The following is a 119,022-nucleotide window of genomic DNA, read 5'->3' as shown; positions in this document are numbered from 1 at the left end:
AACCATTCTAGCATTCTATTCCTTTGTCCCGGCAGCCAGGGCCGGCCGTGTCCTGTGATGAGTTTCAATTGCTTTTTGGACAGTGACTTTTTTTAAACTTGAGTTGTCCACGTACGAGTCAATTAATCTGCCTACCTGCTCCCGCGCACAACCACAACCGTCGTTCAAAGGTAGACGGACACACACACCCTGTCTCTACCATCCCCATGCTAAAACGACCCGATTGGGCAGCCCTTCGCATTTGCACCTTCCGCTTTCTCCCTGTAGCTGTGGCCTGTGGGCGCAGCGCAACATGGCTAGCTGCTGTACTTGGTGGGGCTAATGGAGAAAGGACATGGGTCTGCTTCTTCACACTTCACGGCCTAGCTAGATCCAGGCGACATAACTGAATGGATGAATGAATGTCGATCCCTTGGATGCCAAGGAAAAATCAACGCCGTCATTCCAATGTTCATGATGTATGAGAGCAGCAAAGAAGTGTTTGAACTTTTCGATTGGATCTGCTTGCTTTTAAATAGAACACGCTTTTTTGTTGAAACATTGGCTTGCCTGCAGCTGAATAAGTTGTTCTCTGTAGTAGTAGTTCTTAACTATTTTGCATGTGTTTACCACTTTAGAGAAATGATGGTATCATGTTATTGGGACATAACTTCATAAGCATCAGTGCAGATACAAGGGTCATCTAAGCTACTCTAAGATCACTGGATCTGTGCATCAAGGTCATTCCTGAATCCTGATGTTAAACACGGCACTTGTAGATAGCGTTGGCTCTGAACCTTTTCTTGTCCTTCCAGAGCATGCCCTCCTGCATGCGAACAAATTAGTTCCTGCTAGCCAGCACACCCCTTTCAACAGTAACAGTCGGGAGCAAATCAAACAGAGAATATCAAGGAAGTAGGAAAAAACTGACAATGTGATAACCTTTCAACCAAGAAGATATTATTACAAGTGGACTTTTTAAGAAAAGGAACATGTCTGAAAACCATTCAACACGTTGGTTTCTCAAAATATAAACACCATTGTAACACATCCCAATTTGCACTTATATACAAGCATAGCAACTCAGCTATTATATCCTCGGGTTCATGCTCCAGCCCAGTGCATCAACCAGAAACCAGCAATGACAAAAAATACCACATGTCATTCCTCACCATATGTATAGACCAAGACTGAACTAGTCAAGAGCCAGGTCCCAAAACCACAGTACAGACCCAAAATGAAATAAGCCCGTGCTCGTGTTTCAAGTACAATACATTACAACATATCACTAAGCAAGCTCACCGGTCACCGTCCATCAATGTGCAGAGCTCCTGAGCTGGTTCGAGGATCCACCTGCATAGAGCATCTGATAAACCGGTCGAATCCTCACGGTCAGAACCACGCTCAGCAATGTCCCCAGGCATGCCATCCCTGACAGAACACAGAACATGAGCCTGAAACAGCTGGGCCCGTGGCATACCGTGACATGATCAGAGCCCACTGCTGCTCCAGCGCTGTGCTGTTTCGCCGCTTCAAGATCATAGATATACCCAGCCAGACTGCTGAACAGCAGAGCGCCGAGTGGATTCGCCAGCATGATGAAGTTGTATATCTTCCCAAACTGCTTCAGTCCGAACAGCTCCGATGAAGTCGATACCATCACCGAGAAATGGACACCATAGCAGACACCCAGTACAGCGACAGAGATATAGAGCGTAGCGTGGAGTCCCAGTGCGAAGATTAGGTAGGTGATTATCATCACCACTTGGGTGCATGTGAGCAATACTGTCCGTGGAAGTGTCCAAGACCTGCAAAAGAAGCTTGGTTAACTAACTGCAGAATGATCATATTAAAATTTTAAAATGTGAACAAATGCATATCAATCATGCATTGCCATTCAATCAAGAAAGTTGCTGATTAAATATTTATAGTCCATGCACAGTTGGGACTGGGAACCTTCCTTATTATTCCATCAGAAAAAGAAATTGTTCCAACTTTGCAGGACAGAAATATTGTCACCCCATTATTTATTGGCTTGTAGCCTGAAGCTTGAATGGAGGCTTTAATAAACAACTCTCTTTCTTATCGGAAAAAAAAATCTGTTACTGAAACAGTTTGATCCATAACCCATGGCAGGCAGTAACCTGTTCTCTTCTATATAGAAAAGTAAGCTACAGTATTTAGCTCACAAAGAGAGAAAATTCTAAACTATTCTTTATTGGCTTGTAAGTTGAAACTGGAATGAACCTTAATAATTCTATCAGGGATGGAAGACAAAATCTGTTGTTTTTGTAAATCAATTGACTACCTGGCTAACCTGGCATGTCACACTCGCCCAAAAAGACAAACAAAAAACAGCTACATAATCTAATGAACTTTATGAAATTAGCAGAGGGACTATGTAAACACACTAGTGCTTGGACAGGTAGATGAAAGTAAATCTTATCATGTAATTGAATAAAATAAGAGACTCCATTACCTGACAATATAATCAGAAGCAGCACCACCTCCCAAGCGGCCAAAGAAGTTGCCGAAACTGAAGAGAGAGAGTGATATAGTTGTGTCAACAGCACCTGCTGCAATTCCAACTTGTGCTAGATTGTTAAGAACGGTGACTCCAGATCCAACGCCTATAAAAAACACTGCAAAGAGTAGCCAGAAATCTGCCTTCAGAAGAGCTTCACGGAATCTGAAGTCCTCTCCCCTTTTTGGTCTTCTTCTCTTCTGCTTGACAGCCCCTTCACCCTCAGCTAATAGAACGTCAATGTCTGCAGCATCCTCATCTTCAATATTGCCAAAGTTTGATCCAGAGTAAGAAGGCGGAAGAAATGGTTCTGTAGGATTGTTATCAGCGGCAGAAGATCCTTTCACTCGGTTACTTCGAAACAATGTCATTTTCAGGGGTATTGCAAGTGGTGCGAAAAGGAGAAGGGCCATAACAGCAATTAGGGAATAGTTCAAAGCATGGGTAAGAGTCACGGCATGATCTAATGTCGTGGCCGCAACAAGATAAACCCCAAGAAGAGCACTACCGATCTGTACGAACAGAAAGTGAGCTCGCTCCGACGAATTCTCTACCAGAGAAGGCTCACAAGGCTTCACAAAGTACATTGCCAGAAGGCACACAGCAGCAACCCCCAGAGTGAGAAAAAGTAACAGGTTTGCAGCTGAACCGTGAAGCACGCCGGTGTAAATGGCAGTGTAGACAGCTGCACTTAAACCAGAGTAGCCTTTGAGGATTCCAGCAACAGCACCTCTGCTGAGTGGGAAGTTCCTCATGTTGGTAACCAGAACGGCGGTCGACATCCACGCGCCACTGTTTGAAGCAAGGCACAATGCAATCCATAGCTGTAATAAGGTGAAAGCAGAGATTGCCACTAGTAAATTTACACCATACGATGAAAGCAAAGATGGCCACCACAAGATGCTACCATAGTAAGGCCAATCTTCAGGGTAAATTAAGTGAGAAGTCTTCAGTATGTGGCTATGTGCATATTGCCGGCCAATAAAGCCAAATGCAAACATTAGTATAGTTATATTTCTGATCTTGGAAATGGACACTTGTTTAGCTGGTCCCCGCCACTACTAGTATATACGGTGTCTTTCCCCCAAATTGTTTACACTACAATCCAGCAGAGCAATTCAAATCGAATAGTACCATTTCATTTCAAGACTAGAAGTGATCTAAGGATAAAAAATACCGAGTAGATCGGAGAGCTCACCAGCCAATAGGGCAGCGCCGGCGCGACGCCGGAGACAGCGAGCCAGGTGGCGCCGTAGCCGAGGACGCCGGAGGCGGCGGCCACGAGCAGGAGCAGGGCCGGGTGGAGCTTGTTGCAGAAGACGCCGGGCAGCAGGCCGAGGCTGTCCCCGACGTCGCAGGCGACCCCGAGCAGCGCGATACGGCGCTGGTCTGCGCCGAGCGCCACCTTGAGTGCGTGCGAATAGAGCGCGAAGGCGGAGCTCGTCCCCCCCGCCGCCTGCACCCACACCGCCGCCCCCAGCCCCAGCCACGGCGGCCGGCTCCCCGCCTTCACCGCCGCCCCCGCCGCACCCAGCATCCTCCTCCCCGGCCGCTAAGCTAAGCGCTACTGGATCCTGAGCTTGTTGCAATCGCTGCTTCCGGAGGCGGAAAGCTGCTCTCTGAGATCGGGAGCAGGTGATGGGGTTTTAAGGGGTTTAGGTGGGGGCTGGGCGTGGCAAGGACTATGGGAGAAAATGCCGGAAGGGAAAGTGTAAAGAAGCCGGGGACTGAAGCGGCTTCGATGGCGACCGCCGGCAGCGTCAGCCCGGCCGAGAGCAAGGCCGGAAACCGTATATGTGTACAGCTCATCTCATGGTCGGTGTGCTTGCACGGGCTCTGCCCACAACGGGGGAGGAAGTCTTCTTCCTCTCGGGTGGTGGAGAAGCGAGAGCGCCGTGGATCGGTGAAGGCCGGCGACTGCGAGAGAGCTCTGCTTGGGCGGTGGTGCTCTGGTGCTTCAAAAGAAGAGAAACCCACCTCCATAAAGTTGTAAAAAAGATTCTGAATTTCTTTTTTTTACTGTACATAGACAGCATGTACAATTAGAATCTCTCGAACCTTTTATACAGGTGCTTGAGAACATGGCCGGGAGTGCCCGAGGCACCCGATGCAATCTGGTGGAGGCCAGGGAGGAACCTGTAGACTCCTGAATTGTCCGTTTATCATTTTAAACTAAGATATTTCTCTAGAAAAAGGTTTACATTAATATGTGCAATATATATACTTTTGGTGTGCCAAATATAAAAATAGTGGACCTTTTGCAAGAAAGAGAGGGAAATAAAAGTTTTCTGACCAAATGATGCAGTGGTGTTCATGTTGCATTGCTACTTTCGTGCCGTTGCTTCTTTCCTTGTTTCTTATTTGGTTCACTCCAATCCAATTTGTATTGGACGATTGGTGGGGATTGAGAGAGAAATGAACTAAAATCTCTCTTGATCCATGTCATTTTTTCAGATAGTGGGGATTGGGTTCAAACGAACACCAAGTCATTTTTCTAGAATTGGTGGAAATCGAATAGGTTCAAACAAACATGAACTAAGTTCGAAGGTTCTCATAATCATGAAATTGTAATGGACGTTGACAAAAATTGTAAAAGGCCAATTTGATGTGGAGGTGGATTTGGTGGCAAAAATCACCAAAGGCACATACGAAGGCGAGATGGCGATGTTAGTACAGAGCAACAAAAGGTTAGGATAATATACTACCTAATTTTAAAGAGTAAAGTCCATATGAAACCTTGACTTAGTAGACCAAGTCTGGAATGAACCCTAACTTTCTAATCCCTGAAATCAGAACCCTTTCTGAAATCAGCACCCTGTACTTGTTAATCCCGTCTAATTTCAACCTTCGGGAATCAAACATGGTTTGGGAGAACGGGATTGCTGACATAGCGGCTAAAATTTGGGATTTGTTGACTAATTCAGTTCAGTTTATTGCTACCCAGATTCGCCACCCATATTTAGACTAATTATATAGGCGAAGTATCCGGTGAAAACCACCTCTACGGTGCAAACTGTGAAAACTCCATCGAAAAAATTTCAAAAAATTCTCACAAAAATCACATGTGTTAGAAAAGTGATGTTTTATATATGTCTAAAATTTCAAGTCCAAACTCAATTTCGTTTGGTAGCAGTGAAAAAAAACAAATTCTGCATGAATAGTGGTTTTTCAATGTTTGACACTATTCGTTGTAAATTTCTCTTTTTATTCCTTCCAAATGCTTTTGATTTTGAACTTGAAATTTTGCAGGTTTGTAGAACATCACACTCTCAACATATGGTAGTTTTGTTGAATTTTTTTGAAACTTGTAAACATGGTTTTTATGGAGTTTGCATGGTTTGCACCGAATGAGGGTTTTCACCGGATACTTCGCCAATTATATAATATTATTTACAATTTGCATATGCATGCGGGGAATTTGATCATATATCTCATGTTGCTTGGCAAATTAATTATGTCCTATAATATTCTCTCTTTGACATTTTACTTGTACACCATGAAGAAAATGAATGCATTTAAATTTCTTTTGTTCTAATATATATTTTTACTAAAATTATCATAGTTTTTTTATCTGCTAATTCAATGGGTTTTTAATAAAAATCCCGATATTTGTCTACCTTGTCAGCAATCCCGCTCTCCCAAACAGGGATTTGGTTCTTGAAGGTCGGGATTGAACGGGATTAATAAGGATAGGGTGCTGATTTCAGGGATTGAGAAGTCGGGGTTTATTTTAGTCTTGGTCTACAGGTTTAAGGTTTAAAATGGACTTTACTCAATTCTAAAATATAAGACATACATTTCGTTTTCTTTTATCAAAGCTTTGAGCAAAATTACTCTAGTATTACATGACATAAAATTAGTATCAGCGTATTCACATTGAAAAGAACTTTCTGGTTACGATTTGGACCACACAAGTCACATATTAATGTAATAATTATTGATCAAACAAAATGAAATACGCCATATATTTTTTAGGGAAGAAGTTTATAGGTGTTCCTTGTCCATGAACGAATTTGGATGCCAGCAGTTGAAACAACCCTCCATCTCCCTAGATGTTTCAATTTTGATCTAACCAACTTCTCAAATTTCAGAAATGGGCTCTCAAGTTTCCTTTTTCTTTTTTTCAAAATTTGAGACAGACTTTCAGTTTTTTTTAAGAAGAGTGAAGTTTTAAAATTGCCAATGAGTTTTCACAAACTATTGAATTTTTTTTCAATTTTTAGAGACAAACTTTGTACGCAGTATATTTTTAGTCAAATTTTCAATATTTTGGGATGTGTTATTTTTTGGACAAACTTCTAAATTTCCTATGACCGAACTTCCGAATTTATTTTTGACAACCATACGCGAAAATTTCAGACGGCTTTCAATTCCAAACTTCCAAAATTTTGGAGGCATACTTTTTTAATACAAGACTTTCAAAATTGTGAAATGGACTGAACTGATCGGACTGGGCTGGAACATGGACCGCACTTGGGAGTCCATGACCTGGGCTGGGCTGCATTGGACCGCTGCGACCACGCTGCTGACGCTGCGCGGGTGCTCCGCGAAGTGACTCTACGTAATCATTTTACTATTCTAAATTTTTTTTTGTTCGTGCCCAGCCCAGTCATGTGCAAAAAATGCAGGTGCACGGGCGCACGGCACCATTGCCTGCTGGGGTTACGTACATCCCAAACGATCGAGGCATCTCTTCTGATCTTCTCCCTCTAGCTAGCTTGCAAATCCAGGGCGCGCGGGGGGGTTCCCTATTCGGACGGCCCACCTCACGCTGAGGCAACCATGGACTGGTATTCGTGGCTGTCGAGGGCGGGGCTGGGCGAGGCCCAGGCTCTTCGACCACGCCTCCCTCGCCGCCGTCGGCGTCCCCCTCGCCAAGCACCGCCTCCAGATCCTCACCCTCGCCCGCAACCAATCCTCCTCCTCCTCCTCGGCCGCCGCCATCACCGTCCTCCCCGGCCGCGCCACCAGGCTGCTCGCCGCGGCCGCGCGCTCCCTTCCTTTTGGCACACGGCGGCGGTGGCGGGGTGCTTCGCGAGCACGGAGACCCGGAGCGACTGCGACTACGACGCCGACGACGACGAGGAGTACGATGACGAGATGGGCGGCGGCGGCGGCGGCGGCGAGTGTGGTCCGGAGACGCCGTGGGAGTCCATGTTCCAGGATCTGAACCCCACCTAGGCGACCGCTGCAGGCGTCGGAAGGAAGGCACGTCCATGGTTCACCGGTACGTCAGTGCCTCAGTGCCCAGTGGCTGCCTGCTGCACTCCAACGCCTATCCTTCCTGTAAAATTCCAGCAAAGAGCTTTCTATTGTTTTACTTCCACTTTTACTACTAATTCGCAGGATATGTTGGGGCCATCTGTTTGTTGCTTGTGGTTTAGTGGTTGGAGTACGAGATGTACTAGTACAAACACAATTAAGTAGGTTTACGGAGGAGCGTACAACACACTACATACACTTACACTGGGCATGCAGGAGAAAGGACAACTGGACTCTGGATAAGGACGCACTGCCTGCACGGGAAATGCAGCATTCAGAACTACCCACGTTCACATGCAAAACAGAACAAAACAAGCTGGGATGGTGCCAAAAGGAAGGGTTTTAGATCTGAGCAATTTTGCATCGGGTAGAGACAGATTAGATCTGATGGCTTCAGCACAGTTTAGCGCCCAACTTTGATGAATGTGAACTACTCTCCCCGTTGAGACTAAAAAGAATCCTCAAATCCTTGCCAACTGTTCCCCTCTAGACCCACCATCTTGTTGGCAAAATTAGATAGATGCCACTGCATGCTTAGGTAGCCTGAAAAAAGGTGTCACTTTGTAAAAATACCATTGTTTGTTACTTGTGAGACTAACATATGGACTATGTTCTTCATAACAATGAGATATCCAATCTTATTATTATACAAAACCGCAAGGTGTGCAGTGGCATCCAGAGAGCCTATTTGCTAGTTTCTCAAAACATGAAAATCAAAACACAAGATCTTGGGTGCATAAGAATAATACAGACTGCTACATATATCTACAGGCGTATCAATGCAGTTATTATATCCTCTGATTCATGCCGTCAGCGGTTCATCGCATTTAAGTACTAATCAGCGACTAGAAAAATAAATCATAGCTCATTCCTCACTCTATAGTCTAGAGGGCAAGACTGAACAAGGCAAAAACCCGGATCCAGAATGGCAATGCCAGAGCACTAAAACGGAGGACTGTGCTCATATTTCAATGCCCAGAGCTCCTGGGCTGGCTGAAGGATCCGCCGGCATAGAGCATTTGATATACCGGTCGAATTCTAACGGTCAAAACTATGCTCAGAAGTGTACCCAAGCAGGCCATGCCAGAGAGAACACAAAATGTAAGCCTGAAGCAATTGGGACCATGGCAAGCGATATCGAAGTCTGTTGTTCCGGCATGCTGTTTCTCCACTTCGAGATCATAGACATATCCTGCAAGACTATTGAACAGGAGTGCGCCGAGTGGATTCCCCAATGCGATGAAGTTATAGATCTTCCCGAAGTGCTTCAACCCAAACAGTTCCGATGAAGCAGACACCATCACAGAGAACTGGATACCATAGCATATGCCAAGTAGGGCAACAGAGACATGAAGGGTAGCAGGGAGACCCAACGCAAATAGCAGGTATGTAAATATCATCACAACTTGGGTCAATACAATCAATGCTGTCCGTGGAACTGTCCATGACCTGCAAATGAAACAGGATGGTCATATGAAAATTCAAAAGTGAAGCCAAGGCATTTCAACCATACATCAAAAGAAGAAAGTTATTGATTGGATATTTAAATCAAGGCATGTCAACCTTGCATTCAGTTGATTTACGTACAGTTGCCAATTTGAAACTGGAATGGAAGCTTTGATCATTCATCTAGGGAAGTAGTTGATGCGCAAACTATAATGGTAAATGTTTTCTTTTTTCATATGCTAGCCACATACTAAGCTGGTATCTCAAAGTAGGCAAACGAACAAAAATACTACAGTGTGTTATGTGTAACATAACTCCATGTAGACAGAAGTGCTTGAACTGGTAGATGACAGTACATCGTATGAAGCTACGGATTTAAGAGCAAGTGCAATTGGATAAAAAAAAGAGATTACCTGACAAGATACTCAGAAGCAGCACCACCTCCTAAACGGCCAAAAAAGTTGCAGAAACTGAACAAAGACAGTGATATAGTTGTGTCCAAAGCACCTGCTGCAATTCCAACTTGTGCTAGATTGTTAAGAACGGTGACTCCAGAACCAACCCCAATAAAATATACTGCAAAGAGAAGCCAAAAATCTGCCTTTAGCAGTACTTCCCGAAATCTGAAGTCCTCTCCCCTTTTTGGTCTTCTTCTCGTCTGCTTTACAGCCCCTTCACCCTCCGCTAAGAGAATGTCGATATCTGTGGCATCATCATCTTCCAGATTAGTAAGATTTGGTCCAGAGGATGAAGGCAGAAGAAATGGCTCGGTTTGATCATTATCAGTGGCAGAAGAGCACTCCGGTAAGTCCAACGGGCCTTTTCTTTGGTTAGCTGGAAACAATGTCATTTTCAAGGGTATCGCAACTGGCGCGAAAAGTAGAAGGATCATAATAACCAGCAGAGAATAGTTCAAAGCATCAGTAAGGGTTACGACATGATCCAATATTGTCGCCCCAACAAGATAAACCCCAAGAAGGACACTCCCGATTTGTGTGAACAGAAAGTGAGCTTGCTCTGAAGAATTTGCAACCAAAGAGGGTTCACAAGGCCTCACAAAGTACATTGTCAGAAAGCACACAACAGGAACTCCCAGAGTGAGAAGGAGTAAAAAGTTTGCAGCTGAATCGTGAAGTACGCCGGTGAATATTTCAGTGTAGACAGCAGCACTGAGACCAGCATAGCCTTTAAGGATGCCGGCAACAGCACCTCTGCTGAGTGGGAAGTTCCTCATGTTGGTAACTAAAACGGCAGTCCCCATCCATGCGCCACTGTTTGCAGCAAGGCACAATGCCAACCATACCTGTAATACAAGAATTAGGCTAGTATCCAATTTACATTTCACATTACTACTATCATAGTAAAGTTTGCCTCCAAAAGAAGCTAGGATAATAAAGCTAATCTTCCGAGTAAAGCAAAGATCCCCCGAATATGTCATATTGCCGGCACATGAAGCCAAATGCTCTGCTTTCATTAGCTCTATTATGATCGATGCTTTACTTGTTTGCTTTGTTAATCTATTTCTGGGGTCTTAGAAAGCGACATTTGTAATACAGGGAACAGGTTCATCTCAATATGACTTCAGGAAATGCTACTTGCAACATTCGAAAGCAGCCACTTGGCACAGAAAGTACAGTAGTACACTACAATACAGCAGAGCAATTCAAGTCTCGTTACACAACCTGGCACCATTGTCTACCAAAGGATCTTAAGAAATTGACCACAGAGCTGATAGTTGTCCAAGAAAAGGGTAACAGTGACGTGGAGAGCTCACCAGCCAGTAGGGCAGCGCGGGCGCGACGCCGGAGACGGCGAGCCAGGTGGCGCCGTAGCCGAGGACGCAGGCAGCGGCGCCCACGAGCAGGAGCAGCGCCGGGTGGAGGCGGTTGCAGAGCACGCCGGGGAGCAGGCCGAGGTTCTCCCCGACGTCGCAGGCGACGGCCAGCAGCGCGAGGCGGCGCTGGTCGACCCCGAGCGCGACCTTGAGCGCGTGCGAGTAGAGCGCGAAGGTGGAGCTGGCTCCCCCAGCCACCTGCACCCACACCGCCGCCCCCAGCCCCAGCCACGGCGGCCGGCTCCCCGCCTTCACCGCCCCCGGCCCCGGCATCATCCTCCCTGCTCCTCCCCCGAGCTCTCGCCTGGTAAGCCGGACTTTGTTTTTGTTTTCCGGGGTGTTAAAGGAGAAGGAATAAAGCTCTATGGGATCGGGAGCTTGGGATTGTTTATTACGGGGGTTCAGAGTTGAGACAGGAGGAGGAAACGCTGGGAGAGGGAAGAAAAGAGGAAGGTGTAAAAGAAGAATTATTATTCCGTAATAAAAGAGGCTCTGATGGAGATGGTCGGCAGCGTCGGCCCGGCACGCGGCAGGCAATCTGCCGAGATCTCAGGATTTTGGCAAGAGAAAATGAGAGATTGACTGGGCCGGCTCCGCAATTTGGTGAACCCGGATGGGCCGGCGTTGGAGCCTCTCGAAGGACGGTTGACGAGATTCCAGGCCCAACAGGCCCAGTGGGTCTGGACGTGTCTGGGCCCTGGGAAATATTCTCTCTGGTTCCTTTTGAGAATTTATTATCGATTATTATTTCTACTATTAAAAAAAGAGAATTTACTACTCCCTCTACTAAGTGAGGGATAATAATCTTGCTTGTTCCTCTAATATTGTTTGGTTAACTAAAAATTCTGCCCCTTGCCCGTGATAAATATTTCACGGGCAGTTATAATGTAAGTTTTGCATAACACCGTACAACAGAACGTAAACTCAGCCTAAACCTTCTCACAGAAAATGATGTTGACTCTCACTCTCTGGCCTAAAATTGAAAAATAATCACCTACATTTCCTCGATGCATTTTTGTTATTGTTATCTTTACTGTTTCTGCTCAGCTTTGTCGCCACTTAAGAAACCAAAACCCTTAAGAAATGACACCCTTCATCCCCACTTGCCGGTTGGCATAAACATTTCTCATGAGGTCATGATATTAGCTTATAATATCCTATCTTCTGATTATTTCCAGTAAAAATAAGTTAATAAAAAGAATACAAGAAACATGACTCGTGGGGGGGCCAGCTGGACGCTATGATCGTTGAGGACGCCCACACCATCGGATATTGTTAAACCCGAAAAAACAAAGCCAATTTTGACGGAGATATGATGATAATCAAGCAAGACCAATGTTCAGGCTAACCAGAAAGTGCCAGGAGGACGGACAGCTGAAAAGCCACTCTAGCTAGTTGGGCATCTCTGCAGCTCTGGCTGTCCCCTCTGCCTCTAGAGAAAGAAAACATGTGAAAAACGAAGAGTGACTACTAACTAGGCATCCATGGCCTATGATTGGGCAGGGATCGAGTGAGAGACAAGCATCGGCTTTTTATCGTCAAAAAGAGAAGAACAAATTTCGACTTTTGGAACCAAAAATACTCCAGAAATTGAGAGCACGTACGGGACATCGGCCCAACTGTTTCTTCTAATCTTCTTTCCGCGTTCTTCATTATCGACATCTCTCTTGCACTACACACTACTACAACAATCGCCACCAACTTCACTTTGTTCGCCATATCTCCACCACTACCAGTAATGCTATTATCATATGCTGATCACTGATCAGGTTACTAATTATCTCTAGCCACGTATTTTAAACTCACTACTCCAAGACTTACAATGCGTGATCCACTCCCTGCTGTGGCCTGATCTCTATATTTTGGCGCCATGTTCAACTCCAAGTCCCCACTGTCATGTGCGAATCAATGTCCCACATTGTGCACCATGCATGATCGATCATTGCGAATATGCCCACTCCTAAAAATTCTTTAAAAACGAAAAGAAAAGAAAACAAGTTTTGCCATGGGCCTCTCGACTGCTGTATAATTATATGTGGCCGGCATTCGATTAGTAGCAAAGAGATTCTTCAGTGTAATGGTTTGGTCCAACATATACATATATTGACCCCGATCGGGATCATTGTTGAGCCGAGGCAGCGCACAGTAACACGAAGTTAAGTAACGGGCTTGGGTGCCCGGCCCAAAAAGACCAACACCTGGTCACGAGGCCGGTGCTGTATAAGAGACGATGGTGTTGGGTCTGGTCAGGTGGAATCCGAGTCATATGTTGACATGTGGTGGGGGGCAAATAGACACCTTGCGCTTCGTGTGGATGTGATTTGCTGCCAAACGAAAACTCGCTGCTCCCTTCGTTCTCATAGTGTGACTGATTTAGTACAAGTCACTGTGTTGTTTTTTTTTATCGGGTAAGACTTTTTATTCATTAAATAATGGATACAAGTCGCTGGTTTAATACAAAATTGTACTAAATCAGCCACACACACTTAATATGAGAATGGAGAAGGGTGTACGAGATGTACGACAAATTAGCGAAAATCCGATAGATCGTGCTCTGTTGAACCCTAAATGGTATCGTCGAGAAAAGAAAAAAATCCATACCGTTGGATGGTTGTCTCGCACGTCGCATCCGTGTACGCACGAGGAGACGTATGGGATGGATGTCTTGTCCCATACTGCTTCAGAAACGTAGGTGATCGATCGATCCGTGACCACTTGCTGATCTATGACATGATCCCGGCCAGATGATTAAAATTTTGTTCATCGTTAATGATGTACCAAAACATGTGGAAAACGAAAGACGAGGCATGGCTACCAATGTCCATCGATCAAGCGAGACAACACGATCAACTTTTATCCGTCAAAAGAACAGCAAATTCTATCATCAAACCAAAAAAGGACTTCGATCGGGACATGGACCGAACCGTCGTTCTCCGATCAATTCCCACGTTCTTAATCATTTTTTATCTGACAGAGAAAGGGCCGGCCGCATTCTTAATTATCTGCGTCTCCTTAGTCCTTAACCATACTAATTTCATCACCAACTCACATCACTAGCTAGCATACTCACAATATATTGCCGCCATGGATGAGCCTAACAAGCAACGACAAGCTCCTCCTGCTAGTCTATACTCTATAGCGAGTTAGTGACATACTAGTAGCAACGTAGCGAGATAAGCAAGCAGGAATCAATGGCAGCCTCCGATCAGGAGAGCAACGGCAGCGGCAGCGGCAGCGGGCGGCGGAGGTCATCGACGCCGCTGGCGTTCGACGAGGTCCGGTGGGTGGTGCAGATCCGGGAATCCCTTCAGGAGGTCGACGCCGACGACGAGGACGACACGGGCATCCCGGTCTCCATCTTCAACGTGCCGAAGCAGCTTCAGGTGCACAAGCCCGAAGCCTACGTGCCCCAGCTCATCGCGCTGGGGCCCTACCACCATTGGCGGCCGGAGCTGTACGAGATGGAGCGCTACAAGCTGGCCTCGGCGCGCCGCCTGCAGCGCCGCCTCTGCAGCACGACGCCGGGGGGACGTGGGCCGCTCAAGCTGGACGCGCTCGTGGCCCAGTTCGCGGCCCGCCTGGAGCGCAAGATCCGGGCCCACTACCACCGCTACCTCGACCTCAGCGGCGAGACCCTCTCCTGGATGATGGCCGTCGACGGCGCGTTCCTCCTCGAGTTCTTGCAGATCTATGCAGCGGCCGAGGATGGGGATGGGCCGGTGCCGGCGCTGAGGAAGAGGGTGTCGTCGAGGATGGCCCACCTGGTGGACTTCGCCGGGAGGAAGTCGGCCCATGGGCTGATCCTCCGGGACATGGTGATGCTGGAGAACCAGATCCCGCTCTTCCTCCTCCGCCGGATCCTCGAGCCGCAGTGCGCGTCGGCCGACGAGGCCGCCGCGCTGCTCGCCGCCATGGTCACCGGAGTCATGAAGGAGCTCTGCCCGTTCAAGATGATGGACACCTTCCCGGCGGCCGTCGACGTCTCCAAGCACGCCCATCTCCTCGAGCTTCTCTACTACCTGCTCGTGCCCAAGCCGGCCGAGTCCACGCCGCACGAACACGAGCACGACGAAGGCTACGACATCGAGGAGCAGTCGCCGGACGGGGAGGAGAAGAAGTCGCCGTCATCCGGCTCCGGCGGTGGCAGCGGGGCCGAGCACGTGCAGCAGCTGTTCGCGGCGCTATGGGCCATGGCGTCGAAGCTGACGCGCGGCCCGCTACACTACATCATGAAGCCCATCGCCTTCGCCGTCAAAGCCCCCTGGAAGATGCTGGCCGTCGTCCCCGGCGTGTCGGGCGGCATCAAGCACCCCGTCGAGTCCTTATTCTCCACGCCGCCCCTAATCGAGGAGATCATGGTGCCCTCGGTGACCGAGCTCATCAACGCCGGCATCCAGATCGCGGCCACCACGGGCGACATCGCCACGATCACCTTCGACGCCAAAACATCCACGCTGCATCTCCCGGCGGTGACACTCGACGGCAGCACGGAGGTGACGATCCGGAACCTGGTGGCGTACGAGTCGGCGGCGGCGACGGGGCCGCTGGTGCTGACACGGTACACGGAGCTGATGAACGGCATCATCGACGCCGACGAGGACGTGTCCCTGCTGCGGGCGCGCGGGGTGGTGCTCAACCGGATGAAGAGCGACGGGGATGTCACCAGGCTCTGGAACGGCATGAGCCGGTCCGTGAGGCTCACCAGGGTGGCCGCCATTGACAAGGCCGTGGAGGAGATGAACAAGTGCTATGACGGGCGGTGGAGGGTGAAGGCGAAGCGGTTCATGCGGCGGTACGTGTTCGGGTCCTGGCAGCTGCTCACGTTCCTCGCGGCCATCTTGATGCTGCTGCTCACCACGCTCCAGGCATTCTGCTCCGTCTACACCTGCTCCAGGTGGTTCGGCGCCGTCACCGTCACAGCCGCCGCCGCGGATTGAGTCGTATGCTGCCTTGGTTGTTTCTTGATCCGGCTACACGACATGATTTGCATTGTTTGGTTTGGCTGCTCGCAAGTGTGTTTTTGGATAGAGTGGTTGTACATTTGATGTTTTGTTTATTTTGTGTGTGTGTGTGAGTGCTGGTCCATGTAAGTGACACTTTAATTATATATACACTTGCATATGAGTGCCATTGATTTGACAACATACATGGTACCCCACTACTAGAAATCACGGTTTTTTCTAGTGTCAAATACTGTAGGTGAAAGCATAAAAACCTTAGGCAAAGGCTTCACCTAGGGACTGTTTTAGGGAAAAAACCCTAGGTATAGTATGGTGGATAAAGAGAACTTTATCTAGGGGCATTTTGACAACTCTAGGGGAACATTTCTTGTTTCCCTCTCGACGATGAAGCTTATCCCCCATCGTCTCACTGGCCGACCTTGACCCCTGTTATTTTGGGGTCATATCTAGTATTCAGAGTTTGCCTCGATTTGGTACCGCTCGCGCAGCCCGCACTGAAACAGTGCTGGTGAACGGCGGCCGTAACTATAACGGTCCTAAGGTAGCGAAATTCCTTGTCGGGTAAGTTCCGACCCGCACGAAAGGCGTAACGATCTGGGCACTGTCTCGGAGAGAGGCTCGGTGAAATAGACATGTCTGTGAAGATGCGGACTACCTGCACCTGGACAGAAAGACCCTATGAAGCTTTACTGTTCCCTGGGATTGGCTTTGGGCCTTTCCTGCGCAGCTTAGGTGGAAGGCGAAGAAGGCCCCCTTCCGGGGGGGCCCGAGCCATCAGTGAGATACCACTCTGGAAGAGCTCGGATTCTAACCTTGTGTCAGACCCGCGGGCCAAGGGACAGTCTCAGGTAGACAGTTTCTATGGGGCGTAGGCCTGCCTATGAGTCGCCGGCTCATTCTTCAACAGGCACGCGGTCAGAGATCACTTTTCCCTCTCACTGCTTGGGAGCTCAGCACGGTTTCACGTTCTATTTCACTACCCACTGGGGGTTCTTTTCACCTTTCCCTCACGGTACTACTTCGCTATCGGTCACCCAGGAGTATTTAGCCTTGCAAGGTGGTCCTTGCTGATTCACATTTCTTTACCTAGGGGTTAGAATTCTAGGAAAAAATATCACATGGGTGTTGCATACACCACATCATCATCTTCTCCTAGAGGACTTTACCCACTAGAATCTGAAATACACCCTAGGGAACCATATTGAAATTTGTATTGATCATACATGAATTCATATTGACAATAATTCAATATTCAAACGGAGCCAGAACTAATAACCAGTAGACATTGCACAGAACACAAATTGTTTCGATCAATCTCACTCTTCATTCAAATAACACGTTCGTGATGTACAACCATAACAAATCAGTGAATGGCTAGAGTTTGCTATGCAAAAAAACATGACTCAACATGTCAATTGTTGTCACGATGAGAAAGCAAGTGCTCCTATTCTAGACTTGTTAAAGAAACCTCCAAACAACCCATTCTTGATTTTGATAATTTAGAGAGAAAAATTGAGGCGTAAATGCGCAATATATACCGAATTACTGAAAATGATCATATATAAAATTTGCACCCTTCTCTTGGTCGTTTTCTTAAGGGTCAAATAGTGCCTCCTATACCCGCAAAAAAAAGTGCCTCCTAGATTCATGGGGACATATATAGCTCACGCCATTGCCAACAAAGAGGAGAGGGCCCAAAATTTCGAAACGACACTATCATTTTCTTGTAAATGAGAATTTTCCAACTTCTCCTCAAACTTATGGTCGAATTGCCCAATGATCCATTTATCATATGGTCAGATATACCTGCTATGCGGTCTTATTCTTTAATGGATGATATATCCGCTTCGGTGTATTCTAGAAAAAAAAAAGGGTCAGATATACCTGATTTTTTCCGATGCTTCCAACACATAGAGATTGTCGAAATGACAACGTGTAATTGACTTCTCCTAGACAAAGAAAGAGCTACGTACATTGCTTATTGCCACCACATCAATAATATGGTGGTGAGAACAACATTATTTTTGGTCATCTCCTCGCCTCGATTGGACACCATTGTCAGCCTCTTAGGAATGGAGGTCACTACCTCGTGTTGTCCATGGTGGATGTCGTGCGAGCACCATCTACCGTCGACAGTAGGATAGGACCTGAATGCATTCTTCTTTTTCTATCCATGTCCTAATTGCAAATGTGTTAGGGGTGTGGTTGTTATTTCTCTGTGCATTGAGTTTATCATATATCCCTCCATAATATCTGCGCAGCAACGATTTTTCATGAGTAATCTGCCAGTGCTAGGGGCATCCGGCCCCATTTCCCTGCAAGAGAAAAAGAAAATGCCAGCACGAGTGAGGCGCTTGAGAAGAAGGGTATTTGCCTATTTGACAATGATGGGAAAAATAAAAATAAAAACAAGCCCCTATTGTGTCCCCACATGGAAGTTCATTAGCACCTACCAAGCTGACATGATTTCTGCACGCCCCACACCGGATAATTTATTTAGCGACGACGTGATGCTTGTCATCATCAGTCATTTGATCGTCCACTCTGTAAAGCAGCAATATATCGGAAGAACCAACAACCGATAAAATCAAAACGCAAGCAAGCTGTTCTGAATTATCAGTACAATGCATTAATTGATGCATATCTATTTGTATGCAAGCTGTTATGGACAATCTACACGCTATCGTTCTTTTATTTTTATTATTACCCTCGTTTTCCTACGAGTTTGTATTTTCTCTTGAGTAAATAAAAAAACACCATGAGAAACTAGATTTTCAAAAATTCATCACTATTCGAGAATGTTTCAAAAAATCATGTATTTTGTGGCAGATTGTGACTAATAGCACGATGGATCGTTGAGGAGGTCTTGACACGCGATTGCTTGTCGGGTCCAAGATAGCACCCATCCGAGCGTGTCCAAAACTTCCGAAAAAAAGAGAATATAAGGCAAATTCTCCGTGCCCAATACTCCATCCAGCGCAAACGGAGTATTAGGTAAGGATATATCTGACTTTTAACATTTTTATTAGTAAAAAGTAAAAAGAAATGTCCGTCTCCCTCAGTTTTGCCCCGAAACCACTCCTCCCTCCTCCTCACAGAGCATCGCCGCCTTCCACCATCTCTCTCTGCGCCGGTGCCGTCCTCGCCCTTCTCCAGCGCGCCCTCGGCGCCTTCCACGCCAGCGCCGTCCTCGCCCTCCTCCAGCGCGCCTCCGCTGCCCTCCACCCAGCCCGCGCCGCTGCGTTCCTCCCTCCTCAGTCCTCACACCTCGCCGCCGATCTCCTCCCAGCCCGCGTCGCCGCCCTCATCTTTCTAGGCCTCCGTACCTCTCTCCAGGCGTCCACGAGGCCATCGTCCTCCCAGACCCCGCCGCCGCATTCATCCCCATATGAACCGAGTAGCCGCCGTCCTGCCCTCGAGACCGAACCACGCCCGAGCGCCCTCTCCCGAAGAACACCGGCCACGCTGCCCAGAAGTCTGCATTTCTTCTTCAACTCCGGCAATGCACCGGTCGTCTTCTCCAGTGAGGTACCAATCACATGCACATTTGTTTATATACCAGCAGGATCTTTCAACCGTGACCTACTAGAATTGGAGAATATGTTTCTTTAGAACTGAATTGAATTGGAAAACCATACAAATGATCCCCTGCTTGAATTGGAAAACCATACAAGTAATTCCCTGCTCGTGAGAATGTTATAATACAACTTGTCCGGGCTGCAATCTGAGTGTCATTTTCTTCCCGAACTCAGATCAGAATCCTCTGCTTCGGTCATAAATTATGTTTATACTTAATGCTTATTTGTTTTCACATTTCTGCCAATATTCTGTTCACTTGAAAGTACTGACATATTCATATAATTGGCAGGTTCTAAAACTTTTCTCCAGTTAGTGATCAGAGCTGAAAAACACTAATTCCATCAGGCGTTGGCATGTCCATACCTCTTGCTCCAGTTTCTGAATTCGAGGCCATGCTGGCATAAGAGAGCCGGACGACAGCGACCCATGTCTGGTTCGAGGTTATGGATACGCCACACATGCAACCTACGGTTCACATCTGTGCGCCGCCATCTCGCCAAATGATTGAACTTTGGGCACTGTATTTTGATTCTTAACCACTGAACTTTGTAATTGATCTATTTAGTTTGATGTGTAGCAATCGATTATGTGAATATGAAGCTGTCGCTGTGAGTTTGAGTTGTTGCTTAGATGCATTTGATTTAAAGTTTGGAGATGAGAATCGTGTAACATTTGTTGAATGCCAAAACTATCTGATGATATTATGAAGTTTTACTTGCCATTTTCCGGCATATATTTGTTGATTGCAAGTACTGGCCTTTGGGGCATGAATAGAGAGAGATTTCTTTTGACAACTGATGTATAAAAGGGCAAAAGATTGAGATCTTAAAATGCATCTATACATCACCAACTTAGTGTATATTTATTTGCAAACTAGTTGCAGCAAGCTCACAAACAATTAATTTGTTTGCCATGTCCATCCATCTCAAGAACTGACTTACATGAATAAAAAAAGTCAAACTTCTGATCTTGTAAACTCACTAGATGAAAATATACATAATTTGATACCAAAATTATTGTTGAACCATTTACAATTACAAGGGTACGCTCAAAGAACTCCTTTCTTGCATGATCTGGCATGTGCTAATCTTGCCTAGAGCTACTGCATCTGAAAAGAGCACCTTCAGTACTTGGAGAACCAAAGTAAATATTTACATGAGCTCACTACATTGCCAGCTTGAAAATTTACTTCGTGAAGAGCCTCTGTGCAGGTGGTCGGAGGACATTAAAACAAGTTAATCAATCTGGCAGGCTTAAGGAAGAAGCATGGATCACCTGAAATTACACGCACATATTAGCAATTAGAGGTAGAAATCTGACACATTAAATACGATTGATGGAGGTATGAATGGCATTAGTCAGTTGTGACTATACTGCACAAGTTTCAATCAAATATCTAATGTAATGATAATGACACTTCAAGAAGCAAAGAATCAGCTCGCATACCGTTGCAACCATTTCTTCAATCTGAATAAATCATTGCTAGATGATGTAAGTAACATGGGATGCATCAAAACTATTGCAAGGCTGTTAGAATAAATCTTGTGCTTGACTAATCATATACATAGATTTATCACTATTCTCAATCGTCCATATCATTTCCATTTCAGAGATCAAGTCTAATGGTTGAAAGATGATCTCTGATCGCCACTTGAAGTTGATTTCACAGAACACACTCATAAGGTGGAGATGGAATTGCTTTTTCTGAAGCATTGCTTTGGTGTTTACCATGCATTGCAGTCAAGAGATCATCTTCACATACATACTCAAAGGGTCATTTAGTCTATCAACCAGACAACAATGACTTTATACAAGACAATTTGCAGAATATGCAACCTCTTATAACTACCTGTTCGGGATTTTTTTTTATCGTTGTTGTATTACGTTTTTGCCCCTGTTTCTCAATACTCCATCCTGATGCTCCACATCTCTCAATTGGAGTATTAGGGAGAATCAACTAATCTGAGTCGTTGGATCTAGAAAATAAACGGCCCTATTTAATTATGGGGTACTGTAGAGGAGCTCAAATATAAATGTTTAAAGTTTGGTACTCTCTCCAGTCGAATTACTTGTCACTGATTTAGTACAACTTCAGTACAATTTTGTACAAATAGTCTCACTGTCAGTCTGGTTTTTGAAACTGCTGCCCCGAGACAAAGACTAGATATCTAATATGAAGGATGAATCTCCACATATGATTGTCATATAGTACTCCATAAGTAGAGAAATTTCCCACAGGCTGTGAAGCAAACCAACAGGACCCACTGTCAACGTGGTACAGTTTGGATGCAACAGTTTCAAAAACCAGTAGCAGACAGAAAGCAGAGATACTTGGCGAGAAACACTGCAGCATTTCCGGCAACGATAATGCAATTTATACTTTTTTTTTTATCGGAACGTCATCAACATGTTAGTACATCAGCTATGTCTCTTCTCCCTCTTCAACAGAGGAGGAGAAAAATGAAAAATAAAATGAATCACACCCTGGATCTTGCCATCTTGCAATGGCATCATCAGCAGCATTGTGCTGCCTCATCAAGTGATCATGGTCCATCCAAAGAAAGGAAAAAAAAAAACAAGAAAGGAAAAATGCAGGGAGAAATCTGTTCAGTGCCTCAGTGGTGCCTAGGGTTATGTCCCCTGGGGCCATAGTAATCCACATGGATCTCAGGCATCCGGTGCCCGGTCCTATCTTTCTCTTCAGAGATGGTCTCCTCTGCTTCACCTGATGATGATGATGGCTCAACACCATCAGCCTTGATCATCACCCCTTTATCCACAGATTTCTGCAAACAATGGAAGATCATGCACGAGTTAGAGAACCAATCCAAGGAAACAGAAGCTCCGATCGTCGTGTCGATGCATGTCAAAACACCGTAAATGGAACTCGTAGAAACTTACATTGAGCAGCTGGTTGCTGAGTGCCGCATTGGTCTCTGCATCCAGTCTGATGGCCCGAGCTGTTGCAAACATCAGGAGCAGAGCCAAGGCAGCTGCAGCCAGGGGCGAGCAGGTCTTCACCATCTGGTATTTGTGTAAGGATCTTGATGATCTTAAAGAGTTTGAGTTCAGAGACAATACTACTTCCAAGTCTTCAGCTTAACTAGGTGGAATGGAACAGTGGTTCAGGGAGATGTGGACTCTGTTTGCCTGAAGAACCATTTGACCCTGGCTGAGATCATATATACAACTTCTCTTCAGGACACCACCCTGGCCCAACCCAGTGATTGGTGTACTCATGTCTGCAATGAAGGGTCAACATGCAGTACCCAATGCAGGATGTTGGCCATTGTTTAAGCCGTGCTCTGCCACACTTTGGACAAGTGTGTCTGCCCCCAAAGTACGGAGCCATGTTTAGGCCCCTGGATTAGGTGCCATTGCCATGCTTGGGAACACTAAATGGGATTAAGAATTCTGCCAAGTGCTCTGCTTGGTCTCAGGTGGAATGCACATCTGCTCCTGGAAAGTTGGCTCCTTGTCTCTCCAGGGATGTACAGGGCGCTGCGTACATTTGCTCGTGCATGCATTCCTCCAAAAGAAGTGTTGCAGAAACTAGTTCAATTTGGGTAGTTTAATGGAGATGCTAAAAGTTTGACTAGTTTATGCATTTATATCCGAAGCTAGTCAGACTGGAAGGGTCAGTGATATGTGCAATTTGGCATTGTTCTGTTCTTCATGCTCTTATCAGGCAATATTTTGATCGCTTATGTTGGGATCCATATTTTTCTGTTCTGAGACCTAGAAACTGAAAATTAATGACAATGACCAAATGGAGGATAATCAATTTGTGACTCATTCACACAGTGCAGTAGTTCCATAGTTGATCAAGTAGACAATAACCACATGAAAGATAATCAATTTTACATGATCAAATTTCAAATGCACGGCTAGGCAGCAGCAAGTTTATTTACAGAGAAAATGAGGCATAAAAGTGAGCCTAGCGGCTCATAAACCTCTTTCCGTGGACTTGCCTAGTTCCAGCCGCATAGAATTGCTCACAATTGTGAGCCCATGTTTGTTGGTTCAATTACCAACAAGAATAATCACCAGTGTGTCTCAACTGACAATGGGTAACAACTAACAACAGTGGGGTGCCAACACGACTACGTACAATTACAACTCAGCAGTGCAGCATAGTAACTGACTGTGCAACAAGGATGACTTTATTGGCTTCCCAGGAGTATCCTGAGGCTATTGAGCCCATCAACCGATATGCTCCTCGCCACCCTACCAGGTCGATTCACTCTGATCTGAGGAGGCGCCACCAGGTGGAAAGAAACCAACACCACAGTCAGGTTATCTGTGGCGCCCCGCCTTATTGCCTCCTCGACAATTTCCTTGCAGCATAGCTTCACATCGTTGTGCTCTTGGAGACGCCTCCGTGCAAAGTCCACAGCATTTTGATTTGAGAAGACATCCCACATCCCGTCGCTGCCAATTACCAAAAACTCGTCGTCCTTTGTCAGCGTGACCATCTTGAGCTCTGGTTCAGCACTGAGGGGCCCTCCTCCAGGTCTATCGACTTCTTTCAAGCCCTCAAGATGCCAGTCGCCGAGGGCTCTAGTGACTCCTAGCAAACCATTCAGGTAATCGTCATCCACATAGCCACCAAGTGACTCTACGCGCAGTTTTTCGGTGAGGCTGCAGGGTCTGTGGTCCATAGACATCTCCATTGCAATACCGCACCGGGAAAGAACTGCTCTACAATCACCAGCATTAGCAACCAAAAGAGACCTGTACCAGACATAATAATTTTTAGTATTGGTCATAAAGTTTGTCAATAAGTGGAGTGACATTTACATGTATAAAAAAATAGGAAAAGCTTAATAGCAAATAAACAGATGAACTGGAGTTGGAGAAATGTTAGCAATATTATGCTTTTAGAACTATCTCTCAGGATAAATAAAGATGCATAAAATATAACTCATATATTTAATATGCAGAATCCTCTAGCATACCAGTGTTACAGAACAGGCATGGTAAATTGGTGATCTATGCAGCAAAAGTGAATACGCAACACAAAATTAGTATTCCTCCGATCCTAAATTCTTGCGTGGTTTTAGTTCAAATTAATAACATGCCATTTTAGGGCATCTCCATTGTATCCATACATAAATGCCTCTTTTGTTCTAATCCATTTCATAGATTCCGAACAACAAGACTTTCTAAGGAAACCAAGTCTATTCTAAGGAAACCAGCACAATCAAAGCTATATATGGCAGAAAAGGGAGAAACTCAGTTATATGACAGAAAAGTACCTTCCAAATATCATTGCTGTAAGTGCTGTTGTACCAGACGACAGAGCTCTGTGGTGGGAGCATTTATCAGCAAACTGACTATCTATCTGCATAAAGGACCTGCTCACTACTTTCTCAAGCTCAAGTGGAAAATCAGCATCTTCCACAATGACCCTTGGTAAATTATCACGAACGAAATGGGCAGCATCTTTTCCACCATGCCCATCGAAGACCTAGAAACAAAAAAGGTGCAAACAAATTAACTTACATAAGCATATTATCTCAAGATCAATGCAAACAGAGAATGCTAAAACAATGAATGCATGTCATTACACTGCTTTACTGTTAAATAAAAACTGAACTCTCGAAGTACTACAGCACCATAATTGTAATGTGTACTGCATTCTCTACATGAACTATGAGGAGAACTTTATTGGATGGTGGCATAGTGCAGAATATAGATCAAGGTTAGTAGTCAAGGATAGGGATTGACTGGATAATTCTTGGAAGATACAGATGATCTGTTTGTACATATATTATTTATTATACAAGTTTGCTGGTATTCAAAATACAACTCAGTATTGGGTGTAACATGCAACATAGATCAAACCTGTCATAAATTTCTCCTTCCGATATGGGCATATGGGATGTTGCAGTTTCTATAATTGCAATTATACACAAGTCTAAATTTGAACAGAAGTAGTATCTCAGTCATAACCAGCAAACCTATAAAAGAGAGAAAGCACCTACCCCATAAAAGGAAACAACTTCCTTATCCACTTCTGGATAACCAAAGTTCTTAGCTAGGTCCGCAATACACACATGGGTATCTTCCATGTACTGGCGACTTCCAATATCCGACCAACCTCCTGATCGAACAATTGGAACGAAATTGCCGAAGTTACTCTGCTTGAAATCAGCAGTTGTGGTGTTCTCACAAACACTCTCCATCTGTATGTTCAAAATAGGATTAGTACATAGCATAAGAAATGCAGAAACAATAAACTCATCCTGTAAGTAAGAACTTGAGTTATAGGACAGAATTCAGGTGAAAAGATGAGGCACAGATTTGCATACTGCCATTTATGATACTTAATTACAAAAACTAAATTCAAACTACAAGAGATGATCAAGTAATTTGACTATAAGTCATTACCCAATTTGGGTAGAACATTCTATTCCTATTATTACTAGTATTGGTTATAGATGTTACATTGCAAATGTGTCTAACATGTCTAGTTTACTGCTACTACCCTTTGAATAGCTTAGAAGTCACTGTCAGTTAGGAACTGGGAAATATAACAAACCAACGTTCTAGTAAGATCAATAAATGTTATAAGTAACCAACTGACTATTTCCACTAAACATCAGTGACCCAAGAAATGTAATATGAGATAATCAGACTAGGTAATGACCACTTGAGACAGCATGGTGTGACAATATAAGTCTACTTGTAAGTTGTAACGGTCTACATAGTCGGAATACATGCTTCGGCACCATTACATGGGAATGAATTGTTGCAATCACCAGCTCACATGCCAGCAGTAAGCAACACACAATACATGCTTCGGCACCATTACATGGGAATGAATTGTTGCAATCACCAGCTCACATGCCAGAAGTAAGCAACACACAATACAGCAAGCTCTGCTCGATCACTGATATAATGCCAAGCGCGTCAAAGCTAGCAATCAACATTATGTTTTCTCTCACCTCAGTCTTAAAAGGGAAAAGCTTGCAAGTACTCTTTTTTTTCTCGCTGCTCTAGTATAAGTACAGACTATTCCTGTTTGCTAGGTACAACAGTGAAATTAGTACCTCCCTGACACCCTGTGGCAGCAAATCTCATCACAATTAACAAGAAAAATGTTGGACACTCCGTCTACACTCAGTACAGGTTCAGAGTAGTACTGACGAACATTGCAATGCATAGTCAAACAACAACCTGTCACCTCGCACCACAAATGTCCTACCGAACGCCACCTATAGTGCAGACAACTTAACTACGCCCTGTTGAACGTTTCAATGAGCATTCTCTCCATCGACAACAAAAGTCCCCCGCTTTCCTCCAGATTTTCAGAAACGGCAGCATAAGACGCGTGCGCACAAAGGAAAACACCACCCGGTTGCTTACGGCTCAATCCACCCTTCTTGGTTCTTGCCATGATGAAAGAGAACTCAGATGAATCAACAGAAGGCATCAAATCCCCAAACACGATGAGGTTTATCCAGGCGAACAAAAAAAAAGAACTAAAGAATTACCCTCCCAAAATCGAATCTTTTTGCAGAGAGAGAGAGAGAGGGGTAAGTGTGTACCCACATGAGGCAAGGGGAACTCGGCGGGCTTCTCCACTCCGGCGTCTCCAAAATCGAGCCTCTCCGCGTCGTCCACGCACATGCCGGCGCCGGACAGGCCCCGCCTCCGGCGATTTCTTGGCAGGAAGCTCCCGCACAACCGGTGGTGCTCTGCTGGAGTGCAGGTAGCTCGGAAGATCAGGCACGCGGGCAAAGGGGCGACAGAGAGAGAAGGGAAAACAAGTCAGGAGAGAGAAGAATAATACGGGTAGGAGTAGAGTAGAGGAGGAGGAGGGGGGGAAGGGAGAGAAAGAGGAATCCGAGGAGGAGAGCAACAGAGGAGATGCTTTGGGAATATCTGTGGAGAGAAAATCCTTGGGTGGGGAAAAGGGAGGAAAAGGCGAAGGTGGGCTGGGCAAGGCGAAGGGTTGGGAAGCTTGCGGTGGTTGGTTGTTGGAGCTCGATTTTTTTATGGAGACGGAGGGGAGTGGGGAGCGGCGAGGAGAGAGAATGTGAGGAGGAAGAAAGGCACGTGGGACACTACGTCAGTTGTGACGTACTTGGGCTTTGGGCCTTCCCGTTTTTATTTCTGTTCAAGTTTTTTTTTTCGGCCTCATTTGAAACGACCGTAAAGGGAGCGAGAAACCATACCGGCGGCGACCAGAGAAATTAGGGGGAAAGCAATCGGCGACGAAACCAGAGAGAGGGGCGACCACGCCGCCGCCAATGGATGTTTTCGACACTCATTTCTACCCTTTTAAAATCGTACGGGGTATACGTAATTCACTAATCCAGATAATCCAGACAACCAAACCGAAGATAAATAGTTTAGTCGAGCACAGTGGCCAAGCAAGCATAGAACGTAAGCAGCAATGAACAAGAATGCATGCTAATTTAGTTTAATTACATGGCGTTATACGTCGTAACAACAGGGGGTTTGGTAGCAAGTCTGGGAATGTACTCCTTCATAATAGAGGGGCAACTCCTGGCCAAATGCTCAAAGTCAGCACCCCGTGTGATTGCGTTGCAATTGGGGCGGGACTCGAGGAAACAGAAGCAAGCCTCCTTGAGTGCACAACAGCCATGCTGCTCAGCGAGCGCCAATGTGGTGGCCACCGTGCTCGTGCCGAGACAACCGCACAGCTTGTCCTCGCAGATCACTTCAGCCTCCTGAGATTGTACCTGTCCGCGGCGACGAGCAGATGCTGGATCATCGACCCTGTTACGCCATGTTGGTCGTCACCGGCCGCCTCATTAGGCAGCGAGTCGGTGTAGATGAAACGGAGCAAAGCCTCGAAGACTCTCGGTTCCCATGTCCTCGATCCGCACGCAAGCCGACGCAGCGCTCTCCTTCATCGGGCCGAGGAGCTCCGCCTTGAACACCGAGGACCGGGCGGCCAGCAAGTGCCTGTGCGCGGTGAACGTCTCGCCGCCGACCTCGAACTTGACATCCGCCCCCTCGCCGGAAGAGAGGAGCCGCGCAAGATCTTGGAGTATATCCGGTGGCGGAACGGTGGCACCCCCAACAACAAGAGACTGTTTGGGACAAGGGCTCTCCTTGGAGACGGCGATATCAAACCGGACGCTCAAAACGCCGTCCTCCGACGACACGTGGCGCGACTTCTCCCGGAGCAGGTCCTTGGGCCGGATGAGCTGCGGGTAGCCCCAGGCCGGCCCTTGGTTGCTGGAGAAGGCGCAGGATCTCCACCGCCCGCCGCGGCTGCTGTACGACGGCACGGGCTCCCCGCGCCTGTCCAGCAGGCTGATCTTGAGCTGCGTGGTGACGACCTCGTCGGGGCGCCTTTGGAGATGGAAGAGGAAGACGGACAGCCAGCCGGCGTCCTTGGGGCCGCGGCCGTTGGGGTAGTACTCGATGTACCAGCGGTGGCCTCCCACGGCGAAGGTCTCCGTCTTGACGCACTCGCCGTTGGCGATCCCCTCGTAGTACTTGGAGTCATGCCGGATCCGGAGAACCTTCGTCCCTGACAGCAGCGAGACGCTGTTGGCGGCGGCGGCGCTAGAGTTGGTCGAGATGGCGCAGCGATTTGCCGATTTGGTAGTACGTTTTCTATCCTAATTGCAATTGGAGTGGGCTGTTGTGTGCAGATTGGATCGTTTTGGGTTAAAAATTGATGAGTGAGTTAACGCGGTTTGTTAGGATTAGAGTCCGGGAGGGAGTTGATATGAGTTCGGATATAGTATCTTGAAGAACGGGTCGTCGGGAGGCTGGACTGGACGACGAGACTCTATGGGCTTTTGGGCCTGATCCTCAGCCCAGCGGGTATCACTTCTGGTGGACCTCCGTAGGCAGGCCCGTTGGTGCATTGCGACTCATACGAACAAGACAGGACGGTGACCGCTTGCGATATTAGAGCAACTGATACCAATCCTGGTATCAGGGCCGTCTCTATAATTCGGAGGCCCTGTGCCAAACATAAAATGAGGCCCCATGTTTGGAAAATCCTAATATTCGAAAGTGGAATTACGAAAAAAATGCTGCTGAACTAGAGTAGAGATTGGTGTCCTCTAAATTGATTTGTAGGCTTTTGAGGGGAGTTGCATAGGTCAATGTGCAAACTACATGTTTTCTCTGCGCAGAAAGGTTATCCTTTTCCTTCTTTTTACTGGCTAACCTTGCGAAGGGTAGGCATTTTCTTGTAATAATAGTTCTTGGTTTCAGACTACAAAATGGATATGGATACTTGGTCGAATTTAAAACTTAATTGCTTAATAACCATATGGTCACATTAATTATGTAGCTCTAGTTGGTGTCATGATTACTGAACTTGAGAAAATTGCAGCGGCAGGAGTTGGGGATTTCCATCGCAACTAGCGGCCTAAGCGACACCACCACCTTCAGTAGCAGGATGACCTCCTTTATGTGCTCTTTAATGTCACTATTGTTATTACTGTTTTCATGTCTCATGCATGTAACTCTGCGTTGTATACTGAGCATAAAGGCTACCCTTTCTCTTTAGGTTAACCTTGTGACCGGTGTGCATTTTCTTCTTGTAATAATATGTGTTTGTTTCAGACTTGTAATGAATACTTTGTCGAACTAAAGAACTTAATTACTTATGAAGTTCTTGACTATATGATACATTAATTATGTTTACATTATAACATTGAAAATAGTAAATCAGTATAGACCCTATTGTAGCCTTAATTGGTATCATGATTACTGAACTAGAGAGAATTTCAACCGCAGGAGTCGGGGATTCGAACCATGAGTGGCGGCCCACGCGACACCACCGCTTTTTGTGACGGAACTTCTTGTGTACGTCCTTTGTGCTCTTTAATCTGACTAGTGTTGTTACTGTCTCCCTATGTTTACATGCAACTCTGTTCTGCATTGCATATTTATACGGGTAATTATCTAGCTTATGTGTTACAAAAACAAAATTAATATATTAAATTATGTGGTACTTATTTGTTTTTTGTTGCAGGAGGTTAGGGATGGAGGTTATGCAATGACTTGGAGGAGAGGCAGCGAACTACCTGCACATGTTTGTCACGCGACTAGCTGCCTGTTTGTATCGAGACGCCAATTCTCCTCTACTCCAAGCTGGGACTTGCCTGTGATAGGGCAACTGATGTAAGATAGCCTTAAACTTGAGAGAATGTCATATTTACATGAGCAGGATTTATAACCGTGTCTTTGAACGCATTAACTCGGTGTGTTTAGTACATTTGGTAATTACTAGGTTTTTTTGGGAAGAACTTAGAAGCTGCTGAATATGTATTTGTACATTTGATCTCTTGTAAGTTTATTACAACAGATAATTGTTTTTTTAGGCAGAACTTAGAAGCTGGTGGATATGGTTTTATACATTTAATCTCTTTCTCTTGTAGGAGCATTACAATAGATAATTGGGTTTTTTGGGCAGAACTTAGAAACTGCTGGATATGTTTTTATACATTTGATCTCCCTCTTTCTTATAGGCTTATTACAACAGATAATTGGGTTTTTGGGCAGAACTTTGATGCTGCTGGATATGTTTTTATATATTTGATATTTCTCTCTCCAGTAGGCTTATAACAACAGATAATTGGTTTATTTTGTTGGCAGAACTTAGATAATTGGTTTTTTTGGTAGAACTTAGAAAGTGCTGGATATGTATCTCCTTCTCTCTTATAGGCTTATTACAACAGATAATTGGGTTTTTGGGCAGAACTTAGATGATGCTGGACATGTTTTTATATATTTGAAATCGCTTTCTCTAGTAGGCTTATTACAACAAATAATTGGATTATTTTGTTGGCAGAACTTGTACATTTGATCTTGTAGGTGTATCACAACAGATAATTGGTTGTTTTGGGCAAAACTTGAGAGAGATATGATATATATTTGATTTATTTCTGTATAAGGTTTACTAAATATCTTTATTTTTTTCCCTTGTAGGTTTAATTAGTCATCATGACATTGCTATGGAGAAATGTCTAGATCCATTGAGATATGCCGTGAACATTCCTCTATTGAGGGAAGCAAAAGTGATAGGGCTGATTAGACAAGAAGATCTTGATGCACCATCTACAGCCAGATATGAGTTGACTGAACCAGGTATAAAACTTGTTGACTCAATTCTCTCACTAGTTGCCATAAATCTGAAGAGAGGGAGAAATATCAGTCAGTTGTTGAAAGGGTATAACCTGATGGTGTCAACAAGATATGGGGGGGGGGTTGCAATGAAAAGCACAGCCATGCATGATGAACCGAGAGGTATTAGCAATAACCCTCTAGCCTATAGAGCTGCACGTGACTTCATATTCGAGGTATTTAATGCTTCGGTTGGAGTTACTCTTAAAGAGTCTGAGCTTCCGGGAGGAGTCATCAATCTTCTTAACTTGTTAGATGATTCAACCAGTGTGGACAAACGGTTGATCACGTATCATGGTAGTGTTTTGTCACCTCAGATACCGATCCATTTATATCATCGAGTTGATATAGTATTGGAAGGACTTCAGGTGTTTGGTACGGCAGAAGAGGTCCAGGCAAGAGTTGGGATTCTATCACGCTTTCCTGATCGGGACACAAGTGATAGTTGGTGCTTCCATGATCAGCACCCGTTCTTTGAGCACTGGCTTGATTTCACCAAGAAGAAGAAACATCAAAGGAAGAGCAATCCGGGAGTGGGTCCCCCATGGTCAGAGTGTGACTACGGAACATCGTTGATGAAGCTTCATCGGTACGGCGTGGCTCAGCTGTACAGCCCGCGTGCTTCTTCTCCAGTCTTGAAGTTTGATCCCGCCGGCCTCATGGGCCAGCCGGTCCGGCCTGGTGCGCGCGCGTGCGCGGGATGGGCCGCCAGCTGGGCCGCCTTAGGAAGGCTCCCTTCAATTTTTTTTTGCTGGGCGACTTCTTGGGCCGCAGCTGGGCTTCAGCCCAGTTGGGCCCGGTACCTTTTCAGGAGTAAGTGGCAGATCCGGCAGCCACGAACGAAGGGGAGCCCTAGATCGGACGGCCCCGGTTCATCTTCCTCCTTCGTACAGGAGGGGACTGGGGGCTCTCCTTTCCGAGCTCTTTGCAGGAGGGCGCCCGTCACCGGAGTGACGCCGGCGCGGCGAGGACGCGGGGGCCCGCGAGCGGGGCACCTCCTTTTGGCCAGGCCGGCTCGCTTTAGGGAAAAGGAAAAGCCTTCCTCTCCCCATTTCTCCTCTTCTCTGTCTTGTTCCTTGGGGATGAAGAACGGCGAGGTGTCGCCGCACCATTGGCCCGGCCCGGATGCCTAGGAGCTCCGGCGGCCTATAAAATGGAAACCCCCTCCGCTGGAGAAGCCCACACCATGCTCGTTTGATTTGTCCGGCGTCGAAGACGAGTTCGGCGGTGCCCGACATTTCTTCAAGAGGTTGGTGTAGTAGGGAGCTCCGCAGGGGCATTAGCTACTCCTGGGTGACGACGGAGGTCGCGTTGTTCGTTAGGAGCAAGCCCATGGCGCAGCGATTTGCCGATTTGGTAGTACGTTTTCGATCCTAATTGCAATTGGAGTGGGCTATTGTGTGCAGATTGGATCGTTTTGGGTTAAAAATTGATGAGTGAGTTAACGCGGTTTGTTAGGATTAGAGTCCGGGAGGGAGTTGATACGAGTTTGGATATAGTATCTCGCAGAACGGGTCGTCGGGAGGCTGGATTGGACGACGAGACTCTATGGGCTTCTGGGCCTGATCCTTAGCCCAGCGGGTATCACTTCTGGTGGACCTCATACGAACGAGAAGGCCCGTTGGTGCATTGCGACTCATACGAACGAGACCAGGACGGTGACCGCTTGCGATATTAGAGCAACTGATACCAATCCTGGTATCAAGGCCGTCTCTATAATTCGGAGGCCCTGTGCCAAACATAAATGAGGCCCCATGTTTAGAAAATCCTAATATTCGAAAGTGGAATTATGAAAAAAATGCTGGTGAACTAGAGTAGAGATTGGTGTCCTCTAGATTGATTTGTAGGCTTTTGGGGGGAGTTGCATAGGTCAATGTGCAAACTACCTGTTTTCTCTGCGTAGAAAGGTTATCCTTTCCCTTCTTTTTACTGGCTAACCTTGCGAAGGGTAGGCATTTTCTTGTAATAATAGTTCTTGGTTTCATACTACAAAATGGATATGGATACTTGGTCGAATTTAAAACTTAATTGCTTAATAACCATATGGTCACATTAATTATGTAGCTCTAGTTGGTGTCATGATTACTGAACTTGAGAAAATTGCAGCGGCAGGAGTTGGGGATTGCACATCACACAAGGCAATAAACTCTGTGATGTCTCGCTTCAATCCGGACCACCAAAATGTCTCTTTTAGGTTCATATACATTTTCGTGTTCCCAGGGTGGATTGAGTACGGTGAGTCGTGGGCTTCTTGCAATATCAGCTTTCTGATTTCCGGATCCTGCGGTACGCAAATGCGTTTTCCGAACCATATGGTACCCTGGTCGTCTTCTCAAAAATCCTTGGTCTTTCCGATAACCATATTCTCTTTTATCTCCTTTATTTCCGAGTCGCCCTTATGTGCTTCTCTAATCTTATCCAGCAACGTGGGCTGTACTTCCAAAGTGGCTAAATACCCTTCCGGTACTATTTCAAGTCTCAGGTCCTTGAACTGTTCACACAATTTTTTATGAGATATTTAAGTGATTGAAAATTATAAATACTCACACACATATAAACCTTAACTATGTTCTCGTAAGAAAATTAAAAATACTAACACATATATAAACCCTTATCTTTTTTACATATAAATGAGGCTTTTTTCTCATTTATCTATTAAAACATCTTAGGTCTTTTACATATAAATGAGGCTTTTTCTCATTTAGGATTATTAGATATTAAGAATTGATCTGTTAGATGCATGGAGGATATGTTGTGATTATTGGTTTTATTCGTGAAGTAAACAAAATATTGATACTTAATCTATGTACGTTGTATTAAGGATGTAAAATAATATTTGTATGATAAATTTATCTATTGAAAGCATCTTACGTCTCTTACATATAAATGAGGCTTCTTTCTCGTTTAGGATTACTAAATATTTAGAATTGCTCTGTTAGATGCATGGAGGATATATTGTGCTTATTACTCTTATTCGTGAAGTAAAGGAAATATTGATATCTATGTACGTTGAATGAGATATGTGAAATAATAGTTATTTGATTATCTTAGAAGTTGCCAATCAACCTAAGAAGTGATAAAAATAGATAAATTTGAAAAAAATGCCACGTCTTTGTTTGGACTTTGCCTCAAATGCACGCATTTTGTTTCCTTACACAAAATAACACACTTTTATTTAGAATTTTAATAAAATAACATTTTCTGTTTTTTCAATCACTTTTCCCCCTCTTGACCCACATAGCAGAATTTTGAGAAGAAATTGCCCCTACCCCTTCGTGTGCTGACCGATCTCCCAAATTGACTGATCATCTTATAACTCTATCTCTCAATTGATCGATCGTCTCATAGCAAATGCATTCTTATCTGAAAATAGACACTATGGCAGGCCATGGCAAACAAGCAGCAGCAACAACAATGTATACATCGCTAGAGGCTACAGGCTACATCAACCTACAACGCCACAGGCCGAGAAGGTAGCAGAGCAGAGCTAGACAACGCAGCGCTCAAGCAGCAAAAAGCAGCTCCTCGGCGACGCGGCGGCGGTGGCAACCTCGACCGGTGGATCTCGATTGGTGGACGGGGACGGCGGCCTCGTCTAGCGGATGGCGTTCGACGGCGGTGGCGGTCTCGTCCGCTCCCACGGTCGCGATGGTGGACGCGGCGAGCGAAGTCCGATGGGGGCACCGGCTTCTCTTCCCCGATTCTCCCTCTGTCGCTGCCCCGCCTCTGGTTTTAATAGTGGTTTGAGAAATCGATCGATCGATATGGGACCGATCAGCACATGAAGGGGCAGGGGCAATTTTGTCCTAAAGAATCTGCCATGTGGGCCAAGAGGGAAAAATGGATTAAAAAAACAGAAAATGCTATTTTGTCAAAGTTTCAAAAAAATGTGTTATCTTGTCTAATGAAAGAAAGGTGTGCATTTGGGACAAAGTACAAAGAAAAGTGTGGTGTTTTATCAAATTTCTCATAAAAATATTGCTTAACCTGAAAAGTGGTATACTTGAAATTATGTGACTCATTCGTTCCCCCCTCTGGCGGGCGACGAGCGCCAGCGACGGCGACGTGGTTCTGCTCCACTCCGACCTGGCAATCCTCTGCGGGCCTGTTTCATCTAGCTAGTTTCGTCTTGTATTTTTGTTGCATATTATCTTGCAAAAAATCCTCAGGAGATGCATCTCATCTCAAACATTTTTTCGCGCTGTAAATTTCTGCTCCCATTTCATCCATATTGTCAGAAACTTTTCACTCGTGTTTTGTTGATACAATGGTCTGTTTCTGGACCTTTTCAACATCCCAAAGATGGATCTAATTCGCTTCTTAGCTTCGATCTGTTGAGGTATAGTGGCCACTGGCGATGGAGGAACACAGTCTGTGATATAAGTTACGGAGCATAACATTTTGTTGGTGTAAAGTGAAGTTCTGGCATAGTTTCACACGGTGAGATGCTTAATTCTTGAAAAACGATTAGTGCTCTGTGATTTTATCTTCTCCACCTCAGCTTTTTAATTATGTTTCAATTTTAGATACAGTACATGTCACTGCATGCATTGTGAGTGCTCTAAAGTGCACTTGGATATGTAGTACTGTAGCATATCTGTTGTTTACAGCTTTACAACATTTTGTCTATGCTTTAGCGGGCTAGAAAGTTCAGATCTTTCCCACCCGAAGAATGAGGTCACTGGTTTGACCCTTTGGTATGAGGTAGCACCAACTATTTGTCTCTCTTTTTTTCCTTGGACATAATCTTTAAAATATTAAACATTCTCTTAAATGACCTTTATTTTATGAACAGTTAATGAGTATCAAAGGAAATGTTAGTATATCTGTACAAAAATGTGTATCCCAAAGAAGAAAGTCATGCATCTCTTATTAATGTTCATATCTCTCCAAGAATATGTTTATGAGCATAAAAAAAATCATGGCGTGAAGTCGAAATAAATGTTCAAATATTTCTATTTCTAAAAATATGAATATGTTCATTTACTTCTGACATAAAAAAATCATGCTATTTAAAAAAGAAAAATCCACTTATCAAATATAAAGAGAAGTGAAAATGAAAATAAATAAAAAAGGAAACATGAAGAAAAAAATGAGTGGAAAGGAAACATGAAGTAGAAAACGAACTGCGCCGGCCCTATAAAAACGAACCCACTCACTTATTATATGCGCCTCTCCAGTCCCCTCGAAAAACAAAAAAAAATCGCCGGCGAGGAATGGAACCCTTGCGCCGTACCCTCTCCCTCGCCGGCACGGCCTACCCGTTTGCCCGAACGCCACCGCGGGGACGCCCAGCCGCCGGATTCTGCACTCTGGAGGTGGCGATTGCCGCGGCGCTGCTGGGCCCCCAACTCCCACGCCGCGCCGTCCTCCGCCGAGCGCGCTCGCTGCACGCGCTCCTGGTGGTCTCCCCCGCTACCCTCGCGTCCGGGCTCGGTCCCGCCGCCCGGAGCATTTGCGCCGCTCTCTACGCTGATCACTCGCATGACATGACCCTTGGCTTTCTGTCCGGTGACACCGCGCGTGCTGCTTTGCTCCGGATTTATTCCCAATTTGGGGAGCTGCGAGACGTCGACAGGACATTCGATTCGATGATGATGATGCCGGGGTTGGAGTCTTGGAATCACCTGATGAGTTGCAACCTGCGTTATGGTCGCACCGACCAGGTTCTCAATCGCTTCTCTCAATTGGTGAGAGCAGGATTAACCCCGACGGAGATCACATTCTCGATCGCGCTAGAGTCCTCCACGGTTTTGGGTGATTTGAAACAGGGAGCAGCACTTCATGGGAGCTTGTTGAAACAGGTTACGAGCCTTTTGAAAACAGGTTACTTCGTCCGGAAGCCTGCTTCAGTTTTACGTCGAATGCGGTGCCCTGGAAAGTGCTTATTTGGTCTTTCGTAGCATGAAAAGAAGGGACTTGAGGTCTTGGAATTCAATCCTGGAAGGCTATGCAAACAATGCAAGTTATGGGGTGGTGTTAAAGTTGTTTGACGAGATGATTCGGGAGGGTTTCCAAGCTGACCGTGCAACATACATGTATCTGCTTGCTGCATGTACCAACTGTGGGCTAGTGGATAGAGGGAAGTTATATTGGTTCTCCATGATGGTTGATGGCATCGTGCCTGGGTTGGAACACTACAAAAGCATGCTGATTTTGTTGATTAGAGCAGGCCTAGTGAAGGATACCATTGACTTACTGATGAACCATAATGCCAACACAAGTCCTGAGCTATGGACAATTCTGCTAAGCTATGGTGTTGGTGTTCATGATTCTAACGATGCACTACCACAACTAATTGATGCATCAAGCTATGGTGTTGGAGTGAGCTGGATCCGGAGTGGAGGTATTGTTCATGTGTTCTCCACAGATGACGATTGCTACAATCAAGATAACTATCACAATGAAGGCACTTGGAATTAAGGGAAACATGGTGTTGTTGGGTACTCTTCATTGCGAGTTCTGATCTGCGATGGCACCAGCTTCCGATTTACCATGAGTGTGTGTTCTGTAGGAAGAAACCAATTGATATGTATGAACAAATTTGACTTGTTGTGTCTTGGTTTGCGCTAAATAATTGATTCTTCATCACCAGGTCAAAATATTGGCCGAATTGTTTGATTTGTCCATTTACATTTTTGGTGATGGAGCATGCGAGAACTGAGGGGTCAATTGTCGCATATTTGAGGAATCTTCAGATATTTATAAACTTAAAATGCTGCGAAATGTATTGTTGAAATAATTTCAATTTGATTTACCTCGAGGACTCAAGTATTATACACAGTAACTTCGCTGATGCTATATACCATGTGATTTATTATAAATATACAATTTCAACGACTACGTGATCTGAATTACAGAAGGTAAAAGCTGATGCCGAGGGCTTGTCGAAGAAACTTCAAGCTCTTGAAGCTTATAAAATGTAACCCTTTCGGCTTTACAAGAAACTGCTATCAAAGGTCAGTTTGTCACCATCTGGTAGTGCTGAGATTCAGGAAACTTATGGGTGAAATTTGGAAGAGTGCTCTATTGAAGAAGTGCACATTTTGGAGGTCAAATTGAAAAAAGCATCCATGATACTATCAGGGGGAGGAAGGTTAGCATTTTCCAACTCACTTTACATTCTAGTAATCAGCTTACACGACCTTCTATGCCAGACTCGGCTTTTCGAAGGTAGCTAACTAAGCTGATACAGGAGGTAATTTTCACCAACGTTGTCATCTCATATTAACCTGAAACAACAGAGACATGGGTTCCCCACCATTTTGTTGTTTGTTTCTTACAGCGACGCCTGGCAGACGACCTTGCTCAAGGATAACGAAGATCTACTGAGGCAACGTAAATATTGACAGTGGAATTGCCAGCTTGAATGGAACACCCCAACCTACCATTACGCTGAACACATGCCTCATCCTCACGCGAGATATTTTTGAGGGAAACATGCGAGATATGTGCACACCAATTCAGACTATATGTAATATAAATCTGATTTTGTGCTCTTGCTCACTCATTTCTGCAGTGCAAGGGCAAACTTGTGCTTGGTGACCTTGGCTCTTACGATTGTCGCGGCAAGATCCTCACTGGACCTGAACAAGGACATCATGGACGCGGAAACGGAGCTATTTACCGGAGTGCCTGGGAGAGGTCATTCTTGAGAGCCGTGGCTACACCAGTTAGTTTCAATGTCGGAGAAAATACACAGAATAAGCTTCTAACTCTGTCCATGTGGCCGCAGCAGCAGTCAAGTACCCTAAGAAAACCGTATCGTCCAGCTTGGGCCTGAATGCAGGATACAACATGCACCCAATGTAGTTGATGCTGAAATCTTAATCGAATTCTGAAGTAAATACATATATGTTGATTTTGTTGCTATGAGGATTATGCAACCCTACGGACTAGCAACCGTGATGGAAAATCTAACCAGCACAAGGATGCTGGACTGACTGAAATTATTTCTTATGAACAACATTCACAGGTATGCTTTGGCTTTTTTAACGGGGTGGATTGTCTGACTTTAAGTCCCATGACTTTGTGTGGCTGACTTGTGGGTCCCATGATGGTCTGGCCCGCACGTCAGCCACACAAAGTCAGGTGACTTACTGCAGAGAATCCTTGCCGCTTTTTTAAAGGTAGACTAGCAAATGAACGTTACATTTCTATGGATCGCCAAGTTTGATTGCCCCAAACATGTTTAGCCATTGTTCATGTGCTCTGTGGCATATGGCACTGAAAGTTTTGCCCAAAAATTCGAGATGGTTCCACATGTAAGAAAAAGGTGGACGGGCATCTTTACAAGACAATCTGCGTATCACCACTGGGTTCAGATACATCATAAGATTGCGCTGCGAAACGGACACCAAACAGTATAGGCATGGGTCATCGAAACTTGCAGTGCTTGCGCATAACATATTTCCTTTCTGTTTGGCTGCATGAGGTCAATCTTTTTGCCTTGCCACACTGTTGTCTTATAACTCTTTCTTAGTCATCATCCCCTTGGATTTGCATGATAAATTCTTTCAAGACAGTATGGAGAGCTACTTGTTTATAAGATATCAAGCAATTATAGAGTATCAAACTGTTGTAATTTGGATTGCAACTATGAATGTATTATGGCTTATTCAGATACCCTTGCACATTGTTGCTGCTCAATTCTGCCCATACTAACTTGAGAATTTTGTATGCAAACAAACAAACAAACAAACAAACACAAACATAGTCAATAGTGTATACACCTTCTTACAAAAAGAAACTAGACACATATGGCTTCTGGGACAGGAGAAACAACAAAAGCTGTGATACAAGAGAGAGATTCAGAGCACCCAGCGAATCATTTCCATAACGGATGTGTAACGGGCACACTTGTGCTTGACAATCCGCAGGCTCTTGTTGGGGTCGCGGAGCAACTCGATGCCGGTGAGCACAGCGAAACGCTTGCCTTCAATGTCATCAAGCACCTTGGCAATGCAAAGCTTGCCACCACCCAGGTTGACAACCCTGCGATGCATAGGTAAGAGCTGCTGTTCCTCTTGGTCGGACATGCCGGAGAGACCCCCCCAGACATGCTGTATTGCGGGCGGTCGGCCCTGGTCCATGGCAGCAGACAAGTCGACGGCGCAGAGGTGGTTGAGCCTGCAGGGTGGAGTGTCCCATTTGAAGCCCAGCCAGATATCGAGCTCGCGGATGTGCTCGCCCCTGCCGTCGAACGGGAGGGTCCAGTCTCCAACGTGCCTCCATTCCTCCAAGGGTCGCCATCCAAGCTGGTGGGTGTCGTCTCGGCACGCCGTGTCAAAGCAGTAGGTGCCAAAGCCCTGTGATGATACGCAGATGGAGGTGGAGCCGTCGGCGGTATTCTCCATAGTGGTGTAGGAATTAATCAGGGAGGGTTGATAACCAGGCTGGTGGACGTAGGGAGGCGGTGGAAGGAGGCGCGACCGCCAGCCGCCTTTGGATCGTGAGTCCTTGAAGCCGAGCTCGACCACCTCGAAACAGGAGCGAGGGTGGTTGCAGGAAGGAGACATGCGAGGGCGGGTGGCGAGACGGCCGGGGTACCTGTCGAGAAGGTAGAGCAAGTGCTGCTGCTTGTCGTCGTCTCCTCCAGGGGGGGTGACGGAGAAGGCGACTGGTTCGAACCCCTTGGGCTGGTGGAGCGGCGGAAGGGTGTAGAAGATGCTGTTGTCGGCGTCGAACATGGCAAGCTCGCCGGCCTTTGTGGAGTTGACGATCCTACCATCGGTGCTGACTCGTGGGGACAAGAGCTCGAACCACTCCAGGCCGTCAGGCAGCGCGCCGATTGTGGACGATCCGAATCTGGTGACGGGATCAGGCAGTCGCCGAATCGTCTTGTCAAATTTCTTCTTCCTTTTGCCGTCGGCACAAGCTGCTGCTGCTGCTTCCTCTGCTTGTTTTGTGGAGTCGTAAAAGAGATTCTTGTAGGGATCCATCCGACGCAGCGAATAGAGGCCATCTCTAGAGCTCCGGACTAGAAGATTCAAGAAACGCCGACGACTACCCAGCTGGTTCATCATCGTCTCTCGCTGCCCAACAAAACTAGACACATAAAAATCACACCTTTTTCGATGGCCGTCGACAACAGAAACCTTTTGGGGACAGAGAGGGCCGAATCCTGACCTGAAGGAGAGATCAACAGCCCGGCCGGACGCCGGGATTGGGAGGGGAAGAGGGGGCTTGGCTGGCGGCTGCCGAGGTTTTACACAAGGACTTCCCGGTCCCGGAGTGGACCATGGAGGCCCAATAGCCTTTTGCATTCGGTTATCGCTGCTGGGCCTGAGAATACGGCCGGCTTCTCTGCCTGGTAGTATCTCAAAAAAAAAAAACCGAAATTCTAATGATTAGGATTAAAAGCTTTTAAATTTGCACCGAACAGAGATTTTCACCTAATACGGTCCCATGTATTATATTGTATAAAAATATATTTTTTGATTCATATTTGAATGAAAACTTTTAATGATATATTTTTCTTATAATTTATATTTCTTTAGTTAATAATGATTTAGAAACACACGCGGTATACAAAATTGGGGCGTCGTACACTTGTACCACTATCGGCGACAATAATAACTCACTAATAAACCACACTCGGGCCTCGGGGCCCTTGCAAACCCGGTTGTTGAGTCTTTTCACAGCAACAGGTATTCCAGAGCTGTCGATGTGTACTTCTCATCGATCCATCCATTATAGACGGACCCAGCCCTCCTTCAATTCATTGGTACGATGGAAGCTCCTTGTCGCTAATTTTTTTTTAATTGTCAAAAGGACGGTGTTACATGGATCGATATCCGTGATGATGGGTAATCACGCCACACGGTGGCCACTACCTTAAGATCGGCCTTCTTGAGCCGATGAGCCCAAAGCGTAAAGTCCTCTAGGATATTTCTAACAATTACATGAGTTGGTAAGGTTATATGGCGAAAGACCACACTATTCCGAGCATCCCAAATCTTCCAGAGAATGGTCATGATCATGGCCTGCCAGAGCAGCGGCGAGGCAGCAGAAGCGGGTGCCGGTGAGGTCCAAGGGGCAGTGGTTGATGAAGGCAGGGCGAGCCCCAGAAGCCCCCAAACCTGTTGGCTCGCCTCGACGGCCGAAGAACATATGCTCATGCGTTTCTGAAGCACTGGCGCATCGGGGACAGGCATCATCCGAAATGATCGTCTTGTTGCGGAGGTTGTGCCGAGTGTTCAATCGATCTCGGTGAACCAACCATGCGAAGATCTTCACTTTGAGGGGGACATGGCAGCTCCAGATCGCCTCTGATGCCGGATCAGCCTCGCCCAACGAGAGCATTTGGTATGCACCGCGTGTGGAGAAGGGTCGCCCTGAGAGAAGTACCCTCGAGTCATCGGCATCCGAGGGCGCGAAATCCTGCAAGAGAGAACATAACGAGGCGAGCTCATCCTCCGCACCTGCGGTTAGTCTATTCCGCAAGCTCAGATTATGTCCATTACACATTACAGCACTAACACGATCAAAAGGCGATGTGCAATGTGAAAAAAGTGCCGGGAATATGATGGATAGTGACTCCGAAAACAGCCATCTATCAAGCCAGAAGAAGCATGTTTTACCATTACCTACATGAAGCGACGTGATCTGCCGTAAGACTGGTAGATGCACCTTTATGATGGACTTGAGGTGTGAGAGAGGGGTAGTGGTAGATTATAGATCATCAGCCAGATCATGGTGCAGCCATGATCTCCACGGCAAATTTGACTCCATGCAGGTATTTGAATGCAAATATCAAAAGTAAACAACAATTTTGGACCTGCAAGTTTTTGACACCAAGACCACCGAGGTTTTTTGGTTTTGAAAGTGCATCCCATGCGACCAAACATTGCGAACCATTACAAGTGTCTTCCTGCGTCCAAAAAAAAGCACGGCGTTTTTTGTTGAGCCTCTCGGTTGAGACAAGATTGAGGTCAAAGGCGGACATGCAGTAGGTTGGCAAGTTGTCGAGGACCGCAGAGACTAAGGTGAGCCTGCCCCCTCTAGATAAGAGCTTGGCTCGCCAACCTGCCAAGTAGGAGCTACATTTGTCGATTAGAGGAGCAAAGGCCGAGCTGTGGAGTTTGTGTGGTGACAGAGGTAGTCCTAGGTACGTCTGGGGAAAGATGTAAAATTTCCCTGATTTTCCTGGCAGCCGGGACGGTAGCTTCAGCAAGTATTAGCGTGTCATCTGCGTACTGGAGAACAGCCGCTGGCAAGTCGTCGCAAATGGGGTGGCAGATGTAGCCAGTTTGCAGTTCATCTCTAATCATTCGTTGCAGCAAGTCGGCAACTATGATGAAGAGGTATGGTGATAGCGGGTTGCCCTGTCGAAGGCCATTTCTGCATGTGATCCACGGACCTGGGACGCCGTTAAGAAGAACCGCGGTTCTCCCTGTCTGAAGGATGTCGTTTATCTAGAGGCACCAGGAGGGTGGGAACCCTCTGTGGTGAAGGATCTGCAGAAGTGACGCAGACGGAGTCGAAGGCCTTGCGGAAGTCGAGTTTTAGGGCAATGGTTGCTGTTCTTCATTTGTAGCAGCAGCTTAGGAGATCGGCAGCGTAGACGAAATTATCTGAGATGCTTCTACCGGAGATGAAACCCGATTGGTCGTCATCGACTAGCGATGGAATCAGCGACTTTAAACGGTTCGTTAGGAGTTTTGCGGCTGCCTTCATAGGCCCATTTTGAAGTGAGATAGGTTGAAAGGCGTGGGGGGTTCTCACACTATCCTTTTTAGGCAACAGGGCTATGTGGGCGCGGTTTATCCTGGTGAGGTCGGAGTCCCGTCGATAGAAGCTAGACATGAATGCTTTAATTTTCGGTTTGACAGTTGTCCAGGCGCGCTTGTAGAAACCCGGCCCAAAGCCGTCTGGGCCTGGACTGGCATTCTGGTTTGCTATTAGAAAAGCAGTTACAATTTCGTCATCAAGGGCTTGGAGGCCCGCTGTAGTGGTAGGAAAGATATCGGAGAGGTCGAAGGCCCAAGTGGGTTGGTGGGCTGTGCCTAGTAGAGTGGAGTAAAAGTCATGCAGAAGTTTTTCTTTTTGTTCATGGGCCGAGAATTCAGCATGTCTAATTCGAGGGTTACAATTTTATTCTTACGCGTACGTTGGGAAGCAGCCACATGGAAATACTTCGTATTTTCGTGTCCTTCCACAGCGAGCCGAACTTTGCCACGCTGTTTCCAGTGCGACACTTTGGCCCTAATTGCCCGCTGCAGGAGGGAGATCATAAGCCTTCGCAAATCGCAGAGCCTGTTCGATCGGCGCTAGGCGCCTTCGTTCTTCGTGTCTATCCAGAAGGGCGATGACGATCTTACAATTTGTTTCAATCTGTGTATGCGGGATACACCGCTTCCTCCATTTTTTTAGGACAGCTCTCGTTTTTTGGGTCGTATTGACGAGGTCCGCCGTGGCATCGGAGTGTGAATTGCTCTGGGCCCAAGGTGATTGGATGATGCCCATGAAGTCAGGGTGTGCGGCCCAGCTATTATCAAATCTGAAATTCGTGGGGCGAGGGATTGATGAGGAGATGGAGATAACTAATGGGACATGATCTGATGTGAATCTAGTGAGGGAGGTTAGTGAGGGAGGTTGTGGCTAATTAAATTGGGATCATTATAACTAAAGATCTTAGCATTAGCTAATTGCAAGATCTCGCATTCAGTCTTCACTCGGAGGCATGGAAGGGGAAGAGGCTACTATCTTTACCATTACTCCTTGGAAAAAAAAATCAGGCAAATAAGATCATTAGAAAAGTTTCTTATGAATGAAACATACATAAATACTCCTTGGAAAAAAAAATCAGGCAAATAAGATCATTAGAAAAGTTTCTTCTGAATGAAACATACATACCATTACTCCTTTGGGAAAAAAATCTCAGGCAATTAAGATCATTAGAAAAGTTTCTTCTTTGGAATGAAACATACATACCATTACTCCTTGGAAGAAAAAAAAATCAGGCAATTAAGATCATTAGAAAAGTTTCTTCTGAATGAAACATACATAAAAATTGCCAAGTCAATGCTTATGTTTTAAATGAAAATATTATCTAATGAAGAAGTTTTAGCATTGATCTATCCAAGTCCATATATAAAATAATCATCATGTATTTCAAGTTTTGAATGCTTGATTGTGTTTTTTTTAAAGGAATAAGTTTTGGCACAGCGATTAGCATTGATCTATCCAAGTCCACCGGATCAAGGCGCCGCTGCTGCTGTACTTTGTATTGTTGTTCCTAGTACCGATTCATGTACATTTCAGGTGGATCGATTATCGATAGGGAAACAATATATATATTCTTGTGCATTTCAGATGAAAAAAAGAAAAGAGACTTAATTTTCAGTCAAGTCTTTTACTAATCTGGATGTGGCGCCACACATTTATCTGGTGGAGCCAGACACGCCTAGTAGGAGTACTGCATACGTAGATGTACTAGGTTGCAGAGAAATTTGGCGTAGGGCCAGCTAGCCAACAAGTACTGTACCGTAGGTCGAGATAGATGCCGCATGCGGAGACAGTGTACGGAGTATATACGGAAGATGGGAAAACGAATTACTACTACTCCTACTATTTTGGGAAGGGAAATCACCGCCGCCTCCTCTCCTCTCAATAAATACCTGGAGTAGCTACTAGCTAGTACTCCTCTAGAGAGTCTCTGCAGCATATACTGTACTACTACTTCTTCTTCTTCTTCTTCTTCTTCTTCTTCTTTGACCCCCCCTACATCCACAACCTAAAAAATAGATCCATGCTAATATGGCCTTTACTGGCTCTGTCCTGGCCGGCGCTCCGTCCCAAGGAAGGTCGTCGTCGTCTATGCCGGCCGGCCTGTGCATGCGCAAGGTCTCGACGTTCGTCTCCATGACTTGAGCCACCAGATCTGGTATAACCGGATCTCCAGTTCCGGCCGGTAAGAACAAATCCTATTCCTTCATACTAATCAACTGTTTGTGTTTCCGTACGATGGGTATATTGTTAATTCAGTTTTGCCTTCCAAAATATTTTGCATGCCCAAAGAGTTTCCGTGGAAAAGGTGTTAATTTTGGCTAGTTGCATGCACCACTCGGTTTTTGTAGCTTTACCAGTGTCGATATGTGGCAACACCAAGATTGTGCTTCTTTGACTTAGAATCCGGTGTCAAATTTTTTTCATCATCTAATTAAAACAACAAGGCAAATACTTACGCAACTCAAGCCGGCCTCAATATCTCTGAAATATAAGAATATGATAATAAAAAGATGCTATGTACTCTTGTATCATACAACAAAATACAAGAGTTAGCATTCAGCGCTGTGGTGATGCGCCACCAAAAAAAACATGTGGATGGATTTTTTTTTCCTTCCAAAATAGCGTGCAGGGTATCTTTAGTTGGCCGTTTATTCTAATATTGATGGACTCAAAGAATTAGGAAGAACTTAAAACCTTACGAACAGAAAGATTTACAAACAAAAAATGCTAGGGATTCAAAGAAGCCCTATAATCATGATGTCACCACAAGGGCCATTGCTAGGGATTCAAGAAGCCCTATAATCATGATGTCACCACAAGGGCCATTGCTAGGGATTCAAAGAAGCTTTATTTCAATATTGATGGACTCAGGTCGAGGAAGAGACACGCCCAATCAATGCTTCCTTTTCCCCACCCCCAAATTCCACCTTTTCCATTTTCTGTAGATTTATGTTGGTAAGAATAAATTAGATGAAATGCTCCCATTTTATTGTTCTATAAGGTATGGGGACTATTTCCAAGTTGACTTGTATTTCCAAATCAACTTACAAGTTTTTATCTTTAAAACGATGATTGTGAGCGATTATTCTTCATCGATCGTAAATGTAGAAATGTGCTAATGCAATTGAAGTTGCACATTTGTTTTCTTGCAACATTAATATTCATGTTGTACAAATTGGTCTAGCTCCAAGTGATTAACTACTTCTGTCAGCTTAGAAATGACAAAGTCATTCTTCTATACATGCATATGCATTCTTTTTTACTTGTTGAGTTGTTTGAGATGTCTGAATTGTCATGTGCCTATATATACATTCTCCCTTGTTTTGCATACTCTGAAAACTTGAATTTGAATGGGCCATGCCACTATGGTCTACTCACTTTCTCAGCTTTTCTCGAAGTGTACATGTGTCAACTATGCATGTGACCAGCCTGACTTTCCGCATGTTGCACCTTGTGTCTTCCACATCATCTAGTCCCTTCTTTTGCTTCAAACAGACTCCTTCAAATACTCGTCCTTTAGAATGTTGGCACAGTCTACAAGGTGTTACTTTAACTGCCAGTTTTTTTAAAAGTATATTTCGCTAATTGTGGTAGTATCAGTTTGATAACTAAAAGAGATACGGGTTACGAAAATTTAACGAGCATAGATCTTGAAAGGTTAGTATTTTGGCTAAGAGGGCGGGAGCAGCAATTATAAACAAGAATGACCAAATGTAGTTCTGACCTATGTGACGCCTTGTGTCTTCAACAATCAGACAACCCTAATCTGACAACGCCATATATATTACAGAATTTCAGAACCAGGTTTATTTCAAACCATGTTTTCATTCATTTGATATTCAAAATGTCATTGAAAAGACGATAAACACCAGCACAATCAAATAATAGTGTACTTAGTCTTATTCCAAACCACGTTTGTGTTCTCTTCATATTCAAAATTGAATCGAGAAGACTGTAAAGGCTACCACCAGCAAATAATACATGAAGTGAAACCAGACAGAGATAAAATGTCATGACATACACAACAACCCAGGTTCGAGGTGACAAGAAACTTTGGTGTCGTTCCTGCAGCTGCCTGGCAGCCGAACACTCTACACAATGTACTAGACGACACTATTCAGTAGTGCTGTTCAAATCTAGTAGCTGTGTCCTGTTGCGTCCAACTTGGGACACCATTTCTGATCTGATTAGTGTTGTTCGCCAACTTGCGGTCGCTCAGTTAGGGAGTCCCATCCCACTTCTCTCTGTGATACGGAAATGGTTATGGTACGTTCCCATTATATATGTCCACGTTTTATTTTGCAAATCATCCATTATATGTCTCCACTTTGTGTGTGTCACGTTCCCATTGTGCTGACATCATCTTTCCCAATCTTTACACGAGCTTGAATCCAGAGGATTGGAAAGAGGAAGCAATGACCATGGAATTATTTTTGGAAGATATGTATTTGCTCTCTTCATGGCATCTGTTCTGCATTGACAGGTGAAATCTTGTCCCAATTGATCGCACAGATTTCTTTTGTTTTGGTCTGCCATTAAATGAGAACTACACGAATGTGTCGCCCTTACTTTGACCTTCACATCTTTGTTATCGTGCAAGCATAGTGCTATGGAGTATAGACACCCCACGCTGACTTACTGTGCTTAACCAATGACTTGGGTCATGCAAGTCATGGGTGTGCTGCCCATGGAACCACAATGTGGCATTTTTCTTTTTATTTGTTTGCTTGGTTATTCCATCAAGCCAAATCTATCTATACATTTCTCTTGATGAAAGAAATGTAACTTGATAGACTAAAGAAATAGAGTAAATTTCACATAACCACGGGTTTTGATGCAGTCTTCTCAACATGGCACCACTTTTGCTAATTTGTCCGCAAAACCTGAGCGTCTAATTGTCTCACATCATTCAAAATAACGATTCAAACGATTTTAACAGTATTTCTTACATGTGGGTCCCGTATGTCAGGCGTCACGTCTTTTTCATTGAACCCCTTACATTTTTCTTTTTTTCCTCCTCGTCCCCTCGTCTTCTTCTGCAAACTAATCAACAACTGAATTAACTTGAAGAGCATGCTTGCGCAAATGGATCAATTAGGAATTACTCGGAGAAGCTTCAGCATGTGTAACAACATGAATCGGTCGAGGGCTAATGAATCTGCCCCACGAGCTATCACAAGTGTACACCAACGAAACAGCAAGCAAGAAAAATGAAGATCAGACTATAGGACCGGGAGCAATTAGATCTGAGAATGGGAGAAGGAAGCTCCAGGCAGATTGCGGCTTGGGTTGGTACTCGTGGAGGGCGTCCACCACGGGATTTGGGCGCCTCCATGGAGTTCTTCGCCTGTGACTGCCATCGCCTCAAGGTCCAGCCAGAGCCAGCCCCGTTCAGATCCCATGGAGGCAAGTTGGGTAGCGCGCGCAACGCCAGCCCCGTTGCGGATGCGGATGCGGGGCTCGGAAGAGAAGAGAGATTAATAGCATAGGGGATGAGGAAAAAAAAATGAAGGTCTTCAACGAAAGACGTGGCGGCTGACATGTAAGAAATACTGTCAAAATCGCTTGAATCGTTATTTTGGGTGATGCGAGACAATTAGACACAAAACATGTGGTTCTGCTGACAAATTAGCAAAAGTGGTGCCCGGTGGTTCCGTGAAATTTACTCAAAGAAATAAAAAAAGTGCTCTATAAGCTAAAGTGTGCAGAAATTTGAACCCTTAGAGCATCTCCACTCAGCCCCCTTAAAGGCCCCCAAACAGGTTATGGGGGCACCGGCGCCAAAAAACTCACCCCGCTCCCCTAGAAACAAAAAGAAGCCGGTGTGGCCCATCAATTCATCCGGCGCCCCCCAGGCCGCACCCTAGTCACGGACGGAGGCGCCGGATGAAGCTGAAAAGCAGCGCGGGCCATCCCTGGTGAATTTGGGGGGCCACCCCAAACGAATTGGTTGCGCCGGCGCCTCGCCATATGGCCATGCGCCGGACGCCATATGGGGGGATGAGTGGAGATGTTCTTAGCCGTTCCTAGAACTATATGCATGCTTTGAGACCGATGATATGAAATAACCAGCCATCTCGACGGCTTAATCCCTATTTTGCTTCTTAAAATAGAGATTAGGCATATAAAAGGTCTAGTAACCTTTCAAAAAAATAGTTGCATATCTTTTCAAAAAAAAAGGTTGCATATAATAGAAGAAGTTGCAGTATATTGGTGTCTGTAAGCAACAAAGGACCGTTGGGCTGGGCCTTGCAACTGTCGAGCCCTCTTCAAACAACAGTTGCAGAAGCATATTCTCCTCGCCCCCCACCCCCTCCCCTTTCTGATTCGAGTGTGAAACGGTGTGGGAGGGGGAACCATGGCCCTCTTCGCCGCCGCCCGTCGAGCCGCCCCCAGCTCCGGGCCTCCTTCGCCTCCCCCATCGTCCTACGCACCCCGGCCACTGGCGTGGTCTCTCTGTCCTGGATGGCACCGGTCGCGACCTCCCCATCCACCTCCCGCGACGCCACCCCCTCACAAGGTAGGGTATTTGCGCTTTTCCCCTTGTATGTGCGTTCATATCTCACCGTTGTTGTAGTTCATGGAGAAGCCATATCCATACTGCTTACTGCTTAGGGTGAAAACCACCTGTTTTCTTTGGGCAGAAAGGTTATCCTTTCCCTTCTTTTTATTGGCTAACCTTGTCAACCAGTAAATAGTTCTTGGTTTCAGACTACAAAATGGATACTTGGTCGAATTAGAAACTTAATTGCTTGATAATCATATGGTCACATTAATTATGTAGCTCTACCTGGTGTCTTGGTTACTGAACTTGAGAAAATTGTATTGTTGGTTACCTGGCTTAAGTAGGGCCTGAGAGAGCAAGGGCCTGCTGTTTGGAAAATGTGGGGTTTGCACTTTCCTCTTACATGATTTTGTTCCTCTTCTTTTTTCTTGTGTTGAAAGTAGCTCAAGCAGAAGTGACGAAAATGGTTTGTGGCCGCTGGCTATTGTGCCCTGTAAATGCATAAGCAAACACGTCAATTTTAGAATGTGTTCCTCCTGATTTTGCTTTCATCCGTGGATAAAGGTCCAACAATGAGGCTGCGTGGAATATTTGATGCTGATTGTAGATTGAGATGCAAATTTCCAGAGCCTTTATGATGATTTTGACTGTGGGTACAAGTGTTGTGCTGATGTAAATTGCATACATGCATAGACTATACTACTTGGCTATCCGAGTAACTAGGTCAGTACTGAAGTACATGGAGATCAACATTCTCTTGTTGGTACCATCTGTTAATATCACCTCACATGACAGAGACGGTTTGTCTCGTGGTGCTGTGATCCTTATGGTTTCCCTGCACTTGACCCACGAAGGAAACTTTCTCATACTCTGCGACATCTATGATTCCCCACTCCATAACAGTGGCAGGTGGAACTTCTGTCTACCATGTTTGTTGATTTAACTCAACACGTGCAGAGAATGCAGAGTCACGAAACACTCAATATCATAGCTGTTGTAAAAACACACACACTTGATTATAGTTCAACGATCAGATTTTCCCCCCCTTCTCTCTACACTCAATATCATAGTTGTTGTAAAAACACACACACTCAATTATAGTTCAACGATCAGATTTCCCCCCCCCTTCTCTCTACCATGTTTGGGTTTGTTGCAATATAATAAAATCCTTACATGGGCTGGGCCGCGATCCTACGTGGCAACGACCAAGTTAACAAATCCCGAAAACCGGTCAAATCGCCAACAAGGTCTAGCCATGCCAACTAAGCGCCGGTCAAAGGAGTCAAAGGGTCAAGCCCCCCATACCATGGTCAAAGGAGTTAGAGTAAGGGCCAAGAAAGCTCTAGGAGCAAAGTTACCACCTTACCCTCACTTTTCCTCTCCCTCAAGGGCAGCCATGGTCTTTTGTCATGGATCCCTAGGCTATAAATACTCCCCCATGGGGGCATGTATCATACACACTCTCCATTTGAGTAAGATCAAAGGGGAGAAGGCTAGAGCAACTCAAGGAGCCCGCTCTCGAGTGCTTGGGTTGAGCCTAGTCTCGACTCGACCTCGGGGACGCGACTTGAGAAGCCTAGTTTCGAGGTTCCGGGCCGTCTAGTACGACCTCGACTCGAAGTAGAGGGATTGGGTTAGAGTCTTGAGGGTATCCCAACCTCGCTACCTGGGAAGACGAGTTCGGCCCAGGTCCGAGGCGGCCCCTAGAGATCTCTCGCTATAGGCGACTTGGGAAGACGAGTTTGGCCCAAGCGCTTGGCTAACGACCCCCTCGAAGCCTCTCCTAACATAGGACTAAGTCGAGCCCGCAGGGTCGACCGAACCTATTAAAAAAATATCGACGTGTCAACTTGTCCAAGTGTACGACGACCTTCGCTATAAGGCCGGCGTACAGCCCCTACATACTATTCTCGCATTTGTGCCATCGTGCATTGGCACCCCGTACTCCTGTTGTTTTCTAGAACAACAATAGTGGCGCCGACCGTGGGGAACCCTCGCCGCAATTGAAGATTTGATGGCCCCGACGAAGCCTACATCATCGGGTGTCCAACTTGCCGCGAAATCTACACGGTTACAAACAAAGAAAGCAAGCACCTCGGGGGCTCCCGAGGAAGGTGAAATTCTCACCAATCCGGACGCCGCCGCAAGCATGGGCGCCACGACGGAGGTCGTGGCCGCACCCCTGCTCCCTGCTGTCCCCGAAAGAGCCGAAGCACTCGGAACCGTCGTAGACGGTCCTTCGACCCTCACCGACGTGGTGGCAAGGATCGGCGAGCTACCTGTGCTTACCGCCCCCGCAAGGGACACGGAACTTGGTATGCCTCGTTCGATGGGCTTCGCGCCACCTCCCCTGCGACCGGTGGTCACCTTGCCCTCGGAACCTACAAGAGGAAACAATGTGGCCTCAGGAGGATCCGCGCCGGAAAACCAAGGAGCCCCGGCTTACGATCCCTCCAACCCAGGACTACCTCCATTAGAGCTCGCCGCAATCGCTAATGGAGCTCCTTGGTACCATCCGTATTGGGGGCTTCCGCCGCATGGCACTCTCCAAGTCGCACACGCTCCGAACCATCCTCACTTTGCGAGCACTCCGCAAGCACCCCTTGTTCCCCCCGCCGGGGCCGAACAAGGTGGCAACCAAGCTCCGCCTCAAGGCGCGCCCGTGGAGATCGAGATCCCAGCGTACACGGAAACGAGCAGGTGGCGGAGTCCGGAGCCCTCGCCAGCGGTGAAAGAAATCCTCGCCGATGCTCCGACCCCCCAAGAAGACGCCGAGATCCCTCTCTGAGTGACCCCTCTAGCGATGAAAGCGATCCCAACGAAGGAGGATCCTGTCGCCGGAAAAACCGGAAGGGCCGACCAGCTTGTAACCCGCTCACGCGGGAAATCCAAGACGCAGCTTTCCCGCCAAGGTTCAAGCTGCCGACGATACGGCCATACGACGGAGAATCCAACCCTCTTCAATTCCTGGACGTCTACTCCACCGCCATACAAGCGGCAGGTGGAGGCCCCACCGAGATGTGCAACCTTTTTGCGCTTGCGCTCACGAGGATGGCGCAAACTTGGTTTTATAACCTGTGGAAGAAGTCCGTGCATTCGTGGGAGCGCCTCCAGGAGGTCTTCATCGCCAACTTCCAAGGAAATTTCAAAAAACCCGTGCAAGCTCACGAGCTTTACGCCGTGAAACAAAGGCCGGGAGAGTCCCTCCGAAGCTTCTTCCATCGCTTTGCGAAGGTCCGCAGCCAAATCGCCAACCCACCATCGACGACCGTGATTGACGCCTGCATGCAAGGCCTTCTCCAGGGAGAAGTAAACCGCGCTCTAAGTCGCAATCCTCCAAAGACGACCAAAGAACTCTACCGAGTCTTGCAAGAATACGCTCGGGGCGAAGATGGGGACATCGCCAAGAAGGACGCGCGGCGCGGCACGCCGGAAGGAACTCCCTCATCGGATCATCCCCAGGCTTCCGCACCACCCTCCAGGAGGAAGAGGAGGTGGGGGAAGAAGGCGCCCGGCGACCAAGATCGAAAGATCTTCGCCGTCAAAGGGCAAAACTCGTCCCAAAAGACTTGGCAGCCCAAGAAGCCTCCTCGCCCTGCCGAGGGAGGCGCCGGAAGATGCCTCATCCATAACTTGGCGAGCCACAGCACCGAAGAGTGCAATACCCTCATCGTGGCTCGTGAAGAGTTCCAAGCACGAATGCAGGCCCGGCGCAAGGGCGAGAAGGCACCCGAGGCCCCGCGCCCTGCCAACGTCATCCTTGCCGACCCTGCGCCCAAGGAAGAGAACCTCCCGTTTCAAGAACCCGCTCACCATGTCGGGGTGATACTCGGGGGCTCCGCCACAGGCCGAGGGTCAAAGAGACAGCGCAAGGAGTATGGGCGCAAAGTCAACATCGTCGGAACCTTTACTCCAACACCACCACCCAAGTGGGCAAGTGTACCCATTTCCTTCACCGAAGAAGACGCTAAGGGGATACGCTTCCCACACGACGACGCCCTCTTCGTGATGGCGATCGTCTCAAATTGCGAGCTCAAGAAAATACTCGTGGACGGTGGAAGCTCTGCCGACATCTTGTACCTAAGCACGCTGAAGAAGCTAATGGAGCCGCAAGGAGGATACAAGAACGGTTCCTTGCAACCGTCGCTTTATTCCCTAACCGGCTCTCGATTGAACTCGAGAAGAAGCTCATCGACTTGCTCCAGGAGAACTCCAACCTCTTCGCTTGGTCCCCCTCCGACATGGGAGGAGTCTCGCGTGATGTCATGGAGCATCGACTTGCCGTAAGGCCCGACAAGGCGCCCGTGAAGCAGAAACTCCAGAAACTCTCCACGGAGCGAAGCGAGGTCATCAAGCAAGAAATTGCAAAGCTCTCCGAGGCCGAACTCATCCGAGAAGTTTGGCACCCCGAGTGGTTGGCCAATCCGGTCTTGGTGAAGAAAGCCAACGGCAAATGGTGAATGTGTGTCGACTTCACCGACCTGAACAAGGCATGCCCCAAGGACGACTACCCTCTCCCATGAATCGACCAGCTAGTCGACTCCACGGCAGGATGCGAGAGGTTAAGCTTCTTGGATGCCTATTCAGGATATCACCAAGTCCACATGACGAAGGAAGACGAGGAGAAGACCAGCTTCATCACTCCCGTTGGCACCTTCTGCTATCGCAGAATGCCTTTTGGGTTGAGGAACGCCGGTGCGACTTTCCAACGCCTCGTCAGCCTTATCCTCAAAGAGCAATTGGGGAGAAACGCCGAAGTTTATGTTGATGACGCCGTCATCAAAAGTCAAGCGGCGAGTACCCATCCCGAAGACCTACAGGAAACCTACAACAACCTTCGCAAATACGGCGTAAAGCTCAATCCCGAGAAGTGCGCATTCGGAGTCCGAGGAGGAAAGCTCTTGGGTTTCCTCGTCTCCCAACGGGGAATCGAGGCTAACCCGGAAAAAAATCCGGGCCATCCTGGAGATGGAGCCCCCTCGCTCCGTCAAAGATGTGCAGCGCCTAGCAGGGAGCATGGGGGCATTAGGACGATTCGTCGCCCGATCAGCCGAGAAGGGCCTTCCTTTTTTCAAAGTCCTGAAGGACCTCAACAACTTTGAGTGGACTGATGAAGCTCAAAGGGCGTTCGAGGAACTCAAGGCCTATTTGTCGACTCCTCCACTCCTCACAAGCTCGAAGTAGGGAGAGCCTTTGCTCCTGTACCTCGCCGCGACTCTGGTCGCCGTGAGTGCAGCCCTCGTGAAGGAAGAAAATGGGTCGCAATGCCTGGTGTATTACGTGAGCGAAGCTTTGGGAGGAGCAAAGGGTCGATACACCCAGATCGAGAAGATCGCGTACGCTCTCCTCATGGCCTCTCGAAAGCTCCGTCATTACTTCATGGGCCACACCATCATGGTGCTGACGATGTTCCCCCTCAAAGAAGTCTTCGACAACAAGGAGGCCACCGGGAGAATCGCCAAATGGGCAACGGAACTGGCTCCCTTCTCGTTGGAGCTCACCGCGAGAACGGCTATAAAATCCCAGGTCCTCGCCGACTTCGTGGCCGAATGGCATGCGCCGCAAGCCCCGCCCGAAGAGACGCCGCCTAAGGCCGAGCCCCCCAAACCACACTGGATAATGAGGTTTGACGGCTCCAAGCGCCTCAACGGTGCCGGGGCTGGAGTCATACTCGTCATCCTCGAAGGGAAGATCCTGGAGTACGCCGCCCACCTCGACTTCAACGCAACCAATAACATGGCGGAGTACGAAGCGCTCCTTCTCTGATTGCGGTTGGCTAAAGCCATGGGTGTTCGACGCCTTCTCATCCAAGGTGACTCCCAGCTGGTGATAAACCAAATGGACAAGTCATATCAATGCCTTGATGAAAGGATGAAGAAGTATATTGAAGAAGTTCGCAAGATGGAACGGTACTTCCTGGGCATGGAGGCGCGACGCATCCCACGAGGAGAAAACCACCTCGCCGATAGATTGGCCCGAACGGCCGGTTCCAAGGAACCTTTGCCACCCGGCGCTTTCTTCGAGGTGATCCGCGCCCCTTCCATAGGAGAAGAAGCCGATGACTCTGACGAAACTTCAAAGGCCAGCATGGTCATCGACAATCCACCCTCTTGGATGACGCCAATTATCCACGCCCTGAAAGGAGAGGTGGAGGAGGAGGTAGAAGTCCGAGCGCCAAAACTTTGCTTGCAAAAGCAAAAATGTACGTCCTCCTCGACGGCATCCTTTACAAGAAGGGTGCAGCCGCGCTACTCAAGTGCATAACCCCCGACAGGGGGGCTGAGCTCATCCAGGAGATCCACTCCGGAGTGTGCAGCCACCATCTTGCGCCAAGAGCCACCACGACAAAGGCTTTACGACAGGAATTTTATTGGCCCACCATGGTGCAAGACGCAATCACGATATTGCGAAGATGCAAAGCTTGCCAAGAAATGGCTAAGTCCATCCACGCGTCGGTGACGACCCTGAAGAATATTCCAATAACTTGGCCATTTGGACGCTGGGGAATGGACCTTCCCAGGCCTTTCCCCGCATGCATCGGGGGCTGCAAGTACCTCGTGGTGTCGATTGATTACTTCTCCAAATGGATAGAAGCTGCGCCACTCGGCAAGATCACGTCACAGGCCATCCAGAATTTTTTCTGGGAAAACATCATATGTCGATATGGCGTCCCACGAGAACTAACCGTGGAATACGGCAAACAATTCGACTGTGCGGAATTCATTAAATTCTGCGAATGCCTCGAGATCATGCTGCACTTCGCATCCGTGGCCTACCCCAAGAGCAACGGTGCATGCGAGAGAGCCAATGGACTAATCCTCCAAGGACTCTGCCGAAGGGTAGAACACATGGCCAGCAAGGCAAGAGGAGCATGGGGGGACGAACTCGCCAGCGTGGTTTGGGGCCTACGCACCTTCATAAGCCATTCCACGGGCCGAACACCATTCTCTTTGGTGTATGGCGCCGAAGCAGTTCTTCCCGCCGAGGTAGAGTTCCGCTCACCTCGGGTCGAAAGACTCCAAGAAGATACTCCACTCGCCTTCATCGAAAATGAAGAGCATCACAAGACGGCCGTCGATCTTGTGAAAGAAGGTTGTGACAAAGCCCTCATGAGGCACGCCGTCTAGGAGCAGAGCGCCGCACGCTTCTACAACACGAGGGTGCGGGAACGAGCTTTCTCCCAAGGAGACCTCGTGCTGAAAAAGAACGTCGACCCAAAACTCCAGCGCAAACTCGACCCCAAATGGGAAGGACCATACCGCATCGCCGCGGTGTTGGGTGTAACATCCAAAAATTTCAAACCTTTATGTGAGCATTGCATCCATGAGCATCATACCACAATTACATATTTGAATTCAAATTTGAATCTCAAAAAGGCTTTGAAGGATTTATTTCAATTTAAAACCCTAGGGTTTACACCAATTTGAACTTTGGATCTTCAAACCAATAGGGTTTATTTATAAAAAAGGGTTTATTGCATATATAAGCTATCCCATAATTTTTGGAGTTGAAATTTAAATAGTTATATAGCCCAAAGGCATTTATAGGGCAAATATATTTTTATATATTTTATTTTGAAGGGAAATCACTCCCAAAAGTTGAATCATGGTAAAACATGATTTTACAAATTTTCTGGAATTTATTTGGACCAATTTGGAGTTTAAAATCAAAAGATATCAACGAAATAAGAAAAACAGAAAAAGAAAAGGATAAAGAAAAAAAAATAGAACGGACCGACCCACTGGGCCGGCCCGCTAAGCCTCGAACCGGCCGAACCGCCCGGCCGACCGCACCCGACCGACCGGACCGGTCCGCGCGCGCGCCCGCAGACGCTGACAGGTGGGGCCCACCTGTCAGGCTTCGTCCTCGTTAGGAAAGCGCGGCCCGCGCCGAATCCGCGCCGGATTCCCGCCGCCGCAATCTCCGCGCCCGGCGAATCCGACCTTCCCAATGTGAGCCAAGCGCAGCCCTATAAAGCTCTTGCCCCCGCCGTTCTTTTCCCCCTTCTCGGCCCCGCTCGCATCCTTCGCCGGAGCCGCACCCACGCCGCCGCCGTCTGCGCGTCACGCCGACGAGCTCGGTGAACCATTCTCGTCGCCGTCTGCTCCTTCGTTTCCCTCTTGCTCGCGCGCATCTCCTGACGCGCGCCGCCTTCGTTTTTGTGCCCTGCAGCGCCCCCGACGTCCCGTCCTGAAGCTCACAGGATTCCGGTGACCGCGCCGCCGTCTTCATGTCATCCTAGGCAAGCCCTCCGACCTCTCCCGAAGCCGCGTCGACCCCTCCTGAAGCCGCGCCGACCCCGTCCCTGTCTCCGCCGTGCCGCGCCACACCGTCCTCGGCAATCCCCGCGTCGCCCGCCTCGCCGGAGCACCCCGCGCCGCCGTCCCCTCCATCACCGGTGACCGCCGCCGCCGCAGGTGAAACCCTAGCCCGCCTTGACCGTCCGATCCAAATCCGAGGGCTAAGATTAGATCCCGTTTTTATTTTGCATTGATCCAAACCCTAGCCCGCCTTGACCGTCCGATCCAATAGTGTTGTTACTATCTCCCTATGTTTACATGCAACTCTATTCTGCATTGCATATTTATACGGGTAATTATCTAGCTTATGTGTTACAAAAACAAAATTAATATATTAAATTCTGTGGTACTTATTTGTTTTTTGTTGCAGGAGGTTAGGGATGGAGGTTATGCAATGACTTGGAGGAGAGGCAGCGAACTACCTGCACATGTTTGTCACGCGACTAGCTGCCTGTTTGTATCGAGACGCCAATTCTCCTCTACTCCAAGCTGGGACTTGCCTGTGATAGGGCAACTGATGTAAGATAGCCTTAAACTTGAGAGAATGTCATATTTACATGAGCAGGATTTATAACCGTGTCTTTGAACGCATTAACTCGGTGTGTTTAGTACATTTGGTAATTACTAGTTTTTTTTGGGCAGAACTTAGAAGCTGCTGAATATGTATTTGTACATTTGATCTCTTGTAAGTTTATTACAACAGAGAATTGTTTTTTTAGGCAGAACTTAGAAGCTGGTGGATATGGTTCTATACATTTGATCTCTTTCTCTTGTAGGAGCATTACAATAGATAATTGGGTTTTTTGGGCAGAACTTAGAAACTGCTGGATATGTTTTTATACATTTGATCTCCCTCTTTCTTATAGGCTTATTACAACAGATAATTGGGTTTTTGGGCAGAACTTTGATGCTGCTGGATATGTTTTTATATATTTGATATTTCTCTCTCCAGTAGGCTTATAACAACAGATAATTGGTTTATTTTGTTGGCAGAACTTAGATAATTGGTTTTTTGGGTAAAACTTAGAAACTGTTGGATATGTATCTCCTTCTCTCTTATAGGCTTATTACAACAGATAATTGGGTTTTTGGGCAGAACTTAGATGATGCTGGACATGTTTTTATATATTTGAAATCGCTTTCTCTAGTAGGCTTATTACAACAAATAATTGGATTATTTTGTTGGCAGAACTTGTACATTTGATCTTGTAGGTGTATCACAACAGATAATTGGTTGTTTTGGGCAAAACTTGAGAGAGATATGATATATATTTGATTTATTTCTGTATAAGGTTTACTAAATATCTTTATTTTTTTCCCTTGTAGGTTTAATAGTCATCATGACATTGCTATGGAGAAATGTCTAGATCCATTGAGATATGCCGTGAATAGTCCTCTATTGAGGGAAGCAAAAGTGATAGGGCTGATTAGACAAGAAGATCTTGATGCACCATCTACAGCCAGATATGAGTTGACTGAACCAGGTATAAAACTTGTTGACTCAATTCTCTCACTAGTTGCCATAAATCTGAAGAGAGGGAGAAATATCAGTCAGTTGTTGAAAGGGTATAACCTGATGGTGTCAACAAGATATGGGGGGTTGCAATGAAAAGCACAGCCATGCATGATGAACCGAGAGGTATTAGCAATAACCCTCTAGCCTATAGAGCTGCACGTGCCTTCATATTCGAGGTATTTAATGCTTCGGTTGGAGTTACTCTTAAAGAGTCTGAGCTTCCGGGAGGAGTCATCAATCTTCTTGACTTGTTAGATGATTCAACCAGTGTGGACAAACGGTTGATCACGTATCATGGTAGTGTTTTGTCACCTCAGATACCGATCCATTTATATCATCGAGTTGATATAGTATTGGAAGGACTTCAGGTGTTTGGTACGGCAGAAGAGGTCCAGGCAAGAGTTGGGATTCTATCACGCTTTCCTGATCGGGACACAAGTGATAGTTGGTGCTTCCATGATCAGCACCCGTTCTTTGAGCACTGGCTTGATTTCACCAAGAAGAAGAAACATCAAAGGAAGAGCAATCCGGGAGTGGGTCTCCCATGGTCAGAGTGTGACTACGGAACATCGTTGATGAAGCTTCATCGGTACGGCGTGGCTCATCCGTACAGCCCGCGTGCTTCTTCTCCAGTCTTGAAGTTTGATATCTTGGATGTGCAGAGGTTGCTATCGTTTAGATTCTCCAAGTATCCTTCGGCAGTCCAGCAGGGGTTCAGCGCAAGAGGAATGTTTGACATGTTGAAGATGGTGAGCATGTGTCCTGAGAAGGTGGCATTTGGAGATTGGACAGATGTTTCCGGTGGTCTTGTTGTACCCACTGTGAGTGGCTGTTGGTAGATGTAGTTGTTGGTAACAAAATGATCCCTAGGAGAAATTGAATGGAGATGAGCCAATGGATGTATTTTGTTCTGATATTGTGATTTTTCTATCTGGAATGCACTTTTAGCTTCTCCTTGTGCTGTGTAGTATTAATCCTTTGCTCTGTCACAAATTTATATATTTTAATAGTGAGTATTTTTCTCCTTGTGCTGTTGTAGTATTGATCCTTTGTTTTGTCATAAATCCATTTTTTTTTCCACAGTGAGTGAGTGTTGAGTTGAGTTTTGATGACATGAAGTTGTCTGGACAGAAACATGGAGATTACAGTCAGGATGTAACTGGAGTCCTGTTTGTGATACATTGTATGTATGGTTTAGAACTAACAGGATGATTCATTCAATTAGAAAAGATTTGCTTCATTCGCTCTCTTGAATTTGCTTTCGCTCTTGAACCTGCTCCATCAGACACTGGAAAGAATAAAACCCAGCAAATTATCATCCCGCCTGTATTCTTGTGCTTTTCACAGTGAATTTGGATGACATGAAGTTGGCACATCGTGATTGATGATGATACATTAGTCTCTGTCTGGTTTGTAGATTCGATGATACAATGACATACATTGCAAGTAGTATGGTTTAGAGGTAACACGAGGAGTCCGAGTCTGGAATAAGAAAAGAGGCCATCGTTTGCTTCATGTTTGCTTTGGCTCTTGTGCCTGCTCCGTCAGAATCAGATACGAAAACAGAATAAATACGAGACCCATGGCGCCGCCGACGGCGAGGCTGCTCCTCCGAACACCCCGCCTCTCCCTCTCCACCGCCGCAGCATCGCTCTTCTCGCCGCCCTCCAAGGCCGTCCTCTACGACCAACACGGCCCTCCCGACCAAGTCCTAAGGTATCTCTCTCTCCATCGACCTCTCTTCTCTTCCCCACTAGGAGTATTATTAGATAACCATCTGGCGGACGCCTGTGCCAAGGGTGGCGGACCTGCCGCCGGTGGAGCTCGGGGAGCGCGACGTGTTCGTCAAGATGCTGGCGGCGCCCATCAACCCCTCCGACATCAACCGCGTCCAGGGCGTCTACCCGGTCCGGCCTCCCGTCCCCCCCGCCGCCGTCGGCGGCTACGAGGGCGTCGCCCAGGTCCACGCCCTCGGCCCCGCCGTCACCCGGCCCCTCTCCCCCGGCGACTGGGTCATCCCTTCCCCGCCCTCCTTCGGTACCCCTTATTTCTCTTCCTGCTGCCTCACTCCCCATTTTTAACTGTCCTTCAAGTCTGGAAGAGCTCAAATTGATGGAATTCGCTTGCTTGCAGGAACATGGAAGACCTACATTGTCAAGCCGGAGCACGTGTGGCACAAGGTCTGCAACGACATGCCCGTGGAATATGCCGCCACTGTCACCGTCAACCCCTTGACGGTGCTCCGGATGCTGCAGGACTTTGTGAAACTCAGTCCTGGTGATCACCTGTCACCACGGCCACCTTGCTGCTTCCTTCTTAACATGCTCACTCATCTCATGACATTCATTTATTTGATATGTTATCAGGTGATGCTGTCGTCCAGAACGGCACCACCAGCATCGTCGGCCAGTGCGTTATTCAGCTCGCCAAAGTGCAGGGGATTCGCACCATCAACATCATAAGGGACAGGTGCAAATCCAACCTGGAATCGATAATACTGCCCCTATCTTAGTTTTCTGCATCATCATGATGATAATTTGCTCAATCTGGTTCTCTACTTCCCATGGAATTTATCTTTCCTCGTTTGAATTGCTTGCTTCAATGAGTCATCTGTAACTGCATTGTTGTAGGCCTGGGTCAGAAGAAGCAAAAGAGAAACTCAAACAGCTTGGTGCAGATGAGGTTTTCACAGAAGGTTAGCTGGATGTTAAGAATGTCAAGAGCTTGCTGGTACTGCTCTCTACACTGCAGCCTGCATTCCAAACCTTATTGTCCTAGTAAACTATTTTGTTTAACTTAATGATCCGTTGATAGCATGTATTTGCATGGTATGGTAAAGTTCTTTGTTTCCAACAATGTGAAGCGAGGATATTGTAATTTTTTATCGGCCATACCAAAGTGGTGATGCCCAAGCTCTTGTGCAACTCAAATCATGAGTTAGAATCGAAGTTGTTTTGCAACTATCACAAGTGATGCCAGGATAGAGCTTCAAGTTAGTGTATGTATAGGATCACCCCAACCGTTTGCTTATGCTGGTACTATTCTGTTTACTGTGATTTTAGGGTGCTCTACCAGAACCTGCACTGGGATTTAACTGTGTAGGAGGAAATGCTGCAGCTTTGATACTGAAGTTATTAAGGTAACACCGTTAAACTTGGATCTGGAAATGTCCCTGTTTTCCACGTATTGATATAACCGGTCTCTTTAGGCAAGGAGGCACCATGGTGACATATGGCGGAATGTCCAAGAGACCTGTGACTGTTTCTACTTCGTCGTTTATTTTCAAGGTCAGTATACATCAGATCCTGGTCCTGATTATGAACAATAGTCAATAGGATTTCTAATTCTGTACGTAATGTAATAGTGAGGGAACTGCACATTCATTACTGTTTTAATGTGAGAATTAGTTTACGCATCAAAACTATCAGCTTATTATTATCTTATGATGTGCTGAATTACCATCAATCTGAAGGAGTGGTTGCCATGTTTCAAGTTGTTTCTCCTCTCCCGTCAACCATTTTAACACGATGCGACCGTTGTGAGTGACAGGATCTTTCTCTGAGAGGATTCTGGTTACAGAAGTGGATGAGTTCAGACAAGGCGGACGATTGCAGAAGGCTGATAGACTACCTGCTGGGACTGGTGCAGGAAGGGAAACTTAAATACGAGTGCGTACTTCCTTCAACTGTTTCAGATCTTGAAACACACAACCAAAAAACTTAAATGGATCTTTTGGAAGATTAACCAATGATTTTGCCCTACGTTCGTGCAGGATGGAGTTGAGTCCCTTTGACGACTTTGGACTGGCCCTTGACAAGGCCCTGGGGAAACATGGAAGCCAACCGAAGCAGGTCCTGAGGTTCTGATGGTGAGAGGTAGGAGGAATGTGTAGATTGAACAAGGGTGTGAAATTTTGTACGTTAGCGACTCAGGGTTGACGTTGTATGCCTGTGTCTGTGTGGTTGGTTAGTGGATGTGAGGCTCTTGTTTCTTCTTTCTAGTGGGTTGGTTATATGGCAATTATGTGTGGCAATTAGAAGCAAAATGTGGTGTATTCTGAAGGCGAAAACTGATTAACTGACGTCTCTATGGTTCCTTGACACAAGGCAGCAGCAGACGACGCGGCTCTGCTGGCTGTAAGAATCACCACCATGATCAACGCTGCTGGTGCTGCACTGCAGAACCAAGCTAGACCTGATGATCTCTTCCCAACACCTGATTTTCAGAAGCTTCAGAAAACGGTTCCTTGACAAAATCAAGAAGGGTCGTCCTAATCCGATTCTTGTTGCAATTCAGCCGTTTGGATAGCCCATGTTTCATGTTGGGCTTTCAATACAATCAATAATGGCCCTTGTTGGCCTTTAAATAAATTTGGATCCATATAACAACAACTTCTGGTTGGAAAGAAAAAAAGAGCGGGCGGCGGCGGCGCGTGTTCTCGCCGAACGAGGAGAAGAAGGAGCCCCTGCACAACGAGCGGGAAGCGGAGAGATCGCAGCTCGTGTCCCAGATCCAAGCCTCCTACACGCAAGCCCTACTGCTGCTGCGGTGCTGCCGGCCTTGCTGCCTTGTCGATTACTGCTTCGCCGATTCTTTCAAGATGGCGCTCAAGTACGCCGCCCTCGCCGCCGACCCTGACCGCCTCGTCGCCACCTGGTCCGATCCCTCCACCAGCTCTCTCCGAGAATTGCGGTCCGAGATCACCTCCATGGAAGACGATGATGGTGCTCGGCGGCTCGCTCATCTGCGCACCAAGCTGTCGTCAATGCCGCCGGTGGCCGGATCAACTAGTCGGATCATCAGCTGGGAGGAGCTGGCGGCGGATCGCGAACATGATGGTGACATGGATCACAAGGAAGAGGTGGCGTCTACGATGTCTCTCCGGCGCGCGCTGCTGGACAAGATCCACGGCTACTACCTGCGGGCGCTGGCGCGGCTGCCGGCAGAGTACCACCGGAGCATGCTCCACGCCGGCCACTGCTACGGGCCCATGGATCCCGTATCCAACATCGTCCTCAACACAATCTCCTGCCACCACTTCCCATTCCCAGCAGCGAAGCCGATGGCGATGGAGCAGGAGGACGATTCGGCTGCCAGTGCCATGCCGAGGCTGCTCCTCCGCGTCGGGGCGCGATCCCTCTACGGCCTCGCCTCCTTCCTCGGCACGCGCTACCCAGGCCTCGACTTCCATGCCGCACTCCGCTGCCTCCTCTCCGCCAGTGCCCACCTACAGGGAGCCTGCAAGCACGCGGAGAGGCAGCTTCTTGGCCCCCGCCCACATCCATATCTCAATGGCGTCCTCTTAGAAGCGTACGCCGCCGTGGCCATTGCTGCGCGGCACCCACAGCCTGACGCACAGGCATGCCGCCTCACCTCCCTCTCCCTGCAATTATCATCATCATCGGCATCCATGGAGATGATCTTTAAGCTGCTGTCAACAAACAACTCCGTCGCCGCCACCGATAGTCGGACACTGCCAATGAGGATGCACTCGAGAGGATCACCGTCGGCATCATCAGACAGCAGGATCCACACCAAGGTCAAGGCCGCATTGAGCAAATACTACGCAAACATGAGGATCACGGCTGACCCTGACATCCATGCCATCTGCGGCGTCAACGATCGTGTCATGGGCCCTGACACCATCCTGTACCGGCGCAGCGGCCATCTACTACAACACCCATGTTAACTTCCTCGCCGGTACCCATTGCATCAACAAGCAGCAGCCAATGCTCTTCTTCGCCGAGCTGAGCAACGAAGACGACGACAAGGACATGGTGGCCGTGGCGTGCCCGGTGACGCCCGGACAGTTGCTGCCGCGGTGCCTCTACTGCGACTACGAGGGGTCCAGGATCGCGCACCCGCGCGTCCACGAGTTCCATGGCCGCGACCTCGAGTTCCAGAGGATGGTGTGCCACCAAGATCTCTTGGACCCGCAGCACCAGAGCTACAGATACACCAACTCTTGTATCATCCAGCGGAGTGATTACATTGCAGAGCGGCTTCAGGACATAGGCAAATGATACTTTCCAAACAAACTTTATGTGTCTGCAAGCATCCATAGAAAATAGACTAGTCAATACATTAGCATCACAATTAGTATGAGAGCGCTGGTATATATCAGGCTGTTTAGCACAACGCTCCTGGTGTAAACTCATGTTACTCATTCATGCAATCTGCACATGATCAAGCTTTATACAGCTGCAAAGTACGTAGCTGAATACAATCTCAGCAAGAATGAACCTTGAGGTATTGGCATCCCTACAATCCCTACAACCCGAATTGTTTGGGAGGGGATCTCATGTATCACTCTCTCTCGTATTTCTATCGTATTTCTATCACGCAGATGTATATAGAGTTTGGCCAATTTTTCTCAGCAAGAATGAACCTTGAGGTATTGGCATCTCAATATGCTACCTCAATGTAAATAACAGCGAGTTTCTATTGTTCATGCATGAAGTAGGCAACATGTTGCAGTTGAACCTGAATCATGGAATTGGGTGATTGTTGTTGCGTTATACCGCGAATGGTTTTGATCACATCATGTTTGCCTGATTTTATATATACAACTGTTCATGCCATCGGGGTACATTGTAGCAATTTTGTTGTATTCGATTAGTGGGAAACAAGCTCAAGATCGGTTATGTTACGCATACAGTTGAATACATAGCTGCATAATGAATTTTCATATCCGTTCTAAATTTCATTTACATCTTACATAAAGATGAGAAGCAGAAACTAAAAATAAGACCATGATGCTATTGTTATATGGATATTAGTTTGATATATTTTTCAGAGTGGACTTAACTATTTCTCACTGTAAGTGGTTCCTAATTTTCTTCCTGCTACTGTAGATAATGATTTTGGGAAATTTCAAGTGAATGACCTGTCCCTACATTATTTACGGTTTCTTTAACTTATATATTGTGATGCCAGTCCCTAAATCGTACTATGTGATGCATATATCAAAAATAATCAAGATTACATTTCTCACCTCATTACGATGAGAAGGGAGAACGGATTAATGCTTTTCCCATTGAACTGTATGACATGGAATTAATTCATCCAAGCTAATGTGAATAAGATTTACGTTTTGGACATTATTTGATAAGTACCATTGCAGTATAAGAATATGAGTTTGGCATGTTATCAGTTTTATACCATCTGATCTCGGTCTTACCATTATGTGCAATTTACAGTAGGAGCCTCATGCATGACATTTTGTAATGTTATCTGAACTAGCAGGTGTGCCCGCGCGTTGCTACGGGTCAACAAAATCACAAGCTATTTATTTTTATTTTTTGTGTAGCCAACTCATGGCGCCGTTGAGGTCGGCATGCGGGTGTGGTGGCATCAGTTGTAAGACGGAGTAGGAGAAATCGTGAAAAAAAAACTAAAGAAAAATAAAATAAGAGGCAGTGGCATATTGGTTGTAATTTTAACGAAGTTAACCTACAGTGGCGACCGTACCATCACCACCAACTCCAATTTAATATATTGGTATAGATTCCTGGTTTATTTAGTTTAAAGGGTGCAAAGAAGGCTCTATGTAGAAAATTGACATCATGCAATGAAACAACACCTTTGTGTTGATAAGGTTACCTTTTCTGTTATGTTCACCTAAACATCTATGTTCGGTTATGTATCTGCCTTCTTAAAATGGTTTCTTACGGTTAGCATGTCAACGTCGGTTTGTATCCATGTCTAGAATATTAATGTGCCATACCTCAAGCAAGTTTAAATAAACATTGTCCAGTCGTGTCAATTATCAAATCTGCTGCATATAGTACTAACTTGAGAAATTGGAACTAGCTATGGCCATATAGTTGGCAATGCTCAGGTAGATATGTTCATGTAATTCACGGTTACAAATACAAAAAAAATTTCATAGCAGGCAAACCAGATGGATCGATGTTTATGTTTCTGTGATTTGGATTTAGGCACCACACATTTTATCTGTTATCTTAACTCTTAAGTATTATCTTCTGATTTGCATGTACATAAAGTTTAGTTCTGGTATCAACTATTAATCTTGAAACGAAGCATCACATATGTAAATTGGTTAAGATCAATTTTGTTATGTTCAGAGCAATCTCAAATTTAAAGAGTGACTGCTTTAATATATCAAGAGTTTAAAATCAAAGTTGTTTTTTTTGTGGCAAACAGAGAAGATGTACACATTTTTATGTTTCTTGACTTTTCGGGTTTAAGCTTATGAAAATCTTACCTTTGTTGTATTGTGCTTTGCTTTGTACGCATATAAAGCCTTCAAATTGCAGAACACCAATTTGCATGTTTTCCTTTGTATTTTTCTAAACATAATGTTTCTAACTTAAGTTTTTAAATATCCAGTTTTTCCAGGCCACAAAGTAACTATTTTGTGGAGCTAAGCTTTTTACAAATAATAAATCAAATATTTTGAAGACTTCATTTTATTCTCATGCAGTTGTACCTGATGTACTTGTTTTTGGAAGGTAAGGATCCCAGTCAGATCTATGGGGGCACCATAACCAGCTTCTTTTGTAGCAGCTAGCAGTGATCAATTCAATGTGAAGTGGCCAGGGAGGTAAGTTTGAATGCGCACTTTTTAAGTGATTATAATTTCTGCAATTTGGAGTAATTCTGTAAATTTGACCTTTTTAGTCGTGTGACCAAGGCCATAACTATGATAATTTTTTTTCTAGAATACAATTATGATAATATTGGGAAATCAGCATCTGCTCTGTATGTTTTCTGTTTTGGTGGTTCTCTCAGGTTTTAGCTATGCTTGCATGCTTCGATTGCACATGCATGAATCAAGAGTTTTGTGCTTTTATTTGAATGTACTGATGATGTACTGATACTATGGGACAAATGTAATACAAATTAAATATTACTACACCAATTCCTGATTTCAGAATATGCTGAAATTAGCGGTTGCTTCTGATAGTTCCATGTGCTAGCCTTTATATTTGGTGCTTTCATTATTTATTTCCATTTTTACCCATAAGCAAGTTTTACTCATCGTTGTTTCATAAAACGTTATTGTTGGGAGGTTGCATGCTTTTGATATGCTAAAATTGTTACATTTTCTATTTTGCAAGTAACAAAAGGATGCGAACCGAAGAAGTATAATGATATCCAATGCAAGTGAAGCTACTCCGCAGTGGCGGCAAAAATGTGACAAGGGATGATGTTTTTCAGCTAAAGAGATGAACATAATATCCCGTGGACTCAACAAGCGCACGCACAATTTTATTTTTTTATTTTGTTAAATCTCTCGATTTAAAGCTGGTTTCTCTCCTGATGCCATGCACAAGACCTTGATATCTAGACTTGGTTTCTCACTGCTATATGTGCTATCCAGGATGCTATTGTTTTTGGGTAAATGTCTATCGTTGCTTCAGATGATTAGTAGCTAGGTTTCTTCCTCAATACTCACTCTCTTTGTACTTGCGTTTATAGTCGCAACAAATGGATTGATTGCCGTAGTACAAAACTTGTCATGCTTGTGGTCAGTTATTGCCTTATTGACCATTTAACATGTTAGACATGGCTGGATCCCGTGTAATTAAGCAGTGAATCATGCCATCGAGGCGTTGATAAATCATAGCAATTGTTGGCACAACAAAGCCTCACAGCCGCCGCTTGAGAAAGAGAGGAAGAAGGCGAGAGTGCTAGCAAAGATGAAGACCCGGGAATGCTTGAAATGCATATGAAAGACAAATGAGGAGATGAAGAAAAAGTTCCACACCTGTCTACCTAACAAGGACTTAGGCTGCAGCAAGAATTGTAGCAAAACACACCTGCAGAAACATGCTAATATCAGACCGGATAAAATCCAGAAAGTAAACATTTAATGGCACGGCAAAGCGCACAAATCATCAACAACTAGCATGCAAGCAGCCATGGAAAACACACCAGTGAATGTACACTAGCATCACAACCAGTATCAGAACGTTGGTATATATCAGGCTGTTTAGCACAACACTCCGTGTATAAAGACGGCGATCATCGACAAAACACTCCCAAGTACTGAATGGTCTTCGATCATGCTCAGTTGACCCTGGCCTCGATCGAGATGCATGAACTAACCCTCCTTCAAGTCATCGCTGCGGATGTACATGCAATCCTCTTCCAAGTCTCCCACCCACTCCGAATTCAGGGCACTGATCGCAAGGACACGATAGTTGGCGTAGAATTGCTCTTCCAATTCCGGATCGAAATTATCATCGTACAGATCTTCTCCGCGGAACAACTTGTCAAACTCCGACTTGCGCCCATGGAATTCCTCTGAAACCGGGTGCACAATCCTGATACCATGGTGCTCACAGAATAGGCAGCGGACTGGTTCTGTCAAACAAACGAGGTAATCAGCAGCAAATACTGCAACACAACAAAGTCACTGATCGAAAACAAAATATGTCTGTATTTCTTCAAACTGTTTGCAATGTTACGAATTACAGCAAAATAACTGTGACCATCTATTTGTCATATCTAAGCATGCAAAAAAAGAGACAAAGAAGGAACCAGAGCATACCAGCACATGATGGTGGGAAATCCACAGGGCAACACAGAAGCTGGCTATCCTGATCGTCATCGTAATTGTTGAGCTGCGCAAAGAAGAGTACTGGTCTTGAAGCTATGCTGCCAACGTTTTGGGTCACCAGAAAGTTGGCATGAGTGTGACGGTATACATCATGAGGAACAGGAAAGCCATTGTACGTTTTCTTTTTCAACCAAGAGTATGCAATGTCACGGTCCTGAGGACCATATGCAAATTCATTCACACCACAAATTACATGAAGCCGATAATAACAGGAGGGTTCCTATATATAAAGATGGCAAAAGGGAGCAAATTAGCCAAGTAAACGTGTAATAGATTATCGAAATTAAGCAATCAAGCAGTAACATGACATAGCAAAAATCAACTAAACTAACCGAATTCTGGCTTGGCTTTCATATATCCTCAGTGCAGCCTTGACCTTTCCGGAGATTCTTGTAAGAGCCCTGCGCTGTTTCTTTCCTTTTGCCATAATGTCATCGAGCAGTGGTGATGAAACTGACGGCTGCTGGAGTGGCATTCTATCTGGGGGTTCAGGGCATAATAACCTTGCAAGGTGCTGGGCATCTTCAGAGCGGAGCTGCCGGCGTCCATCCAGCAGCGTTGAAAGTGAAACCCCTGCTTCCGCCAACATAGCCTCACATGAACAGAGGAACCGTGCTTGCTCCTCGGGTTTGGGGTGCACCGCGGCAATGGCGGCAGCCCTGAAGGCTTCTTCTCGGGCAATCGATTCCTGCTGTTGGTTCACTGTCATAGCAGCTGCTGCTTCATGGCTGAGTTGTATGTTGAGATCTGTGTCGAGCAGGCAGCGCAGGGCTTGATGAAGAGTGAGATTTTGGTGAGTGGTGCAAAGGTGAGAAACAAGTCCATAGAATGACCGGACCCCGATCCGCATGAGGCTCATCGTGGCAAGAGTGTCCAGCTTATGATCTTCGACAGGCGGTGGGAAGGCGGCTTCGTACCAGACTGTGTTGAGGATGATGTTGGAGACAGGGTCTTCGAATGGGCCGTAGCAATGTCCAGCCTTGAGCAGGCTGCGGTGGTAGCAGGACTGGAGGTCGTCGGTGGGCAGGATGGCGAGCGCCTGCAGGTAGAAGCCATGGATGGTGTCGAGGAGAACCCGCCTGAGTGAATTTGAGTGCTGGTATGGCACCTCTGTGACCTCGCTGCGACCGGCGGCCAACTCCCATGGACTGCTGCTCAGCGGGGAAGAAGGAGGAATTATCGTCGTCTCCTGGAGCAATCTGTGGAAGGTGTCAGGATTGAAGACCGCCGGCGGCGAGAGGATCGATGCGGCCTCGTCGAGGAGTCCTTGGGAGGAGAGCGCCATCCACGCGTCGGCGAGCTGCGCGGCGTTGGGGTGGCCAGCGGCGGCGGCGGCGCACCTGAGGAGCCAGCTTGAGCGCGCCGCTGTCGGCCGGGGGGGAACCCTTGGAGCCGCGGTCCTTGGCGAGGACGTGCGCGGCGGCGAGGGGGTCGGCGCGGGCGAGGAGCAGGTAGCGGACGGCCTCCCACTCGGTCAGGTAGGGGAAGTAGCAGGTGAGGAAGGCGACGAGGCCGTCGAGGGAGCGCCGCTCCGTGTCCGTCATCACGATCTCGTCGGCGCGGGGTTCCGTAGGCGGCCGGTTCCGCCGGGGCGAGGAGGGTGTTGGCGAGGATGTTGGAAGCGGGGTCGAGGAGGCCGATGACGCAGACCCCGCTGCGGAGGAGGAGGTCCCCGGATTGGGCGGCGGCGAGGCGTGCGAGGGCGTCGTAGTGGTTCTGCTGGATACTTTCGAGGAGCCGTGGCCTGTCGTGCTTCAGTTCCTTGTAGGACGGAGACTCGGAGGAGAACTCGTACACGCGGAGAGCGCCGACGCTGGCGCTAGTAGAGATGGCGGCCATCGCCTCGCGTCGCGCTCGCCTGAGAGATGGGTTTGCGGAGGCGAATACGGCCGGAGTCGAAGAAGGGATACTGGGGGGACTGTTTTTTTTTATGAGAGAGAGAGAGGAGGATGGGCCAGAAAAGAGGCCCGGCCCATGAAGAGAAATGCAACCGTCCAACGACGAGAAAAGCTTTGTCTGTCTTATCCGACATGTGTGCACCCAATTTTGAGAAATGCAACCAGCCAAGGATGCAAAAGCAAACTAGGACATCCAAGTTAGGACTGATGCTTTTGAGAAATTACCACAACAAGTGTACATGGTATCAGGTATGCAGAGGCAAAGATGCTTGGAAATTCCAAGTTCTTAGACCAATCATAATCAAACACAGATCCTACAAAAACATCATAAAGCAGGCAATCTGGAGTAACATATAGCAATTGTGCATTCTAACCGAAGCTCCTCTGAGGCTCTGAGCAGAAGATGAGGACCAGCTGTGGCGTATAGTATCTACCTACCCAACCCAAGCCAAAGTCCAGACCTAACAGTCAACCATCCATGGATGCACCACAACTAAAACTCCCTCTCTAGCTTCTTGCCAACTCTTCAACTCTATTTTCCTTGTTGCTCTTCCATTGCTTAGCTACCGGTCTACAGCTCTGACGGAGCACACAGCACAAGGATCTAGGTACGTGTATGAAACTTCGTTTCTGTTATTTTTCTTCCTTGTTCAGGTTGCTCATAACGCGCAAGGAGAAAAAAAAGAAGCAAGTTGTTAGCACTTTTTAAATTTCATTGTTAAACTAACATGTTCTGCTTATATTTCTTCGTTGCTCGATCTTAACCATGCTTCAAAATTCAGCTAAAACTTGCATAATTACCCAGGAAAAAATAGCATCTGATTGATCTAGCAAAGTTCTGTACTTTGATCTTCCATTCCCTCTTCACAAGGGTTTTCTAAATCTCAATGGTTTCATATGCACACATACCTGTAATTTCCAGCACGCATCTGTTGATTCGTTTGTGCACATAAGTTAATGCAACCCCAGCTTCTTTCTTTAACTCGGTTGATATCTTGCTATTTGTTTTACAATTTTCAGCACAAAAAAAATTCCCTGTTACTAGCTGAAGATCAACTACCTCCGAAATGAAACCTAGCCTTATTCCATTCTATCATTGTTTCTCCCTTAAAGTAAACCCAAACCATTTATTATTAGAGATTAAGTTGAACGGCTCATGAATTGTCCTCTACTTGTTTTGTCAGTGGAAGATGCAAAGTCAAGAAAAGATAACAACTGTGAAGCCTGTGGCCTCCAGGCCTTTCTCCAGCTTCAGTTCCTTTTCGAAGCTTCTGAAAGACTTCACTACCACTGGTTCCACGCGGATTACCTCTCCAGGGGAGACTGCTATAGTTAGGCGGCCAAAGGCAAGGCGCTTCGCATCGCCACCGAGTGATCTGTCGACTGGACTCACTGCAACCATGGTCAGTTCCACACTGAAATTCAATTTCTGAATTTAGAAAGAAACTTAGTTTGTGTTTACCAGGTACCAGCAAAATTCTCCCCAGGACAACTCTTCAAATTTAAGAACATATCTGTCATCTGTTAGATGAGTTTCAAACTAACCATAATGTTACAATGTGATGGTGCTATGACAATTAATGTGCCAAACTTCAGTTACAGGACGGTGGTTCAGACACCACACATGAGCAGATGGTCGTAGACACAGAACAACAAGCAGTCTCTTGTGATGAACATCAGACAGTGTTCCACAACATCAACAAGCCAATTCACGGTGCGAGAAACCGTTTGTCCTATGATGGCTACAACTGGAGGAAGTATGGGCAGAAGCAAGTGAAAGGGAGCGAGTTCCCAAGGAGCTACTACAAGTGCACCTACCCAACCTGCCCTGTCAAGAGGAAGGTGGAAACTACACTTGATGGCCAGATTGCTGAAATTGTGTACAATGGTGAGCACAACCATCCCAAGCCCCATCTTCCAAAGAAGCCAGTGTCATCAACGGGTACAGAGGTTGTCATTGCCGACGTCTATGATGCTGGAGCAGAAAGCCAGTTAGGAGGATGCAATGGCCTGTCTCTTATTGATTCCAATGTTGTGGCTGATACATTCAGAAGGTGTTGTTATTGCTTCGATGAGCTTGGAGAAAATAGTCTGGTCTGTAACTGCAAGGGCAGGTATGTATGTTAATGTTGTTTAATTTGGGGATTCAGAACTTTGTTAAACCTAGTAGCAAAATGTCTCTAGTCAAAATTCTATGCAGTCAAGAACAATATGTCTGCATTTGGTCCAAGAAATCCAATGTTTCATTTTTCAAAATCGCCATTTTTCAGCCGAAAGGAGGAGCAATCAAATGGCCTGGGAGCTAATGCTGAGGCTGCTCGTGTGTTCCAGGCTTCAACAGAATGCGAGTCATCTGAGGATGCATTCCGTTGGCGCAAGTATGGTCAGAAGGCTGTTAACGGCAATTTGTTTCCAATGTAATACATACTTCTGCATGAAACCTTGGAACATAACATCACCTCCGTGAATTCATACTCTTGTGTATTTTTGGAAGGACTTTTTTTTTTAAGTACCGGTGTTATAGCACACTCTTGTGCTTAAGTCACTGAAATGTCAAATTGCAATTAAACAAACACAAGTGCAAATTATAGAGTGGCTGTTGAATTTGCAGGAGCTAATACAGATGCAGCACAGCCAGATGCAATGCACGCAAGTTCGTGGAGCGTTCATCAGATAATTCGCTGGTAACAACATATGAAGGAAGGCACAATCATATTGCTGAACGACTTGGATGAAAAGAGAAACCATGCTGATGTGATTCAAGGAGAAGAATACAATATCAATAGTGTGTTCGCGATGATGCTAAGATAGATATTCAGAAGACAAGAATACAATGTTTATCTTCGCCTAATAATATTACTGAATTGATCCGTCCCCGGACTAATGTATTCTGATTGCTCAGTAACAACTCTTTAGATATCACAAGTTACGTTACAACTTACTAATATTAATATACTAGCCTTATCTGCCTCTGGTACAATTCCATACAGTTGAAACAGCAGCAATCTTTAGACGTAAATCAAAACAGTTTGTTCCACACACCACACAAATCATGCGCACACAAATCTCATCTCAGGTGCATTAATTAGCTGGATTACAACATGGACACGGGGCCGAACACGATCCAGTACCAACCAAGAGGGGATACAAAAATTCCAAGGGGAACCAAGCAAGCCAGGAGCGCATCGGAGCTGTTACACCTTCAGTTTTCACTCGGCACCATTGCCTGGATGCCTACGATGAGACATAAGATGTCATCACAATGCAAAGCCATAAATGAGGGTGAAGGTACAAAAGTAAACAACTCTAACACCAGTTTGCCTACCTCCAGGATGTGGTCAGATTCCGGGCTTTCCGGTCTAATTGGAAGTTCGTCAAGTATTCGTAGTTATGTACAGAATAGAAGGCCGATGGTTGTTGATCCTTCAGTCGGCACCACTTTTGATTCTCTGGATGAGGCGTTCAGCTTTTACAACCTTTAATCGTGGGAAATTGGTTTTGGAATAAGATACGGTAAGAGTAGGCTGAACGTGCATATGAAGAAGTGTATGCAAGAATTGCTGTGCGGATGTTCTGTAAGTAAAAACCCCAATGATGTCGATAATTGTGTATCACCTCTATTTCGAAATGACGTTTGTTTGTTAAATGTTGTTTCAGGGCAAACCTATAAAGGATAACAGCAGGTCGACGAGGTGCGGTTGTGCGGCGATGATTCGTCTATTGAGGACTACAGATGGTGGATGGTACGTTTCTGAACATAGAGACCGGCATAACCATGCACTATCATCAACATGCGGTGAGAAAATGCATTGGCAATCGCACAAACACATAGATAAGCACGCGAAAGACCTGGTTAGGCGCTTGCGAGAAAATAACGTCAGTTTGGGTAAAGTTTACAGCATAATAGGAAGTTTTTTTGGTAGCATGGAGAGTATTCCTTTCACCAAGAGGTCGCTTAAAAGTTTGTGTGGTGAAATAAGTCGTGAGCAATCTGATAATGACGCTGTCGAGACGATGGATGTGTTCGGCAAGCTGCTGGATGATGACCCTGAATTCAAATATACAGTCCAGTTGGATGATGAGAGCCGTATGAAGACTTTGCTGTGGACAACTGCTAGGTGCAGCGAAAAATACGCCTGTTTCGGAGATGTGCTGACGTTCGATACAACTTATTGCACAAACCTGTACGACATGCCTTTTGGTTTGTTTGTCGGGGTAAACAACCACTTCCAAAGTATAATACTCGGTGGTGTTCTGATGAGAGATGAAAAGGAAGACAGTTTCAGATGGGTCTTCAGGGAGTTCATGAGGATGATGGGAGGGAAAGGGAATCATCCTAAGACGATCCTGACAGGTGATGAAATGGTTTTCAAACTATTTCGAATCGTGTTCCGTTTAATGTTTTTTAAATTTGAAAAGATTTGATGATGATTATACTGTTTGTCCGTACGCAGATCAAGCTAGGGCTATGGAGCTGGCTATCGCTGACGAGCTGCCTAACACGGCACACCGCTGGTGCAAATGGCACGTTCTGAAGAAGGCCAAGGAGTGCTTGGGTGCCTTGTACAATAAGAGATCAAGTTTCAGGGCTGAGTTTCACAAATTAGTTTCCGAGCTGTATACTGAAGAGGAGTTTGAGAAGGGGTGGGCGGCGATGCTGGAGAGGCATGGGTTGCAGAAACAACCATACCTTCCACAGATTTATGAAGTAAGGCACAACCCATATTTCCGTAATGTATTCTGTGCAAAAATGACGAGCACGCAGCGTAGCGAAAGCACAAACCACATGCTGAAGAGGTATATCCCGCCGGGATGTCCAATGCATCTTTTTGTAAAACAGTACGCTAAGCTCCAGTTCGACCGGGACCAAGAGGAAAGTTACCAAGAAAAACGAACTGCTCTGGTAAGGAAAAATCAGGATATGCTGGCGCAAAATAATAGACTATTCAGAAGTAGTACTAACTGATATAAATTTGATTTGAATTTCAGTCAGGTGTGGTGCTGAGATCTAATGTGCCCATAGAGAGGCATGCAAGCAAGGTTTACACAAGGTCAATGTTTGAGCAATTTGGCGAATGCTTGTACGAATCAGGAAATTACATTGTGGACGAGGTTGTCGCTGACAGTAAGTACATAGCAAGACACTCCAGGGCTTCTGCAAAAGAAGATTGGTGCAAAGTGTTGTTCCGCGTAACAGTGGACCGTGTAGCAGAAAAGTTCAGCTGCGAATGTGGATTCTTCGAGCACGCGGGATTCTTATGCCCTCATGTGCTAAAGGTAAATAGAAAAATATAGAACTTAAGGCAACTTGATGTTATTAATTCTGATGTAAACATGTAACACCGGGTGGGATGACTAACATATGAAATAATTTAGGTTTTGATTCACCTTGGCTACAGGAGATACCTTGGAGGTATATTTTGAAGAGGTGGACACGAGACGTGCGGGACATTCTACCTAAGCACCTTCAGCACTATCAAAAAGACAAGGAGTCAAGCATGCCGTCGAGCTACCGGCATTCGAGCCTACACCTTGCTTGCTTGGAGGTAAATTCTCTTGGTGATTCAAACCTAGAATGTTATAATCTGGCTATGCGTGAGATAGACAAGTTGGTAAATATGCTGAGACCGATGAGCAAGGAGAAGGATGGTTTAGGAGTGGAGGAAAGGGCAAAAGAAATGGAAACATATTCAACAGGTAAAGAAACCGGGTCGAAAGGTGAGACTGCTGCAACGACGACAATTGATGCTGCTGCTAGGGTTCAGGTAGTCATGTCTGAACCTTTGAAGAAGAGGACTGCTGGTAGACCAAGCATTCGACGTGACAAGCCACCTTATGAAGAATCTTCGAAAAGAACTAGGTTTTGTTCTACATGTCGCAAGTCAGGGCACAAAAACACTACTTGTCCGGAACGTGGGGACATAGCAAAGGCGCCGCGGAAGGAGCCGAGATGTTCAAATTGTGGTGTAGCTTGACATAGGAGGAATAATTGCGCAAATCCTAAGATTTTGCTTGGGTAGGGAAGTTCTCCAAAGACGACGGCACACATTATATCATTGTGTAAGATTAAGGGGAAAAAAAAATGTAATTCCTGTACGGTTGTTGGTATGTTATTTCCTATTTGGCAGTGTTATTTGTTTTTTGACATTATATGTATGAAACATGTTCAGCGAGTTGTGATTGAGGTTTGGAATAATTGCGAAATTAAATTCATCCACAAATTACATCATGCTATCGTTGAATTGTTGTTAATAAAAAAGAAATGCATGATCGTGTAGGTAAAATTGGTGTCGTTTGACAACAAGGTTGGTAAAATAAATCTTCAATATGTATTTAATTAAACATTAAATATGGTTGAGTACATATGTGATTATAAAATAAAGTACATTAGATGCATTAGAAGAAATTTGCTTCCGGGGCCAAATGTTAATTAAAAAAACATGCCAATATGAACCGCTGGTAACGAGGCAGATTTGTTACGGTGGTCGTATAGTATCCGGAATCTCCAAATGTATGGAGTTGAAGTGACACAGTGGTTAGTTCTAATAAAAATGCTGAAATAGGTTTGCCTTTTAATTGACGATAAGACAATCATATCTTGTGAACTACTTATTATTTTGAAGTACATTTTCTTAACAGATCTTAGTTGATTTGAGCAACAGCTGAATTTATACTTTATGACTTAGCTATTGGGTGGGAGGCCGGGTTTTACACGTGTCACATAATGAGGAAATTAAACAAAAGAAAGCTGGAAGTAGCTTCTGCATTCTTAACACGTGTCAAACTCCAGCTCTGTTCTATGAAACAACGGACAGGACGTAGAAAGTGAAACCATGGCTAATTTTTTATAAATAATACGATTTTTTTAATCATTTTCAAAAATAATACGCGTTTTTAAAAAATTAAAAAATAATACGGCCTCGGCCTGGTCCAAACCGATTAGGTCCAGTCGGCCTCGGCTAGGCCGACTGCAGGCCGCCCGTCTCGCCCGCGGGGCCCCCACGCGCCAGTCGGCCTGGCCCAGGCTGACTGAAGCCCAGTTGGCTTCGCCCAGGCCGACTGGCCCAGTGGGTTTGGGCCAGGCCGACTGGATTCAATTCATTTTTTCCCGCCGATTCGAAGTAATTCCATATTTTTCTTCGGATCCATCCGGTCTTTTGAACTAAAATACTCGACAACCTGGATAAAAGTAACACGCCGAATCCGATTGGAAGTAATTAGTCTTCGCCGCTAGTTCGTTGCATGATCAACGCATACACGGCCGAGGCCCATTTTTGTCTCGAATCCTTGCGGTTTTTTGAACTTAAAGACTTGACAACTTGGATAAAGAGTAACATATATCGAGAAATTGCTGGACAATTTCTGTGCTGATTCTTTGCGGGTTTTTGAACTGAAAGACTTGATATTTGGATAAATTAACATACATCGATAATGTGCTGGTTACGGAACCAAGGCACGAGTAAATTAACATACATTGGTAATACCGCAATTGGACATAATTAAAGATAGCAAATACATAAAAACACAAGCACTACTGAGTCCACTTAGGCCATTTTCCGCTCGTATCGCCACGTTCTTCTGCAGCTTTTGCCACGGCGGCCCTTTCTCTTTGCCTCTCCCTTTCTGCCTCACGAGCATCCTTGCGCCTTCGTTCCTCCTCTTGCATCTCAAGCGCTTTTTTCCTGTTTTTCCTTAGTGCTTCGTCAATCCAACAACGTTGTTCCTCCCTATGCTCTTTCATCTCTCTCTCTTGCTCCTCTTTCTCCTGGGCTGCAGCTTTTTCCGCACGCTTCTCCGCGTGGAAACGCTGCCATGCATTTCGGGACCTTGTTTTGATCTCTTCCACCGCCCAATCCGGCATCTCTGTGTCAATCCAACGATACCACATGCATAGGGGCGGAGGAGACTACAAAAAAGCCTACTGTTACAAATCTAATATGACACAAAAAACATGTTTTAGAACACCTAAATGTGCTTACCGGAGGCTTGTCGTACGGCGAAACCGGGACAGGTGGTTCGTACTCATAGTTCGCGCACATGAAAAACCTCATGCTCAGCTTATCTGAAAAATCTGTCACCTCCTTCACCTTGCATAGATTGCCGCACCAACACCTGAGATGTTCCACCCCCCGAGGCAACATCGCATCTTTCATCCTCCTCGGCCTCTCAAGCTGGTTCGAGCAAGGCAAACTCATTTGGGGACACTGAAATATTGGAAAAAAGAGTAGTGGGAAGGATGCTTAGATGACTACCGGAGATGAGGTATTTATAGGCTCTCAAACTCATTCTCCCGCCACCGTTTCCCTCCTCTTTTTCCTGCCTGGTTTTCCCGCCTCCTTTTCGCACTACCGTTTCCCACCTCCTTTTCGCGCCACCGTTTCCCGCCTCGTTTTCCCGCCATCGTTTCCTGCCTCGTTTTTGCGCCACCGTTTACCGCCTCCTTTTCGTGGCTCCTTTTACCGCCACCGTTTCTCGTTTATTTTAAGTTGTCGGTTTTAATTTCAATCTTTCTATTGCATATGTATTTAATTCTTGCCGTTATTTATATGCAAATGTAACTTGAATAAGAATGCGAAAATTAGTAACATGTCTCTTTCATACATAGGTAGAAATATGTCTCATACATAGGACCTACATCCAAATATCAGGCACGACGTCTGGGACAGCGTTCCGGGGGTGCCTGTGGCGTGGTCCAGCCATACCTATGAGGTGGCACTACGTTGCGTTGAGGAATCACGGACCCATCCTCACGATACTGTGTATCCTCCTGTGTGGGGTCTGGTGGCGGAGTACTGAACATCCAGCTGTGTTGGATAGAATAGTCCTCTCCTTGAGCGTGATCCTGCTCACTACCCCACGAGGGTTCGGACAACGATGACTGATGCCCTAGGCTCCTGCATGTGTGAAAGTACTTAGCATTACAATTGCGTAGCAGTCATGGTAACGAACACAATAGATAGAAATATACATACCCTGTGGCTGGGTCTGTGGACGAAACTCGAAGTTCATCCTGGGACTCTGCTGGTGCTGCCACGACGAACCTCCATCCTCAAAATAGGGCTGCTGCTGGTGCCACGCCAAACCTCCAGCCTCAAAAGAGGGCTGCTGCTGGTGCCAATAGTCGAAAGAAGACTGTGGCTGGTGCCACGACGAACCTCCGGCCTGCTCAGGAGGAGGTCGCCTGGGCGTCGACTGCTCTGGTAGACGTGGACGCGGGTGGTGTCGGGGGTGCGGTGCTTCCTGCTGACGTGGCCGCTGCTGGTGCGTGGAGTGACGAGGGGGCCGTACGGACGCCTGGTGGTGAACGACGTCGGAAGTGCAAGTGCACGTGATAGCCGCGTAAACAGAGCGTAGCTTCTCCTCCATTCGTCTAAGCCAGGACCGGTGTGGCTCCCGTGGTAGTAGAAGTGGACCGGTCGAAAGCGAACGTCCATACACAACGAACTCGGCCTGTAAATCCTGTGTCAACTGAGCCTGCAATTGGCACGAAGAGTATTACATATATATGGCAAAGTACGTAACAAACACATGCATTATGTTAAGAGAAGATACTTACCGCGTGCTGTCTAGAGCCTGAAGTAGATTGGCTAGGGTACATATCTTGCAAACTCGGCTCGGCTATCTCCTGGGGGTGAGAGTGCTGAATGATGGTCAATCGGGTAGCTGTCATGTACCTCTGCAAATATCCGTTGAATAGATCAAGATCAAAGGCCGCCAATGGCCAAACCCGTGTCGTCGCAGTCTCCCACTCTGTGACGTACGACTGAACCCTCTGCAGCCACTGAGTCTGGGTCCTAGTACTTCCCTTCCTGGTAAACCTGAGATCGCAATAGAAAGTTGAACAATAAATTCTGGACAATTCTGGACGACAATCATAAATTGGAGAACTGCAGATACCTGTGGACGACCTGTGGAAGTGGATCCTCCATCGGTGGAGGAACGACCAATTGGCGTGCCCCAAACCGCCTCATGACCCTCTGCTAGGCCATCTCCTCCACGCAGACGTCGAAGATGATCTTTGATTTTGTCATCCAGTAAGCGTAATCTCTCGTGCAGACCGTGGACATCCCGCCAGGGTATCTATCCTCGATGGCGTCCTGTGTGTACGGCTCCCAGACAGCCGCCTCAGAGTGCAACACGTCGAACTGGTCGTTGAATGATGGGTAGCAATTCCTGACCTGATCGTGTGCAAAGCATCTCTGTAAAAAACAAGAATTTAGCTTCATTCATGGTTTATGTAAACTAATGTATGAATTTCACATTCGACATACCTTGCTACGTGTCCAAATTGTCGCGAAAGTAGGCAGGTCGATGTGTTCTAAGTCAAACAACTCCTGCTCAGGGTTAGGGTGATCACCCGTAACGTCTGGTTGGCCGATAGAAAACCTCTCCCACGACCAGAGCTGCAACAATAAAGAACATCCAAGCAGGGCTGACTTGGGCGACGCAAGCTGGCAAGCGTTGCACATACCTCGGTACGTAGCCACTAAGACGGCCGAACCCCAACTCCTCTGTGTGATGTCGTCACCACAAGTTGCATTCGCGATCTCCACTGCAATAGGGATGTAGCGTGCGCTAATGGTGGTGACGTGGTTCTCGGTGAACATCACCTTCCCGAGAAGCCACATTATATATGCCTCAAGGCTCCGAGTGATCTGAGGCTCAGTCATTTGGGTCTCTGGATACCCAAACTTCTGAATCTGCATGCAACAAAAACCAAGTGTTAGTAAACCCATGCAAGTATATGAGTTAGATATATTAACTTAAAACACATCGATCTAACCTGGTAATTGAGCAACCAATCTAGCTTAGGTCCGTGAGCCTCCGAGGTGAGTGGCCCAGCTCCGGCAAGAATACCTTGAAAACGTAGGGCACAAATTAACACATAGTTCCACATAGAGTACAAACAAATTAAAACACAGGGCACGAATTAACACATACCTTGAAAGCGTAGTGCCATACCCTCCTGCCAATCAGCTGGTGCCTGCAACGGTCCTATGGGATCACCCACCAATGGTAGTCCCGCAGCATCGACACATCCTGGAGAGTAGGAGCCATCTCTCCCCAGCGAAAGTGAAATGTGTGTGTCTCGGGCCTCCATCTGTCCACTAAGCAGCTCAGCAGCGAGTGGTCAATTTGTACCCGTGTAGAGTTGAAGCCTCGTCGCTCGCCCTCTACCATTTCCGCACGAGTTGCCTCAACAAGTCGTGCGAAAGTTAAAAGGCCAGCCCACTTCAAACTGCATAAATAAAGTGGACATGCAAAGGATGAATAAATAAAATGTAAATGTAAGGGATTATTGAATAAAATGAACATGCAAGGGGTGAATAAATAAAATGGACATGCAAGGGATGATTGAATAAATACCGCTGAATCCAAGCAGGGTGTATCATCCAATTTTCCTTAGGAGTGCGCGTGACAAGGGGCTCGACACTCCCAGGATGCGCCACCAATCGAGCAGCCCGATGCTTACTCTCAATCTCTGGAGAGCAACGATACTCTCTCCATTTTGTGCTTGCAACATTTATAAACATAGTTAGACATACAAATTAAAGTTAAGCATAGTTAAACCGAGAGTACATATTAAAACATAGTTGAACAAAGCGTAAAAATTAACACACAGTTCCACACATTAGTACAAATTAAAACATAGGGCACAAATTAACACTTAGTTTCACAGAGTACAAAATAAAACTTAGTTCCACATAGAGTACAAATTAACACATAGTTTCACGAAGTACAAATTAACACATAGTTCCACATATTGTACAAATTAAAACATAGGGTACAAATTAACACATAGTTTCACATATGCATGATAAGCCTAGTTTCTTCCTCTCCCTCGTCGTCCACGTCAGCCTCTTCCACGGGCAGTAGCTCCACCAGTACCGAAAGTTGGACAATAAGTGTCCCTGTGGCCAAAATGGTTGCATAGAAAACATTGTCGTGACGGTCCTCCGGCTTCAGATTCATCCATATCATTTCGGATGCGCCTGGACGGGCGTCTGCCTGTGCCTGTCCGCAGTAGCCCGTGGTCAGGGATGTACCGCCTTTCACCAGGGGTTACCTTGTTGAAATGGCCCATTGCACGAAACCCTAGCATCTCACCCATCCATGTGCTAAGCACAGACTCTTTCAGGTAATAGGGAGACACACATGAGATTGCGTCCATCCCTAGCTGCCCGCAAGCAGCAAGTACATGTGAGTAAGGAAGGCGAAGCAACTTTGGTTTGTTGCAGGTGCACTCACACGTTGGCCACGCTTCATTTCCAATCTTCACCTCCTGTGTCCTCAATTCATTTCCAACGCCGAACTTGTCAGTTGGCAAGCGCACCTCAAACCTGTGTTCTTGATTACCGATGGCGACGACAGTATGCGACCTAGATTTTTCCATCTTCTCATCCATGTACTTCATAATCTTTTCACAGTACGGTGTATTTGGGTTGTTCATGATATGCATTTCAGCTCTCTGGCGTCTTTCTCTGAAATATTTCACCGTGCCATGGAAAATACCCTCGACGATAACTGTAAGTGGTAAAGCCCTATTTCCCCTCAGGACAAAGTTGTATGTCTCTGCCAGGTTAGTAGTCATGACGCCGTACCTAGCGCCATGTGTGTCGTGCAGCAAAGACCACCGCTCCAGAGGCTCGTGCTCTATCCACTGCTGGAAGTTTTTAATCTGCCTCCCAACCCTTCTCCTAGTGCCGGGTGGGTCAAACCCTGGCAAATTACAAAGCCCAACAGGTTCTTCCTCAGATGGTCCTGTTCCAACTGCTGTCTGTGCAGCCACTGCTGCTACATGTGCTGCTACCGCCGCGTTTCGTGCCGCTGTCCTCTCCCTAACATGTTTCTTCATGAACTCATCAAGATAACCACGTATCCTAGTGTACTTCCATTGTTGGTTCTGTTTGCAGAATTTCTTGAATAGATTCATAAGTGACTTGTTCCTGAACTGCGAAAAGAAGTTGGCCCCCAAATGCCGCATGCACCAACGACTCTGCATGTCCTGCCATGGAGTCTGTTCATCAGGCCCAGGGTTTGTCAGTGTCCTTATCGCACTGAGTATGCCTGCATGTCTGTCATGAAGGATGCACACATTCGGCTTATCATGCACAATTGCTCTCTTGAGCTGCCTGAAAAACCATAACCAACTTTCAGTGTTCTCACCCTCCACGAAAGCAAATGCGAGCGGAACGATTTGATTGTTGCCGTCTTGACCAATGGCGGTCAAGATCTGCCCCCTGTATTTGCCAGTCAGAAAAGTGTCATCTACGCATAACACCGGTCGACAATGATGGAAAGCTTGGACGCATACACCGAAAGTGAAGAACAGTCGTTGCAGCACCCTCACAGTTGGATACTCTGGGTGCACGAAGTGTTGGATGTCGACATAGGTGCCTGGATTACGGGCTTGCAGTGTATGGAGGAGGCGGACAACAGAGTCATACGAGTCGAAAAATGAACCAAATCTTTCCTCAAGAGCCCTCTGCTTAGCCCGCCAAGCCTTGCCATACGAAATGTTGTACTTAAACCTTACCCTGACCTTATGCATGATGGCCTTCACTTCCATTGCTTTGCTCTCCACTATCTCCGTATAAAGCAACCGAGCAAGAAGCGTCGACGAGAGGTTACGATGGTTTGTAGGGATACTGGGAATGACACATGTGTGCAACACCAAGTCACTCACAACCCAATCTGTGTCATACTTAGGAACATAGCCATGCACCCTCCCGGGACAATCTATTTGTTCGCACTCCATTGTCAGATATTTTTGTGAAGAGACTGTTGTTTTGAAAACCCTTTGCGTGGACATTGCCCAAGCAACTATGGCATCCTGCAGATGTTTCTTGTCAGGAAATCTGGCACCCTTCGCAATGTTGTTCTGATGATATTGCCATGTAGAGTCATGCCCATCGTTCACGGTCATAGCTGAAGAGAAGTGCTGATTCCATGATGCAGGAATCGGCACCTCCTCTTCGTCCGACTCATGAGACTCATCGTCATAAGAACTACGACCATCTGTATCTTCATCCTCCATCTCGTTCTGCAAGTGACCATCTTCTTCGTCCGCATCTGCCTCGCTAGTGTACTCATCCTCTCCTACTGCCCCGGAGCTCTGGCCTGATTCATAACCACCACCTCCAGCATTCGACACAGAGTTTGCATTGGACAAGTCATAACTTGATTCACCCTCGCCTTCAGCTCGATTGGTCTCATGAGCGACAACCTGGATTAAGGCGACAGGTGTAGTTCCCTTTTTCTCGCAACTTTCTAACCAGCGCACCCACTTTGATGTCCGGTCTATCGGCCTCAAAACCCAGAAAATATTTGAACTTGGCCTGGTCCACAATGCTTGCACACAGACGGTGTATGTTTCAGGATTGACCGCTAAACATCCTACCAACCATTCATGCAGCTGACTAAACGTCCATGTTTGAGGGGCTGTTAGATCCAACTCCACATACTTAAACTGACTCAGATCAGCTCCGTGCTCGGTTGTTAAGACAGTACCGGAACCGTAGTAAAAAACAAACTTCACTACACCGGACATCTCTGATGCCTAAAAAAATGTTTAGACGCGTCAATTAGTAAGTAGTACGGCATATAAAAAATATTAATACGCGTCAAATACTAAGCAGTACGGCATATTAAAAATATTAATACGCATCAAATACTAACCAGTACGGCATATAAAAAATATTAATACGCGTCAAATACTAAGCAGTACGGCATACTAAAAATATTAATACGTGTCAAATACTAACCAGTACGGCATATTAAAAATATTAATACGCGTCAAATACTAACCAGTACGGCATATTAAAAATGTTTAGACGCGTCAAATACTAATCAGTAGGCATATTAAAAATATTAATACGCGTCAAATACTAACCAGTACGGCATATAAAAAATATTAATTCGCGTCAAATACTAACCAGTACGGCATATAAAAAATATTATGACGCGTCAAATACTTAGCAGTACAGCATATTAAAAATGTTTAGACGCGTCAAATACTAAGCAGTACGGCATATTAAAAATATTAGTACGTGTCAAATAATCACAAGTACGGCATATTAAAAATGTTTAGACGCGTCAAATACTAAGCAGTACGGCATATTAAAAATATTAATACGCGTCAAATACTAAGCAGTACGGCATATTAAAAATATTAATACGCGTCAAATACTAAGCAGTACGGCATCAAAAAAAAATCTATTCTATCAAACATATTACTCCCGGCCATAATATTTAGATGCATCAAATACTAAGCAGTACGACATTAACAGTTGTCCAAAATAATGAGCACTACCAAACGCTAAAACATACTTCTATATATACGTACACACATATCCTCATAAACATATACATTATAGGATAAATACGTGAGAGATTAGGATTTACCCTTAAAGCGTGCGAACCCCAACCTCGAGTAGCTTCACGGTCACCGGATGAGCACCACCACCACCTCCAAACTCCTCCAAACCACCACCATTGCCCAAACTTAGGAACACGAAATTAGCTCAAAATGTTCAACGAAAAGAGTAGATCAAGGTGTCATTGGATGCTAAATAGCAAGGGGATGCAGTTTTGTGGGTTAAACGGGAACAAATCTCACTAATTTTGGCTAGAAATTGGGGGCATTTTTGAGGAGGAAGAAGAGAACAACAAGAACAGAAGGGAAGGACGAGCTAGGCGCTGGGATGCTTGGGCTTGGCCTAGGGAGGAAGAAGGAAAGGAATAAAGGGAAAAAGAGAAAAAGAGAAAAGGCGCGCGGGCCCGCGCGGTCGGCTTCAGTCGGCCTGGCCCAATCCGACTGGGCGCCAGTCGGGCGGCCCGGGCGCAAGCGGCCTGCAATCGGCCTGGCCGAGACCGACTAGGCCTAATCGGCTTGGGCCAGGCCGACTGGGCCCAATCGGTCTCGGCCTGCCCGAGGCCGTATTATTTTTTAAATTTTTTAAAAAACGCGTATTATTTTTAGAAATGATTAAAAAAATCATATTATTTAAAAAAATTTAGCGAAACCATGGGGTGAACCATGGCTATCGGCAGAACTCGTTAGAGGAGCATGGGTTGCGTGTGCGTGTGTATGGCGATTTGCAGGTTGGAAAAGACCGATGGTACTAGCCAAGCTATATCGAGAGCTGGCGATAGCACTGGCATAGGGTAATCGACTGCTATGTGGTTCCCGGAGGATGCCGTATTAATTCGATGCTGCGGTCGAGATACTCTGTGGATCGTTAAATCGTGCAATTGTTTGTGAGAGTTGACATGTTTATTCGTTTACATGCGCTGAATGAACAACATAAAAAGAAATTATTATTCAAATATTTTTTTAAGTGTGTCATAATGTGACTACGGCTTGATTTATAGGAGACTTTTTTTCCGTACTAATGAAATGCTGAGCGGATAAAACTGTTAGGGGCGAGAACATACAAGAAATACCTGTGCTGTGCGGTGCAATTACTCTCGGTGTACACGACCACCGAGCTTGTCTGGCAATAAAAGGTCCTGTATACATGGTGAATCGCAAGGGGCGATTTTGTCTGTTTGACCGTTCGTGCAGCGTACTAGCTCCCTAGCTAGGGTGGCCCACGGGTCAAATCGTAGCGACGCTGGGTCTGTCAGCGGTTGTAGACTTTATTCTGCGTTTTTGGAATCTACTGAGCAGGGAAACAAGCAGAGCAGAGCGAGCGAAATCTGAAAAGAAAAAAAGGCGAGTGAAGTGGTCGGGCGAGGGGCGGTGGCCGGAGTTTGATCTGATCGCCGTTGCGTGCAAAGCCGCCGATGTGAGTATTTTTAAATAGAAACTTAGATCGTCGATGTACTTTTCATATTACGCGTCAGACATCATCGGTGAAACAGGGGAGGTCAGGGGATGCTGGTCGGTCCGGGAGCGAAGAAAAGAAAGGCCGCGGCAATGCTGGAGCTGCATCGGAAGAAGAACTTGGCTGCTGCAAGAGCTGCGGAATCAGACGACGGGGATGGGCAGGATGAGAACGAAGGAACTGGCAAGAAGGTCCAAGGGATCGAGACAGCTTTCAATATCAACAAAGCAGTAACCTGCATCTCCACTTGGACGGGAGACATGCTCGATATACCTGGCGAAGCAGGTTTAGGGGTGATGCGTAGTATAGAGTTGCGAGGTCCTCTTGATCGGATATATGCGATGATGCTGTTGTTCTCCCTTGACCCGGACACGATGATGCTGGAGGCGGTTCCTGGAAAGGCCTTCAAGGTGGATGAGGCGCTGGTTGACAGGATTTTTGGAGAGTTCGGAGACGGTGTGAGAAGTGTAGTGCCATTTGGCAAGCAAGATGATAGGAAGATTGTGCTCAAGGAGCGCATGATCTGTTTGGATCAGATCCTAGCAAGAAGGCTAATGGTGTGAAGTTTAAGAGGGTCGATTCAATACTGAAGAAGGCAACACCTGCTGGAGTCAGTAAAAACACAAAAGATTTTTATTTCTCATGAAAATAGCAAGTTAACTCAAAGAATTTATCAAACAACTAGTCAATTTGTTAGAACTTGCTTAGTAGTGAATTGGGAACAAGAAGAAAAAGAGGAGGCTGGTGCTTCCCTTGTCGGGGTAAGAGCGAATGATCTTATTCGCCATTTCCTAAGAATTGAGTTAGTCAAGTCCACTATTTCATATACACGAAAGAGGGAGGGACAGGGCGAGGGCAGCTTATTTTTCGTATATTTTCTCCCATTTCTTGTTCGCAAGGAATTCTGCTCCTTCCATTTCTGACGAAGCTCTGCACATAATTAAGGATCCGAAAAAGATCAACACTTTCAATTTGTCGGCGTGCGTGGTAAATGCGTTACAGGATGGAGCTAGGAATCTGAGAGCAGCACTGGCGAACGGCGACAGGGTGGTCCTGGATGGTTGTTTATTGGTACTCTTGGTAAGACGCATTTATCAAATTTTCTTGTGTCGTGCTTGCATAATTGAACTGCAAGGAAATGACTGAAAATCTGTGCGCTTGGTTTTCGCAGATTGGGTTTGTTGAATACATGGAGCACGGAGATGAAGCTGTTAACCTGCAGGCCCCAAGGATAGATAAGTACGACAACAGATCATTGAACAAACTGCTTAAGAGGCACGCCCCAGATTACGAGGAGGGAACTTTGGTAGCTATGCTCTGCAACGGCGCCATGCATGAGATCGTTCCGAGCAAAGGACTTTCGTTGGCGAGAGTACTGGGAGCCAGAAGAAGTTTTGGTTTCATGGCAGCACCTCCTGAAGGGAGCATCGCAGGTTCCAGTACGAAGGTGAGCAATTTAACCAACATGTCCTTTTTTCTACTTGCGTATGAGATTTAAGTTTTCTGACGTGTACTGCGAAAACAGAGGAAAGATCTGGACGATGATTACAACCGTCGTGTAGAGGAGGCCAATCTAGCTGTGGACGAAGAGTATGACAATTTACAGAGGGAGGAGATGAGGAAAATTGATGCCTTGAAAAGGGCAAAACTGAAGGAACTGAAAATAAAGCGAGAGGCGAGGCGTGCGGAAATGCTGTGTGAAGTGAAAAAAATATATGACATGGATGTTGAGAAATTAAATTCAGCTGAGGGTAGTGATGGGGATGTGGGTGGTGACTGCAGAGAGCCTACTGAAAAAGGTGATGTTTAAAGTTGATAAATTATTGGCTTTGATTTTGTACCACTAAAAAATTATTGCTTCAAAACTTACTGTCGTTGATCCATTATGTAGGCAATCAAAACTCAGAGGAGGAAGCTGGAGGGCTTTGCGATGACATTGATATGACAGAAGCGTCCTGTCGTGAAGGTATATTTGAATGAATGATATGAATTTCCAAAACGCATTTGGTTTAGTTGGTCATGAAGAAATAATACATAAACATAGTAATGCAAATGTTAAATGATATGCGAGATAACCTGAAATTGAATCAAGAAAAAACCTTTTACCTGTGGTACCATGGGATGGGACAGCCATAAATGTATGGATTGCATGTCTCTAAGGCTGTAGTGTTTACTTTGAAACTGATACAGGGAGAGTCATGGTACAACCCAAAAATGGAAACAAATCTGACGCAAGCACTGAAGACAATGGGACAAGTTGGGAAGAGATGTTGACAGACTGGACATCAAATTCAGAAACACCAACCGATGAAGCTATATGTGGAACGATTGGTGAGATAAAATCGCCTGGCAATTTCCCTCCAGCTAGCTCTGTTTTGTCTGAAAAAATGACACCGTCCCAAGGCAGAGGTTAACACCCAGATGTTATAACTGATTGTATGAAAATATTTTATGCATGCTCCTAGGAGCTGATCTAAAAGGATTCTATGCAGGATCTTAGGGGCATAATCCATTCCTAGGTCCTGTAATATATGATGACACACCTATGAGGTTGGTTGAGCGCACTCATTCTACAGTGAATAATAAAGGTAAGTTTATTTACAATAGAACCATGTTATTTTTCTGACAAACATATTGTCGGAAATCAAAATTAGTATGAAGTGAGTTTTGTAACAACGACTGCAATTTTAGGAGGCGCAGGGGAGTCGTGGGTGGGAGATGTTGGGCCGAGATTCGATAGCTGTGGCAGTGGGATGCAAATAGATTTGCTCACAGATGGTATGTGCAAATAGACGTATAATCCGAAATGCAGTATTAGCATGAAGCTATGGCATTTTTTATAAATAACATTTTTATTGAATGTCAGTTCCACAACCCAAAAACATAGATGGATGCTTCCCTCGAAATCTAGAACCTTTTTTCGATGGCTGTGACGATATAATTGATGTTGTCATGACAGAAAAAGGTATATTTCGGTACAAGCATAACAAAACGCATTGAATTATGGTCGAAATCTCTTCTTGAAAAATAGCTGTATCTTCCTGGAAAAAAAATATTCCATTATATTGAAATGAAGATAAGATTTCACGTGCAGGTGGGGGAGATATCTGCCATGATGGATGTTAAGTCGACAATGCCGTCGAGAACAACAACACGTTGCTGGCTGACCCAATCAAGGATTTGTGTGAGTTCATTTTAAGATGTGACCAGTATGAACTTGGCAGGTATGTCATAAAATTATTAACGAAACTTTAAAATGTCAACTTCATAGCTGAAAAATATACCATAATTTTTTGTTCCGCGGACTAGTAATTGGTTTGTCCATGAGATTCCAGATTAACTGATCGTGACTGGGCAAAGTCTGAAAAATGAGTTCATCGGTAATTGTCCACTTGGTTTGCGTGGGATGGCTGCTGGAGTTCGTTTATTAAACTATAAGAGTGTGCTTAATGACGAGGGCAGTGCGAGGAGGATCTTCGTTTGTTCGAAATTCCTGGTGAGTAATAATAACAACATGCGCGTGTTTTACTGCGATTAACGTTGGCTATGGAGTCTTAACAAGATTTGTTTTTGAGCAGCTGGAAATACTGAAACGACCATCGCAAAAGAGACGTCTTCCAAGCATTGAATCTGTTGTGCGGGTCATCAAGCATGGATCAAATCGCTGGGTGTAAGGAGGTAGGTGTTAACCCAAATTAGTTTGCTAATGTTATCCTGTTAAATAAGATTATGTTATGAAAGAAAAGTGATGGAAAAGCAGATGAGCGTTCCGGTGGTGGTAGATGGTGCATGGTGTCTGTACACGGCTCACCTTGACGAAAAGGTCGTGAAGGTTTACAACCCTGTGATTATTAATGGATGTGATGAGAGGTACGAAACAAGGCACATGGAGTTTGTGTACTCGTTGCTCAATGGTTTGAACGAGGTCGGTACTTACGTCAACAAAGATTGGTGTTTTGACTTGAAAGAATGGAGGACAAATTTCAACAATGGCAACTTCCGTGCTTGTTCGGCGTAAGCATCTAGTAAATGGGGTTATTAGTTGGTAGGCGATTGCCCTAGGCTTGTTCATATGTAAACTAACTTTGATGTCCGCAGAGTTGAATCTGGAACAATGGTGCTGCGTTTTGCTTGGGAGTTGGCAACTCATGGAAAGTGTGAAGTGATGAATGAGGTATGTTGCCTTTGCCATGTAAAACTTCAAACACGTTTGTAAAGTGTATATATATTTATTCAGTGTGTAAATTGTTTTTTTTTAAGGAATCTGTCGCAGCTGTGGCACCCGGGGTACCACCGCTGCACGACGCATGGGTCGCATCGCTTGGTCCCTGGGAGGATCGCACCCGGGCGGCAACGTGCAAACTGCCCGGCAAGCTACCAGCCCGGCAGGGCTAGCGGGGCTTCGGAGAATAATTCTGCCTGGGCGCTCCCGGGAGGTCACTGGTCGGGAGGGGCGTTCTCGGTGCTGATTCCGCTGCGAGGGTGGGACCGAGCGAGCAGAACAGCGGCGCCACGTGAGCGCGCGGCAGGCACCTAGTGTGCAGGGTCGCCAGAACGAGGAGTGTAGCGCAAGACTCATTAAATGAGCCGACAGGAGGGAGGTTATCTGTTTAGTTAGGCAAACAATGGCTGTCCAGAGCTAGTCTATAGGCTTTTAGACCCCTAATCGCAGGGCTAGCGCACTTGCATGTCTGCCAGCACACCGAGGAGGAGCTGCCCAAGCTCCCTGCTCACCACTTGTAATCCATGCACCGTGGCACCTGTGACATTCCCTTGGCTATAAAAGGAGGACCCCCGCCAACGGTCAAAGGGTTCGGTTTTTCGTTGGACTAAGTCACAGTTCGCTACTAGCACTAGCCCAGGGTAGTAAGAAGCACTTAGCCAAAAAGAAGAGCACCCGGGGACTCCCCCCGGCAACCTGTAAACTCTTATTCATCAGTTAATACAAGCTCAGAAAAGCAGGACGTAGGGTATTACACCTCTGCGTGGCCCGAACCTGGGTAAAACGTGCGTGCATGTGTCTATAACGTGCATGTACCCTTAGTGTGTTTTGCACGCTACGCATCTGCCCTGCCGGCGATCGCCGGAGCGATCCCCGTCGCCCACTGCCGAACCTAAAAGGGGGTGTCCGCACACCCCCAGTGTCAAAGCCTCGTGCTACGACATCGGGCGCGCCAGGTAGAGGGCGCCTGAGGAGAGCTCGCCGGTGACCGCCGGCGACGACGTCCACACCAGCATCGGCCTCGTCTTCCTCAACGACAGAGCCGTGCCACGCGCGTCGCAGGAGCAGGGTGACCCTGAGCCTGCTCGAGCGCAGTAGCCACCGGCGCAGCTGTCGCCACCGCCGCCTTCTCAACAGTCAGGTGACAACCAGCCGAGTGGACCGGCGGCTCCCAGCGTTGGGCCCAGCCGTGCGAGCGGCTACAACGCGGCCCGTGCCTTACAGTGGGCCGACCCGCGGGCCGACGACCCACAGAAGCGGCAGCTGCTGCACGAGGAGCACAGAGCGTCGCGGGCGACGCCGACCGGCTCGCGCCCAACTCATCCGAGGGCGCCAGGGATAGAGCGGAGGGCAACCGCTCGGGAAACCGGCAGCCTCCCGCGCAAACAGTCTAGGTATCAGGGAGATTCCAAGCCCATTACAATGGTAAGATATGCTATGTTTAAAGCTTCGTTATCTCGAGTCGTCGAGATTGGCATGTTGACTCCAGGAGTTGTAGTTTCTCACCTCATGACCCCGTGGTGGGCCATGATGGGTATCCTTGAGTTGAGTACGTGATTAGTCATAACCACGTCAGTAGCCCCCAAGTGCCTAGTTGAGTCGTAGACTTGAGTAGGGACTTTATAAAGACTTCATCCATCTTGAGTCGAGCCAGTTGCAGATGATGGACTTGTTGACTCGGTAGTGTGTCGAGTTGATGGTTGCACTTCAAATGATGAAGGATCGACTCATAAAGAATGCTTGAGTTGAGTCACTATATGTGACAATAAGCAGTTGAGAAACCAATGAATAGTTGAGAAGCTATTGATTCGGAAGTGCATCGAATCCTTGACTGAAGCTTGAGTCATGGGGATAATGCATAATACGCCTGGAATTCTTGTTAAGTCGAATCCAGCTAATTGCGCTAGGGCAAATGCTATATTAGCTTCTTCAGACTCGAGTCCCCGGGCTCGAACCTGGCAACTGGCACGTTTCGACTCAGCCCATGGGGTCTTACGGAGTCGAATTCCAGTTTTGACGTTTCACGTACTCGACTCGTATGAGTCATGAATTTAATGCTGCGAGCATAATTGGGGTACACAGCTGATGCGTGTCCTTGGCTCAACAAAAAACCTGTGAGTCACCACGTTATGAACGTGAATGACGAAGAAGTCCCATAGAGGGTTTTTTACTGAATAATGTGCAGTTGATGCATATCCAGAATTAAAAGTCTCCAGGATCTAATCCTTGAGCCTGAAGTCGCACCAGCTGCGTCACTTCAGTTAATATGCGCTCATTGCGTACAAATAAGCCTCTAGGGTCTTACCCTTGAGCCTGGAGTCGCACCAGCTGCGCAACTCTAGTTATTCATGCTCATTGCATGAATGTAAGTCCCTTCAACGGGCCTGGAGCCGCATCAGCTGCATAACTCTAGTTTATCCATGCTCATTGCATGAAGGTAAGTCCCTTCAACGGGCCTGGAGTCCTACCAATTGCGATACTCTAGTTTATCCGTGCTCATTGCATGAAGATAAGACCCATGGATCATCTACGGGGCCTAGAACCGCACCGGCTGTGTTGTTCTAGTAATCCACATTCGCTATGTGTCTTCTCCCTGATCTAAAGCTCATCAACATGGGCATTGTCAAAGGTGACCCTTCGTCAGTTGGCTTAATGGATCTTCAAGCCCCTGCATCCGACGACTCGTCAAAGATTTCTGCGTCAAAGAAAATTTAACAGTACAAGATATGCGACTCACCTCCTCCCTTGGTCTGGCAAGCCCATAAGGGACCACCGGGGAGTCGAGGCTCGCGGAGGAAGAAATGGACGAGCTCGTCAGCCTCGCTACCCGTTCTTCCACCTCTTTCGGAGTCAACTCTTCGGCGTTCACCCGGGTCGGATCCATAGGTCCCATGTATGACCACATGGGGTGAACACGCGCCTGCAGAGGCTGAATCCTCATCCTCAAGAACAAGGCTATCAGGTGGATCCCAGTCAAACCTTGATTCATGAGGGCATGAATTTGACTCATCAACGAGTCAACTTCCGCCTTCTCCGACGCGATTGACTCGTGTTTCCACGCTACCGTCTTCTTCACTGAACCTTTGACGGTAAAGGAGGGAAGCTGCTCGTCAGCCTTGCTGGCCGAGTCATCGCGGACGTAAAACCACTTCAACCTCCAGTGCTGCACGGACTCGCGCTGCTGGAGGCTGAAGTACCTGACTTCCGGCTACACCTGGAAGTTGACGCACCCCACGGCGTTGGGCCTCTGCCTCTTCACCATGAAGATCCTCTTCTAGAGCCTCCATTGGGGACTTACCCCCAGCAAGCATTCACACAGCGTGATGAAGCACGCCACGTGCAGGTAAGAGTTGGGGGGAAGATCGTGCAGCTGCAACCCGTAGGCCACCAGCAGGGCACGGAAGAACGAGTGCAAAGGGAACGAAATTCCCCCCAGCACGTAATCATAAAAAATGACCCGCTCCCCGAGCAGCGGGTGAGGAATCTTCTCCATCCCAGGAAGAAGGATGCCGCGCTCACCTTGCGGTAGCAGTCCTTCCTCCTGAAGGCTCAGGATTTGGTCGCGCTCATTCGCCGCCAGTGGCCAGGAGATGGCATCTTGGTCGGCGTGGCTCTTGCCAGCACTGGTCTTCGTGACGGCGGCTTTGTTCTTCCCCATCGTACTGGGTCAAGGAAGAGGAATATTTGGGCTCTGGAAGCTCGAGAGATCTGTCTTGCTACGGAAGCAGAAAGCTGAAGTGCTTGGGCTTGAGCGAGAGGAGGTAGAAGGGTAAAACAAGTTAACTTTTCTCCCCTTTTATAAGCCAGTCCTGGAGCAGAATTCGGGTCACACGATCTAATTCGTGGCCACATGTCCCGCATCTAACGGGGTGCGAAACAGTGGGCATCGCAACGGCCGCCTATTTTGCGGGCTCAAGGATCAAGGGGACCATCATTATGCCTCATTTACCGTGCATTGAGCGGTCATTCCTCCACTGACGCACGTCAACAGTGCCCCTAGCTGTCAGGCTAGACTCCACCCTGGGTCATTTCAATTGACCAGGATGACTCTCCATACTTACAAGGTACATCACTCGTGACGATTTTCACCCAGCATTACTTCTTCGACTCGACAGTCGATTTTATTATCTGTTCACACAGCACTTCGACTCATGATTGAGTCAATTGATTCTCGAGTCATCATCTTCGACTCCGTGCAGTCGAAAAACTTGTTACATACAACCAAATGAGGGTTGCATCTGCTACGTAAAATACCCCGTATACCATGTCCATGACATGCGAGTCGATTGTTCATAATCGAAAAAACCTTTGAGTCATGCCCCTCGTGGGTAAACACTTACAGCTACGCTCATTGCGTACAACTGCGTCTCAAGAATCTGATCCTTGAGCCTGAAGTCGCACCAGCTGCGTCTCTTCAGTCCATATACGCTCATTGCATACAGCTAAGTCTCCAGGATCTAATCCTTGAGCCTGAAGTCGCACCAGCTGCATCACTTCAGTTAATATGCGCTCATTGCGTACTAATAAGCCTCTAGGGTCTTACCCTTGAGCCTGGAGCCGCACCAGCTGCGCGACTCTAGTTTATCCATGCTCATTGCATGAAGGTAAGACCCTTCAATGGGCCTGGAGCCGCACCAGCTGCGCCACTCTAGTTTATCCATGCTCATTGCATGAAGGTAAGCCCCTTTAATGGGCTTGGAGCCGCACCAGCTGCGATACTCTAGTTCACCCGTGCTCATTGCATGAAGATAAGACTCATGGATCATCTACTAGGCCTAGAACCGCACCAGCTGCGTTGTTCTAGTAATCCACATTCATTATGTGAAGATAAGACCTGTTATCAGGCCTGGATGCGCATCAACTGCGTTAATCTCGAAATCTTCGACTCAGGGAACACTCCCTATCCACGCTCATTGTGTGAAGATAAGACTTATTATCAAGTCTAGATACGCATCAACTGCGTTTATCTAGAAAGTTTAGAGTTGGGAATCATTTCCTACATACCACACTCATCGTGTGCAGATAAGCCTATTACTAGGCTTGGATATGCATCAACTGCACATTATCCAGTAAATACCCTCTACGGACTTCTCCGTCATTCACGTTCATAACGTGGCGACTCACAGGTTCTCTATTGAGCCAAGGATTCGACTTAACAAGAATTCCAGGCATATTATGCATTATCCCTATGATTCAAGTTCCAATCAAGGATTCGATGCACTTCCGAATCAATGGCTTCTCAGCTATTCATTGGTTTCTCAGCTGATTATCATCAACTCAAGACTCAAGTACTCTTTACGAGTCAATCCTTCATCATTTGAAGTACAAGCATCAACTCGACGACTACCGAGTCTACAAGTCCATCGGCTGCAACTGGCTCGACTCAAGATTGATGAAGTCTTTATGAAGTCCCTACTCAAGTCTACGACTCAACTAGGCACTTGGGGGCTACTGACGTGGCTATGACTAATCACGTACTCAACTCAAAGATACCCGTCATGGCCCACCACGGGGTCCATGAGGTGAACGACTACAACTCCTGGAGTCAACATGCCAATCTCGACAACTCGAGATAAGGAAGCTTTAAACATAGCATATCTCATCATTGTAATGGGCTTGGACTCTCCCAGAGACCTAGACTCTTGCATATATAAAGGACTAGGAGGGGGGAGCCAAGAACAACGGACAACGAACAAGCCTCCCGCATACACCCATCTCCACGTAGAACCACTCTACGCATCATAGCCCCAGCGGCTCCATTATAATCTCGCCATCAATATCAAGATCAGACAAGCAGGACGTAGGGGTATTACCTTCCGAGGGCCCTGAACTGGGTAAATCGTGTCTCTTGTGTCCTTGTTAGCCGACGGAGTCACCGATACACACGTTACGTGTCTTCTCCCTGATCTAAAGCTCATCAACATGGGCATTGTCGAAGGTGACCCTTCGTCAATAATCTTCCGCCAACGCATGCCTTTTGAATCCTTTGATGAGCAAGCATCGATCTGTCCAAGGCGTCGCATTAAAAGTGAACACATGTCGTGGCTCATAGGGGAAGATCTGATAAGCTGTTGTCTTATTATGGTTCCATCCAGCTTTAACAACCTAGGGTGGGCGTGAGCAAACTAGTTCCTGCAAAATGATAAAAAAGGATCGTGTTGATTAGATGGAACTTGAATTTATTTCGGAAAAGCATCATAACACTACTATAATATAATTGTGACCTTGCGAGTATAGAACTTGGCGATCTGGTCAGCCAATCGGCTATTGCCAAAGTTGCAATTGGAGAGGGTGTTCGGGGGACGGAACCAACAACCCATGGGTCCCTTGTGAAACGCGATGGTGGTAGAGTGGTTTTTGTTATAGGCGACGTGTTACGCTGGCCGAAAAGAACTACGGTACCATCTTGAGGCTGGTCACACCACTCAATTATCAGTGTAGAAACTACGTCCTCAGAAAACTTTGTGGCATTCTCTACGACTGGGTCGTCGTTTTTTGGTGTCTCGCTGAACAAACCTCCGGAGATGACATCTGATATGTTCGCCGCCTGATTTGGTGTAACAGAAGGAATTGTCGTGGTGTTGGGTTGATCTATAAGATCCAGCTTGAGCTTTTTCTTCGTACCTGATGAACAAAAATATTATAAATAAATCAGTTGAACTACCCATAGACAACATATATTGCATGCGCACATAATGGTTAATACCTGAAGAATCTCACTGAGCACTTGCTGGAGTGTAGACAATAGGGTTAGGACGATGTTCGTTTTTCCTGGTGAGTGGGCTTTGCCCAGTCGAGCTCTCTGAGGATGAACAAATGTAGATGCATTCAGGAATGGTTAAGGATGTTATCATTTGGCATGTCTTAGCATAAATGTTTTGGAATTTACCCTCACACTCGGTGTTTGTTTTACGGGATGATGACAGCTGTGGGCCGGAAGGAGTACGGCCGTTCTGGTTGTGCAATGCCGATTGACGAGATGTGGTACTGACTATGACGCAATTCTGTCTGCCAGCCAAAGTGCAGCATGTGCATGGCCTCCCGTCGGGACTGAGCAATTTGTCAGCGAAAGAGAACATCTCTTCTTGACACCTCCGGCGAAAATCATTCATGAACAACAATATCCTTGCGTTATGCTCTTTCAATAGTACTGGAGTTTTTGACGCTGACTATAAAATAAAAATGCGTACGAAATTTTAGAGTTAAATTTAATACGAACATATAGTGTCCAATGCAGTTGAAAATCTATTTCTTGCTTACATGCATGGGGTTGACTTGTAGGTGACGGGCAAAATCGTTGGGCCCGGGATTGGAGCATGACAGGGCGGTGTTGCTGGCGTGTGTCTTCGTCAGTACGTTCAAATGGTTCCCTTGTCTACGTGTAGCAGCAGCAGAATTTGACGTTGCGTCTTTTTTATCTTGTTTGTCCTGATTGCAATTGCATATATATTATAGAAAGAGGCTAAAAACAATAACATGGTTGGAGACTGGAAACAAAATTAAAGTTGTTGACACTCACCTGAGCTAATGAAACAGGCGGAAAGAAGGACGACTCAATGCCGTTGACAGCTGATAGATGATCAATCATCTTCTTCAAGCTTTCGTAATCAAATAACCCAATGCGAGGAGACACTAGCTTGGGCTTGTTATAAACGCCCAGATCAATATGGTCCAGGTAGAATACCTGAATGAATGGAATAGTGTGACTGTGAAACGTTTGGGATGAAAAAAATAATTGTATGAAAAAAAAGAAGGAAAAATAAAAAGAAATACCTGCAGAAAAAGATGGCACCCCCCCATGTGTATCGACGAAGCACCGCTGGCTATGTCGGAGTTTAGTTTATTGGCAGCGAGAACTATGTGTTTAAGGACGAATTCGCACCAGTTGAATGAGGAGATGGTGGAAATGTTTGCCGGGGATCCAAGGAAATCAAGCGTGACATAATCGTGTTTTGCGGTTGGAGCCAACAAATTACTGACAACATAGATCACAAAAGCTATCTGAAAACACTCGATCTCTATTTTAGAGGACTCTTCTGAAAGAGGTTTGAGAAGGTAAACCTCGGCAAATTTGAGGCTATGGATTCCTTTGTGACCACCAAGGGTGGACTGACGCGGGTGTACTCGTCCAAGGATTCCGAGAAAATGGTTGATTCGGAAACGACAGCATCGTTGCCTATGGGTAGTTCAAAGACTTCATGGACAGATTCGGGTGTGAGATCGAATGAACTGCCATCACATGGATCGAGCGACATGGTGGAGGTATTAATCCTCTGCAGTAACCATGCACTGAAGTGGAGGTTTATTTTTGGGAGGAGATGGAGCTTGTACATACCATGGAATCCCATACCGGATACGATGTTCTTCTTGAAGTCATCGAACTGGCCCATGATTGCACATATCTTCTGGACAGAAATTCTAGAAGTAAAAGTTTGGGATAGGTGAGCACTTGTTTGCGCGAGTGAATCTGGCTGCTCGCTGAATACATCATCGAAAAAAAGAGACAAGTTCTTCCGTGGGCATGCGTCAACCTTAGAACCTGTATAAAGCAAAGAAGAGATTGGACACGATGGATAAGATCATCAGTAAAGTTATGGCAGTAATTTTCAGGGCAGAACCAGAAGGCACCTCTGTGATCGATCTCTAAGTGCTCGTCCATTTGCGAACGGTGACGAAGCTTGCTGTGGAGCAAGCGGAGGCTGAGAGGGCAGCGAATGAAGACAGACGTGAGGACGTACTTGGGGTACTGTACGATAGAGGGTAAAAGATGTTTCGGCGGGTAGTTGGGCATGTAGCCTTGTTAAATTTGTTAGGTGGATGAGTAAATGAGGTTGGCTACGCGAGTTTGGAACTCACCTACAAGAGTTCCCACACCGGCTGGGCGAGAGGTGAATCTTTCGCACATCCGAGTGGCTGAAACAGCTGTGGCGAAAGGTTCATCTGTCAAAGGTAGAGAGCGGTGGGGGGGGGGGGGGGGGGGGTGAGAGGATGTCTGCCGGAAGCGCGAGGGTAAGTGTGAGAAGAGGAGAGCTCAGTACGGGGAGCTGCCTTTGGTGATGTGCATCAGCTGCAAGATGCGCCGCGTTCGTCGTTTCACAGCAACGACGGTGACGAACAGGGGCTGCGACTTCGTGAAGTGCATGAATCACAATGTAAGTTCGTTTTTCCATACCTGTATGAAAGGATATTGTAAATCTAAAGCCGATGTACTATTGACGAACATGAATCTTGTTCAGCCGCATGAAGGAGGGTGCGATTTCTGGTACTGGATCGACGAATATGCATGGTTTCTGGGAGAGACCGGTACTATTCCGAAAGAATCGCCGATGCTAATCCCTAAGGGGTGGGTGGAGTTGGAATCTGGGATCTGTGGAGACAGCACCTCAAGGCGTGCAGCTTCTGAAGATCTAGATGAAATAGTTAGGCCCCTACTGGGAATCGTAAAGGAGATATCTGAAATGATTAAAATGATAGTTTGCTTGTTGATTGTAATAATTGCTGTAATGTTGTACAAGAACTAGCTAAACAGTAATTTCCCGATGTTGGATTATTTGCTCCACGCGAATCGTGTTTCCCAATTTTTTTTTGAAAATGGTACTTAAAATAAACACCGGATTTTATTGCATGGCGAGTTGCAGAATGACATTACAAGCATGAAACAACAGCATGGGGTGGGAAAAGAAAAAAAGAGAGTGCTAGAAGTAGATGGTGTAATCTAACAGCCCGATTATCTACTCCTCATCGGACGATATGTCGATGGTGTTGCGGCCATCGGCGGAGGGGACAGCAGCGGGGCGGCCAACGGATCCTCCCGGACCTCCTTCATCAGCATTTGCGAGATCTTCGTCTGAATCATCCATCAAAGACTCTGAAAGAGAATCGTCACTGTCATGGCGAGATTGTTCTCTCGCTACACGGGCAGCTTTCTCAGCCTCGAAGCTCGCGATTGAGGCATGGCAAGCTAACTCCATGTCATCCAGAATAGCGTTGCGGGGGTGCATCGTGGAGCTGGACCCATGCATGGAGTACGGTGGTCTCATTGGGGGGGGATGGGTCAGGCTGTGTGGCGTATAGGAACTGCGAGATGTGGTGTGCGCGAAAGAACGGCCGGTGGCAGATGCTGAAACACAGGCTCTGTGGGAACGGGGATGGACGCTAGCAGAAGGTGAACAACGGCTGGCCGCCGGCGAATGGGTACGCGAGCAACCTGAACGGGTGCTGGCTTGCCGGGGCGACCTTGCTGGTGGTGGCGATTCATCTCCTGTCAGCCACCAATACAGAGAGTGCTTGCGGCCGGCCATGGGTGATTTTGGGAAAAGGAAAAGAGTGTGTGCTGGTGCGATGAGTTGGAGACGAAGGATGAGGCATCTTAAATGCAGCCGTGCGTGAGTATATGGTGTGATGGTCGATGAGAGAGCATGTCCGGTGACAAATGAATCATGCATTGAGGTAGCAATGGAAAATTGTTAATACGTGATCGGTAAGAAATGGTACTAAAAGTACGGAGTGATTTATGAAAAGTGGAACCAATTGTTTTTTCCTGATAACATTAAAATTAGTGATGACAACATTTTTTAATAACTATTTCATTAGGAAATAATACTTAACATGCGGAATGATCTTAAATAAAGTTTGGGACGACAAAAAAATAATAATTTGGTATAACAAAAATGTATAAAAATGTATCTTTTAGAAATAGTGCCTGAAAAATTCAAGGGGTATTTAAGGATTAATGTCGAAAAAATTTAAAATGTTTCGGGCCAACCTGATGTCCGATAAAAGAATCAGCACGAACGATGTGGGAAAAAAAATATGGCCAAGTTGCATTACAGGAACATAACAAAATCAAAATGGAACATACAAAAGATGTACCTGTTCAGCGTACATGTTGGCCCAGGTTTGGGCGACATGAGCCGATCCCGAGCAGGAAACGACGAACCCTGAACCTGTCCACAAACTCAACCTGTACCGGCCCATAACTAATAACCTGTGCCATCGCCAAAAAGGCCTGGCCTACGAACGCGAGTAAAAAAAATAAATGACTCCCATACTGGAACATGAACCGGCCCATGAAAAATCAACCATGACATGGACCATGAAGGGGGGCTTTTTATACTGGGCCATACTAGAAGGGGGGCTTTTTATACTAGTAATACGGATAGCATCAGTGCCGTGGGATGGTTAAATTGATGTACCGGATACAAGGAGCACTGGATCCCAAGAGCCAATAGTAATATTCGGTCTATTCACATGCTTTTCAACAAGTTAGGCTGAGGGACGAAAAATATAATCCAAACAGTCCACAAGAGTGAAGACATCCTGACGGTAGCAAGCCATGAAGTTAGATAATCAGGAGTCAAGCATGCATAAATCTCTTGAAACCTGAACAAATAGGCCCATTGTAGAGGGCAGAGTGACCAGGTTCTATTGGAGCACAAACATAGCACCTCTAAGATGGAGAATGAAGCGGTTCACAATATAATATAATCCAAATTTCACAAAAATGGTTGCTTCTTGGTCAGAACTAGTCTTACTCCATCTGTCCCGAATTAGCAGGCGTGGATGTGTATAAAAAATTAACTGACATGGATTTGTGTAAAAATCTTACGACATCATAAAATTTGTACAAGATGGAAAGTTAATTTGCGATCATCCCTGTCGCCGATCGCCTTGTTACCTGGGCACCTGGCCACGGACTGCATTCAGATCGTGTGAAAAGATTTTGACTAGCCTAAAACACGGATGATATCCCCAGGTGCATGGGCCGTGGTGATAGGCGGGTACCCACCTACGGTAGCGACCAGTACTTTCCGTGCGTCACATGGCCTTCCCTGATGTGTTTCAAGCCTGCTTTTGGATCCTTTCACTGAATTTGTCCTAGTCGACCTGAACGAATCCTTTAGAGACTAATTGGATTTCCACGAACATCCCTGCAGACCCATAGGCACCGCCTCGTCGAAGAGAGCATGATTCGTCATTCTATATTTCTCGGCCTCCGCGTATGTGGCAGCTATGATGTTCTGTTGCACTTTACGGCCTAGAATTCGCAAGAGACCACCAGTGCATTTTTCTATGTAGAGTTTTCCAGATGTCGCCTATTCACATCATTATATGAGTTTGTATAGCACTCACACGTCGCAACACTCTTTCCACATCACAGGATATTGTACTTCCTACTAGTACCAGCTCTCTCTCTCTCTCCTTTGTCTTTGCACTCCAAGAACTAACGAAACTAACTGGTAAGCATAAATATATAGGAACTGAAAAACCCCATGCATCTGGTATCCCACAATGAATGACGAGTACCTAGTCCAGCACTCTCATGTGCTATCAATAACACGTCAAAATGAGCTGGTCTCCATTTTCCGTCGTCGTCTGTAATACTCCTTCCGTCAGAAATTACTTGTCACAGATTTAGTACATATCTTATGATGTCAAGGTGAGTAGCATATAACTCTTTCTTATATATTTGAATTTTATACTTGTACGAACATGGTTGTTGCATGATTCCAGGAAAGAGAAGTAATCAGAGATTTTGCTCTGTTGTAACGGAAAACTCAGGCTTTCTACCCTCCGAACAAAACCTAAAGTTAAAGTTTTATTGAAATCGAACAAGCTAAAGACAAAGTGGTAATGCACCTAAACTACTTTAGGAAAAACAATTCATAAAAGGGAACGCATAGGGAGCAAACGTTCGCTCCCTAACCTTAGAGCACAAAGGGAAATTGCCACCCTGTAAAACTAAAGTTGCCACCTTCGCCGATTAAAATTGTCACCATATCACAGAGCTAAAGTTGCCAGTCACGAGGGATAAGTTTTCACTGACTCTTCACTAAAGTTGTCAACAGAACATGGCGTGATTGTAACCACATCTTTTCGGTCGGACGATCAGCAAGGGTTCGCTCCAAGAAGCTAGGGAGCAAACATTCGCTCCTTATAAGTTCCGATTCATGAATCCACGGTTTGAGGGGCATTGATTTTAAGAAACCATGAATTTGTCAAGACGTTGTGATTGTGTTTTACCACCACACCAACGTTAGAGTTTCTTCAAATTTTCTCTATTTTTTAAAAAGTGTTGTAAAAACAAATCCTTCCACGCTTTTGAATAATTGAAATATTTGGTGGTTTAACTCTGAAACCCTATAAATTTTTGGATTCAGCTCAAGTTTAGAACAAAGAAGGATATTTTGATTTTGGAATCGACCTGAGAGAAACTTTTGTAGGTGAAACTGCCGCCAGACCTTGCAAGGTTCAGAACGACAATTGATAGTAATAGTCAGTTAGGCACAAACATTTCGGCTAGCACTGATGGTGTATGTGTAAATGTATAGGCCACAGCGTAGAATACAAACTTACCGATCAATACACGACAAGAACCAGTTAATGAAACTATAAATTCTTCATTGTGTTCTTCATGATAAGGCCACACCTTGAACCTCGCTACCGTCTCCTTCTACGGCAATGTTAAGCACATCAATTAAAAGAAACATACTGTGGTCAAGCACGGCACCCAGCGGACTGTGACGCAAGAAAATAAGATACTCCCTCCGACGCATATTACTTATCTCAAATTTGCTCAAATATGAATGTACCTATGTTTCAAAGCATCTAGATATATGTAATATTTCGACATGTAATTCCGACCGGAGGGAGTATATTTTGCCATGATTTTTTTAATCAAAATTTGAGTTTATTTTTTTCTCTTTTGAAGATGATTATGTATTGCACATATGTAATACTGTAAATATCATAGTGTAGTGGATCAGGTTCATATGTTATTCATGTCTTAAATTCAAAATTTCAAAAGGGTTTTTTCGTCTGTAACCAAAACCTTGTCGCTAACACAAAAATCACCATACATCATGCCAGAAAATACACATTCCTTTTTCCAAGTTTTGCATCTATATTTTTTTTTTGCTCGCACGAATGGACCCAATATGCATTGGCCGGTCTAGATTCCCTCTTTGCTTAGCTTACATACTTGCCCTCTTTGCATCCAAATGGATGGATGTACTGTATATATAAAAGAGCACTAGAAGATGAGGACGGGCTCGGATGGAATAAAGGCAAAAGATATGTAAATGGAGATAAGTAGGTGAGATGCATCACACAAATTAAGACCTTGCATGCTTTTTTTTGGGGGGTGGGGGGGGGCACGGGCAGGAGCACTGCCTTTTCATTAAGAAGAAAGCAACAAGTATTTACAGAGATGTGGTGTTTTTACTATGCTGGGGGAACACCCAAAACCCCCGTACACCGAGCACCTAGTCCGGCTCTAAGACAAGGCCAACGGCATTGAGACCGAAGGCAACGCTACGCTGGATGATGTCCTCAAAAGTCCTGTGGGCAACCTCGACGTAGATGAGACGAGAGTGGTTGAAGATGTGGCGGTTGCGTTCCTTCCAGACGTTCCACCAGACGTATATGAGGTGGCCACTTGCTCTTCTCCTAGCAGTTTTGCCGGTATGGGGAAGGGAGGCATCCCACCACTCGTTAATGGAGTCGAAAGATTCAGCCAGAGCCGTGATCACACCCGTCCAGTGACACACAAGACGCCGAACCTCCCTGGTGAAAGGGCAGTCCTTGCAAAGGTGAGTGGCTGTCTCCTGGCCCCCTAAACAGAGCTGACATGTGGGATCGTGGGGCCAGCCGCGGATGGCGAGCCTATCAGCGGTGAGAATGCGGTTGTGCAGGAGGAGCCAGGAGAAAACTCTGCATTTTGGCTCCATGTGTGCCTCCCAGACTTTGGAGGTTAAGAAGCGCGGGTGGGAGCCAACGAACTGGGCCAGGTAAGTGGAGCGGCAGGAGTAGGCGCTATCCGTGGTCCAAACCCAGGTGATGGAATCCGGGCGTTGGGGGTCCAGGACGATGGAGCTGACAATGTTGGCGACATCGACGAATTCATGCAGCTGCGCGAGGGAGGAGAGCCGGCCGACCGCTCTGATCCAGTTTCCGTCCGTCATCTCTTTGCATACTGATATGTTCTTACGGGATGCAATCTTGAAGAGCTCAGGAGCCCGGCAGCAGAAGGCTCCAGCCCCAGACCAGTTGTCGAGCCAGAACTGAGCCGTGTTACCGTCCCCCACCGTGATCCTGGTGGAAGCACAAAACAACGCCATATCCGCACTATCACAGGGTAGACAGGAACCAACCCAAGGCCTGTCAGGTTCGGTCCATTTGAGCCAAGGCCATCGAAGTCTAAGGTCCCTCCCGAAGCATTCGATGTCCGCGTACCGAGGCCGCCCAGGGTCTTTGGTCTGCACATCGTCTTCCAGTTGATCAACGCATGACCGCCCCCAGCAGTCTCACTGTCATCACCCTTCCGGATGAAACCCCTGGAGATTTTGTCGAGCTTTGCGCGGACCCATTTTGGTATGTTGATGACCGAGAGGTGGTAGGTCGCCATAGAAGTGAGGACCGCCTTGGCGAGCGTCACACGCCCAGCCCAAGAGAGGTTCTTACCCTTCCAACCCTCGAGGCGGCCCCCAACCTTGTCAATGAGGGGCTGGAAGTCGACCTTCCGCAGCCTACGAAAGTGAAGGGGCAATCCAAGATATTTGCCAGGGAAGGAGGCAATCTTAGCCGGAAAGCCCGCGAGGATGTCCGTCAGATTGATCTCCTCACAACGGATCGGGAAAGCCTCAGACTTGGAGACAGTCGTGATGAGACCACTAGCCTCCCCAAAGAGATGGAGGATGGCCGAGATGGAGTCGATCTCCTCCTTGATCGGATTGGCGAAAATGCCAGCATCGTCAGCATAAAGGGAGATCCTACAACGGACCGAGCGGACCGAGCGGGCACCCACAGGTTGCAGAAGGCCGCATTCCTCAGCCCGGCATAGGATAACCTGGAGAGGATCAATGGCCAAGATGAAGAGCATGGGAGAGAGAAGATCCCCCTGGCGCAAGCCGCGTTGTCGTAGCACGGGGCTTTGAAACCGGGGGTGTGCGGGCACCACCTTTTTAGGTTCGGCAGGGGCGACGGGGATCGCTCCGGCGATCGCCGGCGGGGCCGATGCGTACGTGACCTGCAAAGTACACTACAAACACATGCATGCACGTTTTACCCAGGTTCGGGCCACCCGAAGGTGTAAAACCCTACGTCCTGCCTGTCTAAGCTTGTATTATCAAGAGATTAGGTGTTTACAGGTTGCCAAGGAAGAGTCCACGGGTGCTCTCTTTCTGGCTAAGTGCTCTTTACCACTCTGAGTTAGCACTAGTGCTCTACTATGAGACGGTCGAACCCTAGGACTGAATGAATCGAACCCTTTGACCGCTGGCGGAGGTCCTCCTTTTATAGTCAAGGAGATACAACAGGTGCCACGATGCATGGGTGACAAACGACGAGCAGGGAGCCTAGGCAGCTCCCCCTTGGTGCGCTGGCGTGCATGCAGATGCGCCAGCCCCACGACTAGGGGTCTAACAGCCTAAAGGCTAGCCTGGGACAGTCACTGTTGGCTTGACTAGACGGATAACCCCCCTCATGTTGGCTGAATGAGGGAGTCTTGTGCTATACTCCTCGTCCTGGTGACTCCGCACATGGGGCGCCAGTCGCGCGCCCACGTGGCGCTCCTGCTCTGCGCGCTCGGCCTCGCCCTCGGAGCAGAACCAGCGCCCTGGAACGCCTCCTACCGGGAAGTGACTTCTCGGGAAGTGCCCATGCGGGAATATTCCCCGAAGCCCCGCTAGCCCTGCCGGGCTGGTAGCTTGCCGGGCAGCTTGTACTCAGCTGCCCGGGGTTTGACCCTTCCTGGGATCGGGCGATGCGACCCACGCGTCGCGCAGCGGTGGTAAATGTTATTCACTCTCTTTAACATTTAAGTAACTAGGAAAGTCATATTATTCACTCTCTTTAACATTTAAGTAAATGTTGGAAATCATTTCTGATCGATTCAAATATTCCAACGATGCTTTCAATGGTCATGGCATCCAAATTGGATACTTGGGATGTTAATAAATCCTTCAAAAAGAAAATAGGATTTACCAAGATTAAAAAATAATCCATATAAACTCATAAGATGCAAATGGGTCCAAATAAAATACTTTGGACTTATATAAATCTCCCAACAATGTTGTATAATTTGGATAGTCATATTAATTCACTGTTTTGTTGAATATTCAAACATGGTGTGGAAAAATTTAAATAAGTCTTAAAAATTTCAAATCCTTTAGAAATTCACAACCAAAATATTTTCAAAGCCATTATTTTATTTAAAATAATTATCTTGTTTAACATTCCAAAATGGGAAAATTCTGGGATGTTACATTGCTGCAGACCCAAGTGTGTCCGCACCGGAGGCGGGCGCCATGGTGATCGAGGTCACGAGGATGGCGGAGGAGCCGGAGGCAGTCCCCGCGCCAACCCCTGCCGCGTCGGCAGCAACAGCGGCGGCAACCACCGCCACCATCGGAACGGCGCCGGGCGACGCGCCAGTGGCCCCGGGCGCCACCGGCGCGGATTCCCTCGCCACCTAGCAGGAGGCGGCCCCTGTTGGAGGCGCGGCAACCCTGCCAGCCCCGCAACCCTCAGACGCGGGTGCGGGAGAGGTTGCAGCGGAGGAGCGGCACGATGCTCCTCCGCGAACGGACGACCCCCCGCCCAGCCAGACGGTGGTAGCGGGGGCTTCATCTTCGTTGCCACCACCTTCGGCACCGAGCTCGAGACCCTTGCCGGGGTGGCTTGGAATCCCCTCACCTGGGATCCGAGCGTCTTCGAGCGCCGGCACCGGTTCCTGGACACCATCAGGGACCAGCAGGAGGCGTTCGTCACCTCCTTCAACCAGGTGCGGCGGGACATGGAGAAGGAGCGGCGGGAGCTCTCTCGGCTCTGGGAGGAGACCCGCCTCGCCCGGGAAGAGGCTCGCCTGCCTGGGAAGCCTTGGAGGATGCCACGGTGCAGGTCGTCCCCGAGGCGGAGCTCCACCGGCAGCTGGACGCCCTGCGCGCCGAGCACCAAGAGGCCTTGTGCTCGCTGCAGGCGGCGCAGGCGAAGGCTGAGGAGGAGCACAAGAAGGTGCTCGCCACGACCCAGGCTTGCCTTGACGAGAAGAGCGACCTGATCGCCAACTACGCTGGTAAGATTCAGGGCTTGGCCGTCAAGCTGGAGGTGCAGGTCAAGGCCACCGAGAGCGCGGTGACCGCGGCGGCCCAACACGAGCTCCAGCTCAACTCCGCCAAGGATAAGGTGGCCCGGCTCGAGATCGAGCGGGCCACTGTCCGGGAGGAGCTCTCCAAGGCCGTCGAGGATATCGTGGTCAAGGATGCGGAGATCAAGTCCCAGGAGGGGCGTGTCCGCAAGGCCAAGAGGGTCGCGAACGAGGCCCGGCTCCATCATGGCATGCTGATCGGGCAGCGGAAGCTGGAGACCGAGAAGCTGCTCAAGATCGCCACCGTGCTGCGCGACCTGCTGCCTCAGTTCGACCTGCAGGCCGTGGAGGTGGACAGGACGGACGTCACCATGCTGATCCCCTTCTTCTCCGACTTGGTGGGGAAGCTGGGGGCGCTCGACGTCTGGATCGCCAAGTTCTGCACCGACGAGGTTGCCAACTGTGCCAGGGAGGTTGCCGGGAAGATCCTTCCGCGGATACACCTCCACCACCCGGAATTCACCTTCGAGACGCTGCTGGACGCCTGGTCGGACAGCGAAGACGAGCCCACCCACACCCAGGCGGTGAAGGGGTTCGTCGACGAGGTGGTGGAGCGGATACAGCGGAAGCCGGACCCCGAGCCGCTCCCGGAGCCCCCGACAGAGGACGCTGGCAACTAGTCGCTGCAGCCCCCCGGCCGGTCCTTGTCGCTTTTTCGTTATCTCCTCTTATTTTCGTTTCCTGCAAGTATGGCGCATGGCGCCGTTTGAACAATTTTCCTTTGATTAGTCCAGTGTTATCGTTCGTTACTTGTTAATTCAGCTTATTAATTCTGCTAAATTTTGTTCCTCGTTCCCGGGGTTGCCTTGCGGGGTGGATCCCTTTGCCCTTGTGTGTTTTGCCTTGTGTTGTCGGGGACTCGCGCGCCACACACTTAACCGGACCAGGGACCCGGGACGGACCCGCAGTGCCGACCTGGGGCCAAGCAGCAGCGGTGAGCCACTCCGCTTGCGGGATAACTACTCCCGGACATGCTCTCCTGGGACGGACCCGGGAGCCGCATGGGGAGCGTACTCCCCCGCAAGCGTCCTTCTAACACCCTGGCCACACGCAGGTTCCAGGGCCACGCTTGGCGAGGCAACGTTCAGTTATACTTAGTTCAGTTTCCAGAGAGTCCTTTGTTCAAGTTTTAAGCACTTAGCTTTCGTTTAGTCCCATGCTCAGAATGCTTGCCGGAAAGGTGCGCCTGGAGCACCGCCCTTGAGAGAACCTGTTTGAGGGATGTGGCAGGAACGCCGCGATAGGATCGCCGCCGGCAACAAGCGCCCGCGACGATGCTACCGCCGTGTCCCCGTAGCAACCCTCGCTTTCAGGGAAAACCCTGGCCTTTGGAGGAATCCTCTCCGAGAGTTGCCACAAGACCGTCGTGACTTCCTCGCCACCAGCTGCACCTTGCCGGGGGCGGCAGGCGCGGGTGGCGAAGACATCACGACGTTCCAGGGGCAGCCCTCGCTTCCGGGGAAACCTGTGCTTTCGGGGGAACCTGTCCCGAGGGGTGCAGCAAGACCGCCGTGACATCCTCGCCACCAACGACACCTCGCCGCAAGCAGCAGGGGCGGGTGCCGAAGACATCACGGCGTTCCCATGGCAGCCCTTGCTTCCTGAGAAGTCTACCTCTGGAGGTGCCCTCCGGAGGGATGCGGCAGGGGCACGATGGCAGTGCACCCGTCGTCGCCGAGCGCGGATGGCATGCACCCCCATCGTGTCTCCGCGGCGCCCCTCGCTCCTTGCGGAGATACCCATTGGAAGGATGCGGCAAGGGCACTATGGCCGTGCACCCGTCGGCACCGAGCGCTGATGGCATGCACCACCACAGTGTCTCCGCGGCAACCCTCACCCCGGAGCCACTTAATAGAGGAGGCGCGGCAAGGGCACGGTGGCCGTGCACCCGTCGGCGCGGAGCACGGATGGTATGCACCAGCACCGTGGCTTTGCGGCACCCCTCAGCGTGGGCTCAGTGGAGGGATGCGACAAGGGCGCTATGGCAATGCACCCGCCGGCGCCGAGCGCGGGAGGAATGCATCACCATAGCGCTTCTGCAACACCCCTCACCTTTGCATCCCCTTGCCTGGTTTTGCTCTGAGCTATTCCATGGCTGGGGCGCCCCTTTTATAGGCGCGGGGGAGGGGTTTGCCACCGCGCATGCCGAGTCACCGTGGCACATGCGGCACCCCGCCCCTTGAAGTGCGGTACGGTCTTCGCCTCCGCGCATGCCAAGTTGCTCTGGCACACGTGGCGGCTTCCTCTTGAGTCAGGGGCCTCGAAGTGCGGTAAGTCCCTCGTAATGCGGTCGCTCCACACCACAAGGCACCAACGCACACCGCAGCCCGTGGGCAGTCCACGAGCATTACAGTGCGCAAGATTCCATCTTTTACCCAGCACGTTAGATTCTTACCAAGCCCGAGATACTGCAAGAAATTTTTGAAATTCATGAAAACACAGAGCAGTATGCATAACTCTCTTGCTTCCCAGTCCCCGGGCACAGAAGGGTCGACGCCAAACTTGGATGTGAGCATCTTTTATTCCCAGACGCAGCGACTGCGTGATGCACGTTGCGGGAAGCCCGGCAACTGCATGCCTCGTGCCGGACTGAAACGGCAACGGGATAATGTTTTTGAGGCTCGGGCAGCCCCCTGCTCACAACCAAGTATGGGAAGAGACTTCTGTGCACCTAGAGCAGGAGAAAGAAGGGGAAGGAACATGCATATAAACAAGGCAATTGAAATTCGAGCAAAAGCACTTATCTTTATTCAAAGTAACTAGTGGTTTACAAACGGGGGTTGCCCGGCTACACTAGTTTGAGAGATATGCATCGGCGGCATCACCTGAGGGTCGGGCTCCTTTCGTTTGCTCAATATTCCAGCTATTTTGCACCGGCAAGCCTTCTTTCGTTTCCAGTCGGACAGCCCCCCGCCTGGTTATCTGCACTACCCGGAAGGGGCCCTCCCATTTTGGAGTCAACTTGTTCCCGCCCTTCGTTCCTTGTATCCGGTGCAGGCAAGGTCTCCGTTCTCGAGTCTCTGCTGGTAGCGCGCCGCTTGCACAACAGCCCGGCATCGAAGCTCTTCGATGAAGTTCAGATCGTCGACCCGTTGCTCGTGTTGGCTGGAGTCGCCGTACGCGCATACCCGGGCAGATCCGTGCTAGAGCTCGAGGGGCAGCACCGTTTCTGCCCCGTAGACAAGGGCGAAAGGAGTCTCGCCCGTTGCCCGACTAGGTGTGGTCCTGATGGACCACAGCACGGGCTGGAGTTCCTCGATCCAGTGCTTCCCGTGGCCTTTGAGCTTGTCAAAGGTTCTCGTCTTGAGCCCCTGCAGCACCTCTGCGTTGGCCCTCTCCGCCTGTCCGTTGCTCCTTGCGTGAGCAACCGACGCGAAGTGAATCTTGGCGCCCATGCCCTCGTAGTTGGCCTGGAACGCCGCGCTCGTGAATTGTGTGCCATTGTCGGTCATGATGCCGTTAGGCACACCAAACCGGCACACAATGCTCTTGAAGAACTTGATGGCCGCCTGGGCGGTCACCTTTCGAACTGGCTCCACTTCGACCCACTTGGAGAACTTGTCGATGGCCACGAGCAAATACTCGTAGCCGCCAATTGCTCTCGGTAGCTTACCGACGATATCCAGCCCCCAGACCGCGAACGGCCACGAGGACGGGATGACTTCCAGGGCCTGTGCCAGCTGGTTGCTCTTCTTCGCATGGAATTGGCACGCCTCGCATGTCTTCACTAGCTGCTCCACATCGGCCAGGGCCGTGGTCCAGTAGAACCCGTGCTGAAACGCCTTGCCGGCCAGCGTCCGGGAGGCCACATGGTGGGAACATGTGCCTCGGTGTATTTCTTCCAACAGCGCGCGCCCTTCGTCTTGGGGCACGCAGAGGAGGTTGACTCCATTTGCACGCCTGCGGTAGAGGTTCCCGTCTACCATGGTGTACATCTTGGCTTGCCGGGCTACCCAATCCGCGGCAACGTCATCTTTCGGGAGAGCATCTCCCTTTAGGTAGCGGACGATTTCCACCACCCAGGCAGGGGTCTCCCTGCCAACGCACGCCGCTACGTCAGCAGCGTGGACCTCCGCTGTTGCGGGGTTTCCTTCGGTTGCGGGAGGGGCTTCCCCGGCGACCGGCTTGGGGGCGACTGAAGGCGCCACTTGACTATGACAGAACACCCCCGCCGGAGGCTTCCGACGCTCTGCTGCCATCTTGGACAGCTCGTCAGCCGCAAAGTTGTCCTTCCGCTTGACATGCTCGAATCGCAAGCCCTTGAACTTTCGTTCCAGCTTGCGGACTTCCTCCACGTACGGTGCCATCTGCGGGCAGTCGTAGTCCTTGTTGACCTGGTTGATCACGAGCTGGGAGTCCCTGCGAACAACCAGACGCTTGATGTCCAGGGCGATTGCTGCCCGCAACCCGGCGAGTAAGCCCTCGTACTCTGCTGTGTTGTTAGTAGAGTTGGGGAAATCGAGTTGGATTGCAAACCTCAACTGATCCCCCGTCGGCGACTCGATGACGACCCCAGCGCCGGCTCCCTGAAGACTGAACGCACCGTCAAAGTATAGGACCCAGTGGCCTTCGTCCAGCTTGCCCGGCAGGCTGGTCTCCGGCTCCTCCTCCTCTACTCCGGTCGACGTCCATTCCGGGACGAAGTCCGCCAGGGCCGCACTCTTGATGCTCTTGGAGTTAGTGAAGTGCAGATCGAACCCCGATAGCTCCATCCTCCATTCGGCCACCCTCCCGGTGGCTTCACGGTTGGTGAGGGCTCGCTCGAGGCAGAACCCCGACACCACCGTGACGCGGTGCACCTGGAAGTAATGGCGCAGCTTGCGAGACGCAAGTAGGATCCCCAGCAAGAGCTTCTGCACCTGCAGGTACCTCGTGCGGGCGTTGCGTAGCACCGTGCTGACGAAGTACACTGGGTGCTGCACGAGACGCTTGCGCGGTGGCGACGTCGCCGGCTCGGGGGTGGCCCCCGGGTCCGAGGTGGTTGTCGGGGGCCGTTCAGCCCCTGGCCCCGCAGCCTCAGTCCCCGAAACATCTTCCTCCCTCTCGGCAACCAGCACCGGGCTGACCACCTGGTCAGTCGCCGCTAGGTAGAGTAGCAACGGCTCGCCCGGCTTGGGGGTGACGAGGACGGGCGGCGACTTCAGCTATTGCTTGAGATCCTCGAACGCCGCCTCGGCCTCGAGGGTCCAATCAATCGGACCCTTCTTCTTCATCACCTTGAACAAAGGCAGGGCTCGTTTGCCCAACCTTGAGATGAAGCGGCCCAACGCGGCGACACAACCGTTGAGGCACTGGACATCCTTCACCTTGCAGGGAGCCTCCATCTTCCCGATAGTTTCTATCTTCTGTGGATTGGCTTGCATCCCCCTATGTGAAACCAAGAAACCCAGAAGCTGCCCCGAGTCTACACCGAAGGTGCATTTCTCAGGGTTCAGCTTGAGCTTGATCCTGCGGAGGTTGTCGAATGTCTCCCGCAAGTCATCAATTAGCGAGTCCCCGCGCTTCGACTTGATGACGATGTCGTCCATGTAGGCCTCTACGTTGCGGCCTAGCTGGGGTCCCAAACACTCACGCAGCGCGCGCTGGAATGTTGTGCCCATGTTCTTCAACCCGAAAGGCATGCACTTATAACAGTAACAGCCAACCAGGGTGATGAACGCCGTCTTTTCCTCGTCGTCGACCGCCATCTTAATTTGATGGTAGCCTGAGAAAGCATCCAAAAAACACAACAAATCACATCCAGCAGTGGAATCAACTATTTGATCGATACGGGGTACAAGCAAAGGATCTTTAGGGAATGCACGGTTAAGATCAGTAAAGTCTACACACATGCGAAGTTTATTTCCCGCCTTGGGTACTACTACAGGATTAGCTAACCAAGTTGGGTACAGAACTTCCTTGATAGCCCCCGCGGCCCTGAGCTTGTCCACCTCTTGCTTGATGAAGTCTTTCCGCTCCTGTGCTTATCGACGAACCTTCTGCTTGACGGGGCGGGCGTCCGGACGCACCGAGAGTCGATGCTCGATCACCTCCCTATGGACTTCGGGAAGGTCCGACGGCTCCCAAGCGAACACGTCGGCATTTTCCTATTTGGCGGAGAGGTTCGCACCGACAGCAACGGTGCGTTCCTCATCGCCGGCCTGGAGGGGCCGCCGCTTCACCTTGGCGGTCTCCTCCTTGAGCTTCTGGCCCTTGCTGGGGCGTGAGCTCGAGCCTACGCCCCCCCCCCCGGCAAGTTCTTGCGGGGCTGCGCGGGCCTTCTTCGTTGCCGGGCCGTCGACCGGCGAGCTTTCATCTCCGGCCACGTCGTCGTCGCCGGCGTCGGCAGCGGACGCGGCCCTAATGACTTTGCCAACGCACCAGGCCGCGTCCTTGAGATCGCACCTGACGAAGAGGGCTCCGTAGACGGCATCTTCATCACGCCGTAGGCGCAACGTGTCGCCGCCATGAACTTGATCAGCGCGGGCCGACCAAGGAGCCCGTTGTAGGGCCACGGGGTGTGTGCCACGTCGAACACCACGTGCTCGGTCCGGAACGCTTCCCGGGACCCGAAGGTCACCGGCAGTGTGATGC

General features: G+C 47.3%; 8 protein-coding genes, 6 long non-coding RNA genes and 4 pseudogenes across 15 annotated transcripts; 10 read left to right on the top strand and 8 right to left on the bottom strand.

Moving 5' to 3' along the window:
- Nucleotides 1-917: 917 nt before the first annotated feature.
- Nucleotides 918-4,517, bottom strand: LOC100833364 (protein NUCLEAR FUSION DEFECTIVE 4). The gene is made up of 3 exons (XM_003564168.4): nucleotides 3,702-4,517; nucleotides 2,459-3,327; nucleotides 918-1,787 (listed from the first exon to the last, which is right to left on the bottom strand). Exons 1-3 carry the CDS (start codon nucleotides 4,038-4,040, stop codon nucleotides 1,295-1,297), a joined length of 1,701 nt encoding a protein of 566 aa, XP_003564216.1. The 5' UTR covers nucleotides 4,041-4,517; the 3' UTR covers nucleotides 918-1,294.
- A 3,070-nt stretch (nucleotides 4,518-7,587) lies between these two features.
- On the top strand, nucleotides 7,588-8,363 carry LOC104581632. Its single transcript, XR_002962141.1, has 2 exons — nucleotides 7,588-7,730; nucleotides 7,982-8,363. It is a non-coding gene; the product is annotated as an uncharacterized LOC104581632 (long non-coding RNA).
- Nucleotides 8,364-8,365: 2 nt separating this feature from the next.
- Nucleotides 8,366-11,670, bottom strand: LOC100833048 (protein NUCLEAR FUSION DEFECTIVE 4). The gene is made up of 3 exons (XM_010229666.3): nucleotides 10,986-11,670; nucleotides 9,625-10,514; nucleotides 8,366-9,214 (listed from the first exon to the last, which is right to left on the bottom strand). The coding sequence occupies exons 1-3, from the start codon at nucleotides 11,319-11,321 to the stop codon at nucleotides 8,734-8,736; spliced, it is 1,707 nt and encodes a 568-aa protein (XP_010227968.2). The 5' UTR covers nucleotides 11,322-11,670; the 3' UTR covers nucleotides 8,366-8,733.
- Nucleotides 11,671-13,770: 2,100 nt separating this feature from the next.
- LOC100833956 (putative UPF0481 protein At3g02645) lies at nucleotides 13,771-16,189 on the top strand. The gene has a single exon (XM_003560969.4). It carries the CDS (start codon nucleotides 14,237-14,239, stop codon nucleotides 15,980-15,982), a length of 1,746 nt encoding a protein of 581 aa, XP_003561017.1. The 5' UTR covers nucleotides 13,771-14,236; the 3' UTR covers nucleotides 15,983-16,189.
- Nucleotides 16,190-19,054: 2,865 nt separating this feature from the next.
- LOC104581631 lies at nucleotides 19,055-20,320 on the top strand. Its single transcript, XR_729676.3, has 2 exons — nucleotides 19,055-19,534; nucleotides 19,875-20,320. It is a non-coding gene; the product is annotated as an uncharacterized LOC104581631 (long non-coding RNA).
- A 3,074-nt stretch (nucleotides 20,321-23,394) lies between these two features.
- On the bottom strand, nucleotides 23,395-27,607 carry LOC100832424 (probable protein phosphatase 2C 54). 2 transcript variants are annotated; one of them, XM_010229664.3, is made up of 4 exons: nucleotides 27,139-27,607; nucleotides 25,573-25,773; nucleotides 24,844-25,055; nucleotides 23,395-24,319 (listed from the first exon to the last, which is right to left on the bottom strand). In XM_010229664.3, the coding sequence occupies exons 1-4, from the start codon at nucleotides 27,142-27,144 to the stop codon at nucleotides 23,749-23,751; spliced, it is 990 nt and encodes a 329-aa protein (XP_010227966.1). In that variant the 5' UTR covers nucleotides 27,145-27,607; the 3' UTR covers nucleotides 23,395-23,748. The 2 variants fall into 2 exon arrangements, with proteins under 2 accessions (XP_010227966.1, XP_003564214.1); XM_003564166.4 differs by having other exon boundaries at nucleotides 27,143-27,607.
- A 347-nt stretch (nucleotides 27,608-27,954) lies between these two features.
- Nucleotides 27,955-37,200, bottom strand: LOC100833339 (annotated as a pseudogene).
- A 3,324-nt stretch (nucleotides 37,201-40,524) lies between these two features.
- LOC112270311 lies at nucleotides 40,525-41,739 on the bottom strand. Its single transcript, XM_024458149.1, has one exon. It carries the CDS (start codon nucleotides 41,737-41,739, stop codon nucleotides 40,525-40,527), a length of 1,215 nt encoding a protein of 404 aa, XP_024313917.1.
- A 20,547-nt stretch (nucleotides 41,740-62,286) lies between these two features.
- On the top strand, nucleotides 62,287-64,848 carry LOC100833024 (annotated as a pseudogene).
- A 5,833-nt stretch (nucleotides 64,849-70,681) lies between these two features.
- On the bottom strand, nucleotides 70,682-73,243 carry LOC100832717 (annotated as a pseudogene).
- A 134-nt stretch (nucleotides 73,244-73,377) lies between these two features.
- LOC100832400 (WRKY transcription factor 44) lies at nucleotides 73,378-76,248 on the top strand. Its single transcript, XM_010229663.3, has 5 exons — nucleotides 73,378-73,861; nucleotides 74,438-74,656; nucleotides 74,850-75,367; nucleotides 75,524-75,670; nucleotides 75,865-76,248. Exons 2-5 carry the CDS (start codon nucleotides 74,444-74,446, stop codon nucleotides 75,869-75,871), a joined length of 885 nt encoding a protein of 294 aa, XP_010227965.1. The 5' UTR covers nucleotides 73,378-73,861; nucleotides 74,438-74,443; the 3' UTR covers nucleotides 75,872-76,248.
- A 60-nt stretch (nucleotides 76,249-76,308) lies between these two features.
- Nucleotides 76,309-76,629, bottom strand: LOC112270172. The gene is made up of 2 exons (XR_002962556.1): nucleotides 76,579-76,629; nucleotides 76,309-76,487 (listed from the first exon to the last, which is right to left on the bottom strand). It is a non-coding gene; the product is annotated as an uncharacterized LOC112270172 (long non-coding RNA).
- Nucleotides 76,630-76,663: 34 nt separating this feature from the next.
- On the top strand, nucleotides 76,664-79,433 carry LOC100832098 (annotated as a pseudogene).
- An 11,967-nt stretch (nucleotides 79,434-91,400) lies between these two features.
- LOC112270098 lies at nucleotides 91,401-93,049 on the top strand. The gene is made up of 7 exons (XM_024457792.1): nucleotides 91,401-91,529; nucleotides 91,608-91,881; nucleotides 91,974-92,048; nucleotides 92,273-92,491; nucleotides 92,575-92,670; nucleotides 92,774-92,860; nucleotides 92,949-93,049. The coding sequence occupies exons 1-5, from the start codon at nucleotides 91,413-91,415 to the stop codon at nucleotides 92,580-92,582; spliced, it is 693 nt and encodes a 230-aa protein (XP_024313560.1). The 5' UTR covers nucleotides 91,401-91,412; the 3' UTR covers nucleotides 92,583-92,670; nucleotides 92,774-92,860; nucleotides 92,949-93,049.
- A 140-nt stretch (nucleotides 93,050-93,189) lies between these two features.
- On the top strand, nucleotides 93,190-93,723 carry LOC112270100. Its single transcript, XR_002962426.1, has 3 exons — nucleotides 93,190-93,306; nucleotides 93,418-93,578; nucleotides 93,661-93,723. It is a non-coding gene; the product is annotated as an uncharacterized LOC112270100 (long non-coding RNA).
- Nucleotides 93,724-93,848: 125 nt separating this feature from the next.
- Nucleotides 93,849-94,492, top strand: LOC112270099. The gene is made up of 3 exons (XR_002962425.1): nucleotides 93,849-94,096; nucleotides 94,181-94,256; nucleotides 94,343-94,492. It is a non-coding gene; the product is annotated as an uncharacterized LOC112270099 (long non-coding RNA).
- A 6,242-nt stretch (nucleotides 94,493-100,734) lies between these two features.
- On the bottom strand, nucleotides 100,735-102,278 carry LOC112270084. Its single transcript, XM_024457765.1, has 6 exons — nucleotides 102,078-102,278; nucleotides 101,824-101,988; nucleotides 101,565-101,732; nucleotides 101,194-101,473; nucleotides 101,011-101,106; nucleotides 100,735-100,928 (listed from the first exon to the last, which is right to left on the bottom strand). Exons 1-5 carry the CDS (start codon nucleotides 102,102-102,104, stop codon nucleotides 101,021-101,023), a joined length of 726 nt encoding a protein of 241 aa, XP_024313533.1. The 5' UTR covers nucleotides 102,105-102,278; the 3' UTR covers nucleotides 100,735-100,928; nucleotides 101,011-101,020.
- A 993-nt stretch (nucleotides 102,279-103,271) lies between these two features.
- Nucleotides 103,272-103,869, top strand: LOC112269888. Its single transcript, XR_002962119.1, has 2 exons — nucleotides 103,272-103,456; nucleotides 103,541-103,869. It is a non-coding gene; the product is annotated as an uncharacterized LOC112269888 (long non-coding RNA).
- The last annotated feature ends 15,153 nt before the right edge of the window (nucleotides 103,870-119,022 follow it).

This window comes from Brachypodium distachyon, chromosome 1 (genome assembly GCF_000005505.3).
Source record: "Brachypodium distachyon strain Bd21 chromosome 1, Brachypodium_distachyon_v3.0, whole genome shotgun sequence".
NCBI lineage: Eukaryota > Viridiplantae > Streptophyta > Magnoliopsida > Poales > Poaceae > Brachypodium > Brachypodium distachyon.
The sequence above is the reverse complement of the archived record's forward strand: the minus strand, read 5'-3'. Positions and strand labels throughout refer to the sequence as shown.

Excerpts from the sequence above, each read along its gene's own strand:
- LOC100833364 (XM_003564168.4), bottom strand. The coding sequence starts at position 4,040 with ATGCTGGGTGCGGCGGGGGCGGCGGTGAAGGCGGGGAGCCGGCCGCCG. Across the intron at positions 3,328-3,701 it reads CGGCGCTGCCCTATTGGCTG|CTATGGATTGCATTGTGCCT; the intron begins GTGAGCTCTCCG and ends ACCTTATTACAG. Across the intron at positions 1,788-2,458 it reads GCTTCTGATTATATTGTCAG|GTCTTGGACACTTCCACGGA; the intron begins GTAATGGAGTCT and ends CTTCTTTTGCAG.
- LOC100833048 (XM_010229666.3), bottom strand. The coding sequence starts at position 11,321 with ATGATGCCGGGGCCGGGGGCGGTGAAGGCGGGGAGCCGGCCGCCGTGG. Across the intron at positions 10,515-10,985 it reads CCGCGCTGCCCTACTGGCTG|GTATGGTTGGCATTGTGCCT; the intron begins GTGAGCTCTCCA and ends CTTGTATTACAG. Across the intron at positions 9,215-9,624 it reads GCTTCTGAGTATCTTGTCAG|GTCATGGACAGTTCCACGGA; the intron begins GTAATCTCTTTT and ends TTTCATTTGCAG.
- LOC100833956 (XM_003560969.4), top strand. The coding sequence starts at position 14,237 with ATGGCAGCCTCCGATCAGGAGAGCAACGGCAGCGGCAGCGGCAGCGGG.
- LOC100832424 (XM_003564166.4), bottom strand. The coding sequence starts at position 27,220 with ATGTGCGTGGACGACGCGGAGAGGCTCGATTTTGGAGACGCCGGAGTG. Across the intron at positions 25,774-27,142 it reads CCGAGTTCCCCTTGCCTCAT|ATGGAGAGTGTTTGTGAGAA; the intron begins GTGGGTACACAC and ends TTGAACATACAG. Across the intron at positions 24,320-24,843 it reads ACAGCAATGATATTTGGAAG|GTCTCTTTTGGTTGCTAATG; the intron begins GTACTTTTCTGT and ends TGTCTGGTACAG.
- LOC112270311 (XM_024458149.1), bottom strand. The coding sequence starts at position 41,739 with ATGATGAACCAGCTGGGTAGTCGTCGGCGTTTCTTGAATCTTCTAGTC.
- LOC100832400 (XM_010229663.3), top strand. The coding sequence starts at position 74,444 with ATGCAAAGTCAAGAAAAGATAACAACTGTGAAGCCTGTGGCCTCCAGG. Across the intron at positions 74,657-74,849 it reads CTGGACTCACTGCAACCATG|TTACAGGACGGTGGTTCAGA; the intron begins GTCAGTTCCACA and ends GCCAAACTTCAG. Across the intron at positions 75,368-75,523 it reads GTCTGTAACTGCAAGGGCAG|CCGAAAGGAGGAGCAATCAA; the intron begins GTATGTATGTTA and ends GCCATTTTTCAG.
- LOC112270098 (XM_024457792.1), top strand. The coding sequence starts at position 91,413 with ATGCATGAGATCGTTCCGAGCAAAGGACTTTCGTTGGCGAGAGTACTG. Across the intron at positions 91,882-91,973 it reads CAGAGAGCCTACTGAAAAAG|GCAATCAAAACTCAGAGGAG; the intron begins GTGATGTTTAAA and ends TCCATTATGTAG. Across the intron at positions 92,049-92,272 it reads AGAAGCGTCCTGTCGTGAAG|GGAGAGTCATGGTACAACCC; the intron begins GTATATTTGAAT and ends AAACTGATACAG.
- LOC112270084 (XM_024457765.1), bottom strand. The coding sequence starts at position 102,104 with ATGGGGGGGTGCCATCTTTTTCTGCAG. Across the intron at positions 101,989-102,077 it reads GGTGCCATCTTTTTCTGCAG|GTATTCTACCTGGACCATAT; the intron begins GTATTTCTTTTT and ends CCATTCATTCAG. Across the intron at positions 101,474-101,564 it reads TACAAGTCAACCCCATGCAT|TCAGCGTCAAAAACTCCAGT; the intron begins GTAAGCAAGAAA and ends TTTATTTTATAG.